We start from the raw sequence: 136,309 nt of genomic DNA, 5'->3' as shown, positions 1-136,309 counted from the left end.
CAACTTTATGCACACTAATTTCAAAGAAACATATAATCTACCATTGCCCACTTATGTTGCAACTCAAACTTATGGTGAACAACTAAAGGAAAAGTAGTTCGCCATTACTTTAGATAATTCATCATGTATCTATGGTCTGTCCATAAGAATAGCAATAATGAAAGCAAGATACTCACCGTGTAAATGCCCAAAAAGTGTTCCATTTGGAGCAAATTACACGACTGGTGTTTCTTGAAGGTACTTGGCAGAGCATAATATAACCAAGAATAAAGAAGCCTGTACCACCCCACCATTTACATTCAACATGCCCATTTGAGTTGCTAGAACAACAACCAACTGGCCTCGCATCAACCCGAACTGCACTCTGGTAGCTCTTAATTCCATTCTCAAAATCCTCCAAAACTACATATCTGCAAATAATAATGCAATTGCAAGATCATAAACAACTAGCTGAAGCAACAATAAGTAAAAATTGGCCATCAGAGCAGAAGTTCACTCCAAAAGGTAATCAATTAGGGGTTAAATCAGGGCAGGAAAAGAGACTGTCACATACTCGTGACCACAAAGGGTGTCTTGAATTAAGTTGAACAGCTCGCTGGAAATTTCTCAAAGTAGTTTCGTACTCAACGTATTATATTATAAGTATTGAAGACTTATAGTTTGAAGAAAAATTGAGGTTTTCTTCACTTACATGTCCAAGAAGGTTTAGTTCATTGTTTGCATAATAAGGCCTTAGTTCTTTTTTCCACTTATAATCTCCAACACTAGAACTCAAAATTAGGATTGTTCATCCGGGCTAGATTTTTTCCTGGTCCGGTCTAGAACCCAAAAAATGGGGTTCCGGCTCTGGGTTTCTGCCCGGATCAAACCCGGGCCGAAACCCGAGTTTGAAAATCCGGACCAACCTGGTCCGGGTACAGGTTTGAAACCTGGGTTTTAAAACCCGATACCTGGATCTTCTTTTTTAAAAATAAAAATCGGTATCAAAACGACGCCTGTTTTGATACCGATTATACACTTCCCCTTCCCCCCTGTGTCTCTCTCTCTCTCTCTCTTGCTGTCTCATTACGTTGCGGCTAGAGAAAACACAAAAACCCTAAGTCCCTGCCTCCATCACTGTGACCCTGTGAGCCGTGACCCCATCATCGTCGCTGCTTGTCGTCGTCGCATCTCGGTCGCTGCATCCCTGTCGCCGTCGGCCTTTCCCTCTAGGGCGTTGTTCACTTATTTGGGTACTCTCTCTCTCTCTCTCTCTCTCTCTCTCTCTGTAACTATGATTCTGTGTGTGAGGAATGGATGGGGTAATCACTTGGTTGATAATGGTTTGGGTTGTTTATGGATTCTATATTTGCTGATAATTGGAGTTAATGGGTGTTGGTTTTCGTGGCTTGTGGGCTCTAAGCCTCTGCTTTTCCTTTTGGATTTGTGTTGTTTTGTATATCTTTTATTTGTTATTGAGTAGAGTACTGGACCTCCATTAGATTTTTGCGTTTGGTTTTAATTGTTAGGGGAATACCCAACTTGAGAAATGACTGTTTGCCAAGCCCTAGCTAACTTGTGCATGCAGGGTCAGAGCCCCCATGCCAAGTCAAAAAACTCACCCCCCAAGTTGTCCATCTCTCGTTACTTCAATGGATATTTTTCAGAACCATATTCATATATTTTTGTTAGGTTTCATCGTCTAGTACTTACTTTTCTGGTGTACCATATTCAATGGAACACGGTTTCTACTAAAAGGATCCTATCACATTTTTCTGCTCCCCCTCAATAACCATTCCACAACATGGCTGAAAAAAAGGACCAAGAAAACTACACCAATAAAACAAAACAAAAGACACCAAGAACATTCCTCTTGTGCCCAGAAAAAAGGAAATAAATGATAAAAAAAAAAAAATGGATAAATTCTACAATGCAAAATGTTTCCAGGACAAAAAAATTTATTTCTGTATGTGTTATTTTATGGAGACAAAAGGAATATCCATGGTGTTTTTTGTTTTAATTATAATAATATGTTTTGTTCTTTTGTAGATATTGCAATAAATTTTTCAATTCATAAAACCTTTAATCATTTATGAGAAAGAATTTACTTGAACAACTAAATAAAATCAAAAGTATTGCATAAATGAAATTCACCAAATCCTAGTTTTTTAATGTGTATTGCCACGTAAAGTTTATGCAAGGACTGGAACCATGTCTCTGTTTTAATGAAACCCTTGAGTTTCAAAGAAAAAAAAAAAAAAAAACTAAAAGCCTAAAAACAAAAGGGTACTTACCATACAAAGGAAAAGAATTAATCATCACAATAAGATAAATTAACTGTTCTTAAGAGTAAAAAATAGAAGAATATGTATTAACCAATTAATAACAAAATATACACATTCGACAATATATACTGAACTCAATAAAAATATTTTTTTCTGGTAAGTTCTCAACTCGAAAATAATATACAAACTGAATCAAAAAATGAGAGTCATATACAAACTTCAAAGTAACTGAACTGCAAACCAGAAACTGGAAGCTTCTTGCAAGAAACAAACCAATAAATCAAATCAATTAAAATGAAAAAATAATAACCAGATATGGACTTGTTAATTAGCTGATGCTCTTAAAATATGGCTTCTCTTCCTCTCTCTCTCTCTCTCTCTCTATTTTTTTTTTTGGCACATAGGGTATCTGTTACAACCAAATAAAAGTATCCTTACAACATTAATAATTCCATATATAATATTGTAAATAAGAATTTTAGCTTTGTAATAAATAAGAATTATATAATATATAATTCTATCTCTCTCTCTCTGTTATATGTTATTATATTTGATTATTAGTGTTTGATTATTTATTATATTGTGTTTGTTGGTTTTTATTACTCAATAATAGATGAAAGAAGATTCTGTGAGTTGTAATGTTAGTACAACCCAAGGGGTTGGTGGTGACTCCTCGTCTATTCCAATGGATGTAGAGGAGCATGGGAGTATTCCAACCCTTTCATCCACATATACACAACAACCTACCCATTCCATCCCACCTTTACCCAAGCAATAAAAAAAACACCTAGTAACCAATCGGTGGTTTAGGAACACTTTACTAAAGTGCAACTTATTGACCATAATAACCCAAAAGCTCAGTACAATTATTGTGTTAAGCTATACAGTTGTCACTACAAGAATGACACTTCATCTATGATACACTACCTCCAGAATGCATGTAAAACTTTCCCTCTTAGATTTAAAGGAGTTGGAAAAAGTCAGTCATCTAGTGTTAAGATGGATGCAGAGGGAAGAGTGTGTAGCCCACAAAGTCTAGTGAAGTATGATACAGAAAAACTTAGGGTGTCAACCGCTAAGTTTTTTATTAGGTGTGAATTGCCTTTTAGGCATGTGGAGAACGAAGGGTTTGTTGAGTATGTGGTTGATTTAAAGTCTCGATTTATTTTGTCATCCCGAATCACTTTAAAAAGGGATTGCATTAAGCTGTATAACGAATAGAAGATACAACTAAAAAAATTGTTGGATGGTCAAAGAATCTCTCTAACTACCGATACCTGGACGGCTAATGTATACTTCTAAGAACTCTGCACAATTGAAGATATATTAAATGATATGTGCAATAGTCATGATATTATAACTAGCACCATGGGCATAAATATGAAAAGTAAGTATGAAAAGTATTGGGGTAGTACATATAGGTTCAACTTGATGATATATGTTGCTTTTGTGCTTGATCCATGATATAAAATGATAGCAATGAAGTCTTGGTTGAATCAGTGCAAATGGAATGAGTTGGCGGATAGGATAGAGGCCAAAGTTAAACTCTTGTTAAGCCGCTTGATTGAGCAGTATAACAAATTTCGTATGGGTAGTGGGGGGAGTTCTAATGCGGCTCAAGGGAGGCCAAGCATTACTTCTACTTCTACTTCTACTACTATCTCGACTAAATTTGATATCAGGTTAGAGAAATTTCTTCTGGAGCAAGGGTTTAAAGAGTTTAGATCAGAACTAGATCGATATTTGTTGGAGGGGTGTGCACAAAAATTACCCAGTTTTGATATTTTGGATTAATGGTGGAGAGTTAATGCCACTAGTTATCCTGTCCTTGCTGAGGTAGCACGTGATGTGTTAGCCACCCCCATTTCCATTGTTGCCTTGGAGTCCGCATTTAGTACTGGAGGACGCATCTTGGATCATTTTAGGAGTTCATTGTCTCCAGAGACTGTCGAAGCCCTCATTTGCACTCAAAATTGGTTAATGACCAAACCTGTCGACATTCGGGAGTTGGAAGAATATGTACAGTCGATGGATCTTGAATGTAAGTTTGAAACTTGAAATATTTTTTTAATATCTGTCTATCTTGGTTTATTATCTATCTAACTCATTTTTAATATTTTTTTAGATGATTATCTAGTTTCATCTTCAACAAAGGCTGCTGTGAGTCTCTCTTCCCATTCTTGCTGAAAAAAATTTAGAGTAAGTACTTTCTTCTTACATAATCTTACTTTCTTAAAGTATTTAAACACTATCAACATATAATCTAGACCCGGATATCTCATATCAATGCACATTAGCTGATAGGAATGGTGGTTTTCATCATGATTTAACTGATATCAATGCACAGGTTTGCAACCCAAATTAAAAGTACTCGAGAAAAAATGATAAATTTCTCTGCTATCACAAAGGAAACAATTAAAGTGGTAGTTCACGTGCAGTTAGTCTGTGTGTAGTAGTAATGGAATGAGATTTTTTTTAAGGGAGCCAGTTACAAGACATTTAGCGTGTAAAATTATTTAAATTCTACATAATCACGGCTTAATAATTAGATTACCCACATCCAAATGTTTTCTTATTCAAACGGCGGAACTCACCATAGTAGAGTACTGGGGAAATTTTTAAAAATGATTTAGAAATAGTACTGACATACAATGTAAGATTCATATGTTCACAGTTTGTATTATCCATTATTGTCATTAACGTACGTATTTGTTTCTAGAGTTGCATGGATGCATGTTACAAACCAACTTCTTTCTATATCCTCAACTTTTTTAATTCGATCGATTCTATTAATACTAGGAGGTATTGCTGCATATATAGCAAGTTAATGAAAATGATTATCTTACTTCTATTTTCTTTGCAAGTAAGATGAAATTCTAAGCACAAATATATTTATGTCGTATTGCAGTGAACATTGTAGCCTTGGCATTGGCAAACCTGATTGGTGGACTTTTCGTCATTGGTCATAATGTAAGTTCTTTTCTTATTTCTTATTTTTATTTCTTTTTCCAAAATTACATTGCACGATGTGTAAATACGTATCTATTCATGCAAAATCCTGGTTTCACCATATATAAATCCTACATTTTTCAGTTTTTTTGTTCCATTTACTTAATTGGCAGTTCAAATAATATGATGTGTTATGGAAGTTGTTTCTAGTTAATTAACTTTAAGCTCATTGATTGGGAACTTGCATTACAACTTCTAGTTTGTACAGGTTGTAACAAATGCTCCTTTCCCATATGGCGTGCAACAGCATCAAATATTAATTTCTGATTCAGCCAAGAGAGCTTGTCAAAACCACTATCATGTGATTGTTGGAAGAAGAGCTAATTGCTGGAAAAATTTCTATTTTTTGCAAACAATTTGTTGTGTATTAGAGTTTAATTAAAACAATGTGTGTGTTTCGTAATATTCTTAGCAAATTCGTTCAAACAATGTAATATGTAGTTGATTGCATCTTGTATGTTGCATGCATTTTACATGATGAATATTGATTTTTTTTATTTTTACATGCATTTAGTTAAAAAGTTTAATTAATTGTTTATAGACTCATGTTATATTATAGGCTTATGTTGTATTGAGAATATGATTTGAAATTCTAAATGGAGACAAAATATTTGAAGTCCAATTAATAATAAAAAAGCTTTTGTAAAAAAAAAAAAAAAAAAAACAGCCCGGAATCCGGGTTTTGAAAAACCTGGATTTACCCGGGTTCCTGCTCGGGTCTAACTTGGACCAACCTGGTCCGGATTCCATCCTGGGTTTGAAACCCGGGTCCCGGTCTGGGTATACCCGAGTTCCCGGGTTGGAACCTGGATGAACACCCCTACTCTAAATCTAAAAATATCAAATTTCATGGAGAAATGTCTATCCATATAGCCACTGCACAAAATATATATTTATAAGAATGACAAGAATTGTGAAGAAGTTGGAGTTTGGTCAAAGAAAGGCTAGAGAAATCTCATCCCAAAAATTCTTATCCCAAAATTCTCATATCATCTCATTTTCAAATATAATTCAAATACAAAGATTTTCAAATTAATCATTACAACTTTTTCAAACTTTCAAACAAAATAAAAAACAATTCAATTTTTTCAAATCCCTAAACAAAAATAATATTATAAAACTATATTCTAACAATATTTTAACTTTATAATATTTTTTTATTCAACTTTTTCTCACTCAACTCAAACTATCTCACAACTATTAACAAATTATCTTACTACTATTCACAAAATTCTCATATCTTAATCTCCAAACGAGCCCTCTCACTATGTCTTTATTATTGTTCATGGTTTCTCAAATACGGGATGATGGAGGTTATAAATGTAAAAGTTTGGCTAAGACTAGGTGATTAAGATGATAATTTTGGATATGACTAAATGAATAAGATGATAGAGTTTATCTTATCTTTGATTTTGTAATTTGGATGAATGTAAAACACTTTGACTTTATCTATGACTATTTTGATTTTATCTAGATGTTAGATAATGTTTTAGATAAGTCAATAGTGTATGTATCCGAATTATAACGAGTCTGGAATTATCCTGTGAAGAATTTGAATGGAAACTATATCTGTTGAGAAGACTTAACGCCAGGTATCAATAGAAGCATCAGTAGAGTTTTTCGCAGTAGAGTCCTTCTATTAGCAGAGTCCTACTGCATATCAAATTCCTATCAGATTGTTTATTTAAGGGATCTTGCTGGTTAGGATCTGTAGAGATTCAGTTTTGAATATTTTTTTTATAGAACTTTTCAATGCATATTTTGGTGAGAAAATGTCCTGAAAAATTTTCATATTGTTTCTCTCAAAAAGTGTGATTATGCTCCATGTTGGAGATTGAATGATCGTAATTTAGCTACTGGAGTTCCAAGAAGAAAGTTAATAGTTTGAAGATCGTTTGTCTGGTCAAATAAGAGAGTCAAGTTACAAAGGTTTTGTAATTGAGAATTACTTGTAATTGATTTTCAAACAATAAGATTGACTTTCTTGAGTTTAGTTACCCCGTAGGGTTTTACCTTTGAGAAATTCTTCAAAGGGTTTCCCTTTCGTAACCAAAATTGATGTCATGCAGTTTATTTATTTTGCGTTATTGCTTAATTATTAAATAACTGTATGTTAACGACTAACCAATTTGTTGAGTGAATTGATAGATAATTTTCACTGCGTTACAATACAGGATCATTTGGGTAATTTAAGAGGTATCAATCCTCTCTTTCAGTGGAAAAAACTAAATCTCAAAACTCAAAATTAGATCCCGAAGTTGATATATAATTGTACAACTTCATGTCACCCTTGAGGGTAGTATTGTAGAATGAAGCAAAATCCTGAAAAGAGAAATCAAGTGAAAATTGGCATAAACCATAAAAGTTCTAAACGGTAAAGTTGAGCCAATTACCTTGTTGTTTGAGACCTTCGAAGAAGTGTTTTTGTGTATTTGGATTGGATACTCAAGGCTCGGACTCCGAGGCAACAGTGAGCAATACTACGTATAATCCCTGTTTAGGAATTGCTCATGCAAGCCTAGTCAATTTTGTCTTTAAATTTTTTTAAAATTACAATAATATCATTCTCTAAATAATATTTTTTTTTCATTGAATGAAGGGTTTGCACATGTAATCCCAGAGTGAGGACTGCAAATAGAATTTCTCGACAGCAATAGACTCCCAAAAGGATCCATGATGCGTCCTCAAATGCTAAACGCGGACTCCACGAAAATAATAGAAATGGTGGTAGCTAACATATCATATGCTACCTTAGCAAGGACATGATAATTGGTGACATTAACCCTCTACCAATCTAAGACATCAAAACCGGTCCAGTCTTTTACACACGACTCAGACAAATACTTCTCTAGCTTCGATCTAAACTTCATAACACCCAACTCCTCAAGGTATTTGGCAAACATGATATCAAATTTACTCGGAGGCGGTGCCGACTCATCACCAATGTTTTTATTAGTAGTGCTTGACCTCCCTTGAGCCACATTAGAACTTCCCCACTAGCTACACGAAATGTGTTATACTACTCGATCAAGTAGTCAATGAGTTTAACTTTGGCCTCTATCCTATCTGCCAACTCATCCCATTTGCACTTTTTCAACCAAAACTTCATTGTCATCATTTTGTATTGTGGATAAAGTACAAAAACAACATATATCATCAAGTCAAACCCATTGTACTAGTGATAATATCATTACTCTTGCACATATTATATAATGCATCTTCAATTATGCAGAGTTGCTGAAAATATACATTAGCCGTCACATACAAAGAACCATAAATGTTCAATATAACATCATAAAAGATTTTCACCCACTCTATAAAAGTCCATGGATTTTTTTAATCATCATCAATGAGGTTCATGAATTGTTCATTCACAAATACATATTATTCAAGTGCTTCCTTGTAGGGGTGTAACCGGTCCAATCCGGTTTTGGACAAAATTTAAGACTGAACCGGTATGTATTGGTTTTGCATTTTCAAAAACCGATTACGCATCTGTTACCTCTTAAATTAGTACATTCGATTTTACCGGTTCCGGTCCGGTTTTCTAATTTTAATAAAAGACAAATTTGTAAAAAAAATCTGTTTATAAAAAAAAAAATTGCTCTAAAAAAATTGTTTTATCCTTTTATTCCAAAATCTGTTACTATAACAAAAATTTGTTTTACTAGAAAAATCTACTTTACTAAACAAAAATTTGATTTACTAAAATCTGCTTTGCTAAAAAAAACCTGTTACAAGCCTATAAATATAACTACGGCAAAAACTAAAAAACAAAATCTATTACAAATATTAGTATTAATTTTAGTGATTAAAATAACTATATATTAGTATTTGTTAATTGTTATAGTGAGTTTAGTTTATTATAACTATATTATTGATCGACTATAGTAATAGTATTAGTATAGTAAATTAGTATTAGTATTACTATATCATTATTTTATATGTGATTATTTAGTATAGTGATTTATACACAAATTTATACATAGACTTAAAATATATTACTAATAGTAATATAGTATTAGACTATTAGTATTAGGTCATAAAATATAAATTGTAATTAATATAAATTATATACTAATATATATTAGTATTATTAATCTACTAATGTCTTATGTAATTATAAAAAAAATATTGAGAATTTATTAGGCCATCAAGATTTAGTAATAATATTTGAGTGATTTTCTTTATTTTTGGTTCTTACTTCTTATGATAAAATGTTATTAATATATATATGTATATTATGTTTAAAGCCAATGATCAATTAAAATTATATGTTTAAGATTAAACTTATATTTTATAAATTATAATAACATTATCTTATATATAATTATAATTTATATTATTATATATATTATATATAAAAATTATATATAATATAAAACATATCATACATAATATTAAAAAAATAATTTAAAATATATATTAAATAGAACCAGTCCGATCTTCGCCAAAAATGTATGGAACCAAAACCGGACCAGTTCCGGCCTGTTTTTCAATTTCGAAAACCAGTTCCGTGTCGGATTGGTCCAAAACTGGGCCTAGACCTGTCCGGACTTGGATATTTTTTACACCCCTACTTCCTTGTATTTTTTAGCGGTACTGAACATCAAATATGTGGAGTCCCATCTAGTGGGAACATTCAAACAAATCATCCTCCTACTAATCTTTTCCTTTGCCGCACAAGTCTTAAATTTAGAAAATCTTGACGGCATCCTTAATTTTTGTTACAAATTCATAAATATCTTTTAAGCCATCCATAACAATCAAATTCAATATATGGGCAGCACACTACATGTGAAGAAATTCAGCACCCAATATGGTACAATCATTGTCCTTTATTCTCCTCCTTGTAATCAACAACAATGTCATTAGAGGAGGCATTATCAACTGTGATGGTCAAAATTTTATCAATATCTCATTCATACAATTCCAAGTCTAGCACTATCCCAATAGTTTCGCCCCTATAGTTAAGAATTTGGTAAAGTTTAAGTATTTTCTTATGCAATCTCCAATTATAATCAATAAATTGTGTAGTAATGCACATGTAGTACATACTTTTCACCGATGTCCAAGTATCGATGGTAAGAAAAATTCTTTGACCATTCAATAAATTTTCTAACTATATCTTCGCTTCGTTTTACCGTTTAACACAATCCCTCTGTAAAGTGGTTTGGGATGGCAATGTAATTGGGATTCCAAATCATCTACAAACTCAATAAACCCATCATGCTCCACAAGCCTAAAATGCAATTCAGACCTAATAAAAATCTTAGCGGTTGACACCTTAAGTTTTTCTGCATCATACTTCACTAGTTCTTGTGTGCTGCACACTCTTCCCTATGTATCCCTTTTAGCACTCACGGTTTGATTTTTTCCAACTCCTTTAATTCTAAGAGGAGAGGTTTCACACGCATTTTGGAAGTAATGCATCATGGATGAAGTGTCATTCTTTTAGTGGCAATTGAATAGCTAGTGAAATAATTACACTGAGCTTTCGAGCTATCACGATCTATAGGTTCCACTCTAGTAAAGTGATCCTAAGGAGGGAACAAGTTCCCGCTCCTAGGCCGTGTGGGGTTCACCCCATTCGGGGCCTAGTCAGCCTAGAAAAATAGCCAAATGAGATTGGAAGGAAAAAGGGAGGCTAGGTTTAGCCCAAGGGAGGCCCACCCATTAGGAATGAGGGTCACACCCCCAGCATGACCAGTAGCTTGCACGGTCAGACAGTGAGCATGCCGCATTAAATGCACAAAGGTGCCGTCACACAAGGACTGACACGCCGCATTAACCCATGTTTGAATTGGAAACTCACCTCAAGTTATCTCATTTCATCATTACAACTTTCTCAAAATTTCACATAAAATTAAATAAAAAATTCAACCATTTCAAATCTCAAAACAATATAATGTTAAAAAATAATATTCCAACAATATTTTATTCAACTCATCTAAAATCATCTCAACTCATCTTTGAATCCAAATGGGGCAACACCGGATTAGAAACTCACCTTAACTCATTTCAACTTATTTCATCTTATCATTATAACTTTTCTAAATTTTCACACAAAATATAATAAATAATTCAACTTTTCCAAATCTCAAAATAATAATAATATTAAAAAATAATATTCTAACAATATTTTATTCTACTATTCACAAACCATCTCAACTCATCTCTGAATTGTTGAGATGGTTTGCGAATAGTAGTATGATTTGTGAGTTAAAATTTGTGAATAGTAGTGAGATGAGATGAGATGAGCTCAATTCATATTTGAATCCAAACGGGGCTATAAAATGAGCACCATTACCCCTGCCACCAAGGTAGTGGGAGCACCATCCCCCATCTACTAACATGGATGGGCAGGAACGAGAAGAGACAGATTGTGTGCAGCACGACAGGGTTATGGAAGGACTCTACGACGAAAACGACACACAATATGACTCGACATAATCAATTGGCAGCCATGGGGACCACCCTGACCTACTATAAATAAGCATCAAGAATGTAGGTAGAGGGATCTCTCTCTCTCTCTCTCCTTTGATTTCATATTACACTCCCATTGTGAACAAGAATTCTGATTTAGGCATCAAATGTATCCCATAACCATTGAGCCCCTCTCATCAAACCTTGTAGGGGCAAAGCAGCGGAGATGCCTCATTGCCCAAAGTACGAAACACGATATCAATAGTGACGCCATATGTGAGATAGTTTTAAAATGGCATGTCATTTGTATGACGGCAACGACGTGCTCTCAAACTACGCGCATACAGGGAGAATAGTCAAGAAGAATAGAAGCAAGACTCACTGAGATGGAAGACATTGTAAGGAAATTGACGGCGGAGGTGGGAAGCCTTCAGCAAGAAAATAAGGCCTTGCAAAGGGTGAATGGTGAGCTGATGGGTGAGGTCGGCCCCAGCTAGGACGAGCACGTTGAGCCCTGAAAAGCCCTAGAGGTAGATGCGACTGACGAGGAGAGGAGGCAAATGCACTATGAGTAGTGAGAACTCGTAGATAAATACGCTGAGATGGCCAAGAGGATGGGCGCATCGTCTTCTGTAAACTGGCTTCTCACTAGCACAAACCTTCCGTACAATGCAGAGTTCATTGCAACCCCCTTTCCGCCTAAGTTCAAGGTCCTCCAAATGGAGATGTATGATGACCTAGAGACCCCTTGCAGCATTTGGAAACATTTAAAGCCCACATTACCTTGCATGAGTTCCTGGATAAAGTTGCGTGTTGAGCCTTTCCCTTGACATTGAAAGGTGATGTGGTTCGAAGAGCTAGCCCGCCTGTTCTTGACACAATTCACGATGAGCTGAAGGAGAGGGCGACCCATGGCGTACGTTCTGACCATCAAGCAATGAGATGATGTGAAATTAAAAAAAAAAAGTTGAATACAATTTATGTTGCAGCCTAATATTTAATATTGCTACCGGTAAAGGTTTTAGACGATGTAATAGAAATATATATATATATATTTCCGTGTGATACTCTAAACTTCAAATAAGGAAAAACGATACTCTAAACCTCTTGATATATAAGATCGATGTTCTAGTCTATACTAGGCTGAATATTTCAAATAAGGAAAGACGAAATTCTGAACTTCTTATTCGAATTCAAGGGTTTTATACCAAAGAGAATTAAACGTGATAAACTAGGGATAAGCATCCAATGTTGCAAGGGCCTTTGGTATTGTATAGTCGATTCAAACTGGGCCAGGCCATCTACATTAACTATCCACCACCCATGTATCTCCAGTCATGTAAGTATCTCATCTACCCCAACTTTTTCTCCCAAAAAACTCCCACCATTCGTACCACCAGACCCCGCAATTGATCATAATTGGGAGTCTCCAAATTGAAAAACTCAAATCTCTTTTATTATTGTTATAATTGCTCTTTTATTTTATTTTTTAAGTTTCTTGGGTTCTTTACTTTTCCCAAAAAATCTTATAAGGATTAGATTTCCGTATTAAAAAGGAGAAAAAAGTTGTTTTAAGGCTAGATCAGAGTTATAAGTGCAAAATTATAACAAAATATACAATACACAAACCCACACACGATTAAAACCCACAAATGAAAAGAGTACCATTCCCCTCACTTCAGAAAGAGATTGAACCCGTGCCTTCCCCACTTCACAGCACCATGAACGATGGCAAAAAAAGAGAAGGTGGCTAACAAAGCAAAAGAGACGAGGGCAACACCTAAGCAAGGCAAGAAATGAGTCATATTCATTGGCCTATTTCTCATGCTTTTGGCTTCTTCTTTTTTACCCAAAATATCGACCCAATTCCTAACAACACCCAATCCACCCAGATAATTAAATTGAGATGTGATTGTGATATGCCCAACCAAACTAAAATTATGTTCTTATTAGTCTGAGTTCAATTGATTTACACCATTTGGGATCTTGAAAAAAATAGTTTTCAGAATCGAAGTGGTGAGGGACGAGAGGGAGATGTTAGAGGCATAAATTGATTTACCCAAAACTAATTTACACCATTAGGGGTCGAAATCTCACAGTTGGTGTGATTCTCTCTGGGGATCGAGCTCTGTCCGTGGCAGCTGGGGACCTTGAGCTTCGTCCTACACTTGGCTCAGGGAGTCGAGTTGCCGTCGAGGATGAGTGTGGGGTCGAGATCTCATGTGATGGAGGCATGGGAGGGTTGGGCTATGATGAGTTGATTAGGTGTAGGCAACTCTACAATATGTACAATAGAAAGCTAACGTGGAGGCCTGTTATTGGATGGTTGTTTATTGAGTAACAACAGCCGGACCTACTTCCAAGTCTTCTCAAATTAATATTGCAATCTAAGAAGCTAGATTATTTGAGAGATAATATTCAAAGTAAGGCTAAACAAAACATATATAAATGGGTTTCCTTGGCAAAGGTAATCTTTTATTACAGTTGATGGTTAGTAACGGCCTTCCCTTAGTATACCACACTCTTTAGTAACGGCCTGAGCTATTTTTATTCTGTCACCAGTTCCCAATTGAACAGTTATTCCAGCCACTACTATGATGTATCTTCACCATCGGAAACACTGGTCTCATTGGCTATGTCTTGTAAATTTTTAAAACTTACATAGAGAGTTCTAATTGCAGTTTCCCTTAGAAATATTATCATTGAGTAGGTAAAGGAAGTCAGTTCAATCCCTCTGTTCAACATCTCACACTCAAGGTCCTTGATTCGTTTCCCATTGAAAGCCAGCCCTTGTTGAATCACGTATAGCTTGTGCATCAAGAGTGCTATTTGGTCATCCAATCTCCCACATCTCTTGTAAAGATCCAAAAGAATATTATCAAGAGACTCTTGTGCCTGGTTTGAACACCGATGTCAAAGCGACTTGATGGCTTCTGTGGCTTCTTCTGCTCGATTATGCTACTTCATCACAATAGCCATATCTTTCAGGGCATTGTCCACTTTATCGCCAACATTAATAGATGCCCAAAACAGAGGTATTGCTTTCTCCGGATCCATATCCACCCACTAAGAAGCTTGAGTCCCGGATACCATGGCCATGGTTTTATGTGACCCATTGGTGAATTTTGGGCTTGCTTTGGCTACAGTAGCAGGGTCACCCTTGAGGTTAGTGACGGAGCCACCAAGTTTCAGCTGAGCAGAGAGAAGGGAAGCCTCCACCAGCAGTTGTGGCTTTACCGTAGTGAACTCTACACAGGCTACAAGAATGCAGACCAGGCGGCGACATTCCAGATGGCGCTGCAACGACTCTAGGCGACTGTGAAGGTGGTCTTCGTTGGAGATTTGGTTAGTCAAAATGCCATGGTGGTATGATCTGGTGGAGAGGAACGAAAATGGTGGCTGGGCGAAGGCTTTGGGTCCATTATCAGATGCGATTTGGGAATTCTGTTGTTGTAGTCTTGGTGTAAGGAACAGGAATTGAGAGAAAATGTGTACTCTTTAGCCATCAAAGGAGTCAAGAAGTCCCATAGATTTTGGATGGACTTCCACGGAGGATGCCATACCAGACGTGGCCCTTTGTTTGAAATCCCTAGGAAGATTGTTTTAGCAGTAGGTGATACCTTAGTGAGGTTGGTATCTGATGGTGTGTTGATTTCAACACGATTGCATTGCCACACGCTCGCGCAAGAGTATGTGATGGCGAGATCCATCTCGAGCGTTGGATGTCCTTTCGGGGTCATTGCATGATTTTTATTGAGATCCATCTCGAGCGTTGGATGTCCTTTCGGGGTCATTGCATGATTTTTATTAAGTGCAGCTATTGAAGGGGACATGAGATCTGAAAGTGGGGAAATTAATTTCCACCAATATGAGACCATAACATACATCTACCCTTCAAGACCAACGCCCACGTTGGTCGAGCACTATGGGAGGCTTTCACTGAGCTAGGGCAACATGGCCCATCCGTTGGCCCATCCCACTGGATCTATAACTGGCCACTTTACAACTCAGCCTGTTAGGCGAGGCATTATGAGAGCCCACAACCTATCTCTGATACCATTTGTTATGCGTGTATATATGACTCAAGGATTCACATCCTAAAAAACTGGCTTGCTAGGTGGAGGTGCCCCTGAACATATATGCACACATATTGTTTGACTCCTAACCAATGTAAGACCATAACATAGCACAGAGACCGGTGTCTCTTTGATACCACTTTGTAACACACCTAAAGATGCTTGATGAAAATGCACTGAGAAATAGCTCACTTTGAGGGGAGCAACCTCCAACATAGAAGAAGAAGAAGATAAAATGAAAAAAAAATTGTATTTAGATTCTGGACACCTTACAATTCAGTTCCAAACCATTACAAATACTGACCTCTACTAATTAGTGGGCCCTAGGCCAACTTAACAAGACTCTAAAAATAAAGATGGTTCATTAAAAGCTAACTAACAACAGTAAATGGGCTATGGCCCGACTCAAGACTATTTTGAAAATAAAAGAAATGGCCACAAACTAATACAACCAATAGGACCAACCAAAGCCCACAATAACTTCACTCCACTACTGTTCATGTGCTAGAGTGTTACATCACCAAACCTTTCAGATCTGATCTTTGTGGCTGAAAAGAGGAAAGTGTCGGGCCATCACACATTCCGAAATCTACCGGAGTGGGTCCAAATTGTAATTCGTCAATTTTCGCATCTATCTTACTTTTTTTTTGTTTCCTTATTGTCAATTAAAATAAAAAGAGAGTTCGTTTCTCAGACGTTTATCCATAGATGTTAAGTCATCTTTTTCTATGAAGGGTGAGGTTGAGTCTCTGTTTAGGCAGAGAGTGTTGTTTCTTAAATATTTGTCTGTAGAGAATAATAATAATAGTGAAGATTAGACTAGTAACAAAAGGAAATAGTATAGTAGTGGAGCTCCAAATACATTATTTTAATTTATGATGTCATATTTGATATGTCAACATCCCAAAATATATTTGGTAACAAAAAAAAAAAAAAAAACTCTGGCTGTTATTGCAGTCCTTTATACTTATCTTAAGTTCTTAACCGGCCAACAGGATTCAAAACAATCAATTTGAATCATTGCTTTCCTTTTCCATAAAGTTGACAACATGCGATTAAAAAATTAACATGTCATCATGGTCTCAAATACATCTTTAAAGCTTTAAAGTTCTGTCGGGCCTAGAAGAGAGTTATCTGTCGGGCTTTAAATCAATGTTTTTTTTTTTTTTTCCTTCCTTCCTTAATCAAGAATATTATAGATTAAATAAAAGATACAAAGTTTAAGAAGGATCATTTCAACTATCAATATACAGAAAACATCTAAGAATTTTATCTAAGGGTAGACTTCCAAAAACATAATTGATAACTGTTCATTGCGAAACTAAGTACGGATATCGATTTTGAGATTGATGTATTTTAACAAATTTTCAGTCTTGATGAAGATTGGATATGTGTTGAATATCCTCGATAATAGTTAATATTTTTCAGAATGAAGAGGTATATGGGCTTTCAATGGATGTAATTAGCAATTGGGAATCCCTTTCTATTATCGCAAGACTTTGGGTTGAAGTCATATTGGATGCTAGTAGCACTGCTTTTGCTTCTGCAATTAAAGGGATAGTGGTTTGTACATTTTCCGTTATTATTCCATATCTCCACTATCTTTGAATTGCTAAGACTACCAAAAATTGATCACGTACTGCTGCATCAAAAGAGAAACTTTGATAGTTTGGAGGAGGAGCATACCATTTATCTTTTTTGCTTTGTTGATTAGTTTTTTCCTTCCATGCTTCTTTATAGTCTTCATAGATGTGCTTTATCTGAACATTTGCCTCCTCAATTGAAAGAGAAGTGTGATTATGAATGATGTCATTTCTCTTCCTCCAAATAAAATCTATCATTATGACTGCAAATAGTTGGAAGTGGTGCATTTCCTCCTTTTGAAGTCCTAGCTCTTTTTCCGGATAGATGATCATTTGAATCCAGTCTGATATAGAATCAATAGGCAAATTTGCAAGGTTTAAAGGCCAACTACTTTGTTGCCATAAGATTCTGTTGATTGGACATTCAACAAAAAGGTGCATCAGAGTTTCTTTCTTATGGTTACAAAATACACCTTCTTTTGTTTCTTGGTGGGTAATGATTTCACCAAGTCTTGTTCTAGTAGGAAGAATATTGTAAAGAAGTTTTCAAATCAATAATTTATGAAAATCATAGATTTTGAGGCTCCACATTGGCTTGAAGAGTGTTATTGAGGGATTTTGTCGAGTTAGAACTTGATCTAGCATTGTTGCTTGATATGCAAATTTGACTGAATATTTTCCATTGTGGTTTAAAGTCCAAACCACTTTGTCCTGCTCATCTGCTCGTATTGGTAGTGGGATTTTTTGTATTTCTGATATGCTTTCCTGATCAAAAAGATCTTGCATTGTTTAAACATCCCAAATCTGAGGGTTTATTTGTTTGAGGTCTGAAACTGTAAGAGTTGGATGTTCTAGATCCATACCTTGGATTATCTGTGGTTTGAAATTGATCAATGAAGGAATCCATGGATCCAACCAAATATTTACCGATTCTCCATTGTAAATTTGGAAACATCGACATTTTTTGAGCAAATCTTTTGTTTGGAGTATTCTTTTCCACATAGATGAATCTGATGCTTTCTGCGAAACTTTCCAAAGTGTTGTGTTCTTTAAATATTTAGCAGTTAGAATTGAGTACCACAAGCCATTTCTAGGTCCGCGTAATTCCCATCTTGTTTTTACTAGCATAGCTTGACTCATCTTTTCCATCAATCTGATACTAAGGCCACATTCTTTCTTCGATTGACAAATAGATTTCTTGAACTTTAGTGTCAAATTATGAGGTTTTGTCTTTTGAGAATCCCCACAAAAAATTTTTGAATGTTGTATCAAGATTTTGTAGACTAATTTTGGTAGCTGGAAAGTATTCATATGATATGTTAGTATCATACTTACTACAGACTTGATTAACATGGTTCTACCTGTCTGTGCTAGTAGCTTTGACTTCCAGCCTTACAATTTTTTCCCCACTTTGCTCAACATATCACTGTAGTTTTCTTTTTTGCTTCTGCTGAAAGAAGTGTGTAATTCCAGATTTTTTATTCTTGCTTAAGTTTCTTTGTAAGGCAGCCACTGGGAAATAGATGTTTTTGTTGTCTGGCTAGTGTCTTTGGTGATAAACATTGAAGATTTACTCAAATTGATTTTCTATCCTGACTAACTTTGATATTTTGCAAGACACTCTGAAATGTTTTGAGCATTTTTTTTTCGTGGCCTTTGCAAAAATATTTGTGTCATCTGCAAATAATAAGTGTGACATTGTTGGACTGTTTCTGCTAATTCGAATCTCCTCCAGCTTCTGTTGGGCTTCAGCCTTTAATAAGATCCTTGAAAGAGCTTTTGTTACCAGTATAAAAAGAAAATGTGATATTGGGTCACCTTGCCTGATACTTCTCTGAGATTTGAAGAAGCCTCTTGGTGAATCATTGATGAGAATGGAGAATGACACTGTTGTTATACACTACTTTATTAGATTTATCTATTTATGATTGAAATCCAGGTTTTACATCATTATATATAAAAAGAAAATCTCACTCCACCTGATCAAAAACTTTTTCCATGTCAAGCTTTATTGCCATCAAACCTTTTTTTTCTTGTTTTTCTTTTGAGATGGTGAAAGAGCTCATGAGCTATGATAGTATTTTCCGTAATATTTCTTCCTGGAAAGAAGGGTGTCTAGAGTGGAGAGATGATTTTTGGGAGTAGGATTTTAAGACGATTGACCATGATTTTGGTTATAATCTTGTAGCTGACAGCTGTGAGATTGATAAAGCGATATTGCCTTGGACTATTTGGACTAGCCGTCTTTATGATAAGAGCAATGTTGGTATGATTAATCTGGTTTAGAAGCTGCCCACTGCTAAAGAAATTATGAACTACCAGTATGACTTTTTTTTTAACCATACTCCAATAATGCTTATAGAATAGAGCTGTCATTCCATCTGGCCCTGGAGCTTTATTGCTGGGAATCTATTTTAGAGCTTTTAATATTTCATTTCTTCTGGTATGGCAGTTAGAGATTTATTCTCTATGTCTTAAATTTTCTTTTCAAAGAGATTATCTAGTTGACCCGAAACACTTGGATTTGAAGAGGAATATATAGTTCTAAAATGATTAATAAAAGAAGACTCTATAATAGTAGTGTCCATTGACCAGTTACCCGGCGCCAGTTTGATTGATTCAATAGCATTCCTTCTTTTTCGGATGGTTGTTGTCAAATGATAAAATTTGGTATTGAGATCCGTTGAGGTAAGCTATGTGAGTCTAGAGTTTTACCTCCATAATATTTCTTCATATTTTCTTTGCTTGTGAAATCTATATTGCGAAAATATTTCTTTTTCTTGATTGGAAAGAGTCATAACATCATCTTGTACCTTGAGAAGTTCACTTTCAATCTGATGTATATTGCGGTTGATTTTTCCGAAGTGATCTTTGTTCCAAACTTTAAGTGCTTCTTTGGTTGACTTGATTTTATTGCATAGAATGTATGACAGATTGCTCAGGTGGGGTTTACTCCATGCTTCACTGATTATTTGATAGCTTAATGGCTCATGGGTCCAAAATTCTTTAAACTTGAAAGAAGGGCCTTGATGATTATTGGCCGTAGTATATAACAAGATGAGATGATGATTTGATACTGATGAGGCGAGATGTTGCAGTGTTACATCTGAGAAAAGTAATCTCCATTTTTTATTTGCAATAGCTTGGTCTAATCTTTCTCTTATGAGTGCTTGACCCTGTCTATTATTAGTCCATATAAACTTTGGGCCCAAGTAGCCAATGTCTATGAGGCCATTCCTATCCATGAGAGCTTTTAGACCCTTATTAGGATTGTAAGAGACAGGTCTTCCTCCATATTTCTCAGATTGATCAATGAGGTCGTTGAAATCTCCCAGACAAATCCAAGGCCCTAGAAAAGCTTGATATAATGAATCTAAATGATATAAAAGCTAGCTTTGTTGTTCCAATGGGCTGGTGTATATACATAAGTAATTAGTCATGGTTGATGTGTAGGATCAGAGTAGACTAAAATTGAAATTGTATTAATATTTATATTTACAGGTTCTATTTTTACACCCGACCTCCACAAAAGTAACAAGCCCCATTTTTTTACAAACTGCAGGAATGTGAACAAAATGATAGAAACCTAAACTATTTACAATAGATATAGTGCGATCATCCGTCACCAAGGTTTCCAATCAAAGAACTACATTTGGGTTATATTTTCTAATATTAGCCCTTAAGTTTCTAATTGCTTTGGGACGGGCTAATTCCTTGCAATTCCATGTCATTGTCTTCACTTGGCTGGTAGAGGCATTTTTAAGCTTGTCTCAATAGCCAATTTAGACTTTCCATATGGGTGTGTTGGTGACCTGCTATAGGGACTGATTTTTGCTTTCCCTTTAATTTTTTTCCTTGCCTAATGAGCCTGAGTGAATTGCCAGAAGAGTTAGTGCCATTGAATCTTCATCTGTTTGTTGCTTTGGAGCGTGACATTCAATTGGATCTATTACTCGGCCAGCTTGTTTGGGATCAGTTGCCATTTCAATCTACATGGGACTGTTTTCACAATGAACATCTAAGTCTTCTAGCCACTGAATATTCATCTGATTTGAAGACAATTCCAAGACTTTTTCAAAAGCTGGACGTGAAGGAGTGACAACGGTAAAAGCATCTGGATCACGTGAAGCTGAAGGGCTATGCTTTTGGGCTATTAACGGGCTAATAACTGATGAGGACCTATAAAGGAGTTCAGGCTTATTACGAAAGAAGAAGTGTTGAGGCCCATTGGAATATATGTCTTGGGTCCATAAATAAAGGCCTTATTTCCTTTTGAGAATCTGAGTTAAGCCCAAGCCCAATCCCTAGCCTAAGCCCTAGCCCAAGCCCAAGTTTTGCCTTCTGAGTTTTGTATTTTTGTACTGTTGTATATATCTGTTTCCATTAAGATCTCCATGGAGGGTGGTGCTGCATTGACTCAATGGCTAAGAGAAAAGAAGAGGATTCATGTACCCGAGAACTAAATTCATCTGCCACCTACGCTTCTGTGCATGAAGACAAAAAGGGATATTTTGTTGCGATTCGAAGTGAGGCTGCTGGATTCTATAGTTGGCTGAACAGTGAAGAAATTAATGTTTCTTGGTGAAGAAATTAATGAGCTTGGATCATTGTAGCTGTACTGTGTTGTTGCGCCTTCTCTCATGGAAATTTGCCCAGTTGCAAAGAACTCGATGGAGAGAAAAACAAATGATGTAAGTCCAACTTGTTGGCAGAGATTTTTTTCAATATGATCGCTGGTAAAACTGCTCTGGCCCTGAAGAGTAAGCTCCTGCTGTTTACTCGCATTTAGAATTTGTTTTCCTTTGTTATAAGTGCCTATGGTTGAACCTGAAGGAGAGAAGTTATCAATATGCTCTGTTTCTTCATATTGCCCAGCACCCGTTTGATGAAAAGCCTGACTATTATCAAAGTTGCTTTGAAACTCTACTCTTATCCATGGGCAATACTTTAATCTTGTTAGAGGTGAGCTTAAGAAACCACATAAGATTTGGAAATGACCAAGCCTTCCACATGTATAGCAAAAGTCTGTCAACTTTTCATATTTTAGAGCTATCCATATTTCATGGTTGCTGAGTCTTGGCATCATAAACCATTGTTGAAGTGGTTTTGTGATATCTAGGTCAACTTTGATTCTAATGAATTTTCTGAAAGCTAAACTATAAAGAGGATCTTCCTCCACTTTGATCAAATTACCAAGAGCTTTCCCAATTTCTATGGTATTATTGAGAGTGATGTGATGATCTAGGGGTAGACCATGAATTTGTACATTGAAAGTTGCATTATTTAAACTGATTTCATGGAGAGTGGCTCCCGGAGACCACAATTTCAGAATAAGCAAATGCCCTTTGATATTCCAATGGGCTTGATTCAGCACTCTTAACTTATCTTGAGAGGTTTCAAAGGTGAATAAAAACTTGTTTATATCCATGTCTTCAGTGAGAAAGTTTTGGATAAAGTTCCAAGAGGCTTCAATACTAGAATGAATTGCATATTTGTTCAGAGGTCTATCTGCAACTCACATTCCTATCAAGATTTTATTTGAAGTAGCTTTTGCTATCTCTAAAGCAGGTTGAAGATTGAGATCATTCCATGACAAAGCTTTTGTTTGAAGTATCAGTGAATCCATATCCATTTGATGTTGAAGCTGTAATAGAAGTGGCTATTGTTTGGATTGAACCTGAGAAGGGTTTGACAGTCAAAATGTAAATGTTTGAAGTCCTTCTTTGTATAAAATAATTAAGTAAAAAGGAACAACAGTAAGTGCAGGATAGATTTCCACCTCCTAGGTAGAGAAGCTCTGACTTCTCTCTAGCTGATCAATTACACCTATTAACAATCAATGATTCAATTGTTGTTAAGGTGTCATGCCTTCCATTAAAGGAATGGTAAAAGATATCTTAGGAAGTTTTTCTTCTTCCATAAATGAATAATAAAAATATATCTTAGAAAGTGTGCCTTCCATAAAAGGAATAATATAAAAAAATTAAACCTTACAAAGTTTAATATTGCTCGTGTATCCCTGACAAAACTAATATATGTTACTTTGTTTACATCAATTGACTTGTAGTTCAAGTGATATGTACTATTTTTGTTACTTTTATTATAAAAAAATAAGGGTGTGAAGTGTGGGTTCTAAATTTACAGAAGAGTGTTTTTTTTTTACTAAAAATAAAGAGAGGTAGAAGTCTTGGATCTAATTATCATGAGTGAAGTCATGGATCTAGTCGTAGGTGGATGTGTATGAGAAAGATACAAAGTGTTGAAGATCACAATATTACCATGAAATTGTAAGTGACATTTGGCAAGTTATATATATATATATATATATATATATATATTGAATAATATTAGGTACAAGTTTTAAATGAGTCTCATTAGAAAAAAATAGTTTTTTATACTTTTTCACGGTAGAGTTTATTTTTTTATAAAGAAATTGCGCGAGAATTGTTTATTTGAGACTGATAAAAATCATTACGGATGTAATCGTACATGGACTCCATTTTATGATGGCAAACAGTGACAAAACTTTTGACCTTAGCCTTGAAACAAAAATCATAAAACTCTCATTAGTAATCATGAAGTACTGCATAAAAACACATGGCACGAAGTATTAATTATTAAATGGAATTGTCCATTCTAGATAAAGCGTGTATTTCCAATTAGTTAAGGCATATCCTTAGAAGAACTTAGTTTTTTCTTTTTAAAAAAATAAATCAGATCGCATAATTAATATTAACAACATTCATCAATCAACAAACAAATCCACAAAATCAAAGCACTTACCAAATGAAACACATGCAATGGCTACAACTGAAAAAAGTAAATGAGTAAAAAAGGTTTGGTTTCCACACCAACCAGAATTGCATTCCAATACATTAATATGTTAAGGAAATATACATGAAAGGTAAGAATATGCAGAACATAAATTATAGATACACAAAAAATTTACACCATTATATCCTGAGGATCAATTGTAGTCAACTATCATTCTAGAGTCTTGATAAGTGCTATCATTCTTCCCATCTTGGTCATGCTAAGATTGAGCTAACTTGCCATTTGTGGTACACGGAGAGGACATAATCATATATGTTAACATCCTCATGCAAGTTAATGGGTGTGGGATACACCTTCAGATGTCCCGCAAAAGAAGAAATCGAGAAGAAGTTAAGCCTTTGGTGAAGATATTGGCAACTTGCTGAGCTATAGGAAGATATTGAATGAGAATATCCTTCCGCACCACTTTGTCCTAAATAAAGGGTTAGTCGACTTTTACATGCATGCTTGGTACGAGCATGAAAAATTGAGTTTGAACCAAGGGATATGGGTTTGATGTTGTCACAACACAGAGTAGGTGTGTTATTGAGTGGAATATGAAGGTCTTAGAAAAGCATTCTGAGCCAAAAGAGTTCAGCTATGGCAAGAGCAAAAGATCTATATTCAGCTTCAATGCTGGATTTTGACACCACAGGTTGTTTTTTGGCAGTCTAGCTATTGAGACAAAGACCAAGGAAGATGGCATAACATGTAGTTGACCTTCGGTCATTTGGCTTACCAGCCTAATTTGAGTCACTCTAGGCATTGAGATGTAGTGAACCTTGGCTGAAGAACAAAACTCGATTGATAGTACCATTAGGTATCAGAGAACTCTTTTGGCTACTACCCAACGAATGGTGGTCGAATTATGCATAGATTGACATAATTTTGACAAAGAATGAAATATCAAGCCTATTTAAGAGACAATGTTGCAAAACTCCAACCAAGTGTCTATATTCAATTGCATTGTTGAAAAGGTCTCCATCAAATTGGGACAACTTGGTTCCAGCAGGAAGTGGAGTTTTTGCTGGTTTGACTCCAACCATTCTATCTCGATCAAGTATCTCAGTGACATACTTGGATTGTGAGAGACGGATTCCTATTGTTGTATGATGAACTTGAATGTGCAAAAAGAAATGCAAAGCCCCAAGGTCTTTCGTAGCAAAGCTTTACTTCAGACATGAAACAAGAAGTATAATGACAGATGGACTATTCCCATTAACAATTATATCATCAACATAGATTAAGAAGAACAAGTGAATATTTGACTTGTGAAAAATGAAAAGAGAATAGTCAACTTTAGATTTAACAAACCCAAGGCCAAGAAGAGTGCTTGCTAGCTTGTTAAACCAAGCTCAAGGAGCATGCTTTAGCCCATAGATTGCCCACTGCAGCTTACAAACATGTGTGGGATGATTTTTGTCAATAAATCCTGAGGCTACCATATGTAGACCTCCTCTTCAAGTGACCCATGGAGAAAAGCATTTGATACATCCATTTGCTTTATTTGCCAATTGAAGTGTACATCAAGTGCAGTGATGGTTCTAATTATTGCTGCTTTGACCACTAGGCAAAATGTCTTTGTAAAATTAATACTACCTTGTTGTTCATAGCCCTTTGCTACCAACCTAGCCTTGAATCTCTTAATGGTACCATCAACTCTTTGTTTAACCTTATAAACCCACGTATTGGTTATGATATTTTTGTAGGGTTGAGGGGAAAGAACCCAAATCTTATTGGATCTAAGTGCCTGAAATTCTTCTTGCATGGCTTGACACCATGGAACTTTGCTTGCTTGTGCAGATTTTTTAGGTCTGACAAATGGACCTATGGAAGAGAAGACCTGCAAAGAATATTTGGTTGAGTAGTAGATTTGGTAATTTGAGAAATTCTTGGCTTTTCTAGAACCATCTTGTGATCGAGTCACCATTGGAGTGACTGGATACCTGATTCTGGTCATTGGATGGTGACTCTATAACAGGAAGGTCAAAATCATTTGAAAGGTCATTAGGTTCATTTGGAAGGTTAGACTCAGGAAGTTCATTTCTAGCGTCAATAGAGTTGGAACTAGCAGTTGAATTGGTACTAGGTTCTTTATAGGGGTGTAGATCCGAATACCCAACCATAACCGGATTCGTATCATGGTTTTAAAAACTAGGCAGTTATCCACTCGGATAAACTCGAAAAAAACCCAGGCGATAACTGGATGTAGACCTAGATATTCAGGTTTATTACTTTTTTTTTTTAAAAAAAAAGACTTTTTAAAATTTTTGAAAATGTTTTTACTGTACTTTTTAAATTTGGATATTTGTGTTTAATACCCGAATTATTTCAAAACATATTTTGAACACTTTTTAAAAGTTTTTTTTTAAAAAATAGAAAGGCTTTTTTTATAGGCCTTTATGTTTATTATGATCATATTCAAACTTTATAATACAAAATAAATACTTTTACATCAACACACAAAGTAATATAATGTAAGATATTATATATATATATGTGTGTGTGTGTGTGTGTAACAAGAACAACACATGCAGGAATCAATTCTTGTATTTATTCTTTATCATGTCATGTTTTCTTCTTCTTCTTCCTATTGTTTGGTTTTTGGTAGAAAATGAAAATTCTAATTAAATACATTAAACATGATGAGTAAGTAGTACGGTGGTTGCTTAATGTTATGATCTACTGTGTCGTGATGGTTACTTAATCATGTTTCTTGTTTAGCTCCTGTTATTATTTAATATGCTTAATATATAATATTTATTTTGGGGATATTATATTTATTGGAAAATATGTTAGACACAATAGTAAACTTATAAACTGACATGACTTGATGTAATAGGTTCAAATATTATAAAATCTAAATTAAGTAGATCTAAATTAAGCATCACATAAAATCACGATAATTTGTGAGTTTATTTTTATAAAATCTTTTTGTGCCTGTATTGATCACTCCTCTTATTACTTTTGTTGAATTATTCATATGATCTAGATCGATGAATTCATTTTTAATATACATCGGTCTAATTATTGCTAGATATTTGTTTATGCATTTGTTCAAAGATAGTCAACAAATTAACTCTAGATTCCTTCTAATTAATATTAAATATGTTGACAAACTCAACTCCCAATTAACTCAGCCTTAATCACTTAGTAACAATTTTTAACAGCCTTGTGCCAGTACTGCATGTATTAATTATATTAGTTTGAATTTTTATTTGTTAAATTTTTTTAAAATAAGACCCGATTTTGGATAACGGGTTAAATAACCTGATCTGTAACCAAAACCATGATTGATCCGGTCTCATCTTACCAGCTCGGGTCCAATCCGAATGGATAACCATCCGAATTCAACTGGATTTTCGGGTTCCAGACCAAATCGAAAAAAAAAAAAATCCAGTCTGATTGCACACCCCTAGTTCTGTAGGATTATACAAAGTAGATTCTTGAGAAAGATATGAATTGAGAGTCACTATCTGTGAAAATTTTTCTGTGGGTGAACTAGAGGTTGCTGCAAAGGACCTGGCAGAAGATGGAAACCAATCTTGAGCTGGGAATGAGCCTTCATAAAAAACATGTCTGCTAAGAATAACTTTTAGGGTGGTAGAATCAATACATCTGTACCCCTGTAGTTGGAATAGTAGCCTAAAAATATACACTTCTTGGATCTAGACATCAGCTTATGATGATTGTAGAGTCGAATGAGAGGAAAATAGGCACACACAAAAACTTTAAGAGAGGTATAGTCTAGCTGCTTGTGAAGTAATTTGAAGTAAGGGGATTGATGTTTCAAGACTGTAGTGGGCAATCAATTGATAAGGTATACAACAGTATTGAAAGCATCAACCCAGTAGTCTAAAGGTAACTTGGACTAAGAAATCAAGGCTAGACCAGTTTTTACTATGTGTCTATGCTTCCTTTATGCTAAACCATTATGTTGGGCAGTGTAGGTACATGACAATTTACGTATAATGTCATTTGATTCAAGGAATTGAATGAATCTATTGGAAATGAACTCACCATCTCCATCCGAATGAAAGGCTTTGATATTCCTAGACAAAAGGTTCTCAACGATGCATTTGAACTTTATGAAACATTCAAAAGTCTCAGATTTCGATTGCAAAGGATAAATTCATGTGAGTCGAGAGAAATTGTCAATTAAAGTCACATAGTACTTGTAACCATTGTTTAAGAAAATAGGTGAACTCCAAATGTTTGAATGTATTATTTCGAGTGGTTCAAAGGTTACATTATGAGACTCAAAGAAAGGTAAAGTTTTAAACTTTGCTAATTGACATGGTTCACACGATGAGCCATGCTCAGTGGACCTAGTAATAGGAAGTTGAACTAAAGACTTAATTTTTTCGAAGATAGTAGTGGTTGGATGACCAAGCCTTCGGTGCCAAATGATAGGGTCTGCAGTGACTCCAATGAAGGCAGTGACTCCAATAAAGATGGAATTCCATCTTTACTTGGCCTTTGCAAAAGCATCTGGCCCATGTATTTGTCCTTCACAAAGTAGTGAGAGTCAGTCATGATAAACAAGTAGTGGTTATCTGAAAACAAATTTTTGTATAGAGAATAAATTTGTATTAGCTAAAGACTAGTGAAGAATGCTATTTAATTTGAAGGGAGTACTAGATTTGAAAAGCACTACAGATCCTTGATTAGCAATTGTCAAACATGTTCCATTGCCCACAACAATTTCCTCATCACCTTTGTAGGGGGATGGATAAGTTTTCTAGTGCTGTTGTCACATGACTACTTGCGTCGCTATCAGCATACCATGTCTGCTCTTGTGGTTGTTCTATTGTGGAGTTTGCTCTAGCTGCCATTGGCACAAGTTGAGCAGGTGGGTGCTTACCTTGGTAGGCAAAGTTCATGTGCTGGTACTAGTCCAAGGCTTGATGGCCTATCTTGCCACAAATTTGTCATGGAGCCCTGCTAGAGTCATCTTGGAATGGATTTTTGTTGTTGTTATCTCATTTTTTATTTGACTTGTAATTACCTTTGTTCTGTCCAAATGATTTGCCTTTGCTGTTGTGGTTTGTCCCTTAGGATTTTGGCTTGTGAGAGTATAGAGCAAAGCTTCCAGAGTCACCAATAGATTGATGTTGGTTGCCAAGTAATGTCTCAAAGTTCAAATTCAACTTGAAAATCTTGAAAAGTCATAGGAATGTCACGAGTAGCAAAGTTGTATGATGTGATGAACGTAGTGTATGCTGGATTTAATCCATCCAAGATGTAGGAGATGAGATTATCATCTTCTACTGGTTTGCCTACAACCATTAGTTGGTTTGCCCAGAACTTGGCATGCCCCAGATACTCTGCACAAGTTTGAGATCCCTGTTGTAAGGATTGCAACTAGCGCTTTAAATAAGCCACACAAGAATGAGATTGTATGCAAATCTCGTTGCCAGAGATGTCCACACTTGTCTAGAGGTATTCAATCCACATATTGAGGATAGAACTATTTCAGACAAAGTGGTGGCCGTAAATCAACTAAGAAATACTGGTCTTTCTTTTGTCACAATAGGTAATCGAAATTTATTACAGTGGTTGTTTTTCCTATTTCATCAGTAAGGAACTGGTATGGGCATGGCTCGGTGCCATCCACAACACCCATCAATTCATGACTTCTAAGAACAGGAAGGAACTGGGAAACCTAGTTCAAATAGTTTGAACCAATTAGTTTGGTGGATATGTGGTAGTGATGCTAGGTAAGGTGAAGGTATTGGAAGTGGGTGCAGTAGGTATAGCATGGGAATATGGTTCCATGTTCAAAGTAGGATCCAAGGGTTTTTCCTATGAAAGCTCTGATACCATGAAAAAGGTAAATGGGTCAAAATGGTTTGGTTTTCCAAACCAATCAAAATTGCATTCCAACACGTCAATATAGCAGTAGGCTATGTACACTGTTAAGGAAATATACATGAAAGGTAAGAATATATAGAACATAAATGACAGATTCACAACAGATTTACACCATTATATCCTGAGGATCAATTACAGTCAACAATCCTTCTAGAGTCTTGATATGTGTTATCATTCTTCCCATCTTGGTCATATTGAGATTGAGCTAACTTGCCATTTGTGGCACATTGAGATTGGGCAGAATCATATATGTTAACAACAAGATCTCCAATGGCTACAACAGAAAATCCTCTCAAACATCCAAATTGAAACTCCAACACATGCAACGGCTAGGATTTTCCTTTGCAATGTGCATATCACAACTATAAGACTTTTCATGTATAAACCATTGTTTCTTACAGCAATATACATCTTGTAATATTGTATCTCACATATATAATAACAATTAGAAGACTCTCAGAACACTCACGGTTACTAAGACTTTTTTACAAACACTTTGTGTGCATTTTTCTTTTTGGTATTCTAGCCAGGTTATGATCTTTAATTAAAAGATCACAATTTAATAATTTTGAGAGGATTTGTTCCAGTTTAAGTGTGTAAAATATAAATTATGAATAAATCTATTTGTAACTCTCAGTACTATCTAACTACCTCTTGGATGGCAGTAAGGTCTTCTCTTAAAAAAAGAAAAAAAAAAAAAAAAAGAAGAAAATCATTCAGATTTATGGAGTGCTACTGGCCGGATGAGAAATTACAAAACAAATGTGCATACAAAAATCTCAATCTAATTACGAGTATTTACTTGAATCCTTAGGTTTTTTTCTCTTTTGGTAATTGCATAGAGTGCTTGAAAATTTGAAATGGATATATAGTATCCATAATGTGAAACATTTGTTATTTTGGTGATTAAATTTGTCAATATAAAATAAAATGACTAAAATATCCCATGATTAATTAAACTGTCCATTTCAAGTTTAATGATTAAATTAGTATATCACAATAAACTTATTCCATTTAGTGTTGAAAAAGATTATAAATTAAAGAAAAGAAAAAGAATAATATTTTTTCATAATATATACTTTACTTTTCATCTAAATTAATTAATTATTAACAATCATCGAGTGATCAATTCTTTTATTAAATCTTGTAACACTTTTCTTCATATACATAGACAGGAGTCAATCGGAAAAACACACACACACACACATATCTATATCAATCTATATTCAGTGTATTATTGATACAATATTATAAAATTTTTGGAAAACGACTTTTGAAAGCTAACAAATCAAACATTTATTAAGGTTGTATTACAGGCTGTGCCTAACTATACCATAAAGTTTTGGTGGGGGCAATAATCAAGACAAGAAAGGTATACATTGGATCACTTGAGATTATTTGCCGGGGCAACGAGTAATGGAGGCTTGGATTTCGAGACATAGAAAGTTTTAATATGGCTTTATTAGCAAAACACAGTTGGAGGTTCTTACATGATCCTTCATTTCTTTAAGAATTTACGAAGGAAAATACTTCAGTGGGAAAAGTATATTGGAAGCTAAGCTTGGCAGTTCCCCATCACTAATTTGGAGGAGTGGTCAGCTAAAAATTTATTGAAAAAAGGCTTGATCTGGCGAATAGGGAATAGAAAGCTGATTAATATCTGGGGACAAAAATGGTTGCCAAAACCACCAACCTATTGTGTTCAATCTCCTGTTTCTTCGTTGGGATTAGAAGCAAAAGTGAGTGAGTTAATAATAGAAGAAATGAAAGTCTGGAATGAAGACCTGGTAAGAGAAAACTTTAACAGTGAGAAAGCTGATATGATATGTAGGCTGCCTATTAGTAGTAGAGGCACAGAAGATAAATTAATATGGAACTTCAGTAAAGATGGTAAATTCACAGTTAGGAGTGCTTACCATGTGGCTCAAAATAGAAGAAGAAGGTAGTGGGAGAGAGTTCAAGAGTAGAAAAAGCATAAGAGAGATGGAAGAAAATCTGGAAACTAAATGTGTCAAGTGCAATTAAGCACTTTCTATGAGGGCAGGTACTGAATCTCTTCCTACCAAATCTTTAATTTTTAAAAGAAAGATAGGTGAAAATTCTAATTGTCCGATTTGCCTAAAGGAAGAAGCAACCATAATTCATGCTCTAGGGAAATGTCTAGCTGTGAATGATGTGTGGGCAGAGGTAGGAAGTGCAGTGCAGAAATGGGCAGTTATTGGAGACGGTTTTATGAATCTGTAGGTTAAATTAAATCAAAATCTGGAGATTGAAAAACTGGAGGAAACTGTTTCAATATTAAAAAATCTACGAAAGTGTTTGCTTTATGAAAGATATTATTGACTATATTAGTTTTTCTTTATAAAAGACTTAATGCTAACTTTATAGAAAAATCATGAACCACGGCATTTGATTTTATTTGAAATATAAGTTGGAAGAGAAATATATACATAATATAGATTCTATAGTACTTTATAGTTGCTCGAATGAATTTTTCAAACAATTTTAAATGATCAATAAATTTTAAATGTATCTATCTCTTTTTAAAACTAGGATAAGAGTTACTAAAGATCTAAATTCAAAATGTAAATGGTTAATAAAACATATTAAGAAGTGTTAAATAAAGTTAATTTGAATTACCTCAAGTGGAGTTTGAACTCTTGCAAATTTGGATTTTTGCTCATCTTATAGCACATGTCAAATTGTTGTGATTGCACCTTTATATCTCTTAGGAGGCTACTAAAGTCTTCTAAAATAATTCCACACTTCAAGATCAAGAGTTTAAGATGGTTGCTCTAAGAAATTGTAGAGAGAATAGAAGTTTTTATTTTTGTACTTTCACTTTTTTTGCACTCATAAATAACCGTACGTAAAACTCTCATTTAATTATCCCACCCATGTGGACACTATATGGATCATGATGTGCCCATTACTCACATCTCCTAGTTGCCCACAATGGGTGTTCTGCCTATTAACAATCTCATCATGATTTCTCAATCAATTATCCCTCATTCAGAAAATGAAGTGTACGACCCGATGAGAAAGCAAATGGTAGGAGTACTATATTAAGTTACCATCTTTCTAACATAGTACATTACTCATAACATCTCATCTATGCCCTAGACTATTTAATCTCACTAGGCCAAGAGTCCTTAATCCCTCACAAGTTTATAACTCAAAGCAATTTTTGACCTCACATTATATAATATGCTTATGATTATATGAAGTCAAAACGACATAATTGCCTGGGCTATGTGTCAAAAACTAAAAAGTAAGAATTCAAATATTCTTCCCTAGACACTCATATCAATTCAATTAGACCTGACTGGTTTTCTAGACATGCTCCGTGAGATTGTATCATTCGTGGCCCTGAGATAACATGTTAAAGTAGAGATATCAAATTTTCATTTCATGACATAATTCCAAGTTTAAGGTTATAGGAATAAATCATCTATGGATTCATTCGGGCTCACATAGTGATGTAGTAGTGACCCATCCAATCACTCCCTCATATGGTTGTCTATAGCACATACAATATGGAATGTATGTTATGGCAGAACTCCCGCTCAATTGGGCTTATCACATTCAAACATCGTAGGAATGTTAGGCTAGTCACCATAAAAGTGCCCTAACTTGAGTTTCTTACACAATCACTCATCTAGCACCTTCTAAAATCTCACATTCCTCTTTAATCAGGCTTCATGAAGTTATGCAAATATTTAATATACGACTCTTGAAAGTCTCATCTTAGCCAAGCTAAGGGGACATTCTTTAAATTTATCATGAATGCTCTCAAAGCATCAAGATGTTTACTTGCTCACTTTTTAAGAACCAAAATAATCCAATTCTCTTATCTTGCTTGCTATTCAAGTGCCACGTTGATCATCCATGTGAGTGGATTGATATTTGCTTGGTGACATATTTATAATGTGTGATTTTCACTTATTATCAATTAGCTTATAATATGAGATACCAACAATAATCTCATTAATGTAATAGGTACTACAAGTATCAAATGTACAATAAAATCTAAGGTATCCTTAAAACAACATATATCAAATTTGATGAAGTCTCAAACTCCTAACATGAGTTTTGAAAATATTTAGACTAGTAGACTTAGTAAGAGGATCAACTACCATCTTGCTAGTAGAGATATGTTGTAGAAACACATCACCTCGTGCAACATCTCGAATGTAATGAAACTGAATATCTATGTGGTTGGTTCTTTCATGGTATTTGGGATCCTTGGCATATGCTAAAGCTTCCATACTATTACTATATATCTTAACGGCTTCATTTGCAAGAGTCGTGACCTCTAGGTGTTAAAAAAAATCTCCTCAACCCAATAGCCCCTTGTATAGTTGCTAAACTAGCAACATATTCTGACTCCATCTTGGATAAAACAATGCATGATTGTTTTTTCTTACATAAAAAAATACCTCTCCTACTAAGCATAAATGGTTAACCTGTCATGGATTTAAACTCATCTTTATCACTAGCCCAATCAACATCTATATAACCCTTCAACCTTATGTCTCCACCTTGAAATTAAAGAACGAGGTCTTTTGTCCTATGAAGGCATTAGGAGATTCTCTTAACTGCTTGCCAATGAACAAGTTCCGAGTTACTCTGATAACGACTAATTAATCAAATTGCAAAGTAAATGTTAGGTCATGTACACAACATAACATAGCACATCAGACTTCCAATTGCACTTGAATAAGAAATTTTCTTTTTCTTTTCATCATCACTCTTAGGAAAATGTTCTAGGCTCAATGTATAACTTTTCTCAATTGGTGTGTTTATGGTTTTAGAGTTGTACATACGGAATCATTCTAGAATTCTCTTAAATTAAGGGCTTATTTGGAAAGTGAGATGATCTGATATCAAAACTTCTCATAATTTTCTTATCAAACATCACTCAAATACAAACACTTTTCAATTTCAAATATTCAACTTCTTCATCTAATCATTACAATTTTTTCTAACTTCTGAACAAAACACAAAGAATAATACAATTTTTCAAATTTCAAAATAAAAATAATATTAAAAAATTATACTATAATAATATTTTAATTTAAAATTTTCTCTCTCATTTTCCAAAACTCAATAAAACATCTTAACTCAAATCATTTTACTACTATTCACAAATCATTTCACTACCATTCACATAATTCTTATCTTATTTCACTTCCCAAACAATTCCCAAGTCTCTTAAGACAAATCAAAAGACTTTCAAGATCGATCCCTTGAAATTTTAACTCCCAACTCATAATTTGTTTCACTCATATTTTTCATATAAAAAATATAGGACAACGACTCTTTTAAGGCGACAATTATTTCCATAATTTGTAGCCAATAAAATGTCATCCACTTACAAAGATAATATTAGTAACTCTTCTCTATACGTTTGACATACACACAATATCTTTTTCTTTATTGGCAAGTCTACTTTCTATCTCTTTTAACCACCCATTTTGCTTTAAGTTTTGACTTATTCATATCACTTTGCACTTTTTCCTTTGTTGAGAAGACATAATTTTGCTAGTTCACCAAATTTAAGGCTTATGAAGGTTATTCGATGACTCAACTCTTCAACCTTGTTTTCTAAATTCCGTTCCTTCCTTGTATATTTCCTTTTCCTTCTTTTTGCTGTAATTTTCTCAAGTTAATGCAATGTGGCCTTATATGGCCAAGAATACCACAAAAATGATAAATAGGAGTAAACTTATCTTGGACCTACCTTGGTTGGGCTTCTTTTTCATTGATCTATCAAACTTATCTTGGACCTACCTTGGTTGGGCTTCTTTTTCATTGATCTATCATGTGAAGCTCTTGGAACATGAGTTTTAGACACAACCTTCTTTGGAGCTTCCTCATCTTGACTTCCTTTAACAAAATGATATATTTTGATAAAGTGGCAGTGGATGATGAGGCTTTAAGTTTCATACCATGGGAAGTCATGTACTCTAAACTCGTGCGATCACGACTAGATTTTTGAAAACTCAATATCTCGTCAAGTTTCTGAGTTGCATTTTTTTTCTTTGCATTCTTGAATCTTTTTCAACTCCTTCTCAAGTACTCCTCATTGAGCACGTAGCCTTGATATTTTAATTTCAGATATCTTTAGCGCCTCAGACTGGTTACTCTTGTCATGTTCCATAGCTGTAAGCTTTTTATACAGCTTTTTATTTAATTTCTTCAATTTGACTACTTTCTCAGATAGATCATTGTTGGTTTCTTTTAAACTTAGCTCATGATCAGCCAAAACTAAAGCAACCTCTGAATCACTATCATCATAATCACTTTTAGATTTGGTTAGATTAACATCAGAAAATTCACTAACAACAACAGAAAAGGCTTTAAATGAAGTTTCATCCTTAGATGATGAACTAAAATTTTCAGAATTAGAACAGTTACTAAGTGTGATGTTAAGAGCTTTTTCTTTAGTTCTTTTAAAGTTCTAACACTCAATTCTTATGTAACTATAACCTGAGCATTCATAGCACTTCACTTTATCTTTTTGCTCAAATTTATCTTTGTTCCATTTTTTAGAATCACTCTTTCTAGCAAGAAATTTCTTATCTCTCTTTTGCTTTCCATTTGTTCTCTTGTTATTAAACAAGAATTTTCTGAATTTCCTTGCAATAAGACCTATATCCTCATTGTTCAGATTTTCTTCATCAGAAAAATCATCACTATCTTCTTTCATAGTTTTTAAAACAACAGACTTATCTTTTCTTATTTGAGGAAGATATGACTCATATGTTTGTAAGGAGCTGACCAATTTTTCTATCTTAATAGCATCCAAATCTTCCATTTCTTCAATAGCTATAACTTTTGGGTGAAATCTTTTAGGCAAGGACATAAAAATCTTTCTCACGACCCTTGAATCCTCCACCTTCTAGCCTAGATTAAACTTGGAATTCACAATATTGTTAAGTTTAGCATAGAAATCATTAAAACTTTCATCTTCCAACATCTTAATCTTTTCAAATTTTGAGGTTAGCAACTGTAATTTTGAATTTTATACAATATTTGTCCCCTCATGTGTATCCTTCAAGATATCCTACGCTTCTTTAGAAATCTCACACATTGAGATTCTTTTAAATTCATCGGGAGATACAATCATGAAAATAACGTTAAGTCCTTTGCTATTCCAATTGCAGTTGGTAATCTCATCACTTGTCAAGCGTCTCTTGGGTTTAGTCCATCCTTGCTCAACTGCATACCACACAAACTCATCCAACGACTTGAGGAAATCCCTCATTTGAACTTTCCAATATGCATAATTTTATCCATCAAAGTGTGGTAGGACATATAACGACATGATCAACATGGGCATGGATCACACTCGAATGAGTAAATCATGTTCTGATGCCAATTGGAATTACTCAAGTACCCCTATATTGTATTACCGCATTTTACTAATTCAATCAACAAATTGGTTAGTGATCAATAATGAAATAATTTGATTATCAATCAAATAAATAAAGTAAATAAATTGCATAACACCAAGATTAGTATTGAAGAGAAACTCTTTAAAGAACTTTTTAAAGATAAAACCCTACGGGGTAGACAAACCCAGGAAAATCAATTATAAGTAAATCTCAATTACAAAACTTTTATAAATTGGCTCTCTTATTTGACCAGACAAACTACCCGTTTGTTTTCTATCGCAGTAGCAGTCAGAACCTTTAGCATCTTTAAACTATTGACTTCCCTCCTAGAACTCTAGTGGTTGAATCACGAGCACTCAATCTCTAACATGGAGCATGATCACACTTTTTGAGAGAAATAATATAAAAATTCTCCAAAGAATTTCTTACCAAAATATTTACTAGAAAGTGCTCTAGAAAATATCCAGATCTTAACCGGTGGAATCTCTTAAATAAATAATCTGAAAATCAATTTAAATTGCAGTAGGATTCTGCTGACGGAACAAATCTTATAGGAGTTTGATTTACTGCAAGACTCTGCTGATGGAATGAGCTGGTTGGAATTTGATTTGCAATAGGACTCTGCTGACAGAATGACTCTGCTATGAAAAACTCTGCTGACGCGTTTGTAGACGCTTGGTGCTAAGCATTCTTAGCGGATGTAGTTTCTATTCAAATTCTTTACAGGATAATTCCAGACTCTTAAAATAAAGATACATACACTCTTGATTTATCTAGAACATTATCTAACAACCTCTAGATAAAATCAAAATAGTCATAGATAAAATCGAAGTGTTTTACATTCATCCAAATTACAAAATTAAAAATAAGATAAACATTATCATCTGATTCACTTAATCATATCCATACTTTTTTTTTTTTTTTTATGGAAATAGTCTCATTTAATTAATGAACCGAAGTTACAACTGTGACTTATCAATACATGGAAAAATCCAGACTATAAGCCAACTACGCACAAGCTCTGGGGCTTTCCCACACACAAATTTTTTTGTGGTGGACATTGTCTTAACTTCTCAATAAAATCTCTCCTAACAGAAAAAGCATTCTGTAGACAGAACTTGAAGGCTCCTCTATCCTTCTAGGGAGGAAGAGTACGGGACATTGCTATGGACACTAAATTCAATAGCCTATTTCTATTTTATTAAAAACTAAAATAACAACTACTACCTAACAACTACTAACTAACAGGTAAACTACAAAACCACAAACCTCGGTGCGACGCGGACGTCACGCCCACTGCAAGCATCGGCATCTTGAACCCTGACAGCACGAGCACCCAGCTCACGCATGGACATAATAACCTCCACTACGCAGGTAGCACCTACCGCGAGTACTGGTCGTACGATATCACCGGCCATAACATCGCCCCCCACTCTCGAATAGCTCTTGCCCCAGATTGCGTACGATCCAAAGGCACAACATCTCACTTGGGTCAACAAAAGAATAGAAGAACACAAAAACAAACGCAACAAAATACTAGAAGGAGAACAACAAAGAAACAGAAAACCAAAGCGAATGAACAATGCACGACATGACGGCAATGGTGCATGCAGGGTCCTAGTCACTCGGGGAGGAAAAACCGACAGTCGATCTTGGAAGCCCCAGAGTCAATGAGTCCAAAGAAGCCAAGCGTGGCATCGGCAGAGGGCTCTGCGGTGGCGCGTGATAGGCATGCGTCGACGAGATTCGGAACTTTGTCCCGAATGAAATATGAGGTATACTGTACTTCATCATAAATGATATGAATGAAATACGAGGTATACTTAAAAAAAAAAAAAAAAAAAAAAAAAAAAAAAAAAAAAAAAAAAAAAAAAAAAAACTCAATAATTTCATGGAGATTCGGAAAGTAGAACCAATAGTTACAGAACTCAAAAATGTCAATAATTAGTTTGAGTTGTGAGATTCGGACAAAGTAGAACCAGGAGGGTGCCATCACAAAGTTACATAACTCAATAATTTCATGGAGGCTCACTTTGGTGGCTGACTTCAGAGTCATCGCTCGCACGAACTTTCTTCCGAGCTCTCTGCCCTCTTCTTCACGGAACTTCTTCAAATACCGAAGACCATTCTTGTTGTTTCTCAGCATCCGTGAAAGCAACACAGATGTAAGGAACCCCAAATATGCTCAGTTCTATGCATTTTCGTTCACTCTGTTTCAGTTTTTGTTTGGTAGACCCTTTACACTGATATTGAGTTTGCTTCACCAGTTTCGCTTGGTAGATATGGTTGGCTTTTATTTTTTGTTCTATTTTTTTTACTTTCTGAAGCGCCGACAAAATTAGTAGATAACAGTGCAAATTTTCTCTTTTCCTTTTATTTTCTTTCACTCTACTCATCAAACAAACAGAAAGTTGATATTTGAGTGATTTTATTGATCAAGGATGAAACCATACTAATAAAAGACAATTATATCTAATTTTGTTTTTTTTCTCTGCAACCAAACAGATCAGGTTATATCGGCTTTTTATTTTCTTGTTGAGAAACTTGCTTTACATTTTGATCGTTTATCATGCTGTCTCTAAAGTACCAAAGTCTTCAATTCCAATTAATTTTTACTGCTGACGGTAAAAAGGGGATTAAGAGGGGTAAATATTAGTCCCTGCTCGGAAAAGTAATAAATATTAGTCATAAATTGCTAAAAATATCACATTTCTTCCTCATATTGTTTGGCTTTCACATTACATAGCATGGGACATTCTGTCATTCCATTGTAGAAAATATGGAATCTGAACTTCTACTTCTGCTGGGCCTAGATTTCAGTTTTTGATGTCTCTTAACTATAGTGTCAAAATCACGAGTTGTGGGCTCTTTGATCTATTGGAGTTCTAATTGGCCGCAGGAATGGATTCCAGGCGAAATAATTTTGTAAGGTTAGTTTGTTCAAGCCCGAGTACTTCCCCCAACAGTCTCCATTTATTTGCTCGGTTCCCTCTGGTTTGGAATTTGACACTTTAAATGCTTTCTTCCAGGTTTCAAAGTTGGAGTTCGGAGAAGTCTTCCAGTTTTGAGCATCAAAATTCCATGAACGATCGGAAATATTCAAGAAACAGTTCTAGAACCACATTTGGCAGATTGTTTGAGAGTTTTCGGAGAGGATTTGAGAGAGGGACTAAAAACAATTCTAGAATGCGGAATTACACTTTAGAAACAAGAATTGATAGGTTTTAATGCCAAGAAATAAATACCTCCGGCCATTGATACTATTCACTGTTTTGCTGCGTTTCTCTCTGTGTTTGGCACTTCCAAACTCTTCTCCACTCTATTTAGATGGTGTAATACCGAAAGGAATTGAGTGAGTGAGTCTGGGGACCAAACACTGTATTTATAGCTGAAGCCTCCATCAAACTTTGGTGTTTACGTGTCCCACGTGTCAATTATCAACGTGATGGAAGAGTGTTGGACCACTTCAAGGACTCTTAAGTGATAGACTCGTTCTCAAGGACGTCTCCGTGAGAAACGGTCAACATTCTCCCACTTGGTCCACACTCCTAATCAAAGATTTCATCTTAAATTCATTGATAATCTCCATTTAAGTAATAAATACATGAATCATGGCGATAAGTCCTCTAATGACGAGTATTACCTTCCATGTATTACTATGTATTTATTCTTTAAACATTATAATTTATGTGGGAACAATTTCTTAATGAATAAACCCTATGTTTATTCTTGGTCCAACACAGATGAATTTTTCTCAAAATTTAAATTAAGATGCACATCAATATGAGAAAAAACATCAAAATATTTATGAATTTCATTAAAATAACATTGTTCATACAATGAAAAATTACATAATGGAACCAAGTCCCATGTTCACTACATGATCCTTGAATTTCAACTGTGGCATGCCCTTAGTTAAAGGATCAGCGATCATTAGTTCAGTGCTTACGTGCTCAATGACCACTTTATTTTCTTTAACACGTTCCCTTATGGCTAAATATTTAATGTCGATGTGTTTATTCCGACTCCCACTTTTGTTGTTTTTAACCATAAAAACAGCAGCTGAATTGTCGCAATACATTCTCAATGGCCTAAAGATCGAATCCATAATTTTAAGCTCAGAAATGAAACTCTTAAGCCATACACCATGTGAAGTAGCCTCAAAACAAGAGACGAACTAGGCTTCCATAGTGGAAGTGGCAGTCAAAGTCTGTTTGGCACTCCTCCATGATATAGCTCCACCGGCCATCAAAAATATGTATCCTGATGTTGATTTGCGTGAATCAATACAGCCAGCAAAGTCAGAATCTGAGTAGCCAATTACTTCCAGATTATTCATTCGTCTATACATAAGCATGTATTCTTTGGTTCCTTGAAGGTACCTCATTACTTTCTTTGCAGCTCTCCAGTGGTCTAAACCTGGATCACTCTGATATCGTCCCAACATTCATACAGCAAATGCAATGTCAGGTCTTGTACAGACCTGAGCATATATTAGGCTTCCGACAACAGAAGCATATGGAATGTTCTTCATTTGTTCTCTCTCAAAGTCGTTCCTTGGGCATTGGTTCAAATTGAACCTATCACCCTTCACAATGGGAGCTACACTTGGTGAACAATCCTTCATTCGGTATCTCTCTAAAACTTTATTAATGTAGGTTTCCTGAGACAGACCCAAGATACCTTGAAATCTGTCTCTATGGATCTTAATGCCAATGACATAAGATGCCTCACCCATATCCTTCATATCAAAATTTTTAGAGAGGAATTGTTTCACCTCATGCAGCAAATCCTTATCATTGATTGCTAGCAAAATGTCATCCACATATAAAACAAGAAAACATATTTTACTCCCACTGACCTTCTGGTATATACATTGATCTATAACGTTTTCTACAAAACCGAATGAAGAAATTACATTATGGAATTTCAAATACCATTGTCGAGATGCTTGTTTTAAACTGTATATGAATTTCTTGAGCTTGCAAACCAATTGATCACCATCACTAGAGTGGAATCCTTCAGGCTGTTTTATGTAAACCTCATCTTCTAGATCTCCATTAAGAAATGTTGTTTTCACATCTATTTGTTGCAACTCTAAGTCAAAATGGGCTACTAATGCCAAAATAACATGCAAGGAATCTTTCTTAAATACAGGAGAGAAAGTCTCTGTGTAATCGATTCCTTCTTTCTGAGTGAATCCTTTAGCAATGAGTCTTGCCTTGTATCTCTCAATGTTGCCCAATGAGTCTTTTTTAGTTTTAAAGACCCATTTACATCCAATGGCTTTTACACCATTAGGCAACTCAACAAGATCCCAAACTTCATTACTCTTCATAGAATTCATCTCTTCTTTCATGGCATTGTACCATAATTCTGATTTTTTGCAACTCATGGCTTGTAAAAAGAACTTGGGATTATTTTCGGCTCCAATGTTATAGTCAGATTCTTGCAGATACACAACATAATCACTAGGAATTGCTGATCTCCTTGCTCTAATAGATCTTCTTAATGTTGCACATCTTCCTGAGAAGTATGTGGTTCAACTTGTTGTTCAAAAGTTGTTGGTAGCTCTCGAACTACTTGATCTACTGGAACGTCATCAGCAGCTTGTGGAATGTCAATGATTGGTTGTTCAACACTAGTTTGCACTTGAGGGGTATTGTAAATAATAACCATTCTATCACTTGAGGTGGAAGGTTGAGATTCTGAATGATCATTCTCAGAAACTATGTTCCTGGTTTGATCACTCCCACTGATCAAGTCATTTTCAAGAAACTTTGCATTTCTTGATTCCACAATCCTAGTGCTATGAGATGGACAATAAAATCTATAACCCTTAGACCTTTCAGCATATCTAATGAAATACCCACTAATGGTCCTTGGGTCTAGTTTCTTCTCTTGTGGATTATAAATTCTCACCTCAGACGGGCATCCCCAAACGCACATATGTCGCAAACTCGGTTTCCAACCTTTCCATAATTCAAATGGCGTTTTAGGAACAGCCTTGGTTGGAACTCGGTTTAATATATACACTGCCGTCTTAAGTGTTTCAGCCCACAATGATTTAGGAAGATTGGAACTGCTAAGCATACTCCGCACCATGTCCAATAATGTTCGGTTTCTTCTTTCTGCTACACCATTCTGGTCTGGTGAACCAGGCATGGTGTACTGGGCAACAATCTCATGCTCTTGAAGAAACTTTACAAATAGCCCAGGTGCTTGTCCATTCTCTGTGTATCTACCATAATATTCTCCACCTCTATCTGATCTCACGATCTTAATTTGCTTATCGCATTGTTTCTCTACTTCAGCCTTAAAGATTTTAAAAGGCATCTAATGCTTCGTTCTTATTATGAAGCATGTAGAGATACATATATCGTGAGTAATCATCTATAAAAGAGATGAAGTATTTCTGACCATATGAGTCCATGTCTGGACTACATATATCAGTATGTATGATCTCTAATATTTCTGAACTCCTATTGGCACATTTCTTTGACTTGTTGGTCTGCTTTTCTTTTATGTAGTCTACATAAGTCTCAAAATCAGTAAAATCCAGAGTATTAAGTACCCCTTCATTTACTAATCTTTTAATTCTATCTATGGAGACATGACCTAATCTCCGGTGCCATAATTTAGAGGAATCGTCATTAATAACACATCTTTTAGTGCCAGTGTGAACATGCATTGAATCATAAGTGGTATTGTTTTGTAAATTAATGCAGTAAAGACTATCAGACAAAATACCATTCCCAACACAATCAGAGTTATAAAATAAACTAAATGTTGAATTTGAAAAATTAAAAGAATATTCAAAAGGAACTAGTCTTGAAACTGAAATCAAGTTTCTAATGTAGTGATATCTGATATCTATGTGTTTGGTTCTTCCATGATACTTTGAGTCCTTAGCATATGCGAGAGCTGCCATGTTATTGCAGAATATCGTTGCCGGATCTGAAGTATTCGTGCCAATGTTGAAATGCTTGAAGAACCTCCATAACCAAACTGCTTCTTAAACTGCTGCAAAACAAGCTATGTATTCTGGGTGGATAAAGCTATACATGGTTGTTTCTTGCTGCTCCATGTAATAACGCCTTTGTTGACCAGAAAGGCATGCCCAATGGTTGATTTGCGTTCATCTAGGTCACTGCCCCAATCGGCATCACTGTAACCTCTTAGCTGTAAATCTGAACCCTGATAGCACAACACATAGTCCGCAGTTCCCTAGAGATATCGCATAATCCTCTTGACTGATTTCCAGTGAGCCAGTCTGGGGTTAGATTGGAATCTACTCACTAAGCCAATTGCATAGCATATGTCAGGCCGAGTACACATTATTGCGTATATTAGACTACCCACAGCATTAGCATAAGGGACACGAGCCATCTTTTCCTTTTATTTTTGAGTCTTAGGACACAACTCTTTGGACAAGTTCTCATTTCTTGTCAGGGGTGTCAATGGGTTACATCCACTCATTAGGAAGCGTTCGAGAACTTTTTTTATGTAAGTCTATTGAGACAAATACAAAAGTCTCTTTGAGCAATCTTTGTAGATGTTAACTCCCAAAATGTATTATGCCTCACCCATATCCTTCATCTCAAAATTGAAGGATAACCACTATTTTCTGGCGACTATCAACCATTTATCATTTCCAGTTAGTAGTATGTCATCAACATACAATGACAACATAATGAAAATCTTTTTGGACCTTTTGACACAGACACAATCGTCCTCTATGATCATCGTAAACCCATTTGAGAGAATGGCTCGATGAAATCTAAGGTACCATTGTCTAGATAATTGCTTTAGGCCATATATAGATTGTTTGAGCTTGCATACTTTGCGTTCTTGACCTTTGACTACAAAACTCGTTGGTTGATCCATATAGATCTCCTCATTTAGCTCTCCATTGAGAAATGTTATCTTAACATTCATTTGGTAGAGTTCCAAATCCATGTTTGCAACTATAGTTAGAACCAGGCGAATTGAGGCAAACCTCACTACTGGTGAAAACGTCTTCTCATAGTCTATACCATCATGTTGGGTATATCCTTTCGCCATCGCCACTAAATGAGCTTTGTACTTATCCATTGATCCATCCTACTTGCGTTTGATCTTAAGAACCCATTTGTTTCCAATAGCCTTACGCCCTGTCGGTAGATCAACCAGATCCCAGACCTAGTTTTTCTTCATACACTCAATCTCATTATTAAATGCTTTAATCCACTTATTTTTAGTATAAGATAAGAGAGCCTCATGAATTTTCCTACGCTCGTTGTCATCATGCTGAGCTACCATAAAAGCTTCCCCTTCAATCTCAAAACGACGACGGGGAATACTTTCGCGTGTGCTTCTACGTGACTGACGTTGTTGTGATTGATTAACAAGTGGTGTGCTCCCACTCAGATTCAAGTCCTTTTTATAATTTATAGGAGTTTGGAGAATTTCTTCCTCATTCTCAACTAAATTCCTTGGATCACTTTCCTTTTGTTCCACAATCTCATGAAGTTTTAAACTCCTATCAACCTCACCTCTACTTGGAAACTCATCTTCAATGAAATCCACATCTCGTGACTCAATCTCAGTCACACTTCCATCAGATTGTTCACCTATTAACACATACCCTTTAGAGTGTTCTGAGTATCTTATAAAGATACACTTCTTCCCTCTAGGGCCTAACTTCACATACTTATGAGAAAGATTGTGAACAAAACCCATTGAACCCATGACTGCAAGTTACTCAAATTAGGTTTCTCGCTGGTCCATAGTTCATATGGGGTGGAAGTTACTGATTTGGAGGGCACTCGGTTAAGAATGTAGGCAACAATCAAAAGTGCATCCCCCCAAAAAGAAATTGGTAGGTTTGCTTGTGCCATCATTTATCTAACCATTTAAAGTAGTGTTCGATTTCTCCTTTTCGCCACGCCATTTTGCTGTGGCGTACTCAGCAACGTCAACTGCCTTTTATTCATTTTTCATCACAGAGCCTTTTAAATTGCTCAGAGAGATAATATCATCCTCGGTCAGTTCTTAGAGTTTTTAAACTCTGGTCTAACTGATTCTCAACCATTCTTAGATATCACTTAAAACATTCCAATGCTTCAGACTTATGAGAGATTAAGTAGACATAATCGTAATGTGAAAAATCATCTATAAATGTGATGAAGTAGACACATCCGTGTCTTGCCCTCACACTCATTAGACCATAGATGTCTAAGTGGACTAATTGCAATGGAAAATATGCCCTAGTGGCTTTTCCAAACGGTTTTCTCTTAACTTTTCCCATTCGACAATGTTCACATATGGGCAAGATGACTTTAGCGAGATTGCCTATCAGGCCTTTTCTAGCTAATCGAGTCATTTTATCTTGCCCTATATGGCCAAGCCTAGCATGCCATTTATATGAATCCAAATTATCAGATGCAGAAAGAAAAGCAATAGACTCATTCATATTTGAATAATTCAAATCTAATATCATAAAACCGTATTGAAGAAAAGCATTACTATAAAACACATGGCTCAAATAAAAGGAAACATAATTGTTTTCAAATACAATCCGAAAACTAATTTTTAATAAAGTAACTATAAAAAGTAAGTTTCGTTGGATCTCGGGAGCGTATAGCACATTGTGGAGGAAAAGCGTGCGGCCGCCCCACAAGTCCAGCTTGTAGGTACCAAGTCCCAGTACCTCTAAGCTAGCTCCATTCCCCATCTTGATATCACGGCTCCCAGCTGGAATCCTGTGATACTCCACAAATCCAACTCTGCCTCTCACTATGTGTTCGGTCACTCCTGAATCAACAGTCCACACATAATAGGAGTGAGCAACCATCACATGGCTAGTTACAAAAACAATGAGAGAAAAGTCAGAGTGTACCTTCTTCGGCTCAATGCAGTCACGAACGAAGTGGCCATTCTTTCTGCAATTGAAGCACTCTAATTTTGAGAAGTTCTTGACACCTTCTTAATTTGTCCAGCAGCTACCCTATTCTTAGACTTCTTACGCTTAGGCATTGATGCCTTGCATGAACCAGAATCAGCCACATAGGCCATATGATTGAGCTTAACAGCCTCTAGGCGCTTAGCCTCAAATTCCAAGTGATGTGAGACATCATCAAAGTCTTTGATATTCTCGTTATGCGTCAGGTTCTGGCTCATATTCTCTCAAGAATTTGGCAGTGATCTTATCACTGCCTGAACTTGTTGTTCATCAGTCAGGTTGTTTCCTGCCGATTTAAGTTCGTGGATCATGGTCAACATAGCTCTAAGATGCTGCTTCATCGTGTGGTCAGAGCTCCTTTTATAGGAGTCAAACCTCATGGTTAATTCACGCAACCTAGTGGCTGAAGTTCCACCAAACTTCAACTTCAAAACCTCTCACATGCTTTGGGCAGTGCCATAGATCTCGAATTCACACATTAAATCATTGTGCATGTTGCTTAACATTATTATGTGCGCGAACTGATTTTTCTTAGCCCATTGAGTATAGGCTAGTTGATTTATCTTGTGTTGTTCTGAGTTCTCTTCCCTGGGCACAGTAAGGGAGTGAGATAAGGCCTCCAATACCTCTTGCTTATCTAAGACATATTGGATCTTGCGATACCAAATGTCGTAGTTCTCCTCATCTAATTTCTCCTCTTTGTTTAAATCGACAAGTATACTCTTGGATGCCATTTCACTACAACACGCAAAAAAGATATATTACACACACACACCTAAGAAATCTGTCGTGTCCATCCAAGCTAGAAAAAGAATAATTTAGATATGTCGCAAGATCGAAAAATCGCTAAGCTTCAGAATCATCTTTTGCGCCACAATATCCAATCATTAAATTTCTAACCTAATTTCCACGTAAATTTAAAACAAATATGGGAGAATTAATTATTATAAATCTCAACCATACTCTCACTATCTTAAGTAGTCACCTAATCCTAGTCATGCGTAAAGACAAATTCTACTAAAATCACTTTAACCTTTTGGGCCAGTCTACAAGGACAGGTACTCCAACCACATCAACCTGTTTTGCCAGTCTACAAAGATGGTTCATATAAGACCATTACAATCTATTTTTCTTGTTCCATCAGTGCATTTACAGTTCTTATTGGGGCCACCATGGTCTTTTGGCTATACAGTGCATATACAATTCTTACTGAGGTCACTGCAATTAATTCGGCCTATCATTTACACTGACAATTCTAAATAAGACTACTTAATGGAAATTTTTCTATTTTATCATTAAAAGAAATGAAGACTAATGTCTAAACATTCAAGCCTAACATTCATAGATGATAAAATAATCACATATCCACATGTTCTATTCACACATACATGCAATCACATTTAATTTAAAAAATATTAAATAAAAGATCACATGTAATATAACATTATGGAATTAAAAAATAGCAAGAATATAACCATATATTCACATGTAATCACATTTAATCTAAAAAATTAAATAAAAGATCACATGTAATATTAGAGGAAATATATCTAAATATATATTAAATCATGCAACAAAAACAATATATATATATATATATATATATATTTATATTTATAGAAACGAAATAAATGCATAACAAATACATTTAAAACCCCCACCTAAACTAAAGAGAAGTCGCAACCCAGTGGTTCGCCTATCACCTTAATTTCACTAGTTCATCATGGGGTTGTGTCCCATAAGTGTCACTTTTATTCCTTTCATTTCCTTTGTACAAAGAATAGGCTTAAACCTATCTGGGCACAAAAAAAAAAAAAAATTGCTCTGACCCTTTTTTTTTTTAAGAAAGAAAACAAGTGCTGGGCTGAAACGCCCAGCCCATGTCTAGATTAAAAAAAACAATGAGCCATGAGGCCCAGGCTCAATGAAAAACAAATGACCTAAGGTCATATTCTACCTCTAGTTAGGGCATTGTTGACGTGAACAATGTCTCTTCTTCAACAACAACTTGCAGGGGTTCATTCAACTGCCCATCATCAGAAGAAGGAAGGTCGGAGTCGCTGTTGCACCCTTGTGGTGCGCATTGCACCCCTGGTGCGCGCCACATCACCGTTGGGTGCACGCAGCACAGCTAGGTGCGCGTGGCACCCCCAGGTGCGCACAACACCTGCAATGGAGGTTTTTTAAAAAAAAAAAAAAAGAAAAAGAAAAAGATCCAGATGAAAAAAAAAATAGGATAAAAATGACACCCAGATAAATCTCAAGTATATGTGAGAAAGTAAAATATTATAAGCTGGAAACAACTATAAAACCTCTGATACCAATGTCAGAAAGCACAGCGGAAAAATACCACAAGCTCAGCTTATAAAATTGCTCCACAAGTTTCTCCAGATTAACAAATCCCAAGCATTTCCTTTTAGTGGAGAAGTGTACTACGTAGTATAAAATTAGAGTAATACTTAACAAATTCACAGCCTAAATATCTTATCAAGAGAGAATAAAAAGAGAGTTTTTATATATTTCAAATGGTTCTAAAAACTAATTAAGGAGGACTATTTATAGTCCACCTACACACGACTAGCCTTAAAGGCCAGCCTTCAATTGCCAAATTAAATGGCAGTAACGCATGGCTTAAGCTTTACAATGCAATAAAGGAGGGGTCAGCCCCACGTGGTGCCTCTCCATCCAACAAAAAGTATCTTAAATCTCTTGATCGTGTTTTATTTTTGTGAATGTGACTGATGTCAAACCCGGATATTGAATCTCTTCATAATGTATTTTATGGGGAAATAGCCTATTTTATTTTTCTGAGATATTGGAACTCATACTTGGGATAATTGGCTACTCAGGTGACTCTATTGCACAGAATCCGCCTCCTGCAGTTGTTACTGGGCCTGGTACTATACAGACATCAATATGTCATCATCCCAACATGGTCAATATTGTGCGCAAGGAGATTCGTGCAGCACTTACAGAGCATCGTATGGGTTTGCTAGAGGATATGGAGAGGATCATTATGCTCGTCATGACTCGACTGACAGACATGGAAGGTCGTAAGACTGCTATAGAGGAGGTCATCAAGACTCGAGATCTGTAGTGTATTTTGGAGTCTCAAAAAGCTACATTGCCATTTTTTTTTTTTTTTTATGTATTTAAGTTGGATTTATAGTATTGAACTTTCGATAATGTCATCGTATTGTTTTCTCTTGTTCATTAAAAAAGATTAACTAGATTCTTGCGTAATATAGTTTGTTTTATTTATAAATTATCCCATGTATATATATATATATGCTTCTTTATTGATGTTTTAAGTCCTTATAATACTCATTATAGTGCAAGAATATTTCGTTATAAATAGACTCATTTAAAATAATTATCAACAAAAACTTATGTTGAGTTCAAATGGTGTCGTTATTATTTTTCTGATTACAAAATCTCGGTGGTAATTTTTTCTGGTGTATTATGTTTTGTAAACTACTGAAATTTAAAGTAATTAAATACATGATTTTTCAACTCAATCCTTCTTCACTTTCCCTTAAATAATAGGTTAGGCCTTGTAAATGTTTCATTTATTGGAAAGAAATGTTGGAGATAATATCATGAATTTGATTTAGTTATTATTATGATTTGATTTTATATTTATCAAATCAACTGACTTAGTTTTTCATAATTATCAAATCGTGGTAAAAAGAAAAAAACTTGTAAATTTGATTAATGTTTACTAGGATGGTTTTAAGTAGTATTGAATGTATTATTCAAGCCATTTAAAACTAGAAAAGGTATTTAAGTATTGTATAATATTCAGGCAATTAAAATGCCACTCGAACGGCATGTTTCCTCAAATAGACGTTTGAATGGTGGATTTGGCCTCACCCATGTTTCCTCTGCTCGAATGTGAAATAGACGTTTGAATGGTGGATTTGGCCTCACCCAATATGTATGAATTTACCTGCCACTAACATAGTTTGAATGCTCAGTAACAGATCCAATACCACTTATAGGATTGTGGATTGTTCACCCAGGTTTCGGCCTGGGCACCTGAGCATAATCAGAACTAGACCGAGTTTTAAATTCGGGCCAGAACCACATGGACATAATTGAAATGTGACTCAGGTTTTAAACCCGAGCTGAGTTAACACCGATTATGACTTGGGCCGGAATCCAGATGAATCTTTATTTTTGAAACCTGAAAATTCGGGTTACCAAATTCCTTTTTTTTATTTTTAATTTTTTATAAAAGTCTATATGTATTAGATTTTTTTCAAGAAAAAAAAAATAATTTTGAAAATCATAATATTAATTGCATTGAACATTGTTCATAATAATAAAAATATATCAGAATAGAAAACTAAATTTTACATAAAAGATAACTAAAGCTATAAACAACTAATGACCTTTTAACTAAATGCATGTAAAAAAAGAAAAAAGAAATCCAATATTCATCATATTAAATGCATAAAGCACACAAGGCAATACACTACATATCACATTGTTTGGTATTTATACATTACATTACACAACACAATATATTGTGTTAACATCATATTTCGTATGCCTTTGGGCCGAGTTCCAGCAACTCCGGCCTGGGCCTTGATACCTGCACACTTAAGAAAACAGGAAAAGGAGGAGCCAGGGGGAGATTGAGGAGTCTTCGATGCTTAAGTCAGTATATATCCTTCGTACTTTGTGCGAGAGTTTAGAGAGAGTTTTTCGTACCTAAGGGTCGGCTTTTACGCGAGGTTTTTGGATGGGACATCTTGTACCTTGTCTTAGACGGCTCATGTCACTTCGATTGTTGCTTGGTCAGAATCCTTTAATACGACATGGCTCTTGGGGTAGTGCCATTAATGTGACGTGGAGTCTGGGGAGTAGCGCCATTAATGCAGCGTGGCTTCCTTACTAGACTTTAGCCTAGGAGTAATCATTGTTGAGTCTCTCCATTCCTTCTGTCAGGAGATCAAGGGTCCACCACATCTCTTGCCCATCTGCCTATCTAGGTTCTCGACGGCTAGGTGTTACTAGGGTGTGTTAGGATGGAGAGTCCCATATGTCCCTATTGTTCATCTTTCCCGCTTGAGGGTTGTTTCACAGGTTGGTTTTGTTTATGGCAAGTACTTCGCAAAGTCCTAGTGACTTCTTTTAGAGGAGGGTCGTTGGATTGGGTAGGGCTCCCCCCCTCTTTCCCCAAGGTCCCTCATGGGCTTGTTATTAGGGCTTACAGGAGGGAAAATCTTCTTGCAATTATCCCGCCAATTCCTATTGAACTAGTTCAGTGGAAATTTATTCTTGTCTTTATCTTCTTGTTCTTATTCTCATGTGGTTGTGTCTTTTGAAATTTGGAGCCTTTGGAATGGGCGGTTATTACTCTTTCAGGCTCCTAATACTTGGTTTTACCCATAGGAATTTTTCATCATTAATGGTATCAGGCGACGGTACCTCTTCCAACTTTAGTGGCACGTCCACTGATAGTTGGATTTGGTATTTGATTGCATCTGTTTAATTCTCCTAGCATTGATGGTGTTAGGCAGCTGTTTTTATTCACGTCACATCATACAATACACGCTACGGGATTCGTGCTCATCTCACTACTCTCGTGGGGCATGGTTGCTCCCACAATTTGGGATCCCAATCATCGCTGGGGCCTGTTTAAACCTTAACACCTTCATCATTTAGCACCTACTTGCTTTCCTTGCCATTGTTTTCCTCTTCTGAATCCCTTGTGTTTCTGAGCCCTAATCTCTTCCACAAATTTCTTGCCTTTCCTTCCTCTGTTTTCCCATTCCAATGGCTCCCAAGAACTCTTCTTGTTCTGCCCCCAATGGCTCCAACTATGTCAATCCCTTGGGTTCTTCACAGGCTCCCGAGGTTTGGACCCTTCTGAGGTCAGTATTGAGTCCCAAATGTTTGATGGGTTTTCCTAGAGGTCAGTGGTGACTCCAAGTGAGTTGGAGTCTCTGAAGTCTGCTTTTAAGGTGCCTGGCATCGTGGAGTTTGAGGTGCTAGAGCCTCAAGAAAGAGCGGTGGACTCAGAAGGCTATGCCTCGAAGGTAGCCTTGTACCCAAGCATGTTCTCTAGTGGCTTCCGGCTGCCCTTTCTGTTGCCCGGTTCGTGACATGCTAGACTACCTTTGCTTGGCACTTGCTAAGGGTGTTAGCTGGTCGGTCCGGATCAGAGAAATCGACTGGTTCGGTTCGGACCGAATTAAAAAAATATATATTATTTTTTATATATTATTTATATAATAATTGTATAATTTATTATGTAATTTTTATCTAACCTATCACCATTAAAAATATAAAATTTTAAATATGTTATTAACAAATTAATATTCTATCAATTTACAACTTGTCAAAAAAAAAAATCTGTCAATTAACTAATGTATAATATCAATTAACTAATTATATAAGTTAGTAATGTAATTTTCATCTAATTTATTATCATTAACCATATAAAATATTTTTTTATTAAGTTAGTTACATAATTCACATTAATAATTTACTTAATTTTAATTTTGTATTTTAAATAACTTTTTTTCATTATTTTATTTAAAAACAAAAGAATAAAAAAATAATTGGGCCAGACCGAAAGGACTGACCAGACCAGATCGGACCGATAACTAACGGTCGATCCCTAGGGATGTTTGGTCTAGTCCAATCCGGAGAAAATGATGGATTGAGAATTTTGGTCCATCACCCCCTTGAACCGGACCCGACCAAATTGCACCCTGAGCACAAGCTAGGGGTGTGACCGGTCTAGTTTGGTCCAGTTTTGGACAAAATTTGGGACCGAACCGGTATGTACCGATTTTTTATTTTTAAGAACCGATTCCACACTGATTATTCCCCTAAACCGGTACTTCTGGTTTTACCAGTTCCGATCCAGTTTTTCTGTTTTAATAAACTATATTATATAATATATATAATACTATATTATAATATATAATAATGTAGTGATATATTATAATATATATATATATATGAACCGGTCTATCCGGTCTGGTTTTAGAAAAAGAAAAATCAGAAACGGATCGATTTTGACCGGTTTGAAGAAAAATAAAACTGATACCGGATCGAGCCAAACTCAATACCAGACCAAATCCACCGTTTCGGTCCAGTCCGGTCCGGTTTACAGGTTTTTTTTTTTTTTACACCCTTAGCACCAGTGCAACTCCATCCAAACGTGTGGAGGATTTTGGTGTCCTACTCCGTCATCTGGAGGCGGGCATTGGACGAGGTGCGTTCAGAACATCCTGACCTGACCGCTCGCGAGTTCCTTTTCACCCACAACCTCTTGAGATAAAACAGAAACAAGTGCAGCATCCAGTCCATCCATGAACTGGCTCGTCTAGAGCCGCAGTACAATTGGGTGGAGGGGTGGACCCGACGTTTCTTTTTCCTATCGGGCAAAGGGTGGGAGTTCCAGGTCGGCTAGGTCAACCAGCGCGACTATACTGTTCGTGCCATCCGGGGAGCTGTTGGAAAAGACAAAAGCTTTTGACCGTCAACAACTCTCGAGGAGGTGAGTCGGATTGAGATTGTCAGGGCCTAGGTGAAGGCGCACCCGAATGATGTTTTCTCTGAGGCCCTACTGGATTAGAGTAGCCACCGACGATACTTGGCACCCCTGACCTATATGTTTTTTTCCCGATCGGACTATACCGATGCAGCCCACCATTCCTCAAGTTCGTAGGCATTCTCCTAGCGCTTTGGTGGTAAGGAAAGGGAAGAAGCCTAGAAGGGACATTCCTTCTAAAAGTATATATGACTCGGCTCCATTGCCCCTTCCCTCTAAGGCAGTTTTCTATTCATGTGCTTGTTCGGGAGCCAAAGCCATCCTCGAAGAGGGGTGGGAAGCCCTCCCCGTTTCCCAAAGCCACGGCTTCTTCTTCTTCTCCATGAGAGGAAGGCAGCGCTGAGGCCCTTTAGCAGGTTTAGGCCGACCCTTTAATGGTCGACGTTACTCAGCTCAGGCGGCCCTCCCAATCCCTTTAGAGGTTCCTTCTTCGACCTCGCCAAGCAATGTGGGGGGAATTGTTGAACTTTCACCGGGGGAGGAGTTGCTCTCCATACAATTTAATGGAGTCCTTTTAGATCCTCCTTCCCAAGTGTCCCAGATAGTGGTCCCATCTCCTGAGATTAATATCGAGATGGTTCCCTCGCTTGTGTATGAAGAAAATCCAGTTGGGGGTGAGGATTTTTTCGACTGGGTTTCTATCCCGGAGTCTCCCATTGCTTATTCCTCCGAAGTCAAGGTTGCTTGTTCGAATCAGTCTCTGGGGGGTGGAGGTGACATGGTCGTGCCCAGGAGGTAAACAGCGAGGGCAGTGTCTAGGATTACCGAGGTTCTAGTTGATGCATCTGAAGCTAAGGCCGCGGTGGTGCCAGTTGAGGTCAATAATGCTTCAGCTGTTGTAATTGATGTTGGGGCTTCATTGCCTTTCAATGGAACTATCCCGACCTTCGTATTGGTAGGAGCCGAGGTCGAGGTCCCAGTGGCGTCAGTGGGGGCCAGCGAGGTCCCGACTATTTTGATAGACGCTGGTGTCTTATTGTCCTTCACTAAAACCATCCCGGCCTTAGCATCGATAGGAGCTAGTGCCGAGGTGGTGATGGGAGCGGCGAGGGAGACTGAGATAGCTCTCCTCGGACCTGGCACTGGTGAGTTGCCGATCTGTGAGTCTCTAGCAGTTCCAACGGGCCCAGGGGTCAGAGAAGATCCAGAGCATGCAGTGGAAGACGAGGTCTATTCTGAATCTATCCAAGAGATGGCCGGGAAGCTTAAAGGGTTCTTTCCGGGCTTGATTATTAACTCGTTGCATTCCTTTTTATGCTTTCTTGGCATATTTTTCTTTTGGTACTGACTTGAAAACTTTCATGGCAAGGTGTGGAGCGGTTGGCAACCTTCATTGTGGGTGATTGGGAGGGGCTAGAAGGCAAGAACCAGACACTTTGATCCTTGGCGCGATTGACCTTGCATCTCACTAAGGGGGGAGAGAGAGAGAGAGAGAAGAAGAAGAAGAAGAAGAAGAGCTGGAGGAAGCCCTTGTTAAGGTGCAACTCAGTCACCAACAAAGGCAGAAGAGGATACTCTAGCTCTATCATTGAAAGGCCCAACTCAAGTCTAACCTGGCAAGGTTACAGGAGGAGGCCGGTTTCCATTACCTCAAATTGGTGCTTAGTAGGGAAGAGACAGACAATCTTCAAGACTCCCTCGATTACCATTCAGAGGAGCTGGACAAGCTTTGGGCCGAGAACTTATGGCTGGCTAAACTGCATGACTCCGATGCTTGGTCATATAAATGGCTGGAGGAGAGATACAAGGAGCTTGTCAAGTCCTTACAGAACAAGTCAGACTCTCCCAAGGCCAAATGCCAAATGGGTGAAGGAGTTGGAGGCTGAGAATGCCTTGGCTCGTGTTGAGGAATCCGGCAAGAAGGGTTGGGCTGATGCATTGGAGATCAAGTTGGTGGAGGCTGATCGAACGATAGCTGCTCGTGAAGCAATTATCGAGGACCTGTGTTCCCACCTGGATCATGCTAAGGCTGCTGTCCCTTAGCTGCGCGTCGAGTTGTCAAATGTTCATTTGGTTCGTGATAATGATAGGTGTTACGGTTGTTTGGAAGGCTTGGAGAGAATGTAGGACCATGTGCTTGTTAACCCTCACAGTGACTTGAGGTCTCTGAAGGTGAAGGAGCTGCCTCCGGACCCCAGCAGCGTTGAAGTGAAGTGCCTCAATAGGAGAGGACTTGGTCCCAAACGCCCTCTCAGACAACCCTATTAGCTAAACCCTAATTGCCTTGTGTCCTTTCCTCTTGCGTCTTTGTGTTTCTCTTGTTCTTTGTTTGTACCTGTACTTTGTAACAATGTTAATGAACTTGGGAGTATTACTTTATTTTCTCGTGCTCCTTTCTCCTTCTTTCCTCTCTTTGTTTTTAGGTCGGGGAGTGTAACGGGCGAGAGCAATTGGGTGAAGTTGGCGAGTAGAGGCTAAGCCACCTGCCTTTGCTAGGTGGGCCGGATTGGGCCTGAGCAGGCGGCCCAGGTTTCCAAAGGCTAGTAAATTTTACCGGCCTGCCCATATTCTGCAGGTTTCGTTGTGGGGCAGGGAGCAATACGAAAGGATCAATACAAATAACACTTAATTGTAATTGTAATTATGGAGTTTGCAAACCTGGATCATTTTGATGGGGCGCGACAGAAGTTCGAGGCACTTGCTTATTGCAATATCTTCGTTAGGAGAGACGCACCCAGGAAGTCGGGTAGTTGAGATACTGGACCCGCACTCTTCCTAGGAGAGGTCGAGACCTTAGGCTAACTCGCCTCTTTGGTTCCCTCTAGAGAGATAAGTTGTCGGATAGCTAAAGAGCTGATATACTCTTCGCCGTGATGGGGGTCGGGGTGAGTCGTCATTCTCCATGAGGGGGAGGAGTCGTTCCAAGTTAGACTCTCCCTTTATTTCCTCATAGGGAGGTAAGTCGGGTAGTTTGAGACTAGACCTGCTCTTACTTGTTGATATCACAGGGAAGGTAAGTGTTAGGTAGGCTAGCGCTAATCCCGCTCTTCATCATGGCGGAGGTCGGGGTAAGTTACCGGGTAGCTAAGAGGTTGAACTCACTCTCCATTGTAGAAGGGATAGAGCAGCCTTATGGCGAAACTCATCCATTTGTGTCCTGCGAGGAGGTAAGTTACCAAGCAGTTTGAGACTGGACTTGCTCCTGCCTGTTGATGCCCATAAGGAAGGTAAGTGTTGGGCAGCCAAACGCTAGACCCGCTCTCCACCGTAAGAGGGATAAAGCAACCTTAGGTCGTGACTCATCCCTTTGGGCCCCACAGTTAAGTAAGTTGTCAGACAACTAAGGAGTTGGGTCCGCTCGTCGTCGTGATGGGGTTAGGGTAAGTTATCTGGCAGTTGAGAAGCTGGACCCACTCTCCTCTGTAAAGGAGGTCAGGTTTCCAGGAGGGCTGGAATCGCCTACTGATCCTTGTGGGTAGGTAAGTTGTTGGATAGTTTGGGACTCAACCCGCTTCCGCCCGTTGATATCACACGGAAGGTAAATGTCAAGTAGGTTGGTACTAATCTCGTTCTTCACCGTGGCGGAGGTTAGGGTAAGTTGCCAGGTAGCCAAAAGGCTAAACCCACTCTCCATCGTGGGAGGGATGGAGTAGCCTTAAGGAGTAACTCATCCCATTGTGTCCTGCGAGAAGGTAAGTTGTCGGGCAATTTGAGACTGGACCCGCTTCTGCCTACTGACACCCACAAGGAAGGTAAGTGTCGGATAGCCAAAGGCTGGACTTGCTCTCCACTGTGGGAGGGATAAAGCAGTCTTAGGGCGTGACCCATCCCTTTGGGTCCCATGGGGTCAGGGAGAGTTATCTGGCAGTCAAGAGGCTGGACTAGCTCTTCTCCATGAAGGAGGTCAGGTCTCCGAGAGGGCTGAACCCGCTTGTTGATCCATGCAATGAGGTAAGTTGTCGGGAAGTTTGGGACTGGACCTGCTCGTGTCCGTTGATATCACAACGAAGGTAACTTGTCGACAAGGGAGATTACATTCTTGGAGAAGGGAGTTGAGACATAGCTAGGGAGAGTGTTTCGGGACGAGACACAATTCATTAAGCCGGTTCAAAAACTCGGCTTGGTTCAGAACCCGGATAACTGGGTTCTGGCCGGAAAAACACCCGAGCTGATACCCACATAGAAAAATCCGAGTACACCTGGTCCAGGCACCAAGTTTTAAACTCGGTACTCAATTTTTTTTTTAAGTGTTTTGATGCTTTTTTTTAATGTTTTGAAAACATGACATTTAACAACGATCCAAGAATTAACACTCTTTGCAATTGCCTATCATGTTTTGCCATCAATATCTAGAACATTCAAAGTATCTACACATAATTAACATTAATATGTACTTGTGCCTATCGTACATGCATACACAAATATATATATATATATATATATATATATATATATATTCAGTTCCTTTTTGGAACGGAAATTCCTGGGTTTAACGGCAGCCAATAATGTTTTGACACATCAGACTCCCTCATATGAAACTCCTGCACTGCATGACAACATATCAAAGCAAAACTCCCTCATCACCTATGTATGTGTTTTCCTTCTGTGAATAAAGAACCTTCGACACCTTCACACTTTGCACCCACCCCACCTTCACACGCCGTACGACTATCATAGTGGCGGAAGAGCTCCAGACTAGATCGGCGCAAAATCTTATTTTGGTTGACATAAAACAAACTTGCAAAATCTGAATCTCTTTGATTGTTCACCCTCCATTCTGGATCATTTGTCCTATTGGATTCGAATTTAGCCTCAACCCATTGCAATTTGGCATCTCCCCAGCTCCTGCCAAAACATCCAAACACATTTTCCCTAATACAACCTTCAACAAACATTGGAATTCATCAAGATTATAGAAGATTAAAGAAATAAAAGAACCCAAAAAAAACATATTTTTTTGTTATAAATGTCGAAAAATTACTTCCCAGATATTTCTCAACAGGAAAAGCCAGCTTTATCTTTTACTCGAGGGAAAGCATTGAAGGAAGCATGAGAAACTTAACGAAACAAAATCAAAATAGTAGCAACTATCTTGCATCTGAGAGATTAGAAAGCAAGAAGTGAATTGACCGATTTAATCCGTTTTAAATGGCTAAGATTTTGGGGCGAAAAATTGACAAATTCTACAGGAAATCTTTTCGATATATGGAAGGAGTGTAACAACTTTAATGGGTTTGATAAATCTGAGTGAATTAAAAACTTAAAAATAAAAATGGTAAGAAAAAACACATTGAGCTCACAGATCTTGCGGTGAGTCAGATTGCCGAAGTGGGAAAAGTCAATGCTTGAAGATATCCAGTCAGTCTCCAAGGTTAAACCAGGAGAGAGAAACTATAGAGAGGAAAGGGAAGAAGAGGGAGGGAGGAGGTTTCGGTGGATGGTATACAAAGCCTGGAAGGAGAGACAGAGGGGTGAAGGAGGGAGGATCGATGTGAGGGACATAATTTTTTTTCTCTCTGCAGTGCGGTCCACCATTGAGAGGATATGGGGTCTACGTGGCAGGCCACAGTTGGATGTTGTTGTTTGGAGTAGATCGGATGCACCTTTGGGAAGATATTTTCATATATATATTATATATATATGTATATTGAGTTAGGATTTCTTATAGAACATATGAGATATGAAAGGTACATTTTAATTAAAAAAATGAATGACTAATAAAAGTTAAAAATATGTACTTCAATTATATTATACGTGTCAAAAAAATTATATTATCCATGGTTCAATCCATCCTTCTGTTGCACCTAAAAATATAATTACCATCCTACCGAAGTCTAAGTTTATATATATAGACCTACAGCTAGCATGTAAGATCTACAGTACCCAACTTTCATTAACATAGATTGATGGGTGTAATTAACTTATAAGACAGAATACTAAAATTGACAGATTCTTGCATGCCTCAATATGTACTAAAACTGACCCAAATATTGATTAATCATTTCTTGTTTGTAATTTAAGAAACCTAGTTATCCAATAATTTTTTTTGTGAATTTTATTGTATTAAAAAAAAAAAAGAAAAAAAATCGAACTTGGAGTTTTTAAAACTAGTTTCATCCAAGTTTTGGCTCGGGTCAAGTTTCGACCCGGCCTTGAAACTCGAGTTCCAGTCCGGGTACACCTAAGTCCCGAACTGAAATCCAGATAAACAGTACTACAATTCATTCATGAAAAGCTATACTTTCATTAATAAAGTTTACATTATTGGCCATGGTAATGTAACTTACACATTTTGCACTTTTCAACAATAAAACTTCTGCAGATGCTTGGAGTTCCAGGAGTGTGGTAACTCGTTCCCTTGAGAGTCTAGAAGCTAGTCGGAGCTTGGGCGGTTGTTGGAGGTAACCACGTAGGGGCACTCCCACCTAGGACCCTGTTTTCCTTCATCTCGAGTGGTCGTTTTTGTTTGCTTTAGCACCATGTCGCCTATCTTGAATGCTCTTGGTCATACCCGCTTGTTGAAGCATTCTTCGGCTCTTCTATTGTTGACCATCGTCCTTAGGGGTGTAAATTTTAACAAAAAAATAGAAAACCTGGACCGGACCGGCCCGAACTTGTGTAACTGGTCTGAAACTGGTTTCTAAAAGGCAAAAATCAGTCGGAACAGGTCCGGCTCCGGTTCTATGATTTTTAAGACCAGACAAATTTACTATATATATATATTTAAATTAATTTTTTAAATATTACATATAATATTTTTTATACTATATAATATATATAATAATATAAATTATAATTATATATAATCATATATATTATAATTATATATAAGATATTATATAATTATCACTATGACCATATATTATTATATAGTATTAATATCACTATTAGTATAGTATATAGTATTAGTAATAATTTAGTATCAATGTATTATTATATAATATATAATATATATTCCATAATATATAACATATAATATTAATACATTGACATACTCTAAGTTAGTAATAATTAACAATTAACATCATAAATAATTTTTTTTACATAGCAGAGTTTTTTTATAAAGTAGATTTTTGTAAATAGTAATAGATTTGTAATAAAAAAGATTTTTTTAAAGCAGTTTTTTTTTTTTTATAAATAGATTTTTTATGACAAATTTTCAAATTATTTAAACTAAAAAATCGGACCAAACCGAACCGAACCGAAAACCAGTAAAACTAGAGGTACAGGTTTAGGAGGATAACCGGTACGTAATTGGTTTTGAAAAATACAAAACCAGTGCATACCGGTTCGGTTCTAAATTTTGTCCAAAATAGGACCAGACTAAACAGGTTACACCCCTAGTCGTCTTTATTTCTACTTCGAACTTGACCTCCTCTAGCAAGTCAAGATACTTTTCTAGTCACTCGTCATTGGAGCTTTGCTCGTAGTGTTGCACCTTGTAGGTAGAAATCCCAACCTTGACAGGTGGCATCACCTCATGTCCATAGGTGAGAGTGAAGGGGGTTTCTTCTGCCCACAATAAACTGGGGAGTTCTTCTGCCGAGGTGCCTTTCCTGTCGTCGAGTTTCTTCTTGAGAATCCCCATCAGTGTCTTATTGGTTGCTTCAACTTTCTCGTTGGACTGTGGATGTCCTGGAGACGAATACCAGAATTTGATTATCAGGTATCGTCACTAGTCCCGATAGTGGTCAGAGTCGAACTGTCTTCCATTATTGAATCTGCAGACAACCATCTTCCACAAGGATCGGGTGATGTTGCTTGCAATAATTGTTGGCAACAGTGTTTCAAATTTCGTACCATACCGGCCAGTACGGCCGAAATTTTTCGTACCGACTGTCCGGCCGGTACAGATATATACCTATTTCGTACCGACCCAAATATCGGTAGTACCGGCCGGTACAGGCCGATATTTCGGCCTGTGTTTTTTTTTCAAACTACAAGCTTATTTTTTAATCCCCAATTCAGACTAGACTATTTATAATTTTTATATATATATATATATGTATTTATATATAATTTATTTATATATCGACTATCCTAAAACGTTATCCCGAAACGGTACCGGTACCGAAATATTTCGTTCCAGTGCCTTGACCGGTACGGCGTCCGGTACGGTATTCAAAACATTGGTTGGCAATGCTTTAACCTTTACCCACTTAGTGAAGTAGTCTACTGCCAACATCATAAATTTTACTCCCCCTTTGCCCAGAGGGAGGGGGCCTACCAGGTCAACCCCCTATTGGGTGAACATCCAAGACGAGGTGATTGACGTCAACTCCTATGGCGGGCAATGAGGTACCTTGGAGTACTCTTGAGATTTCTTACACTTCCGAATGTATTCTTTGGCATCCTAGAGGGCACGAGAGCAGTAGTACCCCACCCTCATCACTTTGCCCACCAACACCTTTTCCTCGGAGTGGTCACCGCAAATCCCCTCGTGTACCTCTGCCAACACGTACTGGGTTTTTTTCAAACGATATACACCTTAGGAGAGGCATGGAGTAACCTTTCTAATACAGGACTCTGTGCTACTCTGTTCTTGATCTTTCTAGCTTCCCATATGTTATCGAGTAGCTCATTGGCGTCTATATACTTGATTATGTCCAATGCCCACCTCAGGGCTCCTGGCTTTACCTCTACGACCTCAATTCCCACGGCGGATACCTTAATAGTCATGACCACTATTTGTTCTGTCAGAGGAGAATCTTCTTTCCCGGACGCTGCTTATGCCAATTTGTCCATCTTTTGGTTCTCAGCCCTTGGCCCTTGTTGGATCTGAAAGTATTTGAAGTGGGCGCGCTCGCCTTCTATCAGTGCTAAGTACTTCTTCAATTTTTTTATCTTTATGGCGAACTCTCCTTGTACTTGGTTGGCCACTACTTCAAAATTGGTCCGCACCTCTATCTCTTTGGCACCCAAAGTTCTGGCGATCACTAAACCAGAGAACAATGCCTCATACTCTGCCTCGTTGTTGGTGGTTTTAAATGCCAACTTAATAGCGTAATCTTTGCCCGTATCTGTAACAATATGCATCCCCTGGTTGACCATGACTTGAGAATCGGCTCGCACCTCTATCTCTTTGGCGCCCAAAGTTCTGGTGATCTTTTAGAGTCCAAAACTAACATCAAGAATGGACCAATGAACCATCTTGATATATTTAAGCGCAAGAGGAAATGTACAAATTATGAAGAGAACTATAGTTGCCACATATTGGCGCAAAGTCAAAAAACACTATACAAATAGAAAAGAGAGTGCGCAAAATGTAGCAACTAGGAGTTGAAATTAGAAGGTGAGAGTAGTGATTCCTTAGGTGGTCGACAGCCAATGGTGGTGGAGGAGAAGATCAAGTCGACGCCAGCAACAGAGCTTGAAGTAGATGGATTAGTGATCGAACCCAAGATGAACACGACAATGGATTAGTGGTCAATGGCAGACAGTGGTGGACATGAACACTATGACTCCGTCGGACAAACATTGAAGAGAGTAAGGAAATTTTTTAGATTTCAGATACCGCCCATTTCTTGCTATTTTGACAAAAGATGGAATCAGGTGCAATATGGTCATTCATATAAGAGACATGTATGCAAGACTGCAAGGGGAGTCCCCAATCGGGATTGTACATAGACATACTCTTAATTAGGGGTGTAACCGGTCCAGTCCGGTCCGGTTTTAGACAAAATCTAGGACCGAACCGGTATGTATCGGTTTTGTATTTTCCAAAACTGATTGCGCACCGGTTACTCTCCTAAACCGGTACTTCCGGTTTCCGGTCCGGTTTTCCGATTTTTTTAAAATATTTATAAAAAAAAAAAAAAAAACTGATTTAACTAGTTTGTTTATAAAAAAATTTGTTCACAGCCAGATTTGGTGCTGTTCACAGGTAGGTTCTATTCGTTCATCTAACTAGTTTTGTTTAGTGGATTGGATCTTTTATTCTATAATGCATTTGTAACTTTGTTATATGTTTGACAAACTCTAAACTTTTCCACAAGTCTGTACCTTAATTTCTGGAAAGATAATCAATAAGATCTATTTTTTTCACTGACTGAATGCACAAACTTTTCCACAAACCTAGCAGTCACAAGAAATTCAAGAATGGACATCAACAAGCCTATGAGCCTATGGAATAAATAAGTTTAAAAATCTAAATTAGAAGTCCAAAAGTCCAACAAATTACAAGTCCAAAAGTCCAAATTACAAGTCCAAACACTTAAAAGTCTGAATTACAAGTCTAAAAATCCAAGAAATTACAAGTCCAAATTACAATAACTTAAAACATCCAACAAAAAACTTCAATAGCTATGCACCAAGCCACCAACTCCAATAGTCCCTTCAACAATCCTTGCAATTGTATGAAAATAAATCAAGTGATTAATTCTAATAAAAAGTTAGTAATTACATTAAATAATAAAAAAAAATTAAGGAAAGATGTTATACAAGTTGACCTACCTTAAATTTAATTATCTCCAGCCAAAGAAGTAGGTCTTGAAGAACTCCCAAGGTCTTCCATGAGCTCTACACAAAAGGGAAAAAAAATAAGCATAATAATTAAAACAAATTACTAATATGATTTACACTTTAGATATAGTTAAAGAAAAGGTGAATGATGCTACATACCTGTATCAATTTTCTCAAACTCCTCAACATCATCCATTAAAGTACGAATGTTAATCGAGGCAGAAGAAAGGAGCCAATTTTGTGTACAAATAAGAGCTTCTACTATAAGTGGAGATAGGCAACTGCAGAAAGGATCAAGTACTCGACCTGCTGTGCTAAAAGCTGACTCAGAGGCCACTGTAGATATCGGAACTGTAAGAACATCCCGCGCAACTCTTGAAAGCACGCGGTATCTAATGGAGTTGACCTTCCACCAAGTCAACAAGTCAAATTTCACATCATCTTCTTCACATTTTTCAAATAAATATATCTCCAATTCAGATTTAGTCGTCAAAGAGTTATCCGACTCCAAATGCTTCTTAATTTGTGCATGGATTAATGATCTGAAATCACCTTGACCTACCCCAACAGTTGAACTTGTACTACTAGCCCCTCTCTCGCTTGATTGGCTTATAGTCTGATCTTATGCCCCAACATTACTTTCATCATTTTCACAATAACTATCATATAAATGAGTCAAGGCATCTTGAACCCGATCCACCAACATAAGAACTTTTGAACTATTATCCTCATATATTCCTTCAAAAATATATGTTAGACCACGCATTTTATACCGAGGATCAAAAACCAACCCAACATACAACAAAAGATTCATTTTTTCAATATTTTCCCAATACTTCTCACATTTAGATTTCATACTAAATGCCATTGTCCTCAAATTATGAGGCCCTTCCACACACTCCAAATTAATTGCAGCTTGAATTGTTGCTAGCTCAAACAAAAAACTGTTGCAAGTGACATAATTGGTCCCCAAAAAATGCAAGGTTGAATCTGTTTCATTTGAAGGATCCATATGTGATTCTGTAGTAACAAAAATAAACATTAATTGTTGATCATAGTGAAAAAATAACAATAGAATATTAAATAGTAATGAATAATAATAAAAAATACGTAAAATGTAATAATAAAATAATAAATAATAATAAAATATTTTGAAATATCCTCAATATCCAAACTAGTAAACCAAAGCCACAATATATACTCTGTATATGGCACATCATGCATCCATTAATATATTTGATAGAAGATAAATTTGCAACTTATTTGAATTTCCGGGCATGTCCATTTAAGACCTTCAAATTTAGATAGGAATTCGAATAAAATCATTCCAATCAAAATTACAAAACTGATGAAGCCTGCCTAATTTGCAAAACATTATCTGAACCAGATTTGTTGTTTGCACTGCAACAGCATAACATTATATACTCAAAAACATAATTAAAAGTAATCACCATGCAAAAGTCTTTAATTAACAGAAACTTTATTTGCCAAAGGCCAATGGCCTGATGGCATAACAGTCAGGCAAAATGATAAACTGGAAGCACATGTACAGCATTTGATGGTTCACAATGAAAGCTTACTCGCAAGTTCCACAGACACATGGACTGACTTTTACCAACAACAAAACCCAATCGGCTACAAGTTCCACAGACCACAACCAATTCAACGACAAAGCGTAGGCCACACCAACAACAACCCAATCGGCAATAACAAACACTAATAAATTTCGAATTAAAAAAAATACCCTAATTTCACAAAACCCAATCAACCCAATCTGCAATCAAGATTCCCAAAAATCCCAAAATCCCAAAACCTAATCACAAAAATCCTAATATCACAAAATCCAATCATAGAAATCAAAATAGGCTACTGCTAGTATGTAATTAAAAAAAAAAAAAAAAAAAAAACCTTACTGTGGGCTGGGGGTAGATCGGCAGAGAGTTGAGAGAAGAAAGATTGTAAGCGACGAGGTCACAGACTCACGAGAGAGTTGAGAGACGAGAGAGTGAGATATAGGAGAGTTGGGAGTGAGAGACGATTACGAAAGAGTTGAGAGACGAGAGAGTGAGAAGCGGGAGACTTGAGAACTTGAGAGTGAGAGACAGAGAGAGAGAGCTGCGAGTCTGCGACTGATAGAGAGTGAGCCACCGAGCGGCGATAGAGAGAGCTTGCTGCGAGAGGCGAGAGCAGAGTGAGTGACTAAGAAGTGAGAGATGAAAGAGATGAAGGGCGCCGCTGCTGCTGAGTTCAGAACTCTGTGAAGGACAGAAGGAGATGAGTGTCTGAGTGATAGTGATGACTGATGAGTTCACTTTAGATTTTTTCAAACATATTAAAACGGCGCCGTTTGACATTTGCCCTTTACTATTTAATTAAAATTTAATTCTTTGAATCTTTTTAATGTGTTTTTTTTAAATGATAATTAAAATTTTTATATATTTCTAATACATTTAATAGACTATAGACTATAGTGATTTAATATAACTATTATTTATTAACTATATATATTTGTAATACATTTAATATACTAAAGTCAAATATTTTATATATTAGACTATATAATATGTATATATATATATATATATTTGAAATACATTTAATATACCATAGTCTAATAGTATTACTATTACCCTATTAGTATAGTTATATATTAGTATTAGTTATAACGATTTAGTATAACTATATTAGTATAACTATAGTCTATAGTCTATATTAAACTATTAGTATTAGACTATTTTAGTATAGCTAAATAATATATTAGACTATATAATAGTATTAATATTAGACTATTGGTATAGTTATAAGTTATAAGTTATATATTAGTATTAGTTATAAACTATATATTTAATATTAGTATTAGTTATAAACTTTTAGTAAAAACTTGTAGTATTAATTATAATTATAACTATAGTCATTAGTCTATATTAGACTATTAGTATTAGTTAATAGTTACAAACTTTTAGTGATTTAGTATTAAAATTTTATGTAATAATTTATAAATTATAATAAGAAATTATTTCATATATGATATTAGGAATATATATAATTATATATATTATATATAAATATTTCACATAAAAATTTATAATTATACATAATAAGTAAAACTTATATATATTAATTATTAATACATATATATATATATAATATTTTGTATAAAACTTATATATACAATAATATAAATATTATTTTTTTATATATATTTTTAATAAACCGGTCCGGTCCGGTCCGGAAAATCCCAAAACCGGAACCGACCGGTTCTCCCATTATAAGAACCGGTCCCCGACCGGACCGGTTTAAAACTGGCAAAACCGGTCCGGTCCGGTCCGGTCCTGACCGGTTTTCCTGTTTGAAATTACACCCCTACTCTTAATATATATATATATATATATATATATATATATATAATTACAAACAAGAGTATTGCTAGAAGTGTAAGTTGGTCGGTCCGGTCCGGTCCGAATGATGGATCGAAATTTTCATTTCATCATTTTTCTCGGACTGGACAGGTAGTTATTGGTCCGATCCGGTCTAATTCTTTATTTTTATTTTTTTCTTATTTTTTTCCCAATAAATTAATAAAAAATTATTTAAATTACTAAATTAAAATTAAGTAAATTATTAATGTGGATTAAATAACTAAGTCATTAAAAAAATATTTTATATGTTTAAGGAAAATAAATTAGATGAATATTATATAATTAATTTTACAATTATTATATAAAATAATATATAAAAAAAATATATTTAAAAATTAAAAATATATATTTTCTCAATTCAGTCAGTCCGGTCCAATCCGAGGAAACCCTACCCTAAGATCAGACCAAATGTTGTGAAATCCTTGGACCTAGACTGACTAGTTCAAGCTTCAGTCCGGTCCAATCCGTACTGGAACTGTCGATCTGGTCGATTTCTCCGGTCCAAACCGACCGACATTCACTCCTAAATATTGCTAGTGGGCCGCCCGCTAGTGTATTTATTTTTCTTCTTTCATTTTTTTTCCAATAATTTTTAACCTCTTTAATCATTAAGAAAAAAGAAATACACAATTTTATTAATAATCACTTCTTTAATTATTAAATAAAAAAGTAAAAAAATTGTGCGGTAACTTTGAGTGATAATTTTGAAGGGCTCCACTAATATTTTCCTTACAAACAAATGTGCAGGATGACGTTTACAAGTTACAACGTTGGGTTTATATTGCTCGAATCACTTGTTGGGTTTATATTCTTAAAGCTGTTTGAACGAACTATAATCTTAGGAAACCAAAAGGGGTGAACTACTATTCGAATTATTTATGAATTTGGTCAAACATTGTATTGTGAATATATGAACTCGATGTTATTTAAAATATTTTTCAAAACGATTGTGTATTCAAACTAGATTGCTAGGGGTGTAAAACAAATCGAAAAACCGGTCCAGACAGGCCCAAACGGGTCCGATTTTGGACCAATCCGATCCAGAATCGATTTTCGTAATGACCAAATAGGCTGGAACCGGTCCAGTTTCGATTTTAGGCTTTTTAGAATCGGACCGGACCGGTTCCATATAAGATATATTTTAAATTATTTTTTTAATATTATATATAATATTTTTTATATTATATATATTCTTAATATATAATAATATAAATTAATTTAAAAATAAACTGAAATTGATATATCACATCAATATTTTTTTTATCACTTAAAATCATATTAAAATTTTCAAAAAAATCCTAAATATCAAAAGATTTGAATTTATATACCAAAGTTGTAAATAAGATCACTAAAATATTATTTACCAAAAAATGAAAGAAAATCACTCAAATATTATTACCAAATTTTTATGACCTAATAAATTCTCAAAATATTCTTTTTAATAAGTATATAATACATTAGTAAATTAGTAATATTAATATACATTAGTATATAATGTATATTAATTATAATTTACATTTTATGGCCTAGCACTAATAGTCTAATACTATATTACTATTAGTAATATACTTTAAGTTTATATATAAATTAGTATATAAATCACTATACTAACTAATTACATATGAAATAATGATATAGTAATACTAATACTATCACTATAGTCTATCAATAATATAGCTATAATAAATTAAACTCACTATAACAAATACTAATATTTATACTAAGACTAATAGTTTAATATAGACTATAGTTATACTAATTGTCTAATATAGGTATACTAAATTACTGGTACGGGGGATCACCTAATAACCATGCAGAAGATACCAAAAGAAGTAGAAACGTCACACTTAGCAAATGACCTGAAGTGGTGCTAGAGGGTAAAACAACATTGGTTTAAACATAGAGATAGAAATACCAAGTTCTTTCACATGCAAGCAAGCCAAAGAAGAAAGACTAATGCATCAAGTGTGTCGAGGATCCACAGGGTAGAAATGTCACTGAACAGGTAGCAATTGATGATGTTTTCATTGGTTTTTTCTCCTCCCTCTTTACTACTTCTCTACCTACCAGCATGGACGAATGCCTATTTGCACTGGACACCACACTAGCAGTGGAGATGAAATCCTGGCTCATGAACCCTTTCACCCAAGAGGAAATTAAGGTTGCTATCTTCCAAATGAACCCCTTAGGTTCACCTGGACCTGATGGATTCCCAGCTCAACTCTACCAGAAGCACTTGGAGGTGATGTGAGAGGAAGTGTGCAAATATGTTCTCCAAGTCCTCAACCAAGTTGGCTCCTTAACTGAAGTAAATGATACTTACATCTCCCTCATCCCCAAAGTTAAAAATCCAAAGAAAGTTGTTGAATACAGGCCCATTAGTCTATGCAATGTAGTGTACAAGATTGTTTCTAAAACCATTGCCAATAGGCTGAAAGTCATCCTATCCAGGCTTATCTCATTAAACTAGAGTGCCTTTGTTCCTGGAAGACTCATTACAGATAATACACTAGTTGCATACGAGGTCCTTCACTCCATGAACTTAGGAATGAAAGGGAAAAAAGGTTCCATGGCTTTGAAACTAGATATGAGACAAGACCTTTGATAGAGTAGAATGGAGGTTTGTGGAAGCAATTATGACTAAAATGGAATTCCCTTCTCAATGGATCAATCTGATCCAAGCTTGCCTTACCTTAGTATCCTACTCAATCCTTGTTAATGGTGAGCCCCAAAAGAAGCTTTTGCCTTCTAGAGGACTTAGACAAGGGACCCTATATCCCCCAATCTCTTTATACTTTGTGTTGAAGTCCTTACATCATTATTGAACCAAGCTGAAAGATGTGGTGCCTTAACACTTGCCAAAATAGGAAAGGGCCCAATCATAGTGAATCATCTCTTCTTTACAGATGATAGTATTCTTTTTGTCAAGCTACTACTGAGCAACTCTTTTGTGCCTTCAACATTTTTGCCTTGTATGAAAAGGTCTCGGGACAGGCACTGAATAAATAAAAGTCTTATGTTTTCTTTAGCAAAAATACACAACAAGCCACACAACAACAGATCTTGGAAATGGCTGGAGTTAAATCATCTGGAACTTTGAGAGATACCTGGGGCTCCCTGCCTTGGTGGGCAGAGGCAAAATAGCAGCATTCCATTCTCTACTTGACAGAACCTGGGCTCGAGTGGCCAACAGGAAGACTAACTACCTCTCTGCTGCAGGAAAGGAAATTCTACTCAAAATAGTTCTCCTAGCTATACCTGTCTATACAATGGGAATGTTTTTGCTACTTGTTTCAATAACAAGAACGCTGAATCAAATGCTCAGGAAATTCTAGTGGGGCTATAGTGAGGATACCTCGAAGGTACAATGGGTCAATTGGAAACAATTAGCTACAACAAGGATTCGGGAGTTCTTGGCTTTAGAGATTTTAAAAGCTTTAATGTAGCGTTGCTCTCAAAGCAATGCTGGAGGATACAACAGAGCCCAAACAATCTGGTGTCCATGATCCTTAAACAGAAATATTTCAGCTAGCTGGATCTATTACAAGCTCAGTTAGGGTCAAGGCCTTCTCTTGCATGGAGAGGAATACATGCAAGGATCTCCTTACTAAAAAGAGGTCTCCTGTGGAGGGTAGGGAATGGTCCCAAAGTGAATATATGGAAAGATAAATGGATCCCATCATATCCCTCACACAAAGTCTAGGCACCTCGAGCTATTGATTGTTGGTGTGAAAACTGAGTGATCTTATTGATCCTCATATGAGAACATGGAAGCAACCAATTCTTCAAGATCTTTTATCTCAACAAGAGTGTGAAGCAATCCAAGCAGTTCCAACAAGCCTGAGTGGAAGATAAGACAGGTTGATTTGGTAGTTCATTAAGAATGGCATGTATACTGTGAAGAGTGGATATGTGATATCCCATATGATATGGACAAGATTATGTGGTGTATGAGATCCCACATTGCATGGGAAGGAGAAGTTCTTGCTCTTTATAAAGTTTCAATAAGACTCCAATTGTATCATTGACTAGTCCTTTTAGAGTATAGGCTATGTGGTTTAGGCCTTCCATTGGAGCGTTACAAATGGTATCAGAGCCTATCCCAACCAGAAATGTGGGACTTGAGCTGTGCCATCTACAATGGACAGGCCCGACGAGGACGTCAGAAATTTAAAGGGGGTAGATTGTGATATCCTATATGATATGGATAAGGGTATGTGGTGTATGAGATCCCACATTGCTTGGGAAGGAAAAGTTCTTACTCTTTATAAGGTTCCAATGAGACTCCAATTGTATCATTGACTAGTCATTGTGAAGTATAGGCCATGTGGTTTGGGCCTTCCATTGGAGCGTTACAGGATACCACCTCAGCAGATAAATAGAAAGGGACTTGGAAGGTGAGACATCAAGTAGAGGCAGGGATAAGATGATTTGGAAGCATCTATGGAAAATGGAAGCAACACCTGCTGCTAAGATGTTTATATGGAGAGCATGTAGCGAGGCACTCCCTACTTTAGCAAATCTCAAAATGAGGAAAATAATTGAAGACAATTCATGCTTAATCTGTAGGCAGTGCCCTGAAACATTTGGTCATGCCTTATGGGGATGCCTTGTTGCACAAGATATCTGGAACCAATGTGTTGAAAGGGTGCAAAAGATGTCTGTTCATTGTGACATGTTCATTGACATTTGGTCAAAGCTTGTATATCATCTTGATCCTATTGAACTTGTGGAGGTGGCAGCAATTTTAAGAGGTATATGGACTAGGAGGAATGAGTTTATCTACCAAAAAGCTTTCAAACATCCTACTCTAGTTTGTCAACTAGCAAAAGCAGAGTTCGAATCTCACCAGGAGGCACTCAAAGATACACGGGAAACCAGTGTCAAGCCTCAAGTAGTAACTCACAAGTGGCCAAACCAGAGGAAAACTATTTTAGAGTCAATTGGGACACAGCTGTAAAACTTGGGGAAGGCAAAATTGGGGTTGGAGTCATTGTCAGGAACCACATTGCCTAAGTAATGGGTACCCTTCATGCTACCAGGTATCTCAGGGGCTGCCCTTTTGACGCTGAAGCATATGGGTTGCTAATAGTAACTTTTTTTTTTTTTTTTGGCAAAGAATTAGGCTTACACCATATATGTTTAGAAGGAGATTCGAAACAAGTTGTGGATCTTCTACAAAGTTTGGTCTCGAATTGGAGCTTGGGAGGCTGCCTCATAGGAGATGCCCGACAGATCTTGGAATCCTTTGCAAGCTGGATAGTAATGCATGCATATAGAGACGCAAACATGGCAGCTCATCAACTAGCCAAAGCTGCTTTTGACTATGCAGAGGATGTGTATGACATTGAAATGTGCTCTGCATGTGTTTTGTCTATTGTAGCAAAAGAAATGGTGTAATATCCTAGCTCTAAGTCGCATGTGACTTATTGAGAATTTGTAATCCTTTGTTCTCTGATTAATGGAACCAATTTTTTTTAAAAAAAATCACTATAACTAATACTAATTTATAGCTATACTAACATCCTAATATTAATACTATTATATAGTTCAATAATATTATATAGCTATAACTTTTTTTTTTAATGGAAATAGATTTCATTTCATTTAATAAATCGAAGTTACAGCTGTGACTTATCAATACAAGAAAAAATCTGGACTACAAGCCAAACTAATGCATCTGCTCTGGAGCACCCCCACACATAAATTTCTTTGTGATGGGTATTGTCTTAACTTCTAAAAACTCTCTCCTAACAGAGATGAGCGCTCTGTAAAACAGAACTAAACGCCCCATCTTCCAAAGAAGAGAAGTATTGTCTTCATCCTCCCCAAGAGGAGGATTACTATCTCTCCAACTCCTCCCAAGGAAGGAACGAGACTTTATTGCTATGGACACTAAGTCCAATAACCTATTTCTTTTTATTACTAAAAAATACAAGGAAATAAAACATTGAAGAAAAAACACTGCCCTTAGGGCTACATCTCATTTCTCTCCCACCGCCCCTTCTTCTTCCTTTTTCTTTTTTCTTTTTTCCTTTTTTCTTCTGCTGCTTTCTCCTGCATTGCTTTCGCCCGTGGTCCCCTCCCCCGACGCCTTAGCCACCACTTATCTCCTCCACCAGCTTCGAGTTGCCCCTCCACCGTTTGGCTCACTCACCTCCACCACGACCATTGTCTCTCTTGCACGAGCATGAGCACCCTAACGCCCACCTCCACCACTGTGTAGGCAGCTGCCCCTTTTCCCCTGTCGTGCCCCCTCCATCGCGCCTCGCTCGCCCACCCCTTGTCCATGCCCACCCTTTCCGGGCGGCTCAAATCTGCCCAGGTCGAAACAAAGGACGCGCAGGTAGGCCACACCATTTCTTCGATCTGCTCGGGCCAAATGAATGCCTCGATTGGTTCCAGATCAGTGTTTTCCAGCAGCCATTTTCCACCGTGGGATGGGGTGGGTGCCGGACAAGGATTAGAATCCCAGAGCAGTGTTCCTCCATTATTAGACCTAGAAAAACACAAAAACAAAACAAAGCACAGACTGACAAAAGAGAGAAAACGATAAAAAATATGGGCAAGAGGGAGGTGAGGGGGAGGGGGGGTGGGGGGGGGAGTCCCCCTCAAGCTAGGTTCAGGATTGTAGTGTTTTTAGAGAGAAGGTAAAGGTTCTCTCTCTAAGGGAAATGCTTTTTGTATTTTTATATAGCTATAACTAATATTGATATATATACTAATATTAATAGTATAATATAGATTATAGTTATACTGATACAGTTATATTAAATCACTATAACTAATACTAATATATAATTATACTAATAGTTTAATATTAAGACTATTATATAGTTTAATATATTATTTAACTATAACTAATACTAATATGTATATAGTAATACTAATAATCTAATATAGACTGTAGTTATACTTATACTAATATAGTTATACTAAATCACTATAACTAAAACTATATTATCGTATTAGATATAAATCACTATAATAATATATATATATATATATCTAACTATATATAATTATAATAAATTAAACTCACTATAACAAATACTAATATATAGTTATTTTGATCACTATAACTAATACTGATATATATACTAATACTAATAGTCTAATATAGACTATAATTATACTTATAATAATATAGTTATACTACTATAATTAATACTAAAATATAGCTATACTAATAGTCTAATATTAATATTATTATATAGTCTAATATATTATATAACTATAACTAATACTAATATTTATTCTAATACAAATAGTCTAATTTAGGCTATAGTTATAATTATACTAAATTACTAATATAGTTATAGAGTTATAGTATAAGAGTTTAGTCTAATTAGACTATTAGTATTAATTTTGATATAATTACTAAACGGCGCCGTTGTACCTCCAGTCTCCCAAACCCTAGTAAGGCGGTAAGACCCTCCCCTCTTCCTCACTCTCGCACTCTGCCTCGCAGCCTCTCCATCTCTGCCCTCTCACGCGGCCACGGCCCACGTCGTTGCACTGTGCACATCTCGCCGTCGCCCCCTCAGCCTGAGTCCCCTCCCTCTTGCCGTCGCCCCCTCAGAAACACAGACCCGCTCTCTCGTCTTTGCACCTCCCCTCACGGCCTCACCGCTCGAGCCGTTCCCGTCGCACACACAGCCTCTCGGCCCCTCTCTCAACGCTGCGCTGCCCGCTCTGTCTCTTACCGTCTCACGCAGCCGGCAGCCCCTCTCTCATGTCTCTCTGTCTTCGACGGTAATTTTTCTTGGAACAATCTCGGATGTGTATATCATTTTTAATCTCCGTTGGTTTAATTGTTATGGGAAATTTTCTGTTTCAAATGTTTCTTGCTTAAATGGGAACTTTAGACATCTTTGAGAATTTTCGTCTAGGTGTTGCTCGTTGGACTTAATTCCTATACAATTTTGTGCATCTTTCTTTGAGGTCAGGATTGTTTAGACATATGCTCCCAGTTGTTGAAAGAAAGCAGAACAGAGAAACTATTTTACTTTGGGTTGTCGATTTCAAACACAACAAAGAAAGTCTAATACTTCCAAGTTGAGTGAGACTCTTACGTCTGCAATGATATGGTAGGGTTGCGGACTTCCTAGGTTTTTTTTTCTAAGGACCACGTTAGCCTAAAGCTCTGTTTGTTTTGTTTGATTAAGCATTTGAGTTGAATGAAAGCTTTCAAGTGGCTTTGCTCCATTGCCTTCAGTCCCATATCTCTTGTATGACTTCCAAAGATGAAATCTCCCATTTCTACTAAGTCAAAAATGAAAAATAAAACATCTACTGAATTGTAAAAAAAACCTACCTACCAGTTGGATGCCCTTTTGAAAGATTTATTTGCTCTCATACATAGATGGAGTCAGGATATTAAAAGTAAAAAAGGAAAATTAAAAAAACAGTTACAATCATCTTCTTGAGGATCTTTATTTGTCTAACGTCAATAGTGAATATCATTATTTTTTATAAACTTACTAAACATATTATATTTTTTTCTAGGAATTTGTGTGATAAATATCTGTAAATTTTTGTGTTTCTTAAATTTACTATTATTATTCCTTTCTTAAATAATTTTTTATAACCTTACTAAACATATCATTTTTTCAAAAGGTTTATGCAAATGTGGGGGCAAAGAGCACCTTTTTACCTCTTAAGATAGGATACATTCCCAAGCATTGTATTGGGCTCTCCTCCATAAACAGTACTGTTCCCCAAGAGCACCTGCTTTCATATATAGTGATGAATCTGATCTGTAATAATATTCTAGCTAGGTATCCTTTTGATGCAGTTTCAGATTCCATGCATTTGTCTTCAGCTATTGGTCTCTCTCTCTCACACATATATTTGTTCCAAGTTCTAGATTGCTAGCTACTTTCAATGCTTCTCTCTCTCACAAATCTCATGCATTCACTAAATTACAACCGGAAAACCGGACTGGAACCGGTAAAACCGGATGTACCGGTTTAGGGGGTAACCGGTGCGTAGTCGGTTTTTGAAAATGCAAAAGCGGTACATACTGGTTTGTCCTAAATTTTGTCCAAAACCGGACCTATTACACCCCTACAGATTGCTCTTATTCAGTATTATGGGCCATGAATTTAGTTAAAGCCTATTTAGTTTTGAAAATCTCAACTTGACAGCCCTACGCTCTGAAAGTTGTTGGTGTCAAAAATAAAAAAAAATCACACGCGCCCTGAACCTTCTCTCTACTGCTTTGCTTTCTCCTTCACGCTGTGTCTCTCGCTGTCTCTGCACCACTGCCGAAGATCAGCGTCATTGCTCATGCCATTCTTACACCTAAAAGCCAGCTCTGCTCCTCTCTGCCTCTTTTGCTCCGTTCTTCCTGCCAGAAGCAAGCTCCCGCTTTCTCCCTATCTCGCACGGCCTGAACTGATGAAGACTAACACTCTCATGCTCGGACTCCTGCATTGTTAAGAGCCCAGGTGCTCTCTCTCTCTCTCTCTCTCTCTCTCTCTCTCTCTCTCTCTCTCTCTCTCTCTCTCTCTTTGTGCATCGCCGCACCAACGAGGACCAAGTGTCTGTGTGCGTGTGTATGGCTGTGCAACCAGCCACACCTCGCGTTCTCTCCGTTTTCTCTCTTCCCTCAAGCTATTGTCCCTCTGTTTCCCGCTACGTTTTTCTTCCGTTTCCTTACTTTGTTCCTTGTCCCAGGGTTGTGCGATTTCCTCTCTCTCGACTTGGCTCAAGAAGGGTCTCGTTGATTCCTGGAAACTTCTGGTTCAATCGGTATTGTTCTCTTCCTCTGATTCCTTATTTTCAGCAACTCAAGGAAGAAAGAAACTTTTTTGGCATTTTTGGTGGTTTTTTTGTTCTGTTTTTAGTTATTCTAATTTTGTGTTCTGATTGGATTTGCTGTGTTAGAACTTTGGTTGGTATGGATCTATGGGTCTTTGACGAGCCTTCTTTCTTTGTTCATTTTTTTTAAGTTTCTAGCTACAAATTTTGGGTTGGATCTGGTTGCTTTGATGATTAGATTTCTGAATTTTCTCCCTCTAATTATCTGTGGGTATGTATGAAACATAAACAATTTTGTTTATTCTTTTTTAGGTCAATTTGTGTTCTCCGTATTGCAAATAAAAATTTATCTAGGAGTATAAATTATGTTAGGTGCTCCGTGAAGATCGCAGGAGATAAAAGGGGGGATTAGGGGTTAGGTATGAAGAAGAATTAGGGTTAAATGAGATATATATATATATATGTATGTGGGTCTTTTTATTAATTGTTAAGGGTCGTTGTGTCTTTTTATTATAGGGTCTGTTAATTGCATATGTAGTGGGTCGTAGTGGGTTGGGCTTATTAGGAGTTGACTGGGTCCATGTAGATAATTCATTTCCGTTGGAGTCGTGGCCCATATCTGATCATGGGTCTATTTCAGTTATTGCAGTAATTTGTTTGTATTCCTATTTAAGTTCAGATCATCCATGAATGAAAATCATCTACGTATTACATTCACAATTTGTGTGTTGGAGGGATTGGCTCCTCGAAAGGCCAAATCAATTGCAACTTTTCCATAGCTCAGCCCTAACAAACAATGATTGTGGAATATGCTTGTGTTGATTAGATGACCGTAATCTGTGAGATGTGTAATAAAATTTACTGACTTAAATAGATTTTGGTATTTACTCATTTCTGCTATATATATGTACGGAGCAGAGTCTAAACTGTTTTTTGGCTTGTATACTAGAAGTTTTTGAGTCGGTTCCTTATCTGAAACTGGAAATTGTCTGCAATTATTGTTGCCTGCAAGATGTTTCTGAAATAGATTTTCATTCTGAATTTGATGCCAAAGTTTGAGGCCAACATAACTGAAGCTATTTGATCACTTTTGAAAGCCATTGCTGAAGCTGCAGTGTTTTAATTTTGTTGATGGGCTGGTTTTGTGAAGCTAGTATATTTTGTGGAAGATGTTGATGTGTTAGTATTGTACTGGATGGCATTAAGCTGGAAGTCGTTTTGAAATTGGGCTTCTTTTGAAATTTGAGTTGTGGTTGAATTATCTAATTATTGCCAGTGTGGGATTGATGTAATTATTTGCTTGAATCGGTGTAATTAGATGAAATAATTTTTTTTTGTCTCTAGTCAGTGGCTTCTCATCAAGTCAGTGGCTTGGAATAATTTTTTCTGGTCTCTCCCTCGTTAGTTTTAGATGAAATCAATTATTTACTCTTTCCCATACTCATTATTTTTTGTCTTTAGTCATGTAATTCATCAAGTGAGTGGCCTGGAATGTGCAACACTGCGTTCTTGCTAGGAAGAAGAGTCTTTCCCATACTCAATTGTTTTAGATATTTGGTTGGTAATTAAAACATTTATATGGAGATTTGTAGTTATTAGTGTTAAATGACCATTGAAAATATGATTTTTTAAAAAATAATTTAATTATAATTTGATTATTAATTAACATATGATCAGTAGAATTGCAAAATATGAGAAAAATAAATTAGATAAAAATTTAATATAAAATATAAAATTTAATAATATATTATTATTATTACTAATAAAAAAATAATATTTTATTATTATTTTGGCTAATAGATGGATAATCCAATATGAGAATAGGTTTTGAATGGAGTAGGCAAAAGGTAAAGCATGAGATATTAGCCAAATTTTGGGTTTGCCTTGCCTAATCCAATGCTAATGCTCTAAGCGATTGCAAGATTGAGGTTAGGTTTGGATAGTGAGTTAAGATGAGATAAGTTGAGATGAAAGTTAAAAGTTGAATAAAATATTGTTAGAATATTATTATTGTTTTGGGATTTGAAAAAGTTAAATTGTTTATTGTATTTTATATGGGAATTTATGAAAGTTGTAATGATGAAATGAGATGAGATGAGATGGGTTGAGAGTGTTTCTCAATCCAAACCGAGCATGAGTCATTGGGGTTAAAAATTATTTTTTTAATGGGTAAATTGTGGTTAAAAATTACAGGATTAAACTCTCAATACAGCCCCCACAGAGGGTCTAAATAGCCACGTTTATTGGGTACCAATGCTCCAGAATTTTCTAGTGGCCGAGTCTCACCCTTAACAAACTTGAATTCACATCTTCTATGTATGAGATGATGCCACTTGAGTTTCCTTGATTTAGAAATGTTCTTTGCACTTTCTAGCCTTAGGGTTTTGTGTACAGACGTAGAGAAAGAATTACGAACGAGTTAGGATCACAAAGGATAGGAAATTTTAAACTTTACAATGTATGCCCTTGAAACTTACTCTCCCTTCTATTTCAAGATTGTGCAGAAAGTTTTCCTTTGTATACGTCCCGTGTACTTGGGCTACGCCTATTCTTGGGAATAAAGTTTCTTATTACTTATAAAAAAAAAAAAAAAAAAAAAAAGTTGCAGCCTTTAGAAATTGAATGATGGCGCTGTTAGGTTTAAAGGAAGTAGAAAACTTAGTTAACATATTGATTAAACTGCTGGAAGGGAATGCAATGATTATTCATTGGAAATTGGGGATGAAATCCTAATCCTTCTTACCAACTACAGGTGGCAACAGATGCATCGTAGGGAAATCAGATTTGAGATTTGAAGGTTTTTGCTTACCTATGGCTGCGGCAGACCTTGAGGACGGGGTTTACAATACTTTTTCCATGAGTTTCTCGATGAACTTAGTGAATGGCAAGCTGAGAAGGGTGCTGACTTGGGAGAAAAGATAGCGTGTGCTCCTGGCAGCTGCTAGGGTTTTATAACCTGGCGTGCACACCAGTTCTGGGACTCCAGTAATTGGGAGTTTTCTATTTCTGAGTTCAAATAAGTTTATTTCTGAAGCTTTTTGAGAGATGTCAGACCTGCTTTTAGGGCTTCTAGTCCTAAAACTCTGGTTTACAAGCTGTCTCAGTTTAAGATACTTTTCCTATGGAACACAAGACCTAATGGAAGTCAATTTGGAACATCTTTTCTACCTGCCTTCCATAACAGATGATTAATTGAATAAAAACAATCAGCACCTAAAGATCTTTTTTTTTTATTATTATTTATTATTTATTTATTTTTTTTAAATCGGTAAACAAGATTTTATTGATCATTAGGGAAGAGCCCGAGTACACGGGAACGACAACCCTAAGAATCTCGTTGCAGCCATGTGTCAACGTTAAAAAAAAAAATACCAATTTAGAGTTCTATATACTTTTGCATGACAACCCATGACAAACTAAAGGGATGCAAAGTATTTTTAAGGGTGGTTGTGTCCAATCATGGAGATCTTCATTAGGGGCAAAAGATGACTTGGTATTCATATGAATCTTGGTTCTGATCAATTGTTGTGGGCTTTGTTTGATATTAGTGAACAAGTTATTTGATGAGAGTGCTAAGTTTCGGTCATTGATGTAGGCTGTCCAGCTGCACCAAATATGACTGCTTTTGATTTGTTGGGGTTTCATGTGTTCTGCAGAGTCTATTTCACTCTTTATGCCAAGAGGTAGTAGAAGAATCTGACTTCTATGAAGCACCATATCAATCCCACAAAATCCTTGAAATACATGCTGCGGCATTGCCGTTCACAATGTGAAAAGAAAGTACTGCCTGATTTTATGTTATTATGCTTGTGCGTGTGTTGAAAAATCTTTCTTCAATATTAAGTTTTAGACCTGCATGTGATGGATATTTCGTTGGTTGGTTATGGTCTTTTAAGTGGATGCCAGTTTTGCAGTATCTGCTGATCTTTTGTACATTCATGCGTTTTTTTGTTTTTTGTTTTTTTTCTCAAAGGGATTACTAATTTTGGGAATAACATTATGCATGATCACTTTTTCAGGACTTCATATCTTTGCCTTTTCTTTTATTCATATGGCGGATCCAGGTGAAAATCAACAGCCTGAACAAGGTATAGGTCTTTTTCTTTTGTGGTTTCTTCTCTTTGTTTGCATCCTCACGAATTGGATCTTGTTGTTTCTCTTTTATTTTGGTGGCTATTGGCTATTTTTATTCCAGCAATTTTTCCTATCCTTTGTCTTTTCAGTCTGCAACTTCTTCAGGAAGCCATCGCGGAACAAAAACATCAGAAAGCGAACAGTTGTTGAAGATGAAGAGGAGGATTCAAAAATGGAAACCTCATTCTTACACACTGAGAAGAAAACCTTAAAGTCCGACAGTAAGCTGTACTTCAGTACTGGATCCTCTAAGCACAATACATCAACGTCTGCTGAAGCAAAAAAGGAATCTGAGACACCAATTTTTCAGTTTGAGTCTTCAAAGGAAATTCAAGTTGAACATGATAGCAGAGCAACAGCGACGCTAGAAACTGAGACTGACTTCTCAAGAGATGCTCGTGCATTGCGTGAGAAAGCTCTTAAGCAAGCAGATGAGGCTTTGAAGGGGAAAGGAAAGAGCCTTGGGGATGAAAAGCTTTATAAAGGGATCCATGGGTATACTGATTATAAGGCTGGGTTCCGAAGAGAGCAAACAGTTGCCAGCGAGAAAGCTGGTGGGGCACATGGGCCTTTGAGGGCTTCTGCTCACATAAGAGTTTCAGCACGATTTGATTATCAGCCAGACATATGTAAGGATTACAAAGAGACTGGTTACTGTGGGTATGGAGATTCATGTAAGTTTATGCATGATCGGGGGGATTACAAGTCTGGATGGCAGTTGGAGAAGGATTGGGAGGAAGCAGAGAAAGCAAGGAAGAGAAATCTAGCTTTGGGAGTAGATGATGGGGATGATGGGGGTGCAGATCCTGGTGAGGAAGATGATGAAGATTCTTTGCCGTTTGCATGTTTCATTTGTAGGCAGCCTTTTGTTGATCCTGTTGTTACCAAGTGCAAGCACTATTTCTGTGAGCATTGTGCATTAAAGGTACCTCATCTATTCCAATCTATGGTTCTGGAGCCTAATCAGTTTACTGTTTGTGGATTTAAGATGGCTTTATAGAAGAAAAAAACATTTTGAATCATTAACAAAAGCAAGGGAACCTTCCAAATTTAAGAAGAATCTTACCAAACAAAATTGTGGTTTATGAAACATGACACAACATAGGCTTTTGAAAAAGGTCTATTACTTCTGTCCCCCAACACACACCTGCATGCTTATGTACACCACTAAACTTATAAAAAAAAAATGTACACCACTAAGCTTGACGAGTAGAGTTTGCCATTTAAGGAATGATGTAGATTAATGATGCAGTTAAGTTCAATGAGTGAATTTCACTGCAAAATGCTGATTAGAAGGGTTTCATTCACACACAAAAGTTGAGCTGGTTAAGTTTGAGGATAAATTTAGGGCTTCATGATTTATTTTAAAGTTTTATGTTGGGTTTCGGTTAGACCTATGCAAAGAAGTAGGTTTAAACATGGCCTTCGTGTTTCTTTTTTATCAGACACATGAAAGTTGTCAAGTTTGTCTAAATAACTCGATGCTTTGGATTTTTCAACTTATTTCTCATTCTATTACTTAAAAACAGGTGTCTTCTCTAATTGATAGTTTTTATTGGAGGGTGTAATTTGGGTTTTGTTAGCCTCTTTGGGGTTTCAATTCTGAGCCGATTGCTTGTGAAGTTTAGACTAGGCTTGTTCTGCAGAATGTCAAGTCTGCAACTTCAGGCATGTGATCTAAAGTTTGTTGGGTTCAACAAATCTTTTTTGGGCTTAGAATCCCAGGATCAACTGCTGACTGATGCCATAAAAGCTTTTATTATGAAGCTCTAGCAAAATTGATTAGGCAACTGCTGATACTGAACCTTTGAGTAAACAGCATTGTTGTAATAACTCTTAATGATATATCAACATTTTGGTGTTTTTCATTTCTGCTTTCGTTCTGTGCTTGAGCAACACAGAGTGCTGTCATTTAAAATATGTCCATGTGGTTTCGTAGTTGCCCTTCTCTCCTTCATTCAGTAGTAAATGAAATTTTGTTCTTTTCATTTTCAGCATCATGCGAAGAACAAGAAATGCTTTGTCTGCAACAAGCCAACGCTTGGGATTTTCAATACAGCTCTCGAAATTCGCAAGAGGATGGCTGCAGAGAGTAAATGAGGGTTGCTCAATGGTGATATTTGCTTTGTAACCTTTTTGGAATGAGCTTTTTCTTTGTTTGTTGGTTAGTGTTGAGATAGAGAGTTCATTCCTCGGTCTCTTTTGGTTTTTTCCCATCAATGTTCCATACCCTATCACAAATTCTCAATCTACTGATTATTTCCCTTCGCCTTTTTTTCTTTTGGCCAAGTTATGACGGAGCTTTGAGTGAGCATGTAATACCCAGATGCGTTTCTCTCAGAAATATCAAATGTTAATAGTAAATGTTAGTCGATGTTGAGCAACACAAGCTACATTGAAAAGTAAGATATTTAACCATTTACATGAAACAGATGAGTAACACATACAGAAATGAGCGTAGGATGTTATCTAATTACAAGGAACACATGTATGCAAAACCGATTAGAACATGTAAAACTCCTCAATTCAATTTGCTGATTTGCTTGGTTTATATACAAGGGTTGGCATCCCTGTGAATATGTTTATCATACTCCAGTCATTATCTCCTTGGTTGCTAAACTACTGTTGTTCAAGTCACTGTCGTGATTCCACGTGTGTGGAGATGGTGAAGTCAAAAGCGGCCACGGTAGGTTCTTCTGTTCTCTTACTCTCCGAACATCCATCTTTGTACGTTGCCTTAAAACCCCGTTCACAGCCTTCAGGTAGTTGCTCGAGTCATGGTCTCTGAGGATCGTACCATCTGAGCCGTAGGCGGTGGGATCGCTTAGTGTCTCTAGGGGGTGGGGACTATTTAGGAAGGCTGCAAGGGCATTTGTAGAGTATCCACATTGATTCTTGTCCAAGGTATATAGAGCACTACCTGTAGGGAGTAAAGGGTGCGGAGGAGATGACTTCTCATCAGGTTGCAGAATGAATAGTTTGCCCAGAGGAGAGTACAATAGTTTCTGCATAAACATGGAATAGGGAAAAGGTCAGTGAGAAAACCAAAAATTCAAAGCTACAAAGTCAACATTTAACAAATTCCAAGATTATTAATTTTGAATTTGAACTGGAAAGATGATAGAGAATGATCAAGATGATGTTACATTTTTTATCAAACAAGAATGCGAGCGAAAGGCGCTATTTAAACGCTTCAGGACTGTGGCAACATGGTTAGGGTAGTTGCAGGAAAAGGCTCTAGGAACAATATCTCTATGCATCATCACGCAGTGAATGTGGCTCTCATCCAAACCCAGCTCATCAAGTATGTTTTGGCCTCCACAAAACACAAACGGTGAGCCGAAAGTGACCACCGGTCGGAGAGTGGAGGGTTTGACAACCTTCCTGGTCAGCAGCATCAAGTTGACCAAAAGAGAGAGACTACCCCCAAGAGAGTGACCAGTAAATTGAAGTTTTGCACGTTCCCCATATTTGTTCAAGTGCTCAACTATTTCTGGCATGAATTGCTCATATATTCCCTTTGCTGCTTCATAAATTCCTCTATGAACAAGCACATCTGTATCCTGCATCCACCAGTACAGGTATTCACGGTTCTGTCTCATTGTATGTATGGTACACGAATAAACTGGAGGAGATTGTTACCTCAAATTTGGTTGGTTCAAAGAAAAGGTTTGCTTGCCAAGATGCCAAGGAGTCTGATCCCTGCAATTCACAAGAAAAAAGTCTTCATTGTCGGATTCAGTTGTTATAAAATAGAAAATCAATGTCCTATTGTTCTTCTGTGATGAATGGCTGAAGAAGGAATTACCTGAATCACAAAGCAGCGAGTATACGTGCTTAAATCATCACAAGTAAACCATTCACAAGGTGATGAATGGAGTGACTGAAGATCCTTTGCTGCCTCCTGTTTTTCCCTCTCTCCAGCTGCAACCACTGCTGTCATTGTTGAAGCAGCCATGCAAGCAGCCATTTCTGGCTTATATAATCGGGGTGAAATTTCTTCCTGCTCTTGTGGCTGTCCTCTGGTTGACTCCTCGTCATCACCCTCCTCCTGTGATTCAGAACCAAGAGACAAAAGACTCTTTGTACGTGATTGGACATAAGAAGCAGCTGATGCCGCAATCTCATAAGCAACAGATCGGTGGATAGGACACTTCTTCCCTGAGGCCACATCTTTCTCAGAACTGAATTCACTTGCTGCTTCTGAGGCAGCTTGGGGTATGGCAGTGGAATCCTCATCAAGTTTTGCTTTAATTGCGGCTGCCTCTGCTTTCTTCTCCAATGAAGATGTGACGAAATGCAGGCCATAATATTTTCTCAGATCTTTTGCCTGCATTTATCAGTGGGATCAAGTTATTTCTTTATACGAACCATACTTGACTGTATATATATATATATACACATTTGTAACTCTTAAGTACCATAATTTTTAAATTGAAAAACAATCGAACCAATTAACAAAAATTGAAGAAACCCCATCTGAAAGAAGCAGAATAACAAGGTACCTTGATCTCTGGTATCACATAAGCCATGTTGCACAAAAACGCAAACTGAGAAAACAGCTTTGTATCAGACCATGGCACTCGAGCCAGAAGTCTCGAGAATGATTCACGATTATATCTGACTCCTCCTCCTTCTTCTTCTTCTGAACTATAATTGACGGCACAACCGCCTTCATCTCCGCCACAATCACACTCACCAATGTCACACTCTTCACCAGTCACATCTTCATCCTCACCCTCATTATGCTGCCGATTTATCCAATGACTTCTTATTTCCAGTAACCTCTCCATCCAATTCGATCTCTTTATCCCGGCCTCTCCTTCACTACACTCCACTGAGTTCTCCATTATATTCATATCCTTTTCCACTACATTCATGTCCTTACTTGTCTCCGGATCAAACAAAAATGATCGAACGGAGCTTGGGAAGATGGTACTAGGCAATTGAAATAATGGGAAAATTCCCATTGAACGACTGCTCTTGAGTTTTGGTTGTGTAGCAGTGGCTTGGATACGATTGTTGGAGTGAAAAAAGTGGTTATCAGAGTAAGATCTTCGGATGCAGGCTCCATTGCGAAGGTCCTTGCTAGAGCGTGAGCGGCGAAGGCCCCTCATGTGCTCTTTGACGAACATGTCTTCCGAGGCTGCAGCAACCCTTGGAGACGTTGGAATAGTCAATGAGGTGCATGCCATGGCTTGTAGAATTGAATATCTTTCTGCAGATTAATGCTAGCAGAATTCTTGCTGGTGCAGAAGCTTTGATCTTTACCACTTGGCCGGATGGACCGAATTAATGTCATCAAACTCTTTCAGAATAATATTGCAAACGATCCTGCAGCCACAAAGGGGGAGGAGTCCAGCAGAGAACTCAAAAATCCAAATTTTCATTTATTTTTGGTGGAGTTCTTGAAAACAGATGGACTCAGGGCGATGGTCCTTATAAGGACAGTATAGGGAACCACGGATCCCTTGATAACAACGAGAAACAACGAGAACATTAAATGTCAAAATTTGCAACAAGTCAGTTTACCAACAAAGTTGGACTCTGTACATTATAATTACAAGGTGGGCACAGATGAAAGTGATTAATGCAACTACAAACTCCTAGCTGCATAATTCTTTACTCTTAATTTAGAAAAATGCTATTCGTACTTAAAAAAAAAATTTATAAAAAATTTATTTCTCTATATATCGGTCATTGATACGTTGAAAATTATAAAATTTAAAATTTAAAATTCAAAATTTAATTAAAAAAACAAAACTGACAAAATCAATATTGTAAATAAAAATATAAATAAAAGTTATAAGTATCTGTACACTACTCATTAATTTATCATCTAAACAAAATGATACCAATTTTTTTGACGATTAGAACCAGCATATATACCTACTACGTACTTTTAATTTTGACGTCCCAATGAATGCAACTTTTATGCCAATGCTGAACAGCACATGCCATGCATCATGGATATCATCGTCGTTAAATTCAATATTACCATTCATTTCAGCTACTTCCTCCTCAAAATGATCTTTTGCCGTGGTATTATTCGACCCCAACATGCATGCATGCAGCTCACCATAATATTCTTACATATATACTTGCTAGGTTGTAATTCAGCCAAAGATCAGAAGATCGAAGTGCCACGATCTGTTAATCTATTTAAACATGATGGGTTTTTTAATTTTGTTTTTATTTTTTTTTCTTCATTAAGTATTATTAGATACAATTTTAAGAATGTAAATATCACACATTTCCATTGAAAAATATAAAATCAATTGCTAAAAAATATAATTTTTTATATGGATTCTAAATTTATCTATTTTTTAAAGAAAACTATTACAGATAAAAGAGATTACACAAGCAAATCTACAAACTGATGTGCATTCATAAAATCTTTTAGACCTACTTTATAATAAAAGTAATTTTACAATCTAATACATGTACTACATTAAATTATATCAGTTTATAAATTTATTTTTATGTAATCTTTTGTGATTAAAATATTTTTATTTTTTAAATAGAGTACTGCTTGACTAACATGTCTTAGGAAGAGATTTAAAAATTTTGCAAAGAGTTTTGATTTCTGTGCTCCTATTTTCTCCGTTACCATTTTTCAAGAGTATTTTAACCAACAGATAAATCCAAAACGCGCGCAATATCAGTCAAGAAAGTATCAAACCCTCGAATTCTTAGCCTGTTAATTAGGTAAATCCATCAGCATAATTTTTTCCTTAAAATTTACGGACACTAGCTGTTTGTTAGCTTGGAATAAGTAATATCCATTGCCACGTGTGCGTACATCGGAAGTGTTGAGAATTCAATGTTGAGGTCTTTGCTGAGAACCGACATTGTGGTAAACCAACCAACCAAAAAAAAAAAAAAAAACGAGAACTGGAAAAGGTAGATTCCAATGTAAAGTAAGCTGATGCCGTTTATTTAATCTGATGAGACAAAAACAAGAAATAAAGAACGCGGAAGAATGATCTCATCATTATCAGGGGTTTAACATGCAGTTATGGTTGGGACCCACTAAAATTTTGACCGACTTGCATGTCTGCCATGTGGAGTACTCAGATTATAATCATGAAATCCCATGGCTTTTACGGCCATTTATAATTACCTGAAAATTAGATTTTTTTTTTCAAAATTCATTTTTTCCTATAAAAAAATAGGAATAATTAGATAAATTTTAAACGACTTTTAAACTAGAAAAATACTTGGTTCAATTAAAAAAATTTCTTTAGGCATTGGCATATATAGGTTGAATTAGCTTATCACCTAAATTTGTCGATTTTTTTTATATAATTTTTTTAAAAAAATGGTTAATAAAAAAAATTATTTAAAATATTTCACAGATAATATAAAAGAAGATGAATAAATTTCAGATCAAAAGTAAGATTGTTTAAAAAGAAGAGTAATTTTACATATAATTATGAAGTGCATAATCACTTTAAAAAAAATAAAATTTACTATTAAAAAATTAATTTTTCTATGTATATTTTATGTTTTATTTTTTTTTTAAATCGATTAAGTGATAGTTGCATAATTTTTGATTGTAAATATTTTTTCTAAAAAACAAAAAAAAAAATAAAATGAAATTGAAAAAAGTCATTTCCGTGCAACAGTTGTGTACTCGTCCATCTAAGAAAGCTTGAAAGAACATATACATAAAGGAGAAAAGAAGAGTGCTCGGGATAAAATTCCAAATCTTTATGAAAATGGATTCAACGGATAGACGCACCTTGAATCACAGAGAACCGTACTCGTCGGAGTCGATTGAATTCTTTCATAACATATCTATGTCCTCCACAGGCGGCCAGTGCAATTATCGGACATATTATACAAAATGTGTGTGTGTGTGTGAGAGAGAGAGAGAGAGAGAATGTAAATTAACCCTACCTGCAGTTCCTGTACATTAATTCTCAGACGAAAGAACCAGGCCGAAAATGGGGGAATAATAATGCAGGCTGCCTGCTGCGAGCTCCAACCATGGAGGCTGTGTTTGGTCCACCAAAAACGAAAAACTGCGGGATTCAGAGCATTCGATCAGATATAATCAAATACATACATGAATCTCAGACAAGATTTTCTGAACTATATATCGTTGTTTAGCTATAATGTATCAGAGCAGTCGCTTCTCTCTCTTTCTGCGAGAGAGAGAGAGAGAGAGAGAGAATGATTGAGATCTGGCTCTTACGAAGTCTATATATATAAAAATGCACACGCAGAGGTGGAATCGATCAAAGGATCGCAGAGAAAGAGCGCGTAGGAATCTGTTTACGTGGACGTGGAGGATTGAGGATTCCCATCCTGCACTAATGATTTTTTTGGACGGAAATACCCCTTTGATTGAACTGTTTGGAGATTAATCTGCTGAACATCTCGTTTGACAACCAAATTAAAGTTTTTTTAACATCTCAAGTTTTCTTAAATGAAAGTTTTGGCTTTCCATTTAAAGAAATTATAGAATTTAAAAAAGAAATAAAAATAAATCATCGTTTCTTATAAAATTTGGTTGTGAAATGAGATGCTAAGTAGTAAGTACAATTTATCTTAGAAATATGCCTACATAGCCTCTACACACTGACGTATCACTTTCATTTCTCAGTGTCACGTTGGGGGCTCGATCTCGAGAGTTCACAAAGTGCTCAAAAATACCAAGCATACTTACTAACAAACAGAAATAATTATCAATTAATAGATGACGTAGTGATACACATTATAAGAAAACTGCTTATTTGCCGCCAGTTAATTTCTGCGAAATGACTATTTACAGTTAAAATGAGTCTGTTTTAGTTACAAATAGTCTTTTCGTTGCAAACAAATGGCCATACATATCATTTTTTCTTGTAGTGACATCAGTGTGTAATTTATCTTTTGTAGATGTTGCATCTAAAAGTAGAATGATTCTTCATCTTAATATTAATCGATCTCGAAGGAGATATGTTTTTCTAATATCACAGCATACTTCTTATATGTTCAACGAATACTAGTCAAATCTATATGCTAGGTTATGTAGAAGAAATTCTCTCTAACTAAATTTTATTTTTTAGAAAAAAAAATGATATCGGAATAATATTTTTAAGTACTCCAAATAATAAACATTCCGTTATGATAATATAATTGATCATGATTTTATACCAATGGCTCTCATCAATATCCACCTCTAACCTTCCCATTTTATATTTTCTGATTAAAATAGTGTCGGCATCGACAAGAAACTAAGGGTTTAAATGAGAATCAATACGAAAACCGAAAATGTTAGGTGGGTTTTGCGCATAATTAATGCCATACTTGTTAGCAATGAGTCGGTCACTCCTTAGTGAGTGTAAAAATCAAAATGGTACAACGTACAGCAATTAAGTTGCGGACGGAGTGGATGACAATCTTCCATTTTAAGCAAACTCATTCCATAATTACTACGTAAATGTCTATAAAAATAGGAAAAATTTTGTTGTAAGCAAGCTCGCCTACTAAATCGAGCACTGATACTAATATGTAAAGCATATATTTAATGAAACGGTGTAAATTAAAAATGAAAATAATTTTCGTGAGATATAAAACTTTATTTTTCTCTCAATTTTTTTTAATAAAAAAAAAATCATGTAAGCGTGAATACGTAATTTGGTGCGTTAAATCACTTGTACCTAACAAAGTTCATAAAAATAACAAAGAAAGTGAGAAATTGAGTAAATTCTTTTGTTGTTAACATATTAAAGACGTATATTTAACATGAGTAATGTTATGTATAAGTTTTAAATAGATAAGTCTCGTATAAGTTATTTGGAAAAAAATAGATCATACTAATAAAGAATAGTTTTTTTATAGTTTTTTTTATACTTTTTCTTAAGTGTGATCCACTTTTTTATAAAGACTTGTAAGAGATTTATCTATTTGATATTTGTACAAATCATTTCTCATTTAACAATTTGTATCATTTTACAGTATGTATGTCCTTCGTGACGATTAGAAATAATTCATCTGTTAGGATTAGGACCTCATCTTTTCTATTCTTATTATATATATATATATATATGTATATATAAATAAAGATGTTGGGACTAAATTGGTAACAACCCAAGGCGGAATAAACATTTTTCTCTAGTTTAGATAAAATGGAAAGTATTATTTAGTTTATTAACGCGTGTCATAAACGGAAAAGATGAGGGGCATTGTAGTCATCAGTGTAGAAAGAGCCCACCGATTTTTCTTTCCCTTCGCGCCACGGAGGTTGAGGGAGGGCACTCGCGTAATTTTAAACAACATATTGTCGTGTTGTTCACAGAAATTAAGGATAGGTGAGAGTGTTCAAACCAAATTGTAAGTCTTTAGGCCAAGTGTGCGGTTGCATGAATTTGGTAATGCCAATAGCCTCCACATTTTCGCGACAAAGCTATTTTCCCCATGGGTGCACCATGAACAACACACGTGCACATCTGTTTTAGTTCCTCCAGTGCTCGAAAACATTGAAGAAAAAAAGCCCTCGATTAGAAAATGATAGTCTTATAATAACTTTTACATAATTAGACATTGAAAAAAAAGTTTTTTTTTTTAGTAATATTGACTTGTTAAATATTGTCGAGAAGTGCTACAGTTATAAAGAGATATTATAAAACTAAACTTAGAAATTGATATAGTTTTATATAGTACGTTAGATTTACTTTATAATAAAAATAATTTTACAATCTAATGTATCATGTTAACACATCAATTTATACTTTAACTTTTATAAAATCTATTTATGGTTAAAATACTTTTTTTAATTGTCAAATAATGTGAATGAAGGGAGAGGTATTGCTCTTAGGGTAGGGTGTGTTTGACACCCTTCAATTTTGACTCGCCACTTCAACATTCTAATGATTCTACAAGAGGCCCAACTACACCAAATTTAACTTTTCTAAATGAAAAAAAAATAAATTATAAAATATAAACCTTAAACTTCTAAAGACTCTAATATCAATTATTTTTAAGACAATCTGTAATACTACGCGCCGAAGATGGCAGGAGGAAAATTTTTGTTTTATTTATTAAATTTTAATTTAATTATATTAAATTAATATGATAAAAATTCTATGAGAGTATCAAATAGAAATGTGACACAACAGCCAAAACAAAACGTACCCTAAAAAATATATTCAAACATCTCCAACTTTATTTATCCCCTTTTATGAACTTAAACACTACATCTCAAAAATAATCTCAAAGCTTCTCCTAACCAGCATACCATAATTGTAAGAATGAATAGCCAGCTTACATCAAGCAATGGATGATACTTTATTTAAATAGCAATTACAGATCAGGAGTAAGTTACGTATTATAGCTGTACAGAGAAGTAAACATAGAAATATAAATCTGGTCTAATTAAAGGTAGCAGATACGCTATTTACACATATGCTAAAATCGTGCACGACTGGTATCACATAGGAGGGATTATAGCAATTGCAACAGCAAATCATGGAGATGTCTCTTCAATAATCTCTTAGCAAATATTAATCTAATCATTAACATGAGATCATATTCGTTAAAGAAAAGGAGAATTACGTCAATAATCCCCAATATCTTTTCTTGATTGAAACTCCCCCTGTATGATTACTAATTTTGTCCAGCTTACTTGATTGAAAACATATATAAGCCTATTGTTAGATTTCATGGAAACATACACAACAGAAGAAATACCTTAAGATTAATCTGTGTAGTTGTTCCATGAGTGAATCTGAGGTTCAAATCTCTATTCAATCTGAGTTTGTCTCCCCTATGTGTGTGCGTGCGCACATTACGTAAATAAATCTAGAGACACACTCAAGATGCCCACCACCTAAGACCTTTTTCACAGAGAATCAAAATTTTGAAATAATACTCCTAAACACTAAAAAACATGTGTATCTCAAAAATGGAGGATTGATTTTAAGTCAATCCTTGTATGGTAACAGTCAATCAACCTTCATTACTCTTCCATAACTCCAAGTATAACGTTTGGAGTAATGCCAGACATTAGTATTCTAGACGTTATGCCTAGTATCTCAATATGGGAAGTATTAGGGGCACGTCCACTAAGGGTACCCCTGCTTTATTACATCTCCTACTTGTAGATAATGGGCATGCCCCATACATATATATCTCAATGTGTTATCTATCTTGTTCATACAAACAAATGGGTTGTACAACCACTGACTATACCAGAAAAATAATGAATGGGAGCACTATACCAAATCTTTCCTAGAGAAGACTAGCATAGCAATGTCCCTAAAGTGTCTCATATGCCCTAGACTCATTCGATCGCATATGATCAAGCATATTTGATCCCTCTTGAGTTAAAAAAAAAAAACCTCATAATTATGTCTGATTGCTTCTAATTCATCGCGATGTGTTCACAAAAATTTTCACTACCAAATTGTAGCGCAAGTTTGACATCAGCAAATACAACCGAGGATGCTTTGTCGAATACTTTTCCCTTCGCCCTCATGTCACTCAATTTAGTTTAATTGCTTTCCCAGCAATACCTTTTTAGACCGTATCAAACATGATCAGAGATAGCATGCTAGAGTAGCAAATATCAGAACCTCCATCTTATCACATTGTTAAAGGTCAAGAAGGGCACTCAAAAGTAAAAAACAGGACTCACACAATGAAGAAATAGGGAATCCTTCATTCACTTCCATATCTAGTCGCATAAGTATACGTAGTATGAAATATATCTTACGGTGGATCTCTCTTTCTCATAGGGGTGTAGAACCAGACTGAATTTTTTTTTCTAGTCCGGTCCGGAATTCGGAAATACAGGTCAATTTGGGTGGTTAGACCTGGGCGGGTAAGATATGCTCTTATCTGCCCAGAACTGGTTACAGATCCGGTTATATAAGTAGATATTTGTAACCGGTCTTCATCATTGATGACAAAACAATGTCGTTTTGTCATCAACATTCGAATTCCAATCCCTTTTTTTTGTTTCACACTCTGTCACTCACAATCTCACTCCGCTTGACGAATCCGTATAATGCACACGCGTGCACACTCTCTCTCTCTCTCTTTCTCTCTCTCTCTCTCTCTCTCTATATATATATATATATATATATATATCTTTCTCTCTTTATCTCTGCTCTTTCTAATTTGTGAATGTGAATGTCAATTTGTGCTTCTGTGTTTACGTTTGATTATGAGTGTTGGGTTTTGATTATGAGTGTTGGATTTTAGTTAGGGGAGTTGGATTTGTTTGTATGGTTGATTTATATTTCGTGGGTTGGAATTTTGTTGGTCGACTAGTGAATAGTTAGAGGAACTAGATTTGTAGCTATGTATGATATTATGCATGATTAATATACTGCAATAATACAAGATAATAAATGTCAGAGGAACTGGACTTGCAGATCTATCAGTAATAATACAAAACCTTTTAGTTTTTAAGTAGTTTTCAATCACAACCCAAAATATTGAAGTTAGAACTGTCTTCAATATTAGCTTTGATTGAAAATATGTAAAATAAGCAAAATTAAATAGTTTTTAGGTACTTTTTAAAAATTATCTTTTAATTATTAAATGGTTGCAAACCTTTCATGTCTTCTTTAAATTTTCACTCACGAGGAACTGGATTTGCAGATATTTTACATTTTACATTTTTTTCAAACATAATCTTGTTGAGACCCAAATCTGTACACAACTCCACTGCTTTCCACAGTACTGAACTTTCTGCAAGAACTGATTGAGCCAAATTTTGATAACAAGTATCCATATATAACTTCTCTCTCATTGTTCTTGATTATAGTGTCAATTCCAAATTTCTCATTTTCAAATTCAATGGCTACATCAAATTGTTAAAGTTCAATAAATTCTATAAAATTCATTTTTTATGTTTATGTTTATTATAGCTGTGTATTTTAGTTGTGTTTTATGGTTAATTCATCTCCTTTTGTGTGGTTGTTTGGATATATATATATATATACATATATATTTGTTTTGTTTATGATTTGATTTTTATTATTATTATTTTTTTATTTTTTATGTTTAAAACAAATGAAATATAGTTTTAGTGATAGTGTTAGTGGTTTAGCTCGTATTTCATTGGACATAGAAGAAGACACTAGTCTTTTACTGCCTTCCTCCATGAATACCTCAAACCCCACATCGTCCCTCCCCCCCAATGACAAAAAGAGTCAAGAATGCTACCAACCAATCTATTGTATGAGATCATTTTACAAGAATTGAGCATGTTGATCCCATCGAACCTAAAGCCCGATGCAATTATTTCTTGAAACTTTATGGATGCCATTATAAAAATGGCACTTCATCAACGTCACACCACCTAAGATTTGTTTTTTAGGACTCACCCATTAGAGAGAAAAAAAAAAAATCTTGCGAAGGATAGATCACCATCACAGTTTGAAGTTAAGATGGATGGTAAATAATCTAGTCCTCAAGAGTTATGAAAATATGATCCTGAAAAATTAAGGGTGATGATTGCTAATTTTTTTTTTTTTTTTTTTTTTTTTTTATCTAGTATGAATTGTCATTCAAGATTATAGAGCACCCGATATTTATTGAACTCTTGGGTACTTTAGAGCCTAGACTCTTTTTGCCATCTTGAACCACCTTTCAAAACGAGTGTATTGGTTTATACAATGAGGAGAAGTAAAAGTTGAAGGTTTTGTTGAGTGGTCAAAGAGTTTGTTTGACTACCGATACATGGACATCGGTACAAAACAAGTATTATATATGTGTTACGTGTCATTAGATTGATCAAAGTTGGGTATTGAACAAGAAAATCATAATATTTTGCCATATTTCTAATCATAGGGTGAGACCATTGCTTGGATGTTAGATTCCTGCATGATGGATTGGGAGATTGACTGCCTTTGTATGACCATTGTAGATAATGCCTCCTCTAATGAGGTCGCTATTGTTCATGTGAGGAGGAGCATAAAAGATAAAAAGTTCACAATTTAGGGGGGCGAGTTTATACACATGGATGTGTCGCACATATCTTAAACCTCATTGTAGGTGATTGTTTAAAAAATGTACATGATGAAGTAAATAATATTAGAGACGCAATAAGATTTGTGAGGTTTTTACTAGCAAGACTTGATATGTTTAAGACATGTGCAAACGAGTTGAATATTGAGTATGGAAAAATAGTGTCTAGATGTTCCTACTAGATGGAATTCCACATATCTAATGTTGAGTGTTGTTGAAAAATATGAAAAAGCTTTTGTACTAATAGGAATAAAGGATGCCCAACTTTTGGCACCTCCGTATGAGAATTGGCAAAGGACTCGAATTTTTATTAAGTTTCTAAATATTTTATATGATGTCACCTTGAAAATCTCCAGCTCATTGTACGTGATCTCAAATATGTTATTTCAGCAACTTTGTACAATTGAGCACACTTTGAACAAAATGTGTCTGAGTGAGGATGTTGTATTGATAAGCATGGCCTTTAATATAAAGCTTAAGTTTGATAAATATTGGGAGAATGCAAATAGAATGAACTTGATTGTTTTTGTAGTTTTTGTCCTTAACCTTCGATATAAGATTATAGATTTGGCATATTGGATGAAAATGTTGAAAGGGTATGAATAGGGAGATAGAATTGAGGCCAAAGTGAGATTTATCTTGAATCGTTTGATTGAGCAATACCATAAGTTTCATGGCTTAGGTAGTGGAAGATCATATGTTGCCCATAGAAATTCCTCAAGTATTATTGTTGATAGCCCAGACTATGGAGATTTTGATACAGCTCTAGAGCAATATCTTGAGGAGCAAAAGAGTTCGGTATTTAGCTCAGAGGTAGATATGTATTTGTCAGATGTAATTGAACCAAAAACACTCGAGTTTGAGATTTTTACTTGGTGGAAGAGGAAATCGTTTAGATATCCCATCCATGCAGATATTGCAAGTGATATATTTGTCATACCTATTTCAAATATTGAATTCGAGTCCACATTCAGAATCGATGGACATGTATTGGACCCCTTTCGAAACTCATTAGCACTGGAGACTATACAAGTATTAATCTGCACTTAAAATTGGTTGAGTAGTAAACCAATTAATATTCAGAAGGTGAAGGAGCCATTAAAGGAAATATGGCATTTTGCCGTGAGTTTTTTTTTTTAAGATATCGAAGGTAAATATTTTTATTTGTTAATTTTGATTTTTTATTACTAATTTATCAATTTTAACTTAATTTCTACATTTTTTTTCTTCTTAAGTAACCCTTCTCCTTCAACTTCAACAACTTAAACATTCTTTGTTCGTGATAAGGACCACACCGGGGCTATTATGTTTTGTGTATTGTGATCGTCAAGTATGATTTTATAAGAAGACTAGTCTAAAGTCTATTGATAGCTGGGTAGATGTACATGCTTGTTGAAAATAGAAGGGAAGTGGTAAATCTTATCATTATTCAGTAAGCACTGCATGCTGTATGAAATATTTGCTGGCACTTCATTTGTTTTTTTATTGTAAATAAATCCCCTTAATCAAGTTGTAGTTTGTTCCTCAGCGTATTGGAAAACATGATTATAATCTTAGGATTCTTAGCCTCAAACATGTCACCAGTACCAGAGGGAGGTCTAGAAAGCTAAGTACAGCTAGAACCCATCCAGTGGAATTAGATTCTGTGAGCTATGTATGCTTTTGATGGAATTCAGGACAACTGTAAGAAATCTCGACTTTTTATTGCTTTAGTTTTATTTGTTTACAGGGCAAAACCTTTATGTTTGCTCTTGAACTTGACTCTGTTACATCACACAAATACTGCTGTCCCATATGCTCAAAGTCAGTGGCAGACATGGCTCGGACCTGGAAGAGAATAGATGAGGAGGCCGTGGACTTGTTTAATTGAAGCTCATCTTATATATTGGTATACTTGATCTGCATATTTTGAAGAAGATTCAGTACATATGTAAAATGTAGTATTATGCATTGTATTAGTAGTTATGATGTATTATTATTTATTTTGTATAAAAAAATAAACATAAAGGCCTATAAAAAAAAAAAACCTTTTCAATTGTTATAAAGATTTTTTTAAAAAAAAAAACCTTTTAAAAAATGTTTATAATATATATATTTTTTAATTCTGGGTATTAAACATCATATCCAATTTATTTATTTTTTAAAAAAAAAGCTATTATAAAAACATTTTTAAAAGTTTTAAAAAGTCATTTTCAAAAAAAACCAAAAAAATAAAAAAAAAATATTATAAACCTGGATATCCGATTCACATCCAAAAACAAGTGATAAACCCAGATATCCGGTTATGTAACCAGATATCTGGGTTTAAATCCAGTTACAGTCCAGATTATTTTCTAATTTATCTGGGCGGATAACTGCTCGGTTTTTAAAATCCGGATACGATTATGGCCGGATATCCAGATCTGGATCCAGTTCTAAACCTCTGCTTTCTCAAAGAGCGTATGTTCATATCAAACATCGCACAAATTTTAGTCCAGACGCTATTTCTGGAGTTTGTTGCGCTAAAAATATATTTACAAGTGCATAGAATCGTAACTCATAGGGAATAATTATGCTATTGAGTACTGAAATTTACTAAATTAATTATTATTTAGAAAATCGAAATTTGAAGAATAGATTATCTAAATTAAACTGAAGAAAATAGCATTAAAATTAAGATTTTAAAGATAATAAGAATAGATCTAGAGCGTTTGATTTCATCTAACAAATCCTACACAATTTATTGTTCCTTGTTATAGAATTTTAGTTATCCCAAGTTGATAATAAAAATCTCTTAATTATTTAATATTTTCTCTCGAACAATACCAAAAATATCTCTAACTAATAACTCCATATCTCTATGTGAACTTTACTAATTAGAGACTCATTAAGTTTTTTGAATTTTTCTTAAAAATCATACTAATCACGGTAAAGTATCTCTATTTTCGCTCAACTGATGATGATTAATCCTAGAGTTTTAATCACAAATCACCTCTCGATCTCATTACAATTCAATAGATTAAATAATAATTAGCTAGAAAATTGCAAGTATTAAGAATAATGAATAAACACTCAATCATTGAAATATTGAAAATAAAATAAATTAGAATATAAATTGTGTATTCAGTGCTAGACTACATCAAAGTTCTAGAAAATAGAATTAGTTCATAACAAAATTTAAAACAAAAAGAATAAAACTAGTGTTCTTCATTGAAGTCGGTTGATGAAGCATGCGGCTCTCGAAATTGGACTATTGAAATCTAAAGCTCAGACTCTCCTTCCCCTCTTTTCATCCCTCAAGATGGGATTAAATAGATGCCAAAATTCAAATTCGAAAACAAGATAAATGAGGCTATAATCTAGCTTAAAGATCTGGAAAATAGTTTTTAAACATAAAAGCTAACATAAAAGAAATTATCCCAAGAATAACAGAATTATCTAAAATGAAAGATTCAGTAATAACCGGTTTGATTTACAAAGTTCAGAAGGATTTGGTGATCAGCAAATTGATTTCAGAACTCGTAAGGGTCCTACTGGGTAGATGCCTGTGTGCACTGAATATAACTGGTCTCCTTGCCTACCGAGAGGAAATACTCTTGACCGGGATGATAGAATCCTCTCGCCAACCTACTGAGTGGTAAGGCTGCTCGCCTTTACTAGTTGTTGCTCACGATGTCGTTTAGGTTAGTCGCTTAAGTTGGTCTTTTAGACTGGTCACCCAATCTAGTCACCTGGAGCATTGCACCAAGTCTTCTCACTCAAAAGGTAAAATATCTCGCTTATCGCTTAACTCTTGTCGCCAATTCTAGTTACGAATTCTGGTCGTGCTTTTTGGTAGCGAATTCTACTCACACCTTCTTTAGTCTGGAGCCGTAGTCTCTTCTTTTGTATTAAAATGCTCTTATTTCGCATTAAATCTGCTCATATATTCAAATCCAAGAAAATAAAGAAAAATATATAGAAATAAAATAAAATCAATAGAATCGAAGAAAAACTAACACATTTTATAAATAAAAGAGTAATAAAAGTCACGTAAAAATCACACTTATCAGACTCTCTCCATATGCCATGCCAATTAAATTATAGAGAAAAATAATTTAGACATGTCGCAAGTTCGAAAATTCGCCAGGCTTCATATTCATCTCTTGCGCCATAATGCCTAATTATTAACTTTCAACTTAATTTTTGCACAAATTTAAATTGTATGGGAGACTAAAATACAATTTAATTTCAACCATACTTCCACTATTTATCACTTCTAAAAAAATATTTGTAGGCCAAAACAAATAAATAGCCTAACAAATTCAGTGATAAAAATAATTTCGTAAATTATATGTATGAAGAAATAACTATGCCAAAAAAAAAATGAAAAACAGATTTTTTTTTGGCACAATTAGTAAATAAATAAAGTGCCCCACCTATCACCAAGGAATGTAGAAGCCCAGTGATGCGTCTATCCCTTGGATCCTATTAGGTCATGGGTTCAAAACTCATGAATGACACTTGTTTTTCATTTCTTAACACAACTATACATCATGGGTTAGGCCAGAAAATAAAATGGACCCAACCCGAGAGAAAAGAAAAAAACCTATTTGCCCAAAAAATTAAGCCTATTAAGAAAGACTTCTCGGGTTGGGCCTAAAAATAAGCCTAGGCCCATTTTGAACACATGACTAAAGTTAACTTCTACCTTAGAATTAGGGTACTATTCATGTGAAGAGTACCATTGTATAAAAAAAGCATAGAAGCAACATTGCCACCATCATTGTGAGCCACCGCATCTCGGCATTACTCCAGGCGGAAGGAGCACTCGCTGGTGTGCTTAGCACCACTGGTGCGTGCAGTATCATGGCATGCAACACCTGCAGGATCACCGCAGTGAGCAAAGGACCACCAGAGTGCTACATTACAGTGTGCTGAACTCACGATGTGAGTTGAGCTTACGGTGCGAGCAGTCACCACTGTGTAGGCAGAACTTGCGATGCATGCAACACCATGCGAGGCACCTCAGTGGGCAACGCCACGTTCATGTTCCTCCCTCTCATTTTTTTATTAAACAAATAGATTAATCTGGAATATACAATACAATATCTTAAATTAATAGATGCATATCAACAATGCAAAAATAGACTCACATAGTCATATATATCTTTCAATGGTGCAAGGTTCATGTAAACAAAGATATATATCACAGACTATAATAGATCACGGTATATCAAACAAAATCTCAAACATGTTTATATAAACAAAGAGTTAACTAAAAATACATACATGACCAAATATATAAACACAAAAGAAAAACAATATGCGTATTATATCGCTAGGAACAACTGATCAAATCTCTAATGCCAATGTTAGATTTCATGGAAACATACACCACGGAAGGAATACCTCAAGGCCAATCTGTGTAGTAGTTCCACGAGTGAATCTAGTGTTGAAATCTTCTTTCGATTCAAGTTCATCTCCACCCAGTGTGTGAGTGTGCTATGTAGATGAATCTAAAAACACACTCAAAATGTCCACAACTTAAGAGGTTTTTCACAGAGAATCCAAAGAGAATACTCATAAACACTAAAAAATGTGTATATCTCATAAATGGAGGACTTAAATAAATCCTCGTATTGTAATAGTCGATTGGCCTTAAAGGCTAGCCTTCATTACTCCCCTAACTCTAGGCATAAAACCTGGAGTAATGCCAGGCATTATGCCTGGCATCCCAATATGGGAAGTGTCAGGGGCATACCCAACTAAGGGCACCCTTGCTTTATTACACCTATCACATCAAAAATTATGTTTTTATTTAAATATATAATACTTAAAAAACTAAAATTAGAGAGAAAAATAAAGGCAAACAATCCTTCCTCGCCATACCATTATTGGGGGGTTGAGCCCGACCACCCAATGGTGGACCATGTCTCGTGGCCATCATAGACATGGTCCACCATCGATCATCCCATGGTAGCCTAAGTCTCAACCACCACACCATGAACCATCCAGCAAGTGAACATGGTGTGGTGGCCTTTTTTTAGGCTACTAGAATTGAAACCATGTGAGTTCGACTGTTAAGGTGTGGGAGCCAAAACAAAGGTAGCCAAATGGTGGCCGACCACCCTATGGCTAGGGTGGCAAATCGTATTAACGGTTCATGTTCGTGTTGTTTATATTATACTATTTGGGTTAACCCGAACAAGACCCATTAAGTTTAACGAGTCAGATTTCCAAACCCTACACGACCCATTAAAATAATGGGTTGACACGACAAGACCCGTTTTGACCCATGTCAACCCATTTATATAAATAAATTGAATTGACTCAAATAATCCATTTGATTTGATTAACATAATTTCAAATAAAATCTAAAATCACAATATCTCCCAAAAATATAAAACAAACTACATAGGTCTAAAATTATAATCCAAACAATAAAAATACCAAAATTACAATCCAAAGAAAGTGTGAGAGGCAGTCGTGACTCGTGAGAACTGACTCAACTAAGAACGGAGAGAGAGAGAGAGAGATAAATACGTAATAGGGTTAAGATATTGTTGCTTTTAGGTTAAAAATGATACAATTGTAATTTTGAGTAAAAACATTAACGGGTCTAAACGGGTCACTAACAGGTCAACAGGGTCACTAACAGGTTAAGCATGTTGACCTGTTAGTGACCCGTTAATGAATCGTGTCTTAACAGGTCAACCCGTTTTGACCCGAACCCATTAATATCAAATCCAAACCCGTTAATTTCGTGTCATGTGCGTGTTAAGTTAACGGGTCATATAACATATTGACACCCCTAATAATGTCTGAGGATATTATCATGCTGTGGAATATATTATGTCTTATGGAGATAGAAAAGAAGGGTGTAGTAGTGGTTGAAACTAATGTTGAACAAACTCTCTCAAAAAGCCAATTCTATCTTGTGGGGAAGATCATGGTTGAAAGGAAGATTAATTGAGACGCCTTTAGAATAACTATGCTCAAAGTATGGAAAGTTGTGAATGCAGTACACATTATAAAAATGGGGGCGAATCTGTTCATTTTTTAATTCAATACTGAGCAAGACGTTCAAAGAGTATAGGAGGGCCAACCATGGCTATTTGACCAGAACTTAATTTGTCTGAAGTCTTTTGATGGTCTTACTTCGCTGAGTGAGTTAGTTCAGTCACTCTTACTTATGGGTTCAATTACATAACTTGTCTTTTGGGTGTATGAATCACACAGTTGGATCTTGAATTGGTAGAATGATTGGGAAAGTCATACATGTGGAGGTAGATGAAAATGGCAATGGTTGTAGAAAGTACATGTGGATTCTAGTAGAAGTTGATCTTTCAACACCACTTGCAAGAGAAACTATGTTGTCCTTAAAAGATCATAATGTTTTTGTGCCTTTCCAATATGAAAGGTTGCCAAGGTTTTGTTTCTCTTGTGGATTTATACTACATGGAATTCCTAGGTGCTTGAACAAATCTACTTCCACCACCTCTTCATCCAATTATAATATGCAATATGGGACATGGTTGCGAGCCACCTCTTCTGCTACATGTGGTGCTGTCGGGAAACTCATTGCTGGTGTAACACCCAGGCCCGCAAAGGAGTCCATTTTAAACGATGTCATTTGATAAGTTAATTTATTTACTCTTTTCTCTCTCCTCCTTCCCCTAATGGTTTCTCAATTTTTCTCCTCCCCATATTTCTCTCCTCCTCGTCATTTTTCTTCTCACCGTCTCTCCCCACTCCACCACGAACTCTTTCTTTTCACCATTTCTCCCACATTACTCACTTGGAAATCACCCTCGTTGTTTAACCTCTCTCTCTCGAGACTCATCTCGCCCTAAACAACCTTGAAACCACCAACAGCCCGAGACATCACAAAGTGATGCTCACCTCAGAAAAACCACCACTGCACGACCAATCCACGAAATCCCCTTCTCACAGAAAACGAGGCTCCCACGACCCACGATTCAGCATCACCCAGTAGCTTCACAGCGTCACTCCAACTCGTGCGGGCATCCCTGCTTCTAGTCCCTGTCCACTGCTTGCAACAGGCATCCCTAACAGACTCAAACACTACCACCTTTCGAGCCAAACCAAACGCCAAAGAAAGCTCCAACCTTCCCTAGCGCATGAACCTTGAGCCATGAAAGCCTTTGTTTTATATGACCTAAAACAGATCATGCACTTGCCGCCTGTCATAAACACCATCGTAAACCGTTTCTTTCCCACGACAAGCAACTACCCAGAACTTCCTCATCCTGTTGCTGCTCCAAGCTTCACCACCACTAAACCATGACAATCACTGTTAGCCAACGGCATTGAAGAGCCACGTTGATGGAGACTCAGCTGCTCTGGCTCACAGGGAAAAACCAAACTCGACACAACCTCCACGGACATCCCAGTACCACCCCTCCCACCTCACAGTTGCACAGTCTAAGACAAACCACCCCTCTCGGTAATTTCCTCTCTCTCTCTCTCTCTCTCTCTCTCTCTCTCTCTCTCTCTCCCCCTCATTCTCTCCCTCCAATGTAGTTTTATGCTAATGGGTCAGGGCTAAGTTTAAGATTAACGTTTACAAGTATGGGTTACATTGCATGAATATTTTGGGTTACAGGTTTAACCACAAGGGACATACAAGCTTGCATAAATTATTTAAGGTTGATGATTTTACTTTTACCTTAAAATCAAGAGAAAAATGGATGTTTGGATGAGGAGATATTGTTGGGTTTAAATGTGTAATTATTTGGAGAAATTAGGCTTAGGAATAGGTGGAATTAGATTTCATTTGTTAAGTGTTTCGGGTAATCATGGGTTTACTTTTAATCCTTGATCCTAGGTGGAATAAGTAAATCCGAGGTTTTAGATGTTAAATATATATATATATATATATATATATATTAGAGTTTAATCATGTGATGGTTTTGAGAAGATATGTGAAAATTAAAATATTTTGGGAGCAACCATATTTTAGGATAAGAGAATTTTAGGTCCAGGACATATGAGGTTTTAAGTATTTTAGGTTTTTAATTTGCAAAGTATGTGCTTAATTCCATATTTTGTGCATATTTATAGGTGACAATTGTTACTCGCTTGACACTGTTGTGAGAAAATTCAGAGAAGTTAAAAAGTCGGAGTAAACAAAGTTCTTATACTAGACTTTGCATAAAAAGAAAATGAATTGAGATTGATTTATGAAAATGATGTGCATGATGTATTTTGAAAAGAAATGTAAAAACAACATTAGTTATATATTCTGCATTACTCATGAAATTTGTATAAAAGAGAAAATATTTTCTAGCATGACTAGTGTAAACATTTGCAATATTTTGACATGTTGTTTCCAAAATTTGCAAAGGATTGAATACGAAATATGAGAGTTTTTTACATATTATATGAAGATGTTTTGAATCTGCTTTGAATATGTGAAAATTATATGAATATGTTCAGCACTCTGTTTTATATGATATGCATATGAAAAACCTTTCGCATACTTTCTGATTCTGTTCTAATTTTCTTTCTAATATGATGATTCTGATTCTGTTATATGGTTGGTACCAACATCTCTGATATGAGTGCACCCATTTTGAAAACAAAGTGGTTTTTCTACGTGTTATTTCCTATGTGCACACTCGAGGCTCCCAGAATGAATATGGGAAAGTTTCTCATTCTGATATTGCCTGTTTGGCCACTGGGATAGCATAACCCTACCATAGAGGTTAAACATAGTATATGATATGATACGATACGATACAATATGATAAGATGAAGATGTTCAGTCATGTTATGCCAAAGGATCTTTGAATATGAACAATTGATTTTTGAATATGAAAAGTTTGAAATGTCGCTCTGATTTTCTAATAATATGTTTTGAGTTTTGCATATTTATATTGAAATGTTTTGGTTCTACATTCTGAACTCTCTGAAAAGGTTAATGTTTACATACTAGTATATGTTATTTGCTTACTGAGTTGTTGATAACTCACCCTTTATCCCTACAATATTTTCAGATATTTTAATTGTTTTAGCTGAGGATCAAGAATAGAAAACATGGGTAAGACTATGTGAATATAGCAGATTGAGTACAAAAAAGGGTACTTTGAATTGGAGACTTTATTTAGGAGGTTTGTTTTGCTCTATCGATTTGATGTTATGAAAGGTTGATATTTATTTTGAGGCTTTGTGGTGTCTTACTTTAATTATATTGAGGTAATTGGTGTAAAACAATGAGATTTATATGTAATTGAAAAATTGTAGTTGGTTTCTAGATGGATATTCTGGTTACAATCAAATAGCCATTGCACCTAAAGATCAAGAGAAGACCACTTTCAACTGTCTTTATGACACTTTTGCATATAGGCGCATGCCTTTTGATTTGTGCAATGTGCCAACCACTTTTCAAAGATGCATGATGTCCATCTTCTCGGACATGGTGGAAAATTTTTTAGAAGTATCCATGGATGACTTCTCAGTTTTTGGTCACTCTTTTGATAACTGCTTTTTTAATTTATCTTTGGTTTTATAGAGATGCAAGGAAACAAATCTTGTTTTAAATTGGAAAAAATGCCATTTCATAGTCAGGGAGGGAATAGTGCTCAGCCACCACATTTCTTTCAATGGAATTAAGGTTGATTGAGCAAAGATAGAAGTTATTGACAAACTCCCACCACCGACCAATGTCAAGGGCCTAAGGAGTTTCTTGGGTCATGCCAGGTTCTATTGTTGGTTTATAAAGGATTTTTTCCAAATTACTAAACTCTCTACACTCTGATGATTAAAGATACTTGGTTTAAATTTTTTGATAAATGCTTGCATACTTTTGAAACATTGAAGAAGAAATTAATTTTAGCACCTATCATTGTATCACCGGATTGGAATTTACCTTTTGAATTAATGTGTGATGCTAGCGATTATGCTATAGGGGCTTTTTTGGGGCAGAGAAAATATAAAATTTTTCATGTTATTTATTATACAAGTCAGACCTTAACAGGAGCTCAACTTAATTATGCTACTACTGAAAAAGAATTGTTAGCAATTGTATTTGTCTTTGACAAATTTCGTTCTTATTTGATAGGTTCAAAGGTGGTCGTCTACACTGATCACTCAGCTCTTGAATACTTACCATCAAAGAGGGATGCCAAACCAAGACTGTTAAGATAGATTTTGCTACTATAAGAGTTCAATTTGGAAATAAGAGATAAGAAATGTATCAAGAATGTAATGGCCGACCACTTATATCGCCTTGAGCTTAAAGAGGCGGCTGGCGAGGAGAATTTCTCAATTAATGAGACTTTCTCGGACAAGTAATTAATGGCTATACAAATTGTTTCATGGTATGCCAACATGGTAAATTATTTGGTGTCCAGAATTCTACCGACCGAGATGACATATCGACAAAAGAAAAAGTTATTCTTTTACTTGAAATATTTTTTTGGGAGGAACATTTTCTATACCGGCACTGCACGGACTAGATAATAAGGAGATTTGTGCCAGAGGAAGAGATGAAGAGCATACTCAGGCATTGCCACTCATTGGAAGCAGGAGGCCACTTTGGTGGAGCAAAAACAGTAGCGAAAGTTTTACAATACGGCTTTTATTGGATGACTATTTTGAAAGACTCTTTTAATTTTGTTAATTTATGTAATCATTGTCAAAGGGTTGGCAACATTTTTAGGAAACATGAGATGCCTTTAAACAATATTTTAGTTATTGAATTATTTGATGTTTAGGGTATATATTTCATGGGTCCTTTTCCATCCTCATATTCTAATAAATTTATTTTAGTTGCTATAGATTATGTCTCCAAATGGGTAGAAGCAGTCGTCTTGCCAACCACTGATGCGAGGGTCGTAATGAATTTGTAACGCCCCGTTCCCTGAGGTCTGGAGAGTTAGCTCTTAATACCTGATATCAACTTAAATAACACAGCTATAAAACCCAGAAAAACTCCATAAAATATTAATTCAGTTACTCACCCAAAAATCTATGTTCCTTCATAGGGACAATAAAGAAGTTCTCAATAACATAAATTAAAAACTCTCCAAAGGCTCAAAAAAAAAATATTAATCCATTATTCTTAAGACATCTCACACAATGCTTCATAGTCTTGATCCCTAGCTGAAATATCCAAAATTATCTGCAAAATATATGGAGATAAGGGGTGAGTTATCAACAACTCAGTAAGCAGAGGACATATACCAGTGTGTAAACATGAGCATTTACAGAGATCAGAATACAGAACAAAACATCTTCATTTTCAGAGTGCGGAAGTAGAACATGTTATCAAAATATTAGAGTGAAGATTTAGAAATAATTTCATTCAAAATATCATTTGGCATAGCATAAATGATCATCATCATCATCAGAACATCATCATCAGAACAGAAGCCATGTATAACCCCTGTGGTAGGGTTGTGCATCTACGGATAGCCAAGCAGAACATAAATCACTCTGTCACCAAGGTGCGCACTCAAAACAGAGACCACTACTATAACCCATGGCAGGGCTGTATCCACTATTATAACCCGTGGTTGGGCCGTATCCACTATTATTACCCATGATTGAACCGTATCCACTATTGTAACTTGTGGTTGGGCCGTATCCACTATTATTACCCGTGGTTGGGCCGTATCCACTATTATAGCACATTGCAAGGCCGTAACTGAACAGAGCGAAAACAAATTCGAATTCAGAATCAAAGAGTTATGCCAAAGGTTTTTAGAAATCACATCTTATCCAAACAGAGTACTGAGCAAAATCATATCATCTTCCTAATCAATGCAGATCCAAAGCATATTTACATAATTATGTACAAATTTTCATATTCGCTCTTTTTGCATAGGTCAGAAATAGAATGTAAAAAATAAGCTCATGTCTATACCAGTCATGAAAAAAATGATTTCTCTTTCATCAGAATTCAATGTGTAATGAAGAATAAATAACTGAGGTTATTTTCACATTTCTTTTCAAAACATATGATGCACCTTTTCGTAAATCAGCCTTAGTTCATTTTTTATTTTATGCAAAGTCTAGCATAGGAACCCCGCTTACCTGGACTTCTTAACTTTTCAGAATTTTTCCATAGCAGTACTGAATAAAAAATCAATCGTCACCTATAGAAAATTCATGGAATTTGAATAAATCTCCAATTGAACAGTTAATTCGTAATTACACCTAAAATACTTAATTTAATTCCTCGTAAAACTCTCTTAATCCTAAAATATCACCATTTTCTAAAATCATCAATATCTACATAAAATTCACTAGAATGGTTTCTAAAACATGTAGCTTGGCCCAAACTAATTTTAATACCCAAGTCCCAAATAAACCTAATCTCAGCCCACAAAGGGAAAACAACCCATGAAAGTGATCGGTTTTAAAACATAAAGTCCGAATTAGACATTTAAGGGTAAAAGAATAAATACCCAAAAAGTTGAGGATTTACAAAAGCTTTCAAATGCAAGGCTTTTAAGAACATTTGTGTAAACCAATAAAAATGCATGCTTTTTGGGAAAGGCAAAAACAAAATAAATAAAAGGATCTTTTTTACTTTACCAACCATCAGGAAAGACTTGACAAAAGCTGCCTAAGGACAAGACCGTAAATTACAAGCACAACCTAAAACTACAGGCATCTGATTGCAGAACACATAAATCAAAAGTCATAGAGTTGTGCGGCTGCGCTTACAGTGAGGAAAAAAAAGATGTGCGGCAACTTACCCAACGAGCACAGAAAAATGCGTATACCTTGCGGGATGAAGGTCACCGTGAGCCTGCTGTGGTGGTGATAGTTTACGGTGGAGGGAGTCAAGGTGGATGAGCTTACGGTGGCTTGGGCTGTTCTGTAACTATTGCTGCTCGGTGATGCAGAAACGGAGGTGGTACCGAACGGTTGAGCAGGTTGGGGTCGTGACTGACTAGGTGGTGGGTTTGCATTGCTTAAGGTGGGGGGAAAATGAGGGGTGGGTGCTCTATTTCGGGAAACAAAAACAAAGGATTCACATGGCTTTAGTTGGGTGGTTTGGCTGGGTCACACGGTGGTTGAGCAGAGGGGCTACGGGTTGTGTGAGTGGGTGTTGGGCTTGCGGAGGTGATCACCATGGCTTGCAGAGGTGCGATAGACTAACCTTTGGGCAATGGCTAGCGACAACTTCTTTGAGAGAAAAATGTGTATTTATAGAGGTGATTGATAACTTGAGAACAAAAAGGAAGTGGGATGTGCGTGAGAGACGTGCATGGCAAGGGGACAGGTGTGGAGACGTGCATGGTGTGGAGTCTTGAAATTGATTCTCATGGGATTGGGTTTTAGCCCAAAGTTTGAATAGTGAAGGAAATCTGTAAAAGGTTCTTCCTTGAATTTTAGACTTCAACTCAAATAAAAAAAAAAAAAAAATCAACTTGTTTAAAAAAAAAAATATCTCCACCCATAAGAAAGATTTTTAACCTAAATATCAAACCCAAAGAGAAAAAAAACATAATACACAAAAATAGAGATTTTAGGCCCGTAGTCTATTTTAAAAAGAAAAACTGTTTGAAAATTCAAATGGGCTTTCTGCACATAAAATTCAAAATTTTTTGAAAACAACTTGGCACTGAACCTGGGTGTTACATAATTTCCAATGGAAGAACACCTTTTCCCGATTCGGTACTCCGAGGGTCATAATCAGTAATGGCAGGAAGCATTTTTGCAATCGCCAATTTGAAGCGCTACTGACTAAGTATGGAGTTACCCATCACGTGGCGACACCATACCATCCTCAAACGAGCGGTCAGGTTGATGCGTCTAATCGAGAGCTAAAACGCATATTGGAGAAGACCGTGAGTGTCTCTCGGATAGACTGGGTGCGAAGGTTAGATGATGCGCTATGGGCCTATCGGACAACATTCAAAATACCGATTGAGATGTCATCTTATTGGCTCGTATATGGAAAAGTATGCCATCTACCTGTGGAGCTAGAACATAGAGCCTATTGGGCGACAAGAACACTGAACTTTGATTTACAAGAGTCTGGCAAGAAGAGAATACTGCAGATCAACGAGATGGATGACTTCCGTAAAGATGCTTATGATAATACTCGGATTTACAAAGATAAAATGAAAAGATGGGACGATAAGCATATTCTGAGAAAGGAATTCGAAATCAGGCAGAAAGTTCTATTATTTAACTTAAGACTTCGACTCTTCCAGGAAAAGTTGTGCTCTCGGTAGTCGGGACCGTTTGTGGTAACCCGTATCTTTCCCTATGGGGCGCTTGAAGTCCATCACGAGACAAAATGCACATTTAAAGTAAATGGACAGAGATTAAAACCCTATATGGATGGAGACTTTAACTCGAAAAAGTGGTCCATTAATCTCACCGGTAATAAATGATGAGAGGACAATGTCTAGCTATAGACTTTAAATAAAGCACTTTTGGGAGGCAATCCGAGTTTTTTATTATTATTTATTTTATTAAGTTTTATTTTACTTCATATTATTCATTTTCTTTCATCTTGCAGGAACGAAGGGCGAGGAGATCTCCAAGGAGTATACGGCTGCACCTTCAAGAAAATTATTCAATTGGCAGAACTGGAAACAATAAGGGAAGCATCTCTTACCTTCACTCATTCTTTATATTAGTTTTTCTTCCTTTTTTCTCATTGAGGACAATGTGATATTTAAGTTTAGGGGGAAAGGATATTATTTTATTTATTTAATAATGATGATGATGATAAAAACAGTATGATATGATGAATGAAAAAGCATATGATTGAAATTGATTATAATTTTTAGGAAATATTCTCATTGCTTAAGTCTAGTTGTTAGTTCTTTACTTGATCTTATTTAATTTGATATTTCCTATGTTTAATGAATGTTTCTTATGATCATTAATTGTTTTGAGTACCTAGAGAAATTTTATGTGAATTTTGTGAATTTATATGGTCTCAACTTACTCTAAAACTTGTTTGATTACACTTAAGGCGAAATCCAAGACAGAATATTACTAGGAAAATGATTAAGGCATTCTTTAGACCGATTGAGTCTTTGAAGCTTACATGTTTATTATCTTTATCTCTAATCGCCCCATTGAGCTTTATTGAAATATATTTTGGCCTTATAGTTTTCTTTATTATAAACCTCATATTCCCTACCCTATTTGAGCTTAAACACTGATTTTCTTACCATTCAAGAGAACTAAGTTTACACAATGTCACATATTCACAAGAGCATGAAAGGCAAGATAGGTATAAGGTCTACAAGTAAAGTTAAGTATAACAATATTATCAAAATCATAAGTTTGGGGGTGTGAAGAGTCAACTCATCTACTGTGTGGCCAACAAGAAATGTTCGACGAGAGTCATCTACAAAAGGCAGTAAAAAAAGTATGAAATATTTCCACTCAAAAAAATAAAAATAAGAAAGAAAAGAAAATGTTTGACCTACTGAATAGAGTGGTAAAGAGAGAGATACTTGAAAGTGCAATAAAGAAAGGTATGTTGAGAGATTTACAAAGATTGGGAATAGATGTTTGTGTTAGGAGTGATAATGGTCTATTTATTCTGTCTGAAGTTCTCTTGCTTTGTTTGAATCCTACATTTTCTTTGTAGCGCTCACCCTAGCCTGACATTACAAGCTTAATAAATACCTCTTGATCCTTGGTGATAATTTTTGTTCTACATTAGTGGAGAGTGACTTGAAAAGTAAGCCTACAGAATTTTTAGAGATCCATTATTGATTTACGCGTATGCATAAAACTATCCGAGGAGCTAATGATGAAGTGTGAATGATGGGTATGCATGAATAAAAAGAGGAAGTGGATTTCTTGGAGTAAAATTTGTATGCCATTGGATGAGGGGGGGCTGGGTATTCGGGATTTGCTTGATGTTCAAGTTTCTTTGGAAGTTAATCAATGAGAAATCGATGTGGTCACAATTTTTCAACAAGAAGTATGTTGGAAATGCTCATATATACTCAGTTATGCAGCTTAACAAAGGGTCTCGTTTTTGGAGAGGAATAATGGAGCTCATGCCTCAAGTGTTAAATAACTCACGGTGGATCATTCGGGGAGGGTCATGTGAATTTCTAGATGGATAATTGGGTAGGAGATAGACCATTAATTACTTACCTTTCAGTTGTTGGTAATTTGAATTTGCAGGTGGCGGAAGTTTTAACTCCTACGGGACCGAATCTGCATATGCTGCGAGATTTAATTCTGGAACATGCAGTGAAGATGATTTGCGATGCAGGCATTACGTTACGGCAAGGTTTGGACAGATGCATGTGGAAGCCAGCGATTAGTGGAGAGTTCAGTACAAAATCGGCTTGGAATTTGATTCGGCAACATGGAGATATATGTCCCTGGAAAAAATGGTTGTGGACAAATTGGTTGCCGAAAAAGTGGTCTTTCTTTGTGTGGGGAGCTAAGAGGAAGGTAATTCCGGTTGATAACATTATTCAGCAGTTAGGCATTCCGATTGCATCTAAATGTGAGTGCTGCTTTAAACCTCATTTGGAGTCTTTGAATCATATTTTATGTGGGGGTGTAGGGGCCCAAAAAATTTGGAATTTTTTTGCAGAGGCTTGCCGAATGAGAGTTCCTAGAATTCTAAATTGGGAGGGAATGATGAGTTTTTGGTGGCAACATGCCTCTATGTCTACGTAGATGGGATGGCTTCGGGGGGTGCTTCCGATTGTTATTTCATGGGTGTTATGGAGAGCACGATGTGCGGCAAGAATAGAAGGTATGGTTTTTAATGTTGAATGTATTATTCGGTCTATTAAAATTCTAATTAGAGATCTATCGGGGAAGATGAAGGCGTTTCCATCCACCAACCCTCATGCGAGATTGATCATAGAAAATTTATCCTGCCCTATTATTCCAGTTGCTTCTAAGAAGTTAAAACTTATTACTTGGAGCCGGCCGGTGAGAGGTAGAGTTAAATTGAATGTTGATGGTAGTTCTTGTGGCAACCCGGGAGATTCAGGTGGAGGAGGGGTGATTCGAAATTTTCAAGGTGAAGTAGTGGCAGGTTTTGCTCATTCATATGGGCATGCTACTAATACCATCGCTGAATGTAGAGCGCTGCTTGATGGGCTTCAGTTGTGTAAGTATTTGGGTTTGAGAGACATTTTGGTAGAGTCTGACAAGGTAATAGTTGGTTGGTTGGCTTCAGGGTTGTGTAAGTATTGGTTTCTTTGGGATTTTTGGGAGGAAATTTTAGCGACTGTTGGGGAGTTAAATGTTCGTCATATATTCATAGAAGCTAAAATGGTAGCAGATTTTTTAGCTAAACAAGGGGCACAATGAATTAATTTGCAGTTTGAAGATGTTACGTCCATAGAAGGTCCTGTCAGGGGTTTTATTTGGATGGATAAACTTGGCATTCCTTTTATTAGATATAGATGATTTTTTGGTTTGTTGTGTTCGAAAGTGAGATGGAAATTTTTTGGGATGTTTTATTCTTAGATGAATTGTTTATGGTATTCCTGCCATAAGTGAGGTTTTTTAATAAATATGGGAAGGGGTCACTTTTGTACATGTGACCTCAACTCTTCTTAAAAAAAAAAAAAAGCATGAATGTGGGGATAGATAATGCAGTGGAATTGAGTTTTGAATTAACTTTTGGACTTGATTGATCTTGAATGATTCTTTTGAATTATAAACTTTAGACAATCTTTGAGGCAATAAATTTTATGAATCAAACAAATGCATGTTTTAATTGCCTTTCTTTCTTCTTTGATCGAGGGTGAGCAAAGCTTATGTTTGGGGGTATTTGATAAGTGTTATTTTTATATGATTTTTATTACTCTTTTATTTATGAAAAGTGTCATTTTTCCTTTAATACTATTGATTTTATTTTATTTCTACATATTTTTATTTTTTTCTTCGATTTGAATGAATGAGAAGATTTACTGCAAAAGAATAGCATTTTGGTACAAAAGAAGAGACTACAAATCCAGACAGACGAAAAGCAGGGAAATCTAAAGATAGCAAATGAGATTTGGGAGAGGAGCTTTGTCCTGTGAGCGACAATAAGGTGTGGCTAGAAGGCTCAAAGAGTTGGCAATAAGGCTTTAGGTGGTTAGATTGGGCAACTAGTCTAAACGATCAACTTAAAAAACTAAGATCAACTTAAAAAACTAACCTAAACGACATCATGGACAACAACTATAAAAGGCAAGAGGAGTCTTTCATCCTAATCGAGAGTCTTTCCACTCTGTAGGTGAGGAGATGGCAATGTGGTCTTTGTGACCTCCAAGCCCGTTCATTTGTGACCTTCGCGCTAGTTATATTCAGCGCACACAACATCTACCCGGTGGAACCCTTGCAAGTTCTGCAATCAATTTATTGGCGACCAAATCCTCTTGAACTCCGCAATTCAAGTTGCATATAACTAAATCTGCCATTTTAGATAATTCTGATATTCTTTGGATAATTTCATTTTATGTTGACATCTATCTTTAGAAATTATTTTCCAAATTTTTAACGAGATTTTAACCACAGTTATCTTGTTTCCAGATTTGAATTTTGATATCTATTTAATCCCATTTTGTAGGATGAATAGAGGGAGTTATGAGTCAGAGTCGTGAGATTTTATGTTTTAGAGTCTAATATAAGTTTAGAGTTCCAGAATCTATTCTTGAAGTGTTCTTTCGAGAATGCGATATTTGAGGGCAGAGGTGAGAGCCGCATGATTCATCAACCGACTTCAACGAAAAACACCAATTTTATTCATTTTCTTTTCAATTCATTTATGAATTAATTCTATTTTCTAGAGTTTTGATGTAGCCTAGTCTTGAACACATAGTCTGTATTCCAAGTTATTTTATTTTCAATATTTTCATGATTGAGTGTTTATTCCTTGTTCGTAATGCGTACAATTTTCTAACTAACTATTGTTCGATCTTTTGGATTGCAATGAGACTGAGAGGTGATTTGTGATTAAAGCTCTAGGATTAAATACCATTAGTTGAGTGAAAGTAAAGATGCTTTACCGCGACTAGTGTGATTTTCAAGAAAAATCCAAAGAACTTAATGAGTCTCCAATTAGTTAAAATCACATAGAAATATGGAGTTATTAGTTGGAAATATTTTTTTATATTATTCGAGAGAAAATATTGAATGGTTAAGAGATTTTTATCATCAACTTGGGACAATTGAGATTCTATAACTGGGAAGAATAAATTGTGTGAGATTTGCTAGGTTAAGTCAAACACTCTAAATCTATTCTTATTATCTTTAAAATCTTAATTTTAATACTTTTATCTTCAATTTAATTTAGATAAACCATTCTTCAAATTTTAGTTTTCCAATATTAATTAATTTAGTCAATTTCAATACTCAATTTCAATACTCAATAGCATAATTATTCTCTATGGATTTGATATTCATGTTCTTTAAAGCGCTTTATTACTTGTTACGATTCTATGCACTTGCAGATATATTTTTATGCGAACAAAGTCCACAGTTGCTCACAAAGACATATTAATTGTTGGGTTAACAACATCCCCCCAAAACCTCTATGGATGTTCACATGCTTTTATGACCATCCAATTACTGAGAAGAGAGTAGAAGGATACAACATATTGTGGCATCTCAATACTTTGAACCCTTATCTGTGGCTTTGTCTCGGTGATTTTAATGAGATTTTATTTCATAGTAACAAAGAGGGAGGTGGAAAAAGGAGTGAGAAACATATATCTTTGTTTAAAGATGTGTTGGAAGATTTTCAACTTCATAATTTGAGTTTTTCTAAAGGGAAGTTCACTTGGTCGAATAATAGAGTTGATGATTCTTTAACAAAGGAAAAACTTGATAGAGTTGTGGCATCATCTCCTTGGTGTGATGAATTTGGTGTGTTTGATATCAAGGTATTGACTTCAGTGACCTCTAATCATTATCCTATTCTAATGTCTATAATACAAAGGAATAGATCCCCATTTTCTATAAATAGACCAAGCAGATATGAGGCCAGATGATCTTCTTATTGTGAGGCTATTAAAGATGCTTAGTTGCAGGCAGGTTGTTTTTATGATAATATTGTTACTTTCTCCACAAAACTTGATTGGAGTATGAAATCTATAAAAAGATGTGTTTGAAGTAAAGATCCAGTCTCTGATCACCATCTGGGAGAGAAGCTTATTCAGTTAGAAAATGTCCATAATAATCTTACATCTTCAATAGCAGATGTAAGTAAACTTCAAAAAGAAATGGAAGCATAGGGCCAAAGCACATTGGTTACAGAATGGGGATAGGAACACCAAGTTTTTTCATTTGTGTGCAAGACAAAGACAAAAAAGAAACAACATTCTTCAGGTAGTAGATAAGAATGGACTCCAATACAATAATGCTTATGGGATAGGCCTTGCTTTTACTCAATTTTATCAAAATCTATTTACTTCTTCTCAACCATCTCAAATTGATGTCAGTTTAAAAGATCTCACTCCTAAAATCTCTAATGAAATGAATGAAGCTTTACTCTAGGCCTTCCTAGAAGAAGAAGTCAGAATTGTTGTTTTTCAAATGAGACCATACAAAGCACCTAGTTCAGATAGATATAGTGCTCACTTTTATCAAGATCATTGGGATGTGGTGGTCAGTGAGGTTTGTCATGTTGCACTCTATCTTTCCTAAACTCCAATGCTAATATTGAAGCCATCAGATTTACTTATTTAGTTCTAATTCTAAAATCCAAAAATCCAAGAAGTGTTTTTGAATATCGACTAATCAGCCTATGTAATGTTCTATATAAGATGATTACCAAGATGATAACCAACAGACTGAAGTCCATCTTGCCCTCACTCATTTCACCAAACCAGTGTGCTTTTGTGTTTCGTAGACAAATCACAAACAACATCTTAGATGCCTATGAAACTATTCTCACTATGAATACACATCTCTATGGGAATAAACGGTATATGGTTTTAAAAATAAACATGAGCAAGTCATATGATAAGGTGGAATGGGGTCTCATACAATCTGTTTTGACTAAGCTGGGTTTTGAGGCCAAGTGGATTGATTTGATTCTATCTTATATTTCTACCTCCTCATTTTCAGTTTTGGTGAATGTCATTCCTCAACAATGTTTTAGACTACAAAAGGATTTGAGACAAGGCTGTCCTTTGTTACCTTACCTCTTTATACCATGTATTAAAGGTTTGATCTCTCAATTCTATTCCACTGAACAACAAAGAATGTTGACTAGGGTTCCAATAGCAAGAGGCTAGATCATATTAAATCATATGCTTTTTACAAATGATAGTCTTCTATTTTGTCAAGCTAACATGCAGGAATGGGCCAACTTAAACCAAATGCTTAGTGTCTATGAAGTTGCATTTGGACATAAACTTAACAAGGAAAAAACTTCATTGCTTTTCAGTAGAAACACCAATGCAGCAACAAAAACATCCATTCTAGAGGTGGCAGGTCTATAGGCTTCTTCAAATTTGGACAAGTATTTATGCCTTCCATCAATTGTGGGTAAATCCAGAATAAGGGCTTTCAAGGATATAGTAGAGAGGCTGGGTAAATGGCTGGGCAATTGGAAGAACAAGTTTCTTTCCAAAGCTGGGAAAGAAATATTTATCAAAGTTGTGTTGCAGGCAATGCCAACTTACAGCATGAGTGTTTTCTTGCTTCCAAAGACATTATGCCACAAGTTGCACTCTTGTTTTGCCAAGTATTGGTGGGGTCATCTTCAGAAAAAGTCCAAAATCCATTGAAAAAGTTGGGAATCTTTGAGTCCAAGGAAAGCAAGTGGGGGCTTGTGTTTTCTAGATTTGCACAAGTTTAACCTTGCCCTCTTAGCCAAGCAGGCTTAGAGGATATTGATGTTTCCTAATTCTCCTCCTAGTAGTATATTGTCTTGTATCAGACATCAACCGAGTGTTGAGTAATGCAAAGTGAACTATACAATATGTGAAGAGAGAAGTTAATGGTGTTTCACTTAGTAAAGATAGAAGTTCATTTAGATCAAGAACTTATAGATATGATTGTATTGCTGATTGCATAAGACCTCTTGTAATGGCTGAAGGTCATATTGATGATTAATATAAAGAAAAATTATTCTCATCAACTACTATTCACTATGCTATACCTTACACCCTACACCCTATAAAAAACACATCTACACTCTATGAAAAATATTCTCACACCATATTAAATAAAATCCTATAAATGTGGAGTGTCAAAGTGAATAATAGCTGATGTATAGAATTCTTCTAATATGAATGATGATTTCAGCTTAAAATAAATAAAAATACAAAATATAAATTCACTAATAATCACTTCCTTAACCATTAAGAAAAATTAAAAAACATTAAAACATATGAGTGGACACATTTGAGAGTCATGCTAGCATTTTTCATTTAATAAAGGAGGAGGCGAATCTCATGGTTGTCATAGTATAAGGGTTATTTCTAAAATACATTTTAGAGAGTAAAAGCACAAAGGGTTGCTACAAAATTCTTGGAAAAAAAAAATTACATATACACTAAAAAGAAAATTTTCAAAAATTTTTTATCCCAACAACTTTTCTGGACTCTTACCTATCTATTTCCATAAACACAAAAACAGAACACATGCCCCACACCCCACTGCCCCGCCCCCACATGGGCGGGGTGTACTCCCATCTTATCTGGTGCCCCCCAAAGAGGGTAGCGCGAGGGCTGGATGGGCTCAACCCCCACCCCACAAAATGCCCACCTTGCCCCTGCATATATATATATATATAAATAATATATATTTATATAATATAATATACGTATATTATAAATTTATATATAAAAAAAGTACCTTTGTCATCAAAACAACATCGTTTTGACATTGACATGTGTTTGGGCCCATAAATGTGCTATGGATCATTTTTTTACCTAAAATGGGTCAATGGTCCATTTATGCCAAGGGCGGACAGATGGGGTATCGTCCCCCCATTTGTGGGGGCGGGTTGCCAGGGTGGGCGGGTGGGGGGGGATGGGGCTACCTCGCCCCGTAAGGGGCAGTAGCACCCCTATCCCAGAACGAAAATAATATTAAAAACTACATTCTAACAATATGTTAACTTTATAATATTTTTATTTAATTTCTTCTGTCTTATTTCCTAAAACTTTATAAAATATTTTAACTCAAATTATTTCATTACCATTCACAAATCATCTCATTACTATTTACAAACTATTTCAACTCATATTATCTTGACTCATTATCCAAACTAGGTCTTAAAAACTTGTTCTAGGTTGGCTAATGGGAGATTGGTGAGGGCCGCCTATAGATACTCAATTTGGGCTACCCTATTGATGGCAAAAGATAATCAAATTTAGGCGGTCCGAGCACTCACATCCCATTAGCTACAACAACTAGTTAGCAATATTTTTACAATATGTAAGACATTGTTACTTAGCTAAGTTGGTATTTTATTATTGATTTTTCACCAAGCAAATTGTAGATTTCATTAGGTCTTAATACTGTAGCAAGATTATTTAATTTTTTATGATCATTTCGTTCAACCTTAGCCTACTTTTTCATCTCTCCATCAAAAATAATTTAAATAAGTCTTAACTATTCCATCCAACCGAACCATTGAAAATATAAATAAAAATAAAAATTTAATTAGAATGAATGAAATAACCGTTATGTTATTAAATATAAAATTATCGAAAAAGTGCATGTTATAAACCATGAGGATTAACACAAAATATATTTTATCTAATTAAAAGTTAAAATATGACCGGTAGATCTACAATATTTGATGAAAATAAATTAGATAAAAAAAATAAAAAAAAAATTCAAAGAATTAATAATTCTTTATTATTATATAGAATTTCAATGAATAATCCAATGTATGATTAGGTTTTGAGTGTGATAGACAAAAGGCAAAAATTGTGATTTTAGGCAAACTTTGGTTAATGGGATGGGAAGCTGATGCTAATGCTTTTAGGCCAGGTTTGGATAATGAGTTGAGATGAAAGTTGAATAAAAATTTTATAAAATTAAAGTATTAGTAGAATATATTTTTTTAGTATTATTTTTGTTTTGGCATTTAAAAAAGTTAAATTGTTTATAATATTTTATTTGAAAGTTTAAGAAAGTTGTAATGATTAGATGAAATGAGATGAGATGAAATAATTAAATGTTGAATTGTTTAGTGACTTATGCATACCATTCTCCATTAGCATGTCCTACTACTTACTAAGGAAAGTTTGACTGATAGATAAATTATATCATTCTTACAATCACATCAAATAAAAAAGGCTCAATTGAAAAGTATTAGGAACAATTTACTTTTAAGACAACCATAGAGATCAATTTAGTATTTAATTCATAATTTTTCCAAATATTTTTTTACTTTTAAATACACACTTTCACAAAACCTAAGATAAAATATACCTCAACAAAAGTTTTAGGATCTGTTTGAGGTTACATTAGGAGTCTTAAAAAGTACTTAAATAGGCTTAAAAACTATTTAATAGAAAAAATAATTTGTTTTGGTGTTACATATTAAAGTACTTTTTAATTTTAAATAAACTAAAAAGTACGTTTGAGGAACGTACTTTAAACATATAGTTACAATTTTGATGTTTTTCCTCAAACACGATTTTTCTATAATATGGAACATAATTCGAATTTTAAAAATATTGCCAATGAGCGAAAATACCTACACAACTTTCAAATAATTACAATTTTTAAAATTTAAAGGATATGGTCAAAATCTTTTAAAAAATCAAATAATCTTCATTTCTACCTCATAAAGCACTTTTTTAATTTGTTTCCAAACAAATGTAACATGTTTGAAAGTGCTTTAAACAAATGGTTACCAAACAGTAAGTAACTTTTTAATAGTAGAACTTATTACTTAACCTATAAGTTATAAGCCCTAAAACTATAAATTATATTTTTCACCGCAATCTCAAACATGCATTTAATGAACTATAAGAAATAAATAAACAAATCACTCACTAATTGGTCTAAATTTAGGAATTAGATTATGCAATATTAATATTATAAGTTGTGAATTACTTCTACAACCACAAAAAGATTTCACAGAAGTAAACATATAAATTGACTTGCTTTGATATGATATGTTAGATCTATTTTATAATAAAACTAATTTTATAATGTATCACATTAAGTCACATTAATTTGTGAATTTATTTTTATATTTAAATAATTTTTTATATAAATTTATTTTTAAAAATAAATGTATTTGGAGAGTAAATAGACGAAGGCCTCTCCTCTTACTGCGAATAAATTGGGTCACCATGGGCGGCCTCGAGATGGCCGTTCTTAGAGTAAACAACGGTGTTTTAACCCTTTAGAGACTTGATCTGGGCTATTTGGGCTACCCTATTGATGGAGAGGATGGTCAAATTTGGGTGGTCCGAGTACTGGCATTGAAATATGATTATTTCATTTTACCGAATTATTGAAAATATAAATAAAAATAAGAATTTAATTAGAATGAATGAGATAACCTATTAAATATAAAATCATAAAAAATTGCATTTTATAAATTATAAGGATTAACATAATATATATTTTATCTGAGTAAAAATTAAAATATGACAGATAGATTTGCAATATTTTATAAAAAAATAAATTAGAAAAAAAAAATAATAAAAAATTCAAGAATTAATAGTATTTTATTACTATATAAAGCTTCGAAGGATAAATCAATGTAGAATTAGGTTTTGAGTGTGATAGCTAATAGGCAAAAAGTGTGATATTAGGCAAACTTTGGCTAATGGAATGGGCAAGCTGATGCTAATGCACTTAATTTTTAATTGTGATGCAAAAAGTGTGATATTAGTCTCCATTTGCCACACACAAATTTTAATTTTTTTTAACTCAATACTTTTGGTACTTTTTAATTTTAATAATTTCTATTTATTTTTTAAAAAATCTTAATTTATTGTATTTTATAATATAAACTCATTTCTTATTACGTTGTTCTCTTTGCTTTAATTATTTAAATTATTATCAAACTTTTAACATATGACATGTCACGTTAGCATGCCTAATTATTTCCTAATAGAAATTAAAAAAAAAAATATATTAATTTGATTAATCTTAAAACCACCATGAGTAATATGCTCAATTAAAAAGTATAGGGAGCAATTATATTTTAATACAAACGACGTGGAGCAACTTAGTATTTAACAAAAACATTTCTCCAAATAAATTTTTAATTCTACTTAATTAATTTCACAAAAATCAATACAAATATATCTCAAAATTACTTTTTTTTTTCAAGAACTCTAAAATAAAAACTCACTAACCAATTACTCATGCTTGTATTAAGGAATCGGATGGGGCATTGTTAAGTCTTGGGTTTAAACTTTTAAGACCATTGCATTTGGGGAGCCCAAGGACTCTCTAGTCTCTACCCATGCTGTGTTTGTTTGTTTTGGCCCATGACAGTATGGCGAGGTTGGGAAGCCCATATATTTGGCTGGCCGCCTAGCCCGACAAGACAATAAAATGAACTTCAGAATTGAGTTTTTCTAAAGAGAAGTTCACTTGGTCAAATAATAGAACAGATGATTCTTCTATGAAGGAAAAACTTGATAGAGCTGTGGCATCATGTAACACTCCGCTCATTCTTTCTGATGTAAGCAAATTCTACTGCGAGCCTCGTAATGCATGCCGAATCTCGATAATGTGTTTCTACAGATATTATGTGATTTATAAAGTAAGTCAGTGTTTTAAAGCCCTCGAATATTTTAAATGCCTTGCAAATATTTATATGGGGTATTTCCAGTGTTATTGAGCCAAGCTTATTTTAAATAAGACAATTATAATATTTTTTAAGAGCTCTAAAAATATTATATTTATAGGAAATCATTTTAATAAAATGATTTAATTATTTAAAATATTATGGGATTTGAATTATATTGAAAACTCTAAATTAATTAAATGGTTTTATTCCCTTAAAGATATTAAATAAGACTTTATCATTTTATTAATGATGAAGGAATATTATTTTATAAACTAAAGTTTAGTTTAAATAATATTATATCTCAATTCCTTTTAGTGTTTTTAAATTAAATCGGTATTTAATCTCTCATCGTTAAATCGTTTTGAGGATCCCAAGATGAAGGTTCTAGATTAAATACCCAAGCCCCTCTCTTTCTCCCTCACTTTTTCCTTCCCTCTCTCTCTCTCTCTCTCTCTCTCTCTCTCTCTCCCTTCAACTTGCATTGCATGCCCCTTTCCCTCAGCCCAGCCTGGCGCCACAGTGCGCTGCACGACCTCACCGCCACCACCAACGACCTCCTCTCACGCCGGCAAGCTTCCACCACCAAACCCAGCCTCCATCTCGTAGCCACCCTCTCCCACGCACGGCCACATCTCCTCACGCACGGGTTCACCGAGCGCAGCTTCTAGCACTGTCGTACATGGCCACCCAGGCCATCGAGCACCACCACGACCTCTCTCTGACCTCGCCCTTCCTCCTTTTGACCCAAAGTCGGTAGCCTCTCCCTAGACTGCATGCATGCAGCTCTTCCACACACGGGTTCTCCATACCCACGGTCAAGCTCTGCCTCCCACGACCACCGCACCACCACCAGAGGCTTCTCCTCTCACCGGGGACCTCCCCTAGCCACCCCCATGCCCAGCGGAGCCACCTAGCTTCCCCACTCTCTCTCACCTAGCTCCACCAGCAACCCCCTAAGCCCTCCATGGCCAACCCATGACCAGCCAAGCCCTTCTTTTGATTTCCCCTATTTGAGACCCACGTCCTAAACTCCTCCACGAGCCGCCCTGTCTCCAACGTATGGCATCTCGGCAGCACCACGACACCACCACCCCAGGACCCCGACCCAACCCTCCTACCCATAGATCCGCACCCCTAGCCATCTTTAAGGACCCAAATAGCCATTGTACGTGGGTTAGTCGCCACGTACGACCTTTCCGATGTCATCAACCGCGACGGTCAGCGAACAACGCATGGGTCAACCCCGATGATGGTATAACCCTCTATCCCTCGTTATTTACGTTAGTTGGTTGGTTAGGTTGTGGAATGTGCTGTTAGTATTGTGGAGTTCGTTGTGTAATGTGGTGATATGATGTGCTGTGTATGTGAAGTGTTGGGCGTATCTATGTAGTGTGCTTTGTAGTGTTGTGGACTATGCTGTATGGGTGACGTAGTGTTGTGTGGAATGTGAAGAGTACACGTGGAGTGTACTCCATATGGTAGAGTGATGCACCATATGGCGTGTATGCCGTAGTGGTGATGTGGCGTAGCGTGTGTGAAGGGAGTACACTGTACTCCATGAGGTGCAGCGATACACCGTATGGCATGTCGCAGAGATAAGAATAGTTGTGTAGTTGATGGGCATAGAGATTGATGAGTAGTGTCAGGAACTGTGGAACAGTGTCCCGAGGTAGTTAAGATATGGCCTGTAGTCTGAGGTGACAGGTGTCACCGTATTTGACTTATGGCTGGGAGTATGTGTGAAGTGACAAAATAAGTATAAAAGTGTGTAGTGGAAGCATGACTGGGGAATGTCACGAAATGACATGGTTAAACCAGAAGTCGTGCTTGTGATGGGTGAGAAGTTAGTGTAAGAATGACGTAGTAGGAACGTGACGAGAAGTCACAATGTGACAGGAGTACGTGAGGAACCGTACTCACGATGAGTTAGGAGTTAGTATAGAAATAACGTAGCAGAATGTCAGGTGACGTGACAAGGTCACGGTGTAGCTTGTGAGTAGTCTCGAGCTATATGACGTGACGTAAGGCCTAGTTGTGAATGAAGTCTTGTCGTGTTAAGTGTTAGGATGAACTGTCAAAAGGGACGGGTAGCATGAAGAGTCATGCTATCTAGGTTAAAAGAAGGTTGGTATTGGAGTATGGGCTTATTTACACAAGCAGGTGATCAATATATTATATGTTGGTCTTAGGTGATAAGGGGTAAGGTACATGTTTAATCTAGTTAGACACATGTGCCGGATGGATTCACCATATGTAATGGGCAATCTGCCCTAAGCATGGTTACACGGTGCTTAAGCCTTAGAGTTGGCTTAGAGCCGTGTGGCGTATATGGATGGGAATGCGGATTTAGTGTGAGGTAAGATGCATGAAAGTAGTGACGGGTGTATTGTCTAGGATTGTGATGCATGACTTAGTCGGCCTGAGTCATTAATCGGGATGAGGTCAGTAAGAAAAGTAAGACGAAGGTCTCAGTATCTTAATCCTTAATGGATGAGCACTTGAGATAAGACCTTGAGTTTGGAAGATGTAGTGACCGTAAGTGGATCCCGGAAGTTTTAGCATAGTAAAGAGCACGGGATAGAAGTAGAGTGTTCCAAGTGAAGTGTAGTTCTACTTCTAGTTTAATTGCTTATGCATGAGATAAAGAATGACGTTAAGGTTATGTGTATGCATGTAGGTTGTCATCTGACACACACATGAACGGACTGCATGATATGAGTATAGCATGGAGTCCAGGTAAGTATTACTTTCATACTCTTCTAGAGTTTTCTAAAAGACATGAAATGAAAATGAAATGATTTTCCTTTACGATACTTTACGAAATGACATGAAATGAAAAAGAAATGATTTTCTTTTACGATACTTTACGAAATGTCATGAAATGTGTTTTACGAAACCATGCTAAGTGTTCAAAGATATACGTATGTAGAGTCCCTTCTTGGCAGCCCCTTTTTATGCAACCAAAATATTAATTGTATGCATGTGAATGAGTGACTATAAGCAGTATCTATTGTATGTATTTTCTACGAAAAGAAATGTGAGGCTTACGCCTCGTGCTTTAACTGATACTTTAAATGACGCGAAGAAAGTATTTTAAAATGTTCATATGAACTGATGCTTTACGAATCCTATGGAAGATGATGTTTAAGCTCTTGCCTTTAAATGACGTTTTCCCATGAATAGACTGTTAAATGAAAAGGACTAAAAAGGAAAGGATTGAAATGATTGAACATTTAATGTATCAAAATACATAACGGCCACATGAATAAATAAAAAGGGTATCAAAGGAATGGGTAGATTGCAATGTCGAGTAAGCAGTACTGGTAGTGCACCCACTGTTGCCTCCCATGAAAAGGATTCCCAACCTGTAGCCATAGGCGAAATCCTGGTCCAAAGGAAGACTGCTAACCCTAACACAAGGGGCGTAACAGTGTGAACTGGCTAAAGAAAGTGATAAGAAAGAATGTATGAATGCATCGCATTCTTTAAAAAATGAAGGCACTGACGAGAAATACGTTTTACGAAAGGAAAAGCCCTTTTCAAAGAAAAATCCCACCTAGTGATATTTTCAAATGAACGCATGTATGCATGTACATAAGTATGTATGGAATGATGAATGCATGATTGAAAACTTATGTTATTATATTTTAACTGTATGAAGTAATGCTAACTGAGTATTCGGCTCATTTTAGTTTTTATGTGTGCCCTTCCCCCCACATGAACTGAATGAGCAGTACGCGTCAGAACAGACCTGCCCAAGGGGAAGAGCATGAAAGTCTAGGCATGAGAGTTTTAACTGTATGAGAGGCCTTTTTATCTTAAGATTATTGCTTTCCGTTGTAAACCTCTTTTATTCTCAAAACACATTTTATTTTATAACGTAGAGTCTTGCACCCTGGGTATGGAAGTAAAAGGTTTTAAATCGAATGATAATTCCTGTCATCTTTTCTAAAATCATTTTTTAAAAAGTCATACCACCAAGACGGGCGTTACACATCATCTGCTTGGTGTGATGAATTTGGTGTGTTTGATGTTAAGTATCGACTTCAGTGACCTCTGAAGAAGAGAAGTTACTTCGAGTTTTCAAAGCTCACAAGCAAGCTTTGGGATAGACTATAGCCGACATTAATGGAATAAGCCCTTCACTTTGCATGCATAAGATTTTATGGAAGAGAATTATATGCCTATGGTGTAGGTACAAAGGAGACTTAATCCGAACTTGCAAGAAGTTTTAAGAAAGGAAGTTCTCAAATTGTTGGATGCCGGAATTATTTACTCCAATTCTAATAGCTCATGGGTAAGTCCAGTGCAAGTAGTGCCTAAGAAGGGAGAGCAACAGTGGTAGAGAATGAAAACAATGAACTCATCCCAACAAGAACGATCACGGGTTGGAGAGTGTGCATAGACTATCGCAAGCTTAATGTTGCCACACAAAAATATCACTTTCCACTTTCTTTCATTGATCAAATGTTGGAACGGCTCACCAGTCATGCTTATTATTGTTTTCTAGATGGATACTTGGGATACAATCAAATCTAAATTTCACCGGAAGATCAAGAAAAGACCACTTTCACTTACCCGTATGGAACATTTGCCTACCGGAAGATGCCATTTGGTTTATGCAATGCTCCGACCACATTTCAATGATGCATGATGGCCATTTTTTAGGATATGGTGGAAAAGTTTATTGAAATTTTTATGGATGATTTTTCTGTCTTTGGTTTTTCATTTGATAATTGTTTAAATAATCTATAAAGATGTGAAGAAACTAACCTTGTTCTTAATTGAGAAAATTGCATTTTATGGTGCAGGAAGGAATTATAATTGGGCATAAAGTTTCTTCCAAGGGCATTGAGGTAGATCGAGCCAAAGTAGAGGTCACTGAAAAATTACCTCCACCTACCACGATCAAGGGCGTGAGAAGTTTCTTGGGACATGTGGGGTTTTATCATCATTTTATTCAAGATTGTTAAACCCCTTTGTTCTCTTTTGGTCAAAGATACTCCATTTAACTTTTCCAATGATTGTTTGCAAGCATTTGCACTTTTTAAAAAGAAGTTAAGTTCAGCCCCAATAATATGTGCATCAGATTGGGCACTTCCATTTGAATTAATGTGTGATGCAAGCGATTACGCAATAAGAGTTGTGCTTGGACAAAGGAAGAACAAGGTTCTCCATGTTATCTACTTTGCGAGTCGTACCTTGACGGATGCCCAATTAAATTATGCTACTACAGAAAAAGAATTGTTAGCCGTGGTATTTACTTTTGATAAATTTAGATCATATTTAATTGGGTCAAAATTAATTGTTTACATTGATCATTCTGCTCTTAAATACTTGTTAGCTAAAAGGGAGGCTAAACCAAGGTTACTTAGGTGGATTTTACTCCTACAAGAATTCGATTTGGAGATCAAAGACAAAAATCGAACCTAGAATCAAGGAGTCAATCATCTGTCTAGACTTGAGCACACAACCGAAGAGGGAGCCACACTTTCTCCAATAAATGAGATATTCCCGGATGGACAACTCTTTGTTGTATCTCTAACACAAGTTCCTTGGAATGCAGATTATGTAAACTACTTAGTAAGCAATGTGATCAATCTAGATTTTACATACGAACAAAGAAAGAAATTCTTTTTGGAGGTCAAGCACTACTATTAGGAGGAACATTTTCTCTACAAGCATTGTAGTGATCAAGTGATTAGGAGATGTGTACCCGAGGAAGAGATAGAGTCAATCCTAAGACATTGCCTTTCATTAGATGTTGGTGGGCACCATGGAGTGAACAAAACGGTAACTAAAGTGCTCCAATCAGGTTTTTATTGGCCCACCATTTTTTAAAGATACTTATGCTTTTGTTTCTTCTTGTGATAGATGTCAAAGGAGTGGTAATATTTCTTAGAAAAATGAAATGCCACTATATAATATACTTATTGTTGAGCTATTTGATATTTGGGGTATAGATTTCATGGGGCCATTCCCTCCTTTCTCTAATCAATACATTTTAGTAGCTGTGGATTATGTTTCCAAATGGGTAGAGGTCGTGGCCTTCCCTACAAATGATTCTAAAGTTGTGATGAATTTTTTGAGAAAACAGATATTCACTCGGTTTGGAACTCTAAGAGCAATAATTAGTGATGGGGGAAAACATTTTTGCAACAGGCAATTTGAGGCACTCTTAAGAAAATATGATGTTACACACAAAGTTGCCACTCCGTACCATCATCAAACTAGTGGACAAGTAAAAGTTTCCAACCAAGAACTGAAACGAATATTGGAGAAAACCGTGAGCAACTCAAGGAAAGATTGGTCCAAAAAGTTAGCTGATGCACTATGGGCATACCGACAGCCTTCAAAACTCCAATTGGTTTGTCCCCCTATCGTCTAGTTTTCGAGAAGGCATGTCACTTACCGGTGGAGTTGGAACACAAAGCTTATTAGGCTATCAAGACTCTTAATTTTGACATGGAGGCAGCAGGTGAGAAGAGGATATTATAACTCAACGAGATGGATGAGTTTCGGCATGCATCCTATGAGAATGCTCGCATATTGATTGAGTTGAGTTATTGCATATTTTATACATTTAAAACTAATATATTTTATTTATTTCATTACATTATTATTGGTTTTAGATGGGAAAATGGTTAAGATGAATAAATTCGAGTTGTGTTTTAAATTGGTTAATAGCATGATTTATGCTTAATTTTATAACTTGTGATTTAATTGGACAATGTTCATTCACATGCACAACATATTTTTTATATTTTGTTATTTATTTTATTTTATTTTATTTCTAATTTCTATTATTTTTATAGGTCAAGAAATATAAAAGAAAAAAAGTCAAAAAGGCACAAGAGGGAAAAGTAAAAAAGGCAAGCAATTTTGAATTCTTTCTCAAAACGTAGCTAGGCAGCACACGAAAAAAAAAAATGCACGCACGCCAATAGGAAAAAAAAAGGCCACACGAAAAAAAAAGGTTTTGGGACGAACGCAACACGCACAAATAAAAATAGGTTTCTTTTTGGCTTAAAGGGAATAACATACTTTTTGGAGACGCAGCCAATGCCGTTGAAGAACCTGGAAGGGTCCACTGCCGCTGCCCAGCCTCCACTACTTTTTATCTTCATCTCCATTCATTTCGCTTGTTCTTTTCACTCTCTACTATTTATTTAATTTTAGTTTAAAGTTTGTGATGTATTTTTGAGATATTTGACTTAGACTTTTGGGCATTTTATTTGCTGTTTATTTACTTCGTGTTATTTATTTTTCTCGTTTCTTTAAACTTTCATTTAACAGTGATTACAATTGTTATGGATTGATTTTGAGAATTTGTGATTTGAATACAAGGATGAACTCTAGAATCTTGATTTTGAGACTTTTCAATTCTCAGTTCGTATTTTGTCAATTACTTTCTAATCAAGTTTAATTCTTAGCTTAGTTTTATTAATCTCTTAGTTCCATTGCATACTAGATTAATTAAAGCTTAATTAGAACTTAAATAATTTCAGTTTTGTTATTTAATTTTCAGATTAATTAAAATTGTTTTGTTTAGTTGATTCATTGCTTGTTAATTTCAATTTGTTAGTCTTTTACATTTCATTTCGACGCTCAAAAATTCTAGAATATGAATCTAGCCCATTACTAGTGTCATTTTCATTCCCGTTGCACTCTTCCATTCATTGCACATACCACTACTTTTATTTTCTCTTTGTGAATATTTTCACCATTTTAAACAAGTTTGATTTTAATTAACTTTCCCTAAGGAGACGATCTAGGAATTTATTCCTAATTATGACGCGACACCCTCTTGCACTTGGGATAGCTTTTGTGCTACTCATTTTTTAGTGAATCACATATACAAGAAGAGAACTAAGAGATGACATAATAGACACATTCTAAAGAGAAACTTTGAAGTTGGCTAAAGAGTTCTACTTTATAATTCCATACTTCACCTCTTCCCCGGAAAATTATGATCCCGATGGTCCGGACCATTCACGATAATAGGAGTTTTCTCGTAAGGTGCCATTGAGGTTTCTAACGACTCAAAAGGCACATTCAAAGTTAATGGCCAACGTCTAAAACCCTACTTCAAAGGAGATTTCAACAAGCAAAAATTCTCCATTGATTTGATTGATCGATGATCAAAGAAGGAAACGTCAAGTTAAAGACTATAACCAAGTACTTTTTGGGAGGCAACCCAAATTTCTTTCCATTATTTTATTATTTTTATTTATTTTTCTGATTATTTCACTTTTATTTTATTTTTCATGCACTCACTTTGCAAATTGTTATTTTTCTTTTGCTAAAAAAAAAAGGGCAGCTCTGCGCTGCTATGCTAGAAGAGCCTTCCACAACACTCATTTGAAACACACCCAGGCGCACACAATTGAGAGTCAGCGCCGCAGCGCCCAAACGACTGCCTCCAATGTTCCCCAGACCTACCATTGCACTTATGCAACATTTTCAGGGAAGTTTACTTTTATCTTTTCAATTTTTCATCTCTATTGATTCTTCACATTAGGCACAATGTGTTATTTAAGTTTGGGGGTAGGGGTCATTCAAAATATATATATATATATATATATGTAATATATATATATATATATGTATATATTTAAAAATTTTTAAAATACAAAAATATTTTCTTTTCCTTTTGTATTGTTTTTGGGTTGATGATCACAAGCTTATGAAATTACCTGATTGAAATTGAGTTGGATTTTTGAAAAATGCTAAATTTGTCTTGTTTTGTACTTAATTCTTGTGTTAGCTTGGTTTATTTGAATTCTTTTGAACACTTTTGCACAATACCATAATCAATAAGTTGCTTTGTTGGCTTAGAGTAGATATTTTTTAAGATCTCACTGAACTCTAGAACCTATTTGATAATCTCTCGAGGTGAAATCCTAGGCAACACACCACTAGAGAAATGATCTAGGTCATCTTTGGTACGTTTGAACTTTTCTAGCCTACCCTAATTATCTTTCTCTACTCACCCCTTTGAGCCTTAAACACATTGGCCATTTTTCTTTCATTAACCCACATTTACCACACCTTTTAACCCATAGATACTCATCCTAACTTTTCAAGAAAATCTATTACTTGCTTAGTCATTGGAGAGGAGAAAAAGTTTTTTTAAAGAGTTAAAAGGGTAAGAGTAAGTTTTGTTATTCTATTATAAAAAAATGAAAGAAATAATACAAATAATACAACCCGAATTACAAAAAAAAAAAAAAAAAAAGTTTGGGGGTTGTGGAATTAAAAAGAAAAGAAAAACAAATAGATGAATATATTGCTCAAAAGTTGCTCTAGGAAGTAAATGTAAAACTCTGTCTCTCTCTTCATTGGTTTGTGTTGAATTTTCTTGCTTTGAATTCCATACCAATTTTTTCTTTTGCCATCACCTTAAGCCGTACATTACAAGCTCTTATTAAGACCTTTTGATCTTTGGTGGTCTGTTTGTAATACATTTGATGGGAACCAAGGTGGGCCTAGTCTTAAAGATCATTTGCAAATTCCAGATGGGCCAATTACAAGATCAAGGGCCAAGAAGATCAAAAAAGCAATGCACGGATTGGTGCAATCCACTTGGGATAAAGCTAGCAAGAGCCCAACACTCAAAATGGGCTTGAAAGAAAGAGAACCAGCTTTGATCCACTTTATTCAAGCTGTGGAAGACATGACTTAGAGATACGGCCTATTGTTATTGGAGGCTTCTAATTTGGTTAAATGATTTATTTTACTAGTTTAGAATAAGTGGGATTGAAAATGCTTGGCTCACATGTCTTATTTCTTATGAACTATGTTTTTGGGAAGGCCTTGTATTTTGGCCAAGGGCTTATTTGGAAAGTTACATTTTAGGAACTAGGGTTTCATCAATTTATTGTTGGGGTTACTGTAGCCGCGGGTACTGTAGCCGGTACTGTTCATCAAGGGTAATTTTGGAAAAAAGGGGCTTTATTTTGGCTAGGGTTTTGATTAGGTTTGGGTTTAAAAACTCTTTGTAGCCTCATTTGAGAGATTAGACAATATTGAATTTTATTTGTGAGTTGAGTTTTCTCCTCTTGTTCTTGATTGAACTCTTGAACTTATCAAAGGTAAATCACAACCTTTGTGGCGTTCTTCCTTTGTAATCTGGGTTCTTGAGACGGGTTCTTGAAACGGGTTCTCATCGGGTCTAGATTCTCCATCCTTGACTTGATTTTTGGCTTTCTTGAGGAGTTTTCAAATTGATTGTGGGTTCAAGAGAATTCATTCCCGCGGGTTCATATCAACATTAGTGGAGAGTTGGTTTGAAAAATAGGCATATGAAGTTCGAGAATCTCATTCTCATAGAGATCAATCATAATTCAATTGAGTTTGCATAGATTGATCCAAGTTAATAGAGTAGCAATTTGAGATTGGTTACTCACACACACTCAAAGGTTTTCTTGTAAACCTAAGCATGCTTTTGAATTAATTTAAAAACCTGTTAAATGTTTTGACTTTCCTTGAATCAGTTTCTTTATGCAATCCATAAGGCAATCATTGTGAGAAATCAACGTATTCTATTTGTTTAATTGTTCTTTTCTCATTTCTTTTTGCTCGAGGACTAGCAAAACTTAAGTTTTGGGATGTTTGATGTACTTAATTTCTATACAAATTTTGTCATACTTTTACTCTTAATTTTATGCTAGTTTGTGTTTAATTTTCTTATTTATTAGAGTTTTTATTTATTTTGTTTATTTTTGTTTAAGAACAAATAAATTGAATGAGTCATGAAAATTGAATGAGTTATCAAGAAAATAGGAAACGTTCATTTCTCGAAATTTCTGTAGTATCCTTCAATATTTAGGGAATAACTTTTTCTAAAAAACTCCAATAATGGCAATTTTTGTGTCTACAGAAATTCAAGAGAAAACCCTAGAATTTTTATGTTAAAGTCTTGGCCAAAAACGAACATCTAGAAGGTAAAAAGGGCACATCAAGCCAAAAGTTGTAAAACTGCTGTCCTAAAATACCTTT

General features: G+C 35.8%; 2 protein-coding genes and 1 long non-coding RNA gene across 7 annotated transcripts; 1 reads left to right on the top strand and 2 right to left on the bottom strand.

The window, feature by feature from the left end:
* Positions 1-40,499: 40,499 nt before the first annotated feature.
* Positions 40,500-67,063, bottom strand: LOC121264754. Its single transcript, XR_005940554.1, has 3 exons — positions 67,053-67,063; positions 59,114-59,124; positions 40,500-40,626 (listed from the first exon to the last, which is right to left on the bottom strand). It is a non-coding gene; the product is annotated as an uncharacterized LOC121264754 (long non-coding RNA).
* A 10,890-nt stretch (positions 67,064-77,953) lies between these two features.
* Positions 77,954-86,328, top strand: LOC121264729 (zinc finger CCCH domain-containing protein 1-like). Of its 5 annotated transcripts, XR_005940552.1 has the most exons (8): positions 77,954-78,233; positions 78,463-78,537; positions 82,203-82,229; positions 82,566-82,634; positions 82,770-83,605; positions 84,676-84,793; positions 85,240-85,366; positions 85,436-86,328. XR_005940552.1 is itself a non-coding variant. In XM_041168037.1 (7 exons), exons 3-6 carry the CDS (start codon positions 82,220-82,222, stop codon positions 84,778-84,780), a joined length of 1,020 nt encoding a protein of 339 aa, XP_041023971.1. In that variant the 5' UTR covers positions 77,954-78,233; positions 78,463-78,537; positions 82,203-82,219; the 3' UTR covers positions 84,781-84,793; positions 85,240-86,328. The 5 variants fall into 5 exon arrangements, 4 of the variants coding, with proteins under 4 accessions (XP_041023971.1, XP_041023963.1, XP_041023980.1 ...); XM_041168037.1 differs by having other exon boundaries at positions 85,240-86,328; XM_041168029.1 differs by lacking the exons at positions 85,240-85,366; positions 85,436-86,328 and having other exon boundaries at positions 77,955-78,233; positions 84,676-85,109.
* LOC121264677 (phospholipase A1 PLIP1, chloroplastic) lies at positions 85,076-90,862 on the bottom strand. Its single transcript, XM_041167971.1, has 6 exons — positions 90,583-90,862; positions 87,186-88,014; positions 86,489-87,010; positions 86,323-86,382; positions 85,827-86,243; positions 85,076-85,685 (listed from the first exon to the last, which is right to left on the bottom strand). The coding sequence occupies exons 2-6, from the start codon at positions 87,873-87,875 to the stop codon at positions 85,266-85,268; spliced, it is 2,109 nt and encodes a 702-aa protein (XP_041023905.1). The 5' UTR covers positions 87,876-88,014; positions 90,583-90,862; the 3' UTR covers positions 85,076-85,265.
* Between the last annotated feature and the right edge of the window lie 45,447 nt (positions 90,863-136,309).

Source organism: Juglans microcarpa x Juglans regia, chromosome 1D, assembly GCF_004785595.1.
Source record: "Juglans microcarpa x Juglans regia isolate MS1-56 chromosome 1D, Jm3101_v1.0, whole genome shotgun sequence".
Lineage (NCBI taxonomy): Eukaryota > Viridiplantae > Streptophyta > Magnoliopsida > Fagales > Juglandaceae > Juglans > Juglans microcarpa x Juglans regia.
Note: the sequence above shows the minus strand (reverse complement) of the source record. Positions and strands in the feature narration are given on the sequence as shown.

What these genes read in the sequence shown, in the direction of transcription:
- LOC121264729 (XM_041168037.1), top strand. An exon ending in AAATCAACAGCCTGAACAAG is followed by an intron (nt 82,635 to 82,769) that starts GTATAGGTCTTT and finishes TTGTCTTTTCAG; the next exon opens with TCTGCAACTTCTTCAGGAAG. An exon ending in GTGAGCATTGTGCATTAAAG is followed by an intron (nt 83,606 to 84,675) that starts GTACCTCATCTA and finishes TTTCATTTTCAG; the next exon opens with CATCATGCGAAGAACAAGAA.
- LOC121264677 (XM_041167971.1), bottom strand. Translation starts at nt 87,875, where the DNA reads ATGGCATGCACCTCATTGACTATTCCAACGTCTCCAAGGGTTGCTGCA. An exon ending in ATGTGATACCAGAGATCAAG is followed by an intron (nt 87,011 to 87,185) that starts GTACCTTGTTAT and finishes TGATAAATGCAG; the next exon opens with GCAAAAGATCTGAGAAAATA. An exon ending in TTGAACCAACCAAATTTGAG is followed by an intron (nt 86,244 to 86,322) that starts GTAACAATCTCC and finishes TGGTGGATGCAG; the next exon opens with GATACAGATGTGCTTGTTCA.